The 144,179-nt window shown below is 40.2% G+C and overlaps 1 protein-coding gene across 1 annotated transcript; it reads right to left on the bottom strand.

Moving 5' to 3' along the window:
- Positions 1-23,654: 23,654 nt before the first annotated feature.
- Positions 23,655-64,903, bottom strand: LOC141550024 (uncharacterized). The gene is made up of 6 exons (XM_074280188.1): positions 64,192-64,903; positions 62,583-62,632; positions 59,319-60,476; positions 41,959-42,387; positions 23,831-24,239; positions 23,655-23,718 (listed from the first exon to the last, which is right to left on the bottom strand). The coding sequence occupies exons 2-6, from the start codon at positions 62,611-62,613 to the stop codon at positions 23,655-23,657; spliced, it is 2,091 nt and encodes a 696-aa protein (XP_074136289.1). The 5' UTR covers positions 62,614-62,632; positions 64,192-64,903.
- Between the last annotated feature and the right edge of the window lie 79,276 nt (positions 64,904-144,179).

Consider the following 144,179-nt stretch of genomic DNA (forward strand, 5'->3'; position numbering starts at 1 on the left):
TCAATTCAATTGGTATTTTAACCTCTGGGCACCTACCATCTTGCTGTCGTCAAATAGAATCTTAGAACTATAGAATTTTCAAAAGGAACCTTAAAAATAATCTGATGATGAAATGAACTTCTTTTCCAATTTCTGTGCAAAGTAGTCATGGAGTCTATGTTTAAATACTTCCTGTGGTGGGGAGTTCAGTATCCTCAGATGGATAGCTCTGTTAGGAAGCTTATCCTTGTGCATAGTGGAAACCCATGCTTCCTAGAAAATTGTACTTATTTATCCAAGCTGTTTCCTAGAGTCATGCAGAATATATTTTTATCCGCAAGTCATCCCTTGAAGTGTGGACAATGGTCCTTTGTGGCATTCCTTCACATGACTACTATCACTAAATGTTCTCTAGGCTGAACGTTCCAAGTTCTTTCAGCCATCCCTCTTTTGATGTGGTTCCAGAACCTTAATATCCACGTCACCTTTCTCTGGGTGTGCTCCAATTTGTCAAGATCCCTCCTAAAAAGTAAGTACCCAGTATTAAACACAATACCCACTGAACTACTGGTTCTATACATTCAATTTCTTTTCACTCTCATGAAGTAAATAAGGAAGCAAATGAATACCTGCATTATATAGGATGTGCACAAAGGATGTCAGCCAGGACTAGTAAACTGTGATATCCTGTGAATGTGCAAGTCACACAATTATGATTTAATATCAACAAATTTGTTATTTGCATACCTATTTAATATACCTACATATCCAATGTCACATAAAAATTTCTGAGGTGAAAAGGAGTCACAAGTGATCTAGCCTGATCTGTATCAAAGCAGAAATGTCCTACCTTGGTACAAGTCTTGAATATGATTTTCCCATCTACTAAATACTAGGGGCAGCTAAGTAGTACAGTGGATAGAGCATAGGGCCTAGAGTCAGGGAGTTGTGAGTTCAAATCCAGTCTTAGATACTTCCTAGTTATGTGACCCTGGGCAACCCATTTAACCCTGTTTGCTTCAGTTTCCTCATCTATAAAAATGAGTCAGAGAAGGAAATGGCAAACAGTTCCAGTATTTAAGCTAGGAAAACCCCAAATGGGTCCTAAAGAGACTAAGCCACAACAAACATTAGGAACATCACTGGTGAGTGGGGAAGAAAAGTTAGGTGGACAACCAGAATGAGCTATTATTCATCCTGCATTCTCAACCCACTGCTTTTCATCTATATGACAAGTCTTGTTTCTTTTTTGTCTCTGTTCCCATCTAGAAAATGAAACAAAAATTAATATTTTCTCTAATCAAACTACTATTTCTATAGCTTGAGACTAGAAAGTTACTTTGTATTGTAAAACTCACCAAATCCCTGTCAAGTTGGTGCTACAGGTTTATTATTTCTATTTTATAGATAAGGAAACTGAGGGCTAAAAGGATAAGTGATTTGTTAGCCATACAACTCCAATAAGAAATGAGAGGTGAACCCAGGTCATCATCTTCTTCTTCTCCTCCTCCTCCTCCTCCTACTTCTCTTCTTCCTCCTCTTCTTCTTTCTTCTTCTCTTCCTCCTTCTTTTCCTTCTTTTCTTCCTCCCTTCTTCTTCTCCTCCTTCTTCTAGTTCTTCTACTTCTACTATTACTACTACTACCTTTTCTTCTTCTTCTACAACTTTTCTTCTCTCCCTGCTCCTCCTCCTTTTGGCACAGTAATCAGGATTAAGTGGCTTACCAAAGGTTACACAGTTTGTGTTGTATCTGAAGCCAAATTTGATCTCAGGTCCTCTTGACTCCAGAGCCAGGGCTCTATGACTGCACTACCTAGTTGCCCCCCAGATTTTCTTCATTTCGTGCTCCACACTGTCCTCTATGCAACTCACAAAACCACATAACTCTCTGTTATTAAGGAGAGTTACTTTGCTAAAAGGAAGAGGCACAGGAAGAGAAGAAGAAAAGTAGTAGTAGAAGGAGGAGGAGGAGGAGAAATAGAAGGAGAAGAAGAAGAAAAGAAGATGAGAAGACAAGGAAGAAGAAAAAAGAGGTAGTAATAATAGGAGAAGAATACTAGAAGAAAGTAATAGTCATAGCAGAAGTAGAAGAAGAAGAAGGTAATAATAGAAGAAGAACTAGAAGAAGAAGATTTTGCAGCAAGGGAGAGATCACCACTTATTGGAATTGTCAGGTGAAGTTTTTCTCTTATGGAGAAGATTCTGTGAGTTGTTGTTCATCCTTTGTTTTCAAAGCAGATCAGTGACATCATGGGGTGATTTCTTGACCCGCCTGTGATAAACTTGAGGCCGAGATGCTCAAAGCCTTTGCCCTCACTCTCTCTTCTAGAGTCATTGAACTCCAGCAACAAGACAAAGGTCAATATTGGTCATGGCCTACAAAGGAGTGCATGACTTTGGCATCTTGGATGTCTGACCAAGCTTTAAGTGGTCCATATAGCACCTGCCTCAGACACCTTCAAGTCCATTGGAACAAATTGTTTTCATCCTCCCATCTTCACATGCTTGGGATAGACATCCCCCCAACTCATCAATGGGTTGAGGCTTGTTGGTTACCCTCAACCTGAAGTCCCATAGTAAATGGTAGCATATAAGCACATTATAAATGCTTAATAAAAGCTTGTTCTTCACTTGAATGGAGCATAACTGCCACATAAAAATCCTTCTTTTTTCTTTTAATAGATCAAATGTCTTAGTATCTAGTATCTAGATACTTTTATCTAATATCTATACCTTTTCTGCCACTTATCTACGTGTTGACTTGGACCAATTCCTTCTCCTGAGTTTTCATTCTTTTCCTCTATAAAATGATGGGGTTGGATTATATGATTTTAAAGATCCCTCCAGAGTTGTTATGCCACAGTTCCACTTTGTGAATTTGTCATGTGTCTGAGTCACATTATATGATACCAATTGAGAGAAAGATAGGGAACTAGGCTACTGTGATGGAGAAAAAAATGCAACAAGCAGAAATATCATTCTTGATTCACCTTAATTTCAGCAGTCTAATCAGAAACACATTTTTAACCCTTTGGGTCTTCTATTCTACCAGTTTGTATCTTTGACCAGAAAAGGACCCCGGAAATGATTTTGTTCAATCCACTCCTCCTTCATATAGGAAAATTGAGAGCATGCTAAATGTGAAGGTTAAATCCTGGGTTGGCACCTAGGGTCTCTGTAGTTGCCTTTGAGCTCAGAATCTACAATCTTATCATCTGTTTGATCTTGGGCAACTTCTTATCTCCTAAATAATTGGGCTTGCCTAGATTCTAAAGCCCCTTCAGATGCCCCTCATTTGGGAAATGGCTAAATAAGTTATGGTATATGAATTAATTAAATAATACTGTTCTATAGAAAATGATCAGCAGGATGATTTCAGAAAGGTCTGCAGAGATTGACATGAACTGATGCTAAGTGCAATGAGTAGAACCAAAAGAATATTGTACACAGAAACAACAAGGTTAGGTGATGACCAACTGTGATGGACGTGGCTCTTTCCAACAATGAGGTGATTCAGGCCTATTCCAAAAGACTTGTGATGGCGAGAGCCATCTGCACCCAGGGAGTGTGCAATCCCAACCGAGTGTGGATCACAACCTAGTATTTTCACCTATTTTGTTGCTTGCTTGCTTTTTTTTTTCTTTCTCATTTTTTCCCTTTTTGATCTGATTTTTCTTGTACACCATGATATATGTGAAAATATGTTTAGAAGTATTACACAAGTATTACACATGTTTAACCTATATTAGATGACTTGCTGCCTGGTGTGGGAGGGAGGCAGAAAAATTTGGAACACAAGATTTTGCAAGGGTGAATGTTGAGAACTATCTTTGCATACATTTTGAAACATTAAAAGGTATTATTAAAAAAAAACGAAGCCCCTTCTAAATTTATAGCTTCAGATTCTATAATGTGACTTGACCAGAATCATATCATCACATCCCAAAGGGACCCAAAGTTGAGGAAGCTCAAATGTCATAGCCTCTTTTACCATTTTGTGTCACTGAGGCACAATTTTTTAGCTTATCCAAGTAAATGGTGCAGTTAATATAGATCACACAGCCTCGAAATATAATGATCTGAGTTTAAATCTGTAATTATTCCTATTTTACAGAAAAGGAAATAGATTCAGAGAAGACTATGAAGGTGCTCCAGCCAACATATCAACTAGATCTTCTTCTTTTTTTTTAATTTTATTTATAAATTTTTTGACATTATATATACATGAGTAATTTTTTTATAACATTATCCCTTGTTTTCATTTTTCCAAATTATCCCCTCCCTCCCTCTACTCTCTCCCCTTGATGACAGGCAATCTCATATATTTTACATGTGTTACAATGTAATCTAGATACAATATATGTGTGTAAATACCATTTTCTTGTTGCACATTAAGTATTAGATTCCGAAGGTATAAGTAACCTGGGTAGATAGACAGTAGTTCTAACATCAACTAGATTTTCTAAAATCAAGTCCAGTATTCTTGCCAGTATACAATGCTGACTCCTGTTCCCTCAAATTATCTTTCTCGACCCTAAAAATTTACAATTAGAGATTCATTCCCTTTGATCTGTCTTACATCATCTTTGGGAATACACTATAAAAACCCAAGTAGCTCTGACATGGCGTCATATTTCAGGCATTATTTTAAAAAACAATATTTTAAAATTTTCAAGTAATATTTAGGTTCAAAGCATTTGCTCTAGATACTAAGAACAAAAAAAAAGAAAAAGTAAAAAGCCCCCTCCTCTTTATTTTATTCCTTCTCCCGCCAGTGCTGAAGGCATTTTTTTCACTAGGGCATCCTGGTTATCGAGACCTTCATGCTTGTCCCTCTCCTCAGTATCAGCTGTCATTGAGAAAGAAATTAGTGAATTGGAAAAGGTAAACAACTCCAAGGAAAACAGGATTAGTGAATTAGAAAAAGAAAACAGCTCTCTAAAAAATAAAATGGATAAAATGGAAAAAAATTCCATGGAAGAAAAAAACTCAATTGGACAATTACAAAAAGATATAAAAAATGTGAGTGAAGAAAATACATCATTGAAAATTAAACTTGAACAAGTAGAAATGAATGACTCAAGGAGAAAACAAGAAGTATTCAAGCAAAACCAGAGAAATGAAACAATTGAAAAGAGTGTCAAGTACCTTATTAGAAAGACAACAGACTTGGAAAACAGATCCAGGAGAGACACTTTGAGAATAATCAGACTCCCTGAAAAATGTGAGGAAAGAAAGAGCTTGGACACTATTTTCGAGGAAATTATCAAAGAGAACTGCCCAAACATTTTGGAAACAGAGGGTAAAATAGACATTGAAAAAATTCATCGATCACCTACTGAAAGGGAACCTAAAATCAAAACGCCAAGAAATATAGTGGCCAAGTTCAAGGACAATCAGACAAAGGATAAAATACTGGAAGCTGCTAGAAAAAAGCAATTCAGATATGGAGGAACCACAATAAGGATAACTCAGGATCTAGCAGCGTCCACATCAAAAGAACAAAGGGCCTGGAATATGATATTCCGAAAGGCTAAGGAACTTGGTATGCATCCAAGAATAACTTACCCAGCAAAAATGAGCATCGTTTTCCAGGGAAGAAGATGGACATTTAACAAAATAAATGAATTCCATCTATTCTTGATGAAAAAACCAGACCTACATTAAATGTTTGATCTTTGAATACAGAACTCAAGAGATTTCTAAAAAGGTAAAAAGAAATCTTGAGAACTATACTTCTGTTATAAAAATATGTACAGAACATATGTATAATTTGTCCTGGAAACTAGAGGTGGAAAGGAAATTATATCATAAAAAAGTGTCAAGTGATGGTACTACATACATCTCATGAAGAGGCAAAGGTAACCTATTATATCTGAGAGAAAGAAAGGAGGGAGATGAACATAGTGTGTATCAATAGACATATTCGATTTATGGTGAAACTTCTTCCACATCATTGAAAAGTGAGAGGGAAGGAGTAAGCTAAGGGGAAGGGAATACAGAAATTGTGAGGAAAAGGGGTAAAATAAGGGAAGTAACTTTAAGGTGGGGGAGGGATACTAAAAAGGGAGGGCTGTGAAAAGCAAGTGGTGTTCACAAGTTTAATACTGGGTAGAGGGGTAAGAGGGAAGGGAAGGAGAAAAGCATAAGCAGGGCTTAACAGGATGACAAGCAAGATAGAATTAGTCATTCTAACCATAAATGTGAATGGGATAAACTCCCTCATAAAGAGGTAGCAGTTAGCAGATTGGATCAAAAGTCAGAATCCTACTATATGTTGTTTACAGGAAACACACCTGAAACAGGGTGATACCTTCAAACTAAAAGTAAAAGGGTGGAGCAGAATCTACTATGCTTCAGGCAAAGCCAAAAAAGCAGGGGTAGCCATCCTCATCTCAGATCAAGCAAAAAAACAAATTGATCTAATTAAAAGAGATAAGGAAGGGCATTATATCCTACTAAAGGGTAGCATCAATAATGAAGCAGTATCAATATTAAACATATACCCACCAAGTGGTGCAGCATCTAAATTCTTAAAAGAGAAATTAAGAGAGCTGCAAGAAGAAATAGACAGCAAAACTATAATAGTGGGAGACCTCAACCTTGCACTTTCAGAATTAAATAAATCAAACCACTAAATAAATAAGAAAGAAGTCAAAGAGGTAAATAGAATACTAGAAAAGTTTCATATGATAGATCTTTGGCGAAAGCTAAATGGAGACAGAAAGGAGTATACTTTCTTTTCAACAGTTCATGGAACCTATACAAAAATTGACCATATACTAGGACATAAAAACCTCAAAATCAAATGCAGTAAGGCAGAAATTGTAAATGCATCCTTTTCAGACCACAATGCAATTAAAATTACATTTAATAAAAAGCCAGGTGAAAATAGACCAAAGAATAATTGGAAACTAAATAATCTTATACTAAAGAATGATTGAGTAAAACAGCAAATCATAGACATAATAACTTCACCCAAGAAAATGACAATAATGAGACATCATACCAAAATGTGTGGGATACAGCCAAAGCAATAATAAGGGGAAACTTTATATCTCTACAAGCCTTCTAGAGAAAGAGAGGGCCAACAAATTGGGCTTACAACAAAAATTGCTAATAAAGGAACAAATTAAAAACCCCCAGACAAACACAAAACTTGAAATTCTAAAATTCAAAGGTGAGATAAAAAAAAAAAACTACTGAATTAATTAATAAAACTAAGAGTTGGTTCTATAAAAAAACCAACAAAATAGACAAACCCTTAGTAAATCTGATTAAAAAAAGGAAAGATAAAAAGCAAAGTGTTAGTCTTAAAAATGAAAAGGGAGAACTCACCACTAAAGAAGAGGAAATTAGAACAATAGTTAGGAGCTACTTTGCTCAACTTTATGCCAATAAATTCAATAACTTAAATGAAATGGAAGGATACCTTCAAAAATATAGCTTGCCCAGATTAACAGAGAAAGAACTAAGTAGTCTAAATAGTCCCATCTCAGAAAAAGAAATAGAACAAGCTATTAACCAACTCCCTAAGAAAAAAACCCCCAGGCCCAGAAGGATTTACATGTGAATTCTACCAAACATTTGAAGAACAACTAACTCCAATACTATATAAACTATTGGAAAAAATAGGGATTGAAGGAGTCCTACCAAATTCCTTTTATGACGCAGATATGGTACTGATACCTAAACCAGGTAGACTGAAAACTGAGAAAGAAAACTATAGACCAATTTCCTTAATGAATAGTGATGCTAAAATCTTAAATAAGATATTAGCAAAAAGACTTCAGAAAATCAACCCCAAGATAAAACATTATGATCAAGTAGGATTTATACCAGGAATGCAGGGCTTGTTTAATATATGAAAACTATTAGTATAATTGACCATATCAATAATCAAATTAATAAAAACCATATGATCATCTCAATAGATGCAGAAAAAGCATTTGATAAAATCCAACATCCATTCCTACTAAAAACGCTTGAGAGTATAGGAATAAATGGACTATTCCTTAAAATAATAACGAGCATATATTTAAAACCGTCAGTAAACATCATATGTAATGGCGATAAACTACAACCTTTCCCTGTAAGATCAGGAGTGAAACAAGATTGCCCACTATCACCATTACTATTCAATATAGTACTAGAAACGCTAGCCTCGGCAATAAGAGCCGAGAAAGACATTCAAGGAATTAGAGTAGGAAATGAGGAAATCAAACTATCACTCTTTGCAGATGACATGATGGTAAACTTAGAGAACCCCAAAGACTCTGCTAAAAAGCTATTAGAAATAATTCAGAATTTTAGCAAAGTTGCAGGATACAAATTAAATCCACATAAACCTCAGCATTTTTATACATTACCAACACAATCCAACAGCAAGAGATACAAAGAGAAACTCCATTCAAAATAACGATCGATAGTATAAAATATGTGGGAATATAACTACCAAAGGAAAGTCAGGAATTATATGAGCAAAACTACAAAACACTTGCCACAAAAATAAAGTCAGATTTAAATCATTGGAAAGACATTCAGTGCTCTTGGATAGGCTGAGCAAATATAATTAAGATGACATTACTCCCTAAACTAATCTATTTATTTAGTGCTATACCAATCAGACTCCCAAGAAACTATTTTAATAACCTAGATAAAATAACAACAGAATTCATATGGAAGAACAAAAGGTCAAAAATTTCCAGGGAAGTAATGAAAAAAAAAATTAAATGAAGGTGGTCTAGCTGTACCTGATCTAGAACTATATTATAAAGCAAGAGTCACCAAAATCATTTGGTATTGGCTAAGAAATAGACTAGTTGATCAGTGGCATAGGTTAAGTTCACAGGGCAAGATAGTGAATAAAAATAGCAATCTAATCTTTGACAAACCCAAAGAGCCCAAATTTTGGGATAAGAATTCATTATTTGACAAAAACTGCTGGGAAAACTGGAAATTAGTATGGCAGAAACTAGGCATGGACCCACATTTAACACCACATACTAAGATAAGATCAAAATGGGTCCAAGATTTAGGCATAAAGAACGAAATCATAAATAAATTGGAGGAACAGGGGATGGTTTACCTCTCAGACTTGTGGAGGAGGAAGGAGTTTGTGTCCAAGGGAGAACTAGAGACCATTATTGATCACAAAATAGAAAATTTTGATTACACCAAATTAAAAAGTTTCTGCACAAACAAAACTAATGCAAACAAGATTAGAAGGGAAGTAAAAAATTGGGAAAAATTTTTTTACAGTTAAAGGTTCTGATAAAGGCCTCATCTCCAAAATATACAGAGAATTGACTTTAATTTATAAGAAATCAAGCCATTCTCCAATTGATAAATGGTCAAAGGATATGAACAGACAATTTTCAGATGATGAAATTAAAACTATTTCCACTCATATGAAAAAGTGTTCCAAATCACTATTGATCAGAGAAATGCAAATTAAGACAACTCTTGAGATATCATTACACACCTGTCAGATTTGCTTATATGACAAGAACAAATAATGATGAATGTTGGAGGGGCAGTGGGAAACTGGGACACTGATGCATTGTTGGTGGAGTTGTGAAAGAATCCAACCATTCTGGAGAGCAATCTGGAATTATGTTCAAAATGTGCATACCCTTTGACCCAGCAGTGCTACTCCTGGGCTTAATCCCAAGGAAATACTAAAGAAGGGAAAGGGACCTGTATGTGCCAAAATGTTTGTGGCAGCCCTTTTAATAGCGGCTAGAAGCTGGAAGATGAATGAATGTCCATCAATTGGAGAATGGTTGGGTAAATTATGGTATATGAATGTTATGGAATATTATTGTTCTGTAAGAAATGACCAACAGGAAGAATACAGAGAGGCTTGGAGAGACTTACATCAACTGATGCCAAGTGAAACGAGCAGAACCAGGAGATCATTATACACTTCAACAATGATACTGTACGAGGATGTGTGCTGATGGAAGTGGATTTCTTCAACATGGAGAAGAGCTAATCCAATTCCAATTGATTAATGATGGACAGAACCAGCTACATCCAGAAAAGGAACACTGGGAAATGAGTATAAAGTGTGAGCACTGTTTTGTTGTTTTGTTTTGTTTTGTTTTTCTTCCCAAATTATTTTTAGCTTCCGAATACAATTCTTCCTTTGCAACAACAACAACAACAAAATTCGGTTCTGCACATATATATATTGTACCTAGGATATACTATAAGATATTTAATATGTATGGGAATGCCTGCCATCTAGGGGAGCGGGTGGAGGGAAGCAGGGGAAAAAATTTGGAACAGAAGGGAATACAAGGCATAATGTTGTAAAAAAAAAAGTTACCTATGAATATGTACTGTCAAAAAAAATAAATAAAACAGAACTTCGGACAAGAAAAAAAAAAAGAAGATAGCTGGGAATCTGGGAGAAGAGTTAAAGATCAGGAACAGTGTATTGACAGCAAATAGCTGGAAATCTGGGAGAAAAGTTAAAAGATCAGGAACAGTGTATTGACAGCAAATAGAAGGCCACAATGAAAATAAACTTGACCAATTACAATTTGATGATGGGAACAATGTACAAGAATGCCCAATTTAATATAGGAACTAGACCTGTGATTTCACTTCTATGTCATGTAAGGAAACCATTCTGTACAGAAGCAAATGGGCATCTTTTCCTCAACTTAGTATAAAAGAATGATTAAAACTCATATTTTTATGAATTTGACTCAGTTCTATATTTGATATTGATCAAAATAGTCCAAGCCTTTCAGTTTATCATGACTTTACTGTCACTGTGTGCTACATTTTTCTAGTTCTTCTCATTTTACTTTGCTTCTGTTCATATAAACCTTACCATATTTCTGTAAAACACTGATTGCTTTTTTTTGAACAGAATATTGTTTTCTTTTTTTAATGTATTTAAAACTTAAATGCAAAGTAAAGAAAAAGCAAAATAGAAGAGACAGAAAAAGAAAAAATATGTGCCCAGCATAACATTGGGATGAATTCAAAATATGTAAGAAATTTCTATTTCAAAAATATGTGTATAAATGTATATATATATATCTATATATATATACATATATATAGATATATATATAAAATGTGTATACAAAATAAAGTGTATTTAACATAAGCCATACTTACATGTCCAACTTTGCTTCCTTGTAACTTTTCTCTGCTGTGCACTTTTTTCCTTTATAATTTTTTCTCCCTCTCATCTCTCCCAAGCTTTATTTTTTTCTCCCCCTCATCAATGAAGCACAGATGGTTTTATGTATATATACAGACACACACAAAAATAAATCTATATCCACATACACAAAGGTGCATATGCATATACATTTATACATATACATATATATATATGTATACGCACACACATGGACACGACATTACATTTGATTTTTGAATCAGTGATAACTACCCCTATATTTTTCTTTTTTTTTAATTTTTATTTTATTTTATAATTATAATATTTTTTTGACAGTACATATGCATGGGTAATTTTTTACAACATTATCCCTTGCACTTACTTCTATTCAGATTTTTTCCCTTCCTTCCCCAACCCCCTCCCCCAGATGGCAAGCAGTCTTATATATGTTAAATATATTACAGTATAATTTAGATACAATATATGTGTGTAGAACCGATTTTTTTGTTGCACAGGAAGAATTGGATTCATAAGGTAAAAATAACAGTTTACATTCATTTCCCAGTGTTCCTTTTCTGGATGTAGCTGGTTCTGTCCATCATTAATCAATTGGAATTGGATTAGCTCTTCTCCATGTTGAAGAAATCCACTTCCAGCAGCACACATCCTCGTACAGTATCATTGTTGAAGTGTATAATGATCTTCTGGTTCTGCTCGTTTCACTCAGCATCAGTTGATGTAAGTCTCTCCAAGCCTCTCTGTATTTCTCGTGTTGGTCATTTCTTATAGAACAATAATATTCCATAACATTCATATACCATAGTTTACCCAACCATTCTCCAATTAATGGACATCCATTCATCTTCCAGCTTCTAGCCACTATGAAAAGGGCTGCCACAAACATTTTGGCACATACAGGTCCCTTTCCCTTCTTTAGTAGTTCCTTGGGGTATAAGCCCAGTAGTAGTATGGCTGGGTCAAAGGGTATGCACATTTTGATAACTTTTTGGGCATAATTCCAGATTGCTCTCCAGAATGGTTGGATTCTTTCACAACTCCACCAACAATGCATCAGTGTCCCAGTTTTCCCACAGCCCCTCCAACATTCATCGTTATTTGTTCCTGTCATCTTAGCCAATCTGACAGGTGTGTAATGATACCTCAGAGTTGTCTTAATTTGCATTTCTCTGATCAATAGTGATTTGGAACATTCTTTCATATGAGTGGAAATAGTTTTAATTTCATCATCTGAGAATTGTCTGTTCATATCCTTTGACCATTTATCAATTGGAGAATGGCTTGATTTCTTATAAATTAAAGTCAATTCTCTGTATATTTTGGAGATGAGGCCTTTATCAGAACCTTTAACTGTAAAATTTTTTTCCCAATTTGTTACTTCCCTTCTAATCTTGTTTGCATTAGTTTTGTTTGTGCAGAAACTTTTTAATTTGGTGTAATCAAAATTTTCTATTTTGTGATCAATAATGGTCTCTAGTTCTCCCTTGGACACAAACTCCTTCCTCCTCCACAAGTCTGAGAGGTAAACCATCCCCTGTTCCTCCAATTTATTTATGATTTCGTTCTTTATGCCTAAATCTTGGACCCATTTTGATCTAATCTTAGTATGTGGTGTTAAATGTGGGTCCATGCCTAGTTTCTGCCATACTAATTTCCAGTTTTCCCAGCAGTTTTTGTCAAATAATGAATTCTTATCCCAAAATTTGGGCTCTTTGGGTTTGTCAAAGATTAGATTGCTATTTTTATTCACTATCTTGCCCTGTGAACCTAACCTATGCCACTGATCAACTAGTCTATTTCTTAGCCAATACCAAATGGTTTTGGTGACTGTTGCTTTATAATATAGCTTTAAATCAGGTACACTTAGACCACCTTCCTCTGACTTTTTTTTCATTAGTTCCCTTGCAATTCTTGACCTTTTATTCTTCCATATGAATTTTGTTATTTTTCTAGGTCATTAAAATAGTTTCTTGGGAGTCTGATTGGTAATTTGATTTCTTCATTTCCTACTCTAATTCCTTGAATCTCTTTCTCGGCTCTTATTGCCGAGGCTAGAGTTTCTAGTACTATATTGAATAGTAATGGTGATAGTGGGCAACCTTGTTTCACTCCTGATCTTACAGGGAAAGGTTCTAGTTTATCACCATTACATATGATGTTTACTGACGGTTTTAAATATATGCTCGTTATTATTTTAAGGAATGGTCCATTTATTTTTATTCCTATACTCTCAATCATTTTTAGTAGGAATGAATGCTTTTTCTTCACCCTATTTGTTTCTAATAAATTCTACTCTACATTGTTATGTCTGTGTATGTCTTCTGTTTCCTATCCTGGCTAACTCTTCTTACTTTACTTGTTAACTTGCCTTACAATATTACTTAACCTCAACAACTCCTACCTATACATCCCTCTCTTATTTTCTCCTTCCCCATTCTGTCTTAATCCTATTAATCTACACACTTTATCCCACTCTCATTAAACACCCTTCTGTACCCCACTTTATCCTATTTCCCTTTCCTTTTAATCTTTCCCTTTCCCATTAATCTACATACCTTTGTCCCATTTCCATATGTCTATATACCGTTCTTATAATACCCTACCTTATCCTATTCCCTTCCCCCTTCCCTCTTCATCTTTCTCCCTTCACCCTTCCCCCTTCCTTATAGTTTTTGGAGAATGCAGGTACTCTTCTTGATATCTTACTCCCTCTTTAATCCATTCCTGATGCAAGTAGGTTTTCAGAACTACCAGTCCAAGTCACCATTCCGAGTCCTTTTGTTTTGGCCCTTGCTCAAATCTTATTCATATAGGATAATTAATATTTTTGCCTTTTCTTAGACAATTTTACTTTTTAGTGTCATATAATACTCATCTCTACTTCAATCTTTTGGACTACTTAATTACTAATGTCAATTTTAGACACATGATTTATATTTACATGAATATTTTTCCTTATTGAGTCCCTTGAAATTAGTCTATGATGTTGGCTCTTATAAGTTAAATTTATTGAGTTCAGGTTTATTTGAGACAAAATCTCGTGAAAGATGATTTATTTGGATCCCTACTCTGTTTCCAATAAGCTTTATTATTTTTATTATAGCTTTTTTTTTACTTAATAATTTTTTATTTTATATATATTTTTTATAATATTATCCCTTATATTCATTTTTCCAAATTATCCCCCCCTCCCTCTATTCCCTCCCCCCGATGACAGGCAATCCCATACATTTTACATGTGTTACAATATAGTCTAGATACAATACATGTGTGTGAATATCATTTTCTTGTTGCACAATAAATATTAGATTCTGAAGGTACATGCAACCTGGGCAGACAGATATTAGTGCTAACAATTTACATTCACTTCCCAGTGTTTCTTCTCTGGGAGTAGCTACCTCTGTCCATCATTGATCAACTGGAAGTGAGTTGGTTTTTCTTTATGTTGAAGGTTTCCACTTCCATCAGAATACATCCTCATACAGTATTGTTGTTGAAGTGTACAGTGATCTTCTGGTTCTGCTCATTTCACTCAGCATCAGTTGATTTAAGTCTCTCCAGGCCTCTCTGTATTCCTCCTGCTGGTCATTTCTTACAGAGCAATAATATTCCATAACATTCATATACCATAATTTACCCAACCATTCTCCAACTGATGGACATCCATTCATCTTCCAGTTTCTAGCTACTACAAAAAGAGCTGCCACAAACATTTTGGTACATATATGTCTCTTTCCGCTCTTTAGTATTTCTTTGGGATATAAGCCCAGTAGTAGCGCTGCTGGGTCAAAGGGTATGCACAGTTTGATAACTTTTTGGGCATAATTCCAGATTGCTCTCCAGAATGACTGGATTCATTCGCAACTCCACCAGCAATGTATTAGTGTCCCAGTTTCCCCACATCCCCTCCAACATTCATCATTATTTGTTCCTGTCATCTTAGCCAATCTGACAGGTGTGTAGTGGTATCTCAGAGTTGTCTTAATTTGCATTTCTCTGATCAATAGTGATTTGGAACACTCATGTGAGTGGATATAGTTTGAATTTCTTCTTCTGAGAATTGTCTGTTCATATCCTTTGACCATTTATCAATTGGAGAATGGTTCGGTTTCTTATAAATTAGGGTCAGTTCTCTATATATTTTGGAAATGAGACCTTTGTCAGAACCTTTGTTTTTAAAAATATTTTCCCAATTTGTTACTTCCCTTCTAATCTTGTTTGCATTAGTATTATTTGTACAGAAACTTTTTAGGTTGATGTAATCAAAATCTTCTATTTTGTGATCAATAATGATCTCTAGTTCTCCTCTGGTCAAAAATTACTTCCTCCTCCACAAGTCTGAGAGGTAGATTATCCTCTGTTCCTCTAATCTATTTATTATCTCCCTCTTTATGCCTAAATCATGGACCCATTTTGATCTTATCTTGGTATATGGTGTTAAGTGTGGATCCATATATAATTTCTGCCATACTAATTTCCAGTTCTCCCAACAGTTTTTTCGGAGTAATGAATTTTTATCCCTAATGTTGGTATCTTTGGGTTTGTCAAAGATTAGGTTGCTATATATGTACCCTTTTTTGTTCTTTGTATCTAATCTGTTCCACTGATCTACCGGTCTATTTCTTAGCCAATACCAAATGGTTTTGGTGACTGCTGCTATATAATAAAGCTTTAGATCAGGTACACTTAGACCACCTTACTCTGAGTTTTTTTTCATTAGTTCCCTTGCAATTCTCGACCTTTTATTCTTCCATATGAATTTTGTTATTTTTTCTAGGTCATTGAAATAGTTTCTTGGGAGTCTGATTGGTATAGCACTAAATAAATAGATTAGTTTGGGGAGTATTGTCATCTTTATTATATTCGCTCGGCCTATCCAAGAGCACTGAATGTCTTTCCAATGATTTAAATCTGACTTTATTTTTGTGGCAAGTGTTTTGTAATTTTTCTCATATAATTCCTGACTATTCTCTGGTAGATGGATTCCTAAATACTTTATACTCTCAACCTTTGTTTGGAATGGAATTTCTCTTTGTATCTCTTGCTGTTGCATTTTGTTGGTGATATATAAAAATGCTGAGGATTTATGTGGATTTATTTAGTATCCTGCCACTTTGCCAAAATTCTGAATTATTTCTAATAGCTTTTTAGCAGAGTCTTTGGGATTTTCTAAGTATACCATCATGTCATGTGCAAAGAGTGATAGGTTGATTTCCTATTCTAATTTCTTAAATCTCTTTCTCGGCTTATCCTGGGGATGATTTTCTGAAGTCTTTTTGCTAATATCTTATTTAAGATTTTAGCATCACTATTCACTAAGGAAATTCTTCTATAGTTTTCTTTCTCAGTTTTCGATCTACCTGGTTTAGGTAGATCGAATCGTATCATGTCTGTGTCATAAAAGGAATTTGGTAGGACTCCTTCAATCCCCATTTTTTCAAAGAGTTAATATAGCATTGGAGTTAGTTGTTCTGTAAATGTTTGGTAGAATTCACATGTAAATCCTTCTGGTCCTGGGGATTTTTTCTTAGGGAGTTGGTTAATAGCTTGTTCTATTTCTTTTTCTGAGATGGGACTATTTAGACTACTTAGTTCTTCCTCTGTTAATCTGGGCAAGCTATATTTTTGAAGGTATTCTTCCATTTCATTTAAGTTATTGAATTTATTGGCATAAAGTTGAGCAAAGAAGCTCCTAACTATTGTTCTAATTTCCTCTTCTTTAGTGGTGAGTTCTCCCTTTTCATTTTCAAGACTAACACTTTGCTTTTTATCTTTCCTTTTTTTAATCAGGTTTACTAAGAGTTTGTATATTTTGTTGGTTTTTTCATAGAACCAACTCTTAGTTTTATTAATAAATAGTTTTGTTTTTTTTTTTTACTTTCAATTTTATTAATCTCACGTTTTAATTTTAGAATTTCAAGTTTTGTGTTTGTCTGGGGGTTTTTAATTTGTTCCTTTTCTAGCAATTTTAGTTGTAAGCCCAATTCGTTGGCCCTCTTTTTCTCTATTTTATGCAAGTAGGCTTGTATAGATATAAAGCTTCTCCTTATTACTGCTTTGGTGGTATCCCACACATTTTGGTATGATGTCTCATTATTGTCATTTTCTTGGGTGAAGTTATTAATTATGTCTATGATTTGCTGTTTTACCCAATCATTCTTTAGTATAAGATTATTTAGTTTCCAATTATTCTTTGGTCTATTTTCACCTGGCTTTTTATTAAATGTAATTTTAATTGCATTGTGGTCTGAAAAGGATGCATTTACCATTTCTGCCTTACTGCATTTGATTTTAAGGTTTTCATGTCCTAGTATATGGTCAATTTTTGTATAGGTTCCATGAACTGCTGAGAAGAAAGTATACTCCTTTCTGTCTCCATTTAGCTTTCGCCAAAGATCTATCATATCAAACTTTTCTAGTATTCTATTTACCTCTTTGACTTCTTATTTATTTTGTGGTTTGATTTATCTAATTCTGAGAGTGCAAGGTTGAGATCTCCCACTATTATAGTTTTGCTGTCTATTTCTTCTTGCAGCTCTCTTAATTTCTCTTTTAAGAATTTAGATGCTGCACCACTTGGTGGGTATATGTTTAATATTGATACTGCTTCATTATTGATGCTACCCTTTAGTAGGATATAATGCCCTTCCTTATCTCTTTTAATTAGATCAATTTGTTTTTTTGCTTGATCTGAGATGAGGATGGCTACCCCTGCTTTTTTGGCTTTGCCTGAAGCATAATAGATTCTGCTCCACTCTTTTACTTTTAGTTTGAATGTATAAACCTGTTTCAGGTGTGTTTCCTGTAAACAACATATAGTAGGATTCTGACTTTTGATCCCATCTGCTAACTGCTACCTCTTTATGAGTGAGTTTACCCCATTCACATCTATGGTTAGAATGACTAATTCTATCTTGCTTGCCATCCTGTTAAGCCCTGCTTATGCTTTTCTCCTTTCCTTCCCTCTTACCCCTCTACCCAGTATTAAACTTGTGAACACCTTTTGCTTTTCACAGCCCTCCCTTTTTAGTATCTCTCCCCACCTTAAAGTTACTTCCCTTATTTTACCCCTTTTCCTCACAATTTCTGTATTCCCTTCCCCTTAGCTTACTCCTTCCCTCTCACTTTTCAATGATGTGGAAGAAGTTTCACCATAAATCGAATATGTCTATTGATACACATTATGTTCATCTCCCTCCTTTCTTTCTCTCAGATATAATAAGTTACCTTTGCCTCTTCATGAGATGTATGTAGTACCATCACTTGACACTTTTTTATGATATAATTTCCTTTCCACCTCTAGTTTCCAGGATAAATTATACATATGTTCTTTACATATTTTTATAACAGAAGTATAGTTCTCAAGATTTCTTTTTACCTTTTTAGAAATCTCTTGAGTTCTGTATTCGAAGATCAAACATTTTATGTAGGTCTGGTTTATTTCATCAAGAATAGATGGAATTCATTTATTTTGTTAAATGTCCATCTTCTTCCCTGGGTAAGTTATTCTTGGCTGCATACCAAGTTCCTTAGCCTTTCGGAATATCATATTCCAGGCCCTTCGTTCTTTTAATGTGGACGCTGCTAGATCCTGGGTTATCCTTATTGTGGCTCCTCCATATCTGAATTGCTTTTTTCTAGCAGCTTCCAGTATTTTATCCTTTGTCTGATGGTCCTTGAACTTGGCCACTATATTTCTTGGCCTTTTGACTTTAGGGTCCCTTTCAGTAGGTGATCGATGAATTTTTTCAATGTCTATTTTATCCTCTGTTTGCAAAACGTCTGGGCAGTTCTGTTTGATAATTTCCTCGAAAATAGTGTCCAAGCTCTTTCTTTCCTCCCATTTTTCAGGGAGTCCGATTATTCTCAAAGTGTCTCTCCTGGATCTGTTTTCCAGGTCTGTTTTCTTCTAATAAGGTACTTGACATTCTTTTCAATTGTTTCATTTCTCTGGTTTTGCTTGACTACTTCTTGGTTTCTCCTTGAGTCATTCATTTCTACTTGTTCAAGTCTAATTTTCAATGCTGTATTTTCTTCACTCACTTTTTTATATCTTTTTGTAATTGTCCAATTGAGTTTTTTTCTTCTATGGAATTTTTTTCCCATTTTATCCATTTTATTTTTTAGAGAGCTGTGTTCTTTTTCTAGCTCACTAGTCCTGTTTTCCTTGGAGTTGTTTACCTTTTCCAGCTCACTAATCCTGTTTTCCTTGGAGTTGTTTACCTTTTCCAATTCACTAATTTTGTTTCTCCATGATTTGATTTCTTTATGCACTCTGTCTTTAAATGCTTGGGATGACTTCTCCAGGCTCTCTTGCCAAGCTTCCCATTTCTCTTCTAGCTCTCTTGTGAGAGCCTTTTTGATGTCCTCTATGAGATTCTTTTGTATTGAGAAGCAGCTCATATCCCCCTTAGGGGATTCCTCTGGGGACAATCAGCTTTTAGTCTCCTCAGTGTTTGAAGTCTGCTCTCTCTCCATACAGCAGCTGTCAATGGTTGGAGCCCTTTTGAATTTTTTGTTCATTTTGTCAGAGCGGGAATCGAAGAAAACAAATTGACAAGAGAAACAATTGGTCCCCAACAATTGGTTGGGGATGGGGCTGGATGGTATTAATGGGCTTTGTCTACAGACTGGGGGGGGAGGGCAGCAGAGAGCCACTAACAGAACATCCATGGCTGTGCTGAGTCTGGGCTCTGAGGCTCTGAGAATGCGCTGAGTCAGTCCAGGTGGGGGTTGGGGGTGGCCGGGTCCCAAGAGACTCTAGCTTTCTGGGGGTTTTAATCTTCACCTCTGGTGTTTACACCCTCTTCACTCTCCTGGCTTGCTGCCAAGATAGAGTATCCACACTGGAGTTGTGTGAGCTGCCTGTCCCTCTCTGGCTTGCCTGCCCTCAGTCTGTGCCCAGTCTGTTTGACCCTCCCCCGAGCAAACACAGACGACCTCTGGCGAACTTCAAGGATGTCTTCTGTTGGTGATTATTTGTGGGTTTCTTTCTCGGTCAAGCATCAACTCCGAGGCTTGTCATGAAGTAAGTTCTGAGAGAAACCGCAGAACTCAAGCAGCTGTCTGCCTCCACGCCGCCATCTTGGCCGGAAGTCCCCCAGCTATCTTCAATAACCCAGGATGGTTGACCTGGGGTTTGAACCGTTAATCCCAGAGAAATGCAATTTTCATGATATAGATATTTCTCTCTCCTCTTCCCCTTGCCCTTTTTAGAGATTCTCTTTCCATCAATGATTGTATTCACTTATCTATGTACATATTGCAAATCTCCCAATAAAATATAAGATCCTCAAAGGCAGGAAGGAAATAAAGAGACTGAATGGGACCAGGGGAAGGTTTCTCAGAGGCTCTAGGACTTTAGGCCCAAGTTTCAGGACATCACATGACTCTTATTCTCAGAGGATTGTAGGGCAGAAAAGGTCAGACCTTAGGCCTAAGTTTCAGGAAGTCCCATGAGTTCTAGGAAAGAGACATTACTGGTCATTGGTCAGTGGTTCTATCCATTCACTGAACCCAAATCTTTTCCTGTTTAATCCGACTCCTCTTTCTGGCCTGGGGCCTCATGCCATGCCGGGCTGTTCCCTTTATGTGCTGGGACGTCTCCTTGCATAGAATCCATGCTTTGTTTGCATCTGGAGATGCCTCCAGAGTAGCCCATCTGAGTCAGGGGGTCACACAGATTCCTAATTAATTTTTTTCCTTTGTTCTGGTTTTTTGCCCCAGAATTAGATTTTTGTCTTCCACAATCTGAGAAATGTGCTTTAGTACATGAGAGTTGTAATTATTTCACTTAGATCACTTGCTGTCTTGGGAAGAGTGGGGTTAAAGGAGCGAAGGAGAAACGCTGGGATCACAAAGTTTGACAAAATGGAATGTTGAATTCTCTACATTTGGAAAAGTACTCATTTCAAGATTAAAAATAATTTTTAAATATACTATATGAAATCTTTCCAAAGTAAGCTCTCTCTTCTTCCCTCTTCTTTCTCTCCTTTGCCTCCTCCCCTTCTATCTCAATTTTTTCCCTTCTTTTGGTCTTCCTTCCTTCCCTAAGTTGGTCTTGCTCCATGCTCCATGCTGTCCCTTTTTCTCCTTTCTCCTGGCCCTCTCTCCACCCTCCCCTCTCAGAATCAGAACTCAGGAGATACCTTTTCAGTCTTTTACTGGGACTGCTGATGTGTCTTGTTCAATTCCAATTGTGGTTCCCACTTATATGAATTTTTTTTTGTTTCTTCAAAAATTTTCCCTTTGAGTTATGGGTTTCTAAATTTAGCATTAATATTCTGAGTGTTTTCCACAATGAATTTCATGAGATGTGATTGGGGGATTTTTTTAGCTATTTGGACATTTTCTCCTCATGCCCTATCATTCCAGGACAATATTGCCAAATTATCTCTTTCATTACTGTGTTAAGGTTCTCTTTTTGGTCCAAATGTTCAGGTAGTCCATTTTTATCAATTTTCTGTTGCTAATCTATCCTCCAGATCTGTCTTTTTAAGTTATATTTCACATTGTTCAATTTGTTTTCAATATTTACAATCTCTACTGAAATGTCTTGGTTATTCTTCCCTTCTATGGTTTGCTAATCTTTATTTTTCAAAGATTTATTTCCATCTTGAGATTCCTTTCCTCCTTTGCAAGTTGGTTTCCTTTTTTTTTTTTTTTTTTTTTTTTTTTTTTTTTTTTTTAATATGCTTTTAGTTTTTCTTGGAAGGAATATTTTAGGTTACATTGTTCTACATAGTTTCTTTGGTTGTGCAGGAATTGCACATTAGTCTTTGGGGTAAAAGCTTTTCTTTTCCTTAAATGTCCTCTTCTGAAGATGATGCCTTGTCTTCCCCTTTCCCATCATATATTTCAGTGGTGGGATGGTTCTTTGCAGGTGCGCGTTTTAAAAGGAGGAATGAGCTCTAAGCTCCTTTAATTGATGTGTGGTGAGAATGTTCCTAAAGCTTCCCTTCAGTGTTGCCCTCTGCCCAGGAACTCCCGAGATTCTGACCAGCAGCCCCAAAGCAAGAGCTCCCCTCGCCTGCAACTACCAGCAGCATCCCAGATCCATTGTCTCCGCACCCGCCAGGAGCTGGATCCTCACCAGGGCCACCTTCTCAGGTTCTCAGTGGCACAGCTGGACCTGGCTGCCATCTTAGGCAGCCCAGCTTCACTTAGGCCTCCAGGACTCAGACCCAAGTTGAAAAGAGAGTCTAGGAGATGAAAATGTCTGTGGTTCCTGTTGAGGTTGGAGCTTGTCCCATTTGTTATTTCTGTGGATTTTGTCTGAAGTGTTGCCACATTAGAGAGCTTCATCCCTAACCTGATGATTTTGTTCACAGTCTTTTGAGTTGTGTATGAAGGATTCCCTGTGATGCTGTCTTTGATTTTAATGTCCCTAAGTTCCAAATTTGTTCCATTTGTGGCGGGAAATCGGGAGAGCTCAGAAGACCTTCCTAGTTTCTGGCAGGGCGGAAATATTTTAAAAAGGACCAAAATTGACTTTTGTGCTCCCTAGAATGCTTGGGCTCTGTAGTTGGAGAAGGGTTTGCTTGGGAGGTCAAGGTTAATTTGCCAGCCTTCTTGCAAAGACTTTGGGCTTTGGAAGTGGATGCTGGGCAGGGTTCTTGGGGTGCTGGATGACATTGTCCCTGGGCCCAACTGCAGGAGGCTTCCAAGGGAAGTCTGGGGGCTGTCTTTGAGTCAGTTGGCAGAGCCGAGGAAGCTTTACTCATCTTTCTCCATAGACGACAGGGTCTGGAAATAAATGCTGGGCCAGCTTCTTTGGGTGGCTGACATTGTCCTTGGGCCCAACTGCAGGAGGGTTCCGGGGGAAGTCTGGGGGCTGTCTTTGGCTCAGTGGGCAGAGCCGAGGTTGCTTTACTCATCTTTCTCCATAGACGACAGGGTCTGGAAATAAATGCCGGGCCAGCTTCTTGGGGTGGCTGACATTGTCCTTGGGCCCAACTGCAGGAGGGTTCCGGGGGAAGTCTGGGAGCTGTCTTTGACTCAGTGGGCTGAGCCGAGGATTTTTTACTCATCTTTCTCCATAGACGACAGGGTCTGGAAATAAATGCTGGGCCAGCTTCTTGGGGTGGCTGACATTGTCCTTGGGCCCAACTGCAGGAGGCTTCTGAGGGAGCTCTGGGGGCTGTCTTTGACTCCGTGGCAAGCAAAAGAGGTCCTATCTTGCACTTCTTAAGAACACTAACTCCTTGGATGCTCCAGACTGGGCTGGTTTCCTGAGATGAGTGACCTTCTCCCTGCGCCCAGTTGAAGGAGGGTTCCAAGAGAACGCTGGAGGATACCATGGGGTCCTTAGGACGTGCCGGGCTTATTTTGTTGTCCCCCCTCCGAGGAGCTCTAACTTCTTTCAAAGTACCGGCTGGGCTGACTTGTCGAGGTGGAGGGCTTTTTCCCTGCCCGCAACTGAAGGACAGTTTGCAGAGATCTCTGGGGGTTGTCTCAGACTCAGTGGGAGGAGCCAGGCCTACTTTATTGGTCCTCTTCCAAAGAAGTACACTCACTCCTTGGATGAGACAGGCCGTGCTGTCTTCTTGGGGAAGAGGCCCATCTCCCTGTGCCCACTGGAAGGAAGATTGGGAGAGAGCTCCAGGAGAGTTCTTGGATTCAGTGGGAAGCTCCGGGCATTCTTTGCCTATTCTATTCCAAGGAGCACCGAGGACTTTGGTGGCCCACACTGAGTTCTCTTCTTGCTGTGGAGCATCATCTTCTGAGGAGAGTTCGGGCTCAGTTTCAGAAGATGTGTTCTCACATTCTGTAGCCAGCATGGAATACACTTTGGATTTCCTCTTTGGAATTGCACCTGCTGCTTGGCCAGGACAGGCCCGGGTGGCTTTTGGAAGCCTCTTGGGAGAACCAGGAGGGGTGGGTATAGGAGGAAAGGTGAACCTCGAACTAAACGAGGTTGTGGCCACAATGTCCTTTCCCTCCATTTTTGATGTGGCAGGAATACGGTCGTCCTGGCCCTCTAGGTCCGGCTCTTGCCCATTTTTTTGGGATGAGGGTGCACTGCGGTGAGGGGGACCTCGGAATAACAGCGATTTTGCCCTCTTGAGTATGCTCTTTTTCTCGTCCTGGCTCAAGTCTGTGAATGAAGGAGGGACCATATGAGCAAAGGGGAAGGAATCAGGAAAGAGATTGTGAGTGGGAAAGATTGCAGCAGCACAGGGATTATGATCTCCCAAGGGTGATTCCTGGTCTTTGGAGGGCAACTGGACCCTTAGCAACATGCTCTTCTTCATGGCATACTTGGAGGAAGCCCAAGAGACAATTTCCTTACTTCCAATTTTTGTGGCAACCCCATTATTTGAACAGAGTTGTTTGTGTGGAGTCACCTCCTTAGACTGGAAGTTCCTCCAGGCCAGGACCCACTTTGAGCCTTTCTTTATATATACCCAGTGCTTACTATGGAGCTTAGTGCACAGTAGATAAGGAATGTTTATTGACTGTGGCCTCTACTTATTCTTCCCTCTTGGCTTTTAAATTCTCTGCACTGTTTCTCACATTCCCATTCAGTCTAGTTTTACTAATTGAAGTGTAAAATTAATTACTCTTGTAAGTCCCAAAGTTCAAAAGTGAATGCATTTTTTTCTTTTTATTAAATTTATTTAATATTTTGCCCAATTTCCATTCAAAATATTCTTATTTGTTTTTAAAAATGTTTGCTGTCCAGGTTCTTTCCTTGATTCTCACCCACAATTAACAAAGTACATTTAAAATTTTGTAAAAGATTTCCATAAAATTTGAGAAAAAAACATAGATCTCCCATCTTAGTGAAAAAAAATAAAAAGCCTTAAGGAAAATGAAGTGAAAAATAGAGAGATAACAGGTAAATAAAGAATGCTTCAATCTGTATTCAGATATAATCATTCCTTTTCTGTGAATGGTTAAGATTTTTCTTTTTTACTATAACTCCTTCAGAGTAGTTATGTATGATTGTGTTACTGAGAATAACAAAATCATTTTATACTGATCACTGCAAAATGTTGCTATCATTTTATATATGGCATGTTTCACTGTGTTCATGGAGGACTTTGCAGGGTATTTTCCCCCTATGAACATTCTGCTCATCATTTTCCAGTGAACAATGATATTCCATCAGAAACTTGTTTTAAAAATTGTTTTTACATTGACTATGGCTAATTGTATTCCCCCTCCCATTTATTCTCTTTCACTCTGTATCTCCTCAAAAGTGTTTTGCTACTGATCACTGACTCCTCCCAAATGGCCTGTTCTTTTATCACCCCTCACTTCCCATTTTGTATTAACCTCCTATTTTCCTGCAGGCTAAGATTAGAGTTGCATATCCTTATTCAGTATGTATGGTGTTTCCTATTTGGAGCAATACTGGTGAGAACAGGTTCACTCAACCAACCTCTTATCCCCCTCTTCCCCTCCACTGGAAAAGCTTTTACTTGACTCTTTTTCATATGGAAGTTAATTTGCCCTATTCGCCCTCTTCCTTTCCCTTTTCCTAGTAGTTCCCATCTCACTCCTTTTTAAAGAAAAGGTATTATCCTTTCCTCTTCACTTCCCACCTCTTATTCTCTGGCGATATTTACTCCTTCTAATTGCCAGAATCCTGGCAAAGTCCTAACGAGTTACAAATATCATCCTCCTCTGAAGCAATGGAAACAGGTAAAGCTGAAAACACTACCAAGTATGCTGATCCTGCTGCAGTCTCTATCTTGAACTTTCTTCTCCAACTCACATGTACTATCTGTTGGACATTTTGACCTGCATGCCCAATTGCACCAGAACCTCAACGTGTCCAAAACAGGATCTGTTCTTTGTCCCACACCCTCTGCCCTCTTCTGAAATTGCCTTTTCTGTCACCCAGGTGTCATCCACCACTCTTCCCTTTGCTTAGCCCACATAGCATCTATTGACTGAGGCATCTTTTCATTCCTTACTCAACAACATTTTCCCGCATATGTTTTCTTTTCTTCACTCCCATAGCCAACAAGCTGGTCATCCTGTCCACCTGTCTCCTAAGCTCTTCTGATAGCCTCATTGTTCCCTTCCGGATATGCCTTCGGACGTTCTTTTTCTATACTCTCTATCAGGCATATTCTAGTTGATGTACTTTTGATCCTCCCTCTTTCAATTAATGTTTGGAGTATCTTCCTCATTTAATACAGTGACTGATAGAAGAAGAAGTATTACTATATGTTTGTTAATTGATTCTCACCATGGGGAAGTGCTCCCTTTTTTTTCACCATCTTGAAGGGCAAAGATTCCCTGAGGGGGAAAAAAAATTGTCAATCAATAAATACTCAGCTTTGCTTCCAATAACTACCCCATCTTCCCAGCTAAAGGAGCAGCAAGCCGTCCAAGAAGGTTCTAAGAGCTCATTGGGCACAGCCCCGCTGTTGCCTTTCATTGTCTTCTTAGGTTTTAACTGCAGAGCCAGACTCAACACAGTTGATAAAAAGGATCCATTCCTACGGTCCCATCCTTGTTTCTTCCTTTCTCCATCCCTTCTTTTGGGTCTCCTCCTCATTAAAAGAAATCCAAAGGCAGCAAGTGAGAAACTCCATTGTATCACAATACAAATAAAAGTTGAAACCTTGTAGGCAGAGTGTCTGTCAGTATAAAGAAGAATCTATCAAGTTCATCTGTTTGCTGTGGTGGGTGGGTACCTTCTATCAGGTGCTCAAAGCACACAATTTCTGAGAATAATTACAATATTTTGTGATTTCACATCATCCCATGTGCCTGTCAGGCTTACAGTCCACTGGCTCTTATCCCTGTTTGTTCTTGCCCAGAAGAGTTCTCTCCTATTTCCGTTCTCAAATCCACAAGCCCTAAGGGCCACAATGTGGATCAGACAGGGCAGAAATAGAGGCTGGAAAGTCCTAAACTACACTTGTACCCTGCTTCCACCTTTCTTAACACTTTCAGTGCCTTGAAGCACTGCAGGTCACTAAGAAGTAATGAAAGATTGTCTACCCGAGTACAGGGAGAAAGGGATTTTCCATACTTACATTGGATACCTACAGTACAATGAACAACCGGGTCCACCCTCTCCAATTAAAAAAAAAAATGGGATAGATATACATTTTGAGATTACAAAGAATTTGTTTTGTGACTTTAAAATATGCTTTGGAGAAAGATGGAGGAGGCTCCAGTAGCTTGTCAGAAAAAGTTGAAGAACTTTGATACTGCTCTGTCCCACCTCCTCTCTGGCTAAGGGAATCCCCCAGTGTTTCAGGCTTAAGCTTGATCCCCCAAAGGATGGAAAGAGGACCTGGAGGCAGTCTCGGGGTCACATCAGGGGCAGAGTGAGAGAGGAAATACCTCTCTTCTGTCTTTTTTACTGGACAGCCTTTGCCAGTTTACCATCTCATTTGATCCTTAGATCAACCCTGTGAGGAAATGGAGGCAAAAAGGGCAAACGGTTTGCCTCAGGGACTCTCAACCCTGTCTGAGACTGAATTTGAAACTCAAGTCATCCTGACTCCTAGGTCCATGTCTTTCTTGTACTCAAGAACAGAGGAGCCTCTTCAGGACAACAACAAAATGCCATTTCCTTTGTAGGTGAGTCTCAGATAATTTGAGTTATCTCCTAGGAGGCTACAGATCTCCCTTGTATTGAGGACCTTGAGGACAGAGGAACAAGCTTCTTGTCCATTTCCTATTGCTGACACAAGGAAGGTCTCTCACACTGATCTCTAGAACAGTATCTTCCCACAAAATTACACACCTCCCCCCAAAATACAAACTTCCTCATTCCTCTTCCTACACATATTCAGCTTTCCCCATCCCCAGAATAGTCTGCATCATAGAGCCTCTTACCTGTAAGAGCTCCTCGGAGATAAGAAAAACAAGACAGCCCCCTTAGCTGGTAAAATATCAGGTTGGGCAATGAACACACACAAAACACAAACACGAACACACACAAAACACAAACACAAACAAACACAAAACACAAACACAAACAGGAACACACACACACTCCTACCTTGCCCTCTCTAACTCTCTCTGTCTCTGTCTCCGCCTCACACTCACTCCCTCCCTTACTATCTCAATCTTTTTTCTCTATCTCTATCTTCTCTCTATAGATCTATTTCTATCTTCTCTATATCTATCTCTATCTTCTCTATCTCTATCACTCTAGCTATCACTATCACTATCACTATCACTATCACTATCACTATCACTGTCTATCACTATCACTATCACTATCACTATCACTATCACTATCACTATCACTATCACTATCTATCACTATCACTATCTGTCACTATCACTATCACTATCACTATCTCTCTCTGAATTCTCTATCACTAAAAGAAAAAAACAAAGTAAAAAAAAATTCTCTATCACTATATTTTCTATAGCTATCACTATCTTTTCCCTATATCTATATCTATCTTCTCTATATCTATCTCTAACTTTCTATAGCTATCTCTATCTTCTATGTATCTATCTCTATCTTCTCTATATCTATCTCTAACTTTCTATAGCTATCTCTATCTTCTCTATGTTCTTTATATAACTTCTCTATCTCTATATCTTTATATCTACTACCCCTCTCCCTTCCCCCCTCCCTCTTTAATCCTCTCTTAAAATCCCCTCCCCTCAAATTCTCCAATCCTCCCCCCACCCTATCCCTCCCCTCCCCTCCCCTCCCCTCTCCCTCCTCTCCTCTCCTCTCCTCTCCTCTCCTCTGATCTCCTCTCCTCTCCTCTGATCTCCTCTCCTCTCCTCTGATCTCCTCTCCTCTCCTCTCCTCTCCTCTCCTCTCCTCTCCTCTCCTCTCCTCTCCTCTCCTCTCCTCTCCTCTCCTCTCCTCTCCTCTCTTCTCCTCTCCTCTCCTCTCCTCTGCTCTTTTCTACACTCCTCTCCTCTCCTCTCCTCTCCTCCCACCTCTATCGCTTTCTCTCCCTGTCTCTGGCTCTGGCGCTCTCTCGCTCTTGCTCTCGCTCTCACTCTCGCTCGCTCTTTCTCTCTCACTGTCTCTCCCGCACAGAGCACGGTTGCTGAGACTCCTGGCCTTTTATCCCAGTCATAGATTGTGAGGTAGTGATGACATCAAATGGAACCATTTTTTCTGTTCTATCCATTACCCACAGGATGCTTGGTTACGTTGTTTACCCGTGCCCACAGGATGCTTGGTTATGTTGTTTACTCAACCAAAGCCACTTTGCCTGAATTGGGTTTCCCACAGATTCTCATTAAATCATTTTGTCATCTTCCACCTAAGAGCAGTGGTCCTCAAACTTTTTAAATAGGGGCCCAGTTCACTGACCCTCAGACTGTTGGAGGGCCGGACTGTAGTAAAAACAAAACCTCACACTCTGGTTCAGCCTCTCAGCCCATTTGCCAAAAATCCAGAGGGCTGCATAAAGGTCCTCAGCCCACTGCATCTGGCCAGTGGGCCGTACTTTGAGGACCCCTGCCCTAGAGTGTATTTTACCAAAGATTAAAAATATTTCTGTACACTAAACATTTAAATTTCTTGTCTTTATCTGACTGTCCATTAATAAAGAAAAAATGTATTTGCATCTGTCATTCATGGGTAAAGGGAATTGGATATGCTTCTTTGTAAACCTTTTTGTAAATTAAAAAAAAAAAAAGCTTTCATGTCTTTTTCTGGTTCAAGTCCATTATAGATAATTTGTCTTTCATTACTGATAAGGTAGCAAAATTGACATCTTCCTCCTTTTTCTCATCTCTATCTTTCCTAAGACTCTTGACCTCCATTCAAATCTTTTGGGCAAACCCCTATTTACTTTTTATTGATTTTTTTTTATTTTTAAAACATATGCAAGGAAAAGTTTTTCAACATGGACCCTTGAAAAACCATGTCCAATTATTCCCAACTTCTCCTCACTCCCTTACCTACATGGTGTGCAATCCAATATATGCTAAACATGGTTAAACACGTGTTCATTCCAATATAGGCATTCACATTTATACAATGATCTTAATGCAAAAGACAAATGAAATAAAAAAAATTTTTTAAATGGGATAGAAAATAAAATACAAGCAAATCCTAACCAAAAGTGTTAAAATGCTATGTTGTGGTCCACACTTAGTTCCCACAGTCCTGTCTCTGGGTGCAGATGACTCTCATCATCACAGATCATTGGCTCAGGCCTGAATCACCTCATTGTTGAAAAAAGCCACCCATGTCCATCAGAATTGATCATCGTACAATCTTGTTGCTGCCGTGTCCTATCATCTTCTGGTTCTGCTCATTTCACTTAGCACCAGTTCATGTAAGTCTCTCCTGGCCTCTCTGACATCACCCTGCTGACTCTCAAACTTCCATTCAACTCTTACACCCTAGGTAGAAAGTCTAGTCTGTCTCTTTCGAAATCATCCTGTGAATCCAACTCAGCCAGTTTGTCAAGGCACTTGTAGATTTGTTGTGAAAGGGTTCCTTTCAGCCTCTATCATTCCCCTAGCAGTGCTGCAAATCAGCTTGAAAATAAGGTGGAAAAGGGCTTGATCAAGTGGGCAATTTTCTCTCCCAATACCCAAAATCCCTGTACCCTCTATATAGTCATTTGACACTGAAGCATATAGTATGTTGTTATAAGTCTTCCCTTGCTACCCTTGATGTTTGACAATAAAAATGTCCCGGTGTTCCATTAATATGCCATGTTCCTTGTGTTTCAAGGAACCTAAGTGTAACGTGCTCTCCTGGCAGTTACAATTACTAGTCCGTCCTAGACCCACCAGAGTACCTTTGACCACTGTCCTTTGCAGTGTGAACTCTACCCGGCTCGCCTCCTCTGAGGCCTTCTAAGGTCTCTGGCCACAATCTCTTGAATCTATAGTTTAATAACCGGTAGCGCACTCAAGAACAACCACGTGTAATCTTAAAAGCCTTTATTATACCTACTCACATAATGCCCTAACTGATGCCCTGACTTGTTGGTTCCCGAGTGAACACCTGGTCAGAAGACCCACGTGTTCACTACCAAAACCCTTACCTCTTTTGGCTATCCATCTTGGCTTGGCCACCCAGGCTAGGAAGCCAAGGGGAAGAACGCCAGGTTAAAGAGAGCGATTGCTGCCTGCAGTGGGCTTACATAGGGCCTGTGAGGTCACACACACAGCCAATCAGCGAGAGAGTCACCCATTAAGAAGCTATCTCAATATGGCCAGGATCCCGCCCAAGGGCAGTCCTAATATCCACAGAAATTACTTTCGGGCCTCAATGATGCGCTGTGGTGCAGCCCATTTAAAGGCCCCTTACACCTAAGTTTCTTCACCTATGGGATGGGAATGGATAACAACACTTGCATTTATGAACCATTCTGAGAAAAGCATTCTGTAAACTTTAAAGTTTTATGAAAATGTAAATGATAGTTATTTTCTTTTATTAATATGCTTATTTAAAGCACATCATTAGAGTTATTCAGGTTGATGTCTAAGAATCAGAAGACCTGACTTGAGATCTTAGTTCTGATTCTAACTATGAAAGCCTGGGGAAAGATCCAAAAAGCAACACAATTTCTACAACATCGTCTGCTCAGCTAGAAACTGTGGATAATAAAGAGGATCCTATGCAAGACTGGTGGGAAGAGATAATCAGAGGGTAGATGTATAAATCCTTTGAAATCAAAAGTGAGGTGTGTCTAGGATCTTCATTTCAAGGTAGAGATTCTCACCAGGGTTTCAAAAACAAATACAATCCATCAAGTATCTTACACATATGCAAAGCATCCTTGCTACTCTACAAAATCTTGGAAACTTAGAGTGGGAAGGGCCTTCATTACATTGACCCATGTAGGCCAGTGCTCTCACCTTTTGAGAAGCATCTCCATTGCACTTGAATAACTTGCCTATGACCTTGACAAGCAAGTGAATTGCATTTAAGTAAGGGAGAGCCATCCAAGGTCACCAGCCTCACTATTTCCTCTGGATCCTTCTGGGTCCATTGCCCAAATGTAGATCAAGAGGATTGGAGATGGCCTTGGAGGAAAGCTTTGTTTTCCTCAGGCAGTTTGACCTGGAGTGGGGCATTGACAGGATTGTTTTCTCTTTCAGTGGGCCTTTGTTGCAATGGTCTCTTGTTGAGTTCCTTACATTGTTAGAGCTATTGTGACCCCACAGACAGTTTTTAACCAGAATGCAAATCCCCCAGCTGATTCATTAGGAATTGAGCTTGAGTTTTGCTCTAACTTTGCCCACTTTTTGGCAACATAATAGAGCTTTTTGCCTCTTGACTTGGAAAAAAGTGTGTCATTAGGATTAGGTAAAAATTGAGACAAAGATGGCTTCTTTCACCAACTGAAGATCACTCTTTTTTTTTTATTTAGAATTTTTTTCCACAGTATAGATGCATGAGCAATTTTTTTAATAACATTATCCCTTGTATTCATTTTTTCCAAATTATCCCCCCCGTCCCTCCATTCCCTCCCCCCGATGACAGGCAATCCCATACATTTTACATGTGTTACAATATAACCTAGATACAATATATGTGTGTAAATACCATTTTCTTGTTGCACATTAAGTATCACATTCCAAAGGTATAAGTAACCTGGGTAGATAGACAGTAGTGCTAACAATTTACATTCACTTCCCAGTGTTCCTTGTCTGGGTATAGTTATTTCTGTCCATCATTGATCAACTGGAAGTGAGTTGGATCTTCTTTATGTTGAAGATATCCACTTCCATCAGAATACATCTTCATACAGCATTGAAGTGTGCAGTCTGGTTCTATTCATTTCACTCAGTTGATGTAAGTCTCTCCAAGCCTCTCTGTATTCCTCCTGCTGGTCATTTCCTACAGAGCAATAATATTCCATAACCTTCATATACCATAATTTACCCAACCATTCTCCAATTGGTGGACATCCATTCAACTTCCAGTTTCTAGCTACAACAAAAAGAGCTGCCACAAACATTTTGGCACATACAGGTCCCTTTCCGCTCTTTAGTATTTCTTTGGGATATAAGCAAGCCCAATAACAGCAATGCTGGGTCAAAGGGGATGAACAGTTTGATAACTTTTTGGGCCTAGTTCCAAATTGCTCTCCAGAATGGCTGGATTCTTTCACAACTCCACCAACAATGCATCAGTGTTCCAGTTTTCCCACAGCCCCTCCAACAGTCATCATTGTTTGTTCCTGTCATCTTAGCCAATCTGACAGGTATGTAGTGGTATCTCAGAGTTGTCTTAATTTGCATTTCTCTGATCAGTAGTGATTTGGAACACTCTTTCATATGAGTGGATAGAGTTTCAATTTCATCATCTGAGAATTGTCTGTTCATATCCCTTGACCATTTATCAATTGGAGAATGGTTTGATTTCTTATGAATTAGGATCAGTTCTCTATATATTTTGGAAATGAGACCTTTGTCAGAACCTTTACCTTTAACAATATTTTCCCAATTTGTTACTTCCCTTCTAATCTTGTTTGCATTAGTATTGTTTGTACAGAAACTTTTTAGTTTGATGTAATCAAAATCTTCTATTTTGTGATTAATAATGATCTCTAGTTCTCCTCTGGTCATAAATTCCTTCCTCCTCCACAGGTCTGAGAGGTAGACTATTTTCTGTTTCTCTAATCTATTTAGGATCTCATTCTTTATGCCTAAATCATGGACCCATTTTGATCTCATCTGGGTATATGGTGTTAAGTGTGGATCCATATCTAATTTCTGCCATACTAATTTCCAGTGTTCCCAACAGTTTTTCCCAAATAATGAATTTTTATCCCTAATGTTGGCATCTTTGGGTTTGTCAAAGATTAGATTGCTATAGATGTACCCTTTTTTGTTCTTTGTATCTAATCTGTTCCACTGATCTACCGGTCTATTTCTTAGCCAATACCAAATGGTTTTGGTGACTGCTGCTATATAATATAGCTTTCGATCAGGTACACTTAGACCACCTTCCTCTGACTTTTTTTTCATTAGTCCCCTTGCAATTCTCGACCTTTTATTCTTCCATATGAATTTTGTTATTTTTTCTAGGTCATTAAAATAGTTTCTTGGGAGTCTGATTGGTATAGCACTAAATCAATAGATTGGTTTGGGGAGTATTGTCATCTTTATTATATTCGCTCGGCCTATCCAAGAGCACTGAATGTCTTTCCAATGATTTAAATCTGACTTTATTTTTGTGGCAAGTGTTTTGTAATTTTTCTCATATAATTCCTGACTATTCTTTGGTAGATGGATTCCCAAATACTTTATACTCTCAACCTTTGTTTGGAATGGAATTTCTCTTTGTATCTCTTGCTGTTGCATTTTGTTGGTGATATATAAAAATGCTGAGGATTTATGTGGATTTATTTTGTATCCTGCCACTTTGCCAAAATTCTGAATTATTTCTAATAGCTTTTTAGCAGAGTCTTTGGGGTTCTCTAAGTATACCATCATGTCATCTGCAAAGAGTGATAGTTTGATTTCCTACTCTAATTTCTTGAATCTCTTTCTCGGCTCATCCTGGGGATGATTTTCTGAAGTCTTTTTGCTAATATCTTATTTAAGATTTTAGCATCACTATTCACTAAGGAATTGGTCTATAGTTTTCTTTCTCAGTTAGGTAGATCGAATCGTATCATGTCTGTGTCATAAAAGGAATTTGGTAGGACTCCTTCAATCCCCATTTTTTCAAAGAGTTAATATAGCATTGGAGTTAGTTGTTCTTTAAATGTTTGGTAGAATTCACAAGTAAATCCTTCTGGTCCTGGGGATTTTTTCTTAGGGAGTTGGTTAATAGCTTGTTCTATTTCTTTTTCTGAGATGGGACTATTTAGACTACTTAGTTCTTCCTCTGTTAATCTGGGCAAGCTATATTTTTGAAGGTATTCTTCCATTTCATTTAAGTTATTGAATTTATTGGCATAAAGTTGAGCAAAGTAGCTCCTAACTATTGTTCTAATTTCCTCTTCTTTAGTGGTGAGTTCTCCCTTTTCATTTTCAAGACTAACAATTTGCTTTTTCTCTTTCCTTTTTTAAATCAGGTTTACTAAGGGTTTGTCTATTTTGTTGGTTTTTTCCTAGAACCAACTCTTAGTTTTATTAATCAATAGTTTATTTCTTTTTTTTACCTTTAATCTCACCTTTTAATTTTAGAATTTCAAGTTTTGTGTTTGTCTGGGGGTTTTTAATTTGTTCCTTTTCTAGCAATTTTAGTTGTAAGCCCAATTCGTTGGCCCTCTTTTTCTCTATTTTATGCAAGTAGGCTTGTATAGATATAAAGCTTCTCCTTATTACTGCTTTGGTGGTATCCCACACATTTTGGTATGATGTCTCATTATTGTCATTTTCTTGGGTGAAGTTATTAATTATGTCTATGATTTGCTGTTTTACCCAATCATTCTTTAGTATAAGATTATTTAGTTTCCAATTATTCTTTGGTCTATTTTCACCTGGCTTTTTATTAAATGTAATTTTAATTGCATTGTGGTCTGAAAAGGATGCATTTACCATTTCTGCCTTACTGCATTTGATTTTAAGGTTTTCATGTCCTAGTATATGGTCAATTTTTGTATAGGTTCCATGAACTGCTGAGAAGAAAGTATACTCCTTTCTGTCTCCATTTAGCTTTCGCCAAAGATCTATCATATCAAACTTTTCTAGTATTCTATTTACCTCTTTGACTTCTTATTTATTTTGTGGTTTGATTTATCTAATTCTGAGAGTGCAAGGTTGAGATCTCCCACTCTTATAGTTTTGCTGTCTATTTCTTCTTGCAGCTCTCTTAATTTCTCTTTTAAGAATTTAGATGCTGCACCACTTGGTGGGTATATGTTTAATATTGATACTGCTTCATTATTGATGCTACCCTTTAGTAGGATATAATGCCCTTCCTTATCTCTTTTAATTAGATCAATTTGTTTTTTTGCTTGATCTGAGATGAGGATGGCTACCCCTGCTTTTTTGGCTTTGCCTGAAGCATAATAGATTCTGCTCCACTCTTTTACTTTTAGTTTGAATGTATAAACCTGTTTCAGGTGTGTTTCCTGTAAACAACATATAGTAGGATTCTGACTTTTGATCCCATCTGCTAACTGCTACCTCTTTATGAGTGAGTTTACCCCATTCACATCTATGGTTAGAATGACTAATTCTATCTTGCTTGCCATCCTGTTAAGCCCTGCTTATGCTTTTCTCCTTTCCTTCCCTCTTACCCCTCTACCCAGTATTAAACTTGTGAACACCTTTTGCTTTTCACATCCCTCCCTTTTTAGTATCTCTCCCCACCTTAAAGTTACTTCCCTTATTTTACCCCTTTTCCTCACAATTTCTGTATTCCCTTCCCCTTAGCTTACTCCTTCCCTCTCACTTTTCAATGATGTGGAAGAAGTTTCACCATAAATCGAATATGTCTATTGATACACATTATGTTCATCTCCCTCCTTTCTTTCTCTCAGATATAATAAGTTACCTTTGCCTCTTCATGAGATGTATGTAGTACCATCACTTGACACTTTTTTATGATATAATTTCCTTTCCACCTCTAGTTTCCAGGATAAATTATACATATGTTCTTTACATATTTTTATAACAGAAGTATAGTTCTCAAGATTTCTTTTTACCTTTTTAGAAATCTCTTGAGTTCTGTATTCGAAGATCAAACATTTTATGTAGGTCTGGTTTATTTCATCAAGAATAGATGGAATTCATTTATTTTGTTAAATGTCCATCTTCTTCCCTGGGTAAGTTATTCTTGGCTGCATACCAAGTTCCTTAGCCTTTCGGAATATCATATTCCAGGCCCTTCGTTCTTTTAATGTGGACGCTGCTAGATCCTGGGTTATCCTTATTGTGGCTCCTCCATATCTGAATTGCTTTTTTCTAGCAGCTTCCAGTATTTTATCCTTTGTCTGATGGTCCTTGAACTTGGCCACTATATTTCTTGGCCTTTTGACTTTAGGGTCCCTTTCAGTAGGTGATCGATGAATTTTTTCAATGTCTATTTTATCCTCTGTTTGCAAAACGTCTGGGCAGTTCTGTTTGATAATTTCCTCGAAAATAGTGTCCAAGCTCTTTCTTTCCTCCCATTTTTCAGGGAGTCCGATTATTCTCAAAGTGTCTCTCCTGGATCTGTTTTCCAGGTCTGTTTTCTTCTAATAAGGTACTTGACATTCTTTTCAATTGTTTCATTTCTCTGGTTTTGCTTGACTACTTCTTGGTTTCTCCTTGAGTCATTCATTTCTACTTGTTCAAGTCTAATTTTCAATGCTGTATTTTCTTCACTCACTTTTTTATATCTTTTTGTAATTGTCCAATTGAGTTTTTTTCTTCTATGGAATTTTTTTCCCATTTTATCCATTTTATTTTTTAGAGAGCTGTGTTCTTTTTCTAGCTCACTAGTCCTGTTTTCCTTGGAGTTGTTTACCTTTTCCAGCTCACTAATCCTGTTTTCCTTGGAGTTGTTTACCTTTTCCAATTCACTAATTTTGTTTCTCCATGATTTGATTTCTTTATGCACTCTGTCTTTAAATGCTTGGGATGACTTCTCCAGGCTCTCTTGCCAAGCTTCCCATTTCTCTTCTAGCTCTCTTGTGAGAGCCTTTTTGATGTCCTCTATGAGATTCTTTTGTATTGAGAAGCAGCTCATATCCCCCTTAGGGGATTCCTCTGGGGACAATCAGCTTTTAGTCTCCTCAGTGTTTGAAGTCTGCTCTCTCTCCATACAGCAGCTGTCAATGGTTGGAGCCCTTTTGAATTTTTTGTTCATTTTGTCAGAGCGGGAATCGAAGAAAACAAATTGACAAGAGAAACAATTGGTCCCCAACAATTGGTTGGGGATGGGGCTGGATGGTATTAATGGGCTTTGTCCACAGACTGGGGGGGGAGGGCAGCAGAGAGCCACTAACAGAACATCCATGGCTGTGCTGAGTCTGGGCTCTGAGGCTCTGAGAATGCGCTGAGTCAGTCCAGGTGGGGGTTGGGGGTGGCCGGGTCCCAAGAGACTCTAGCTTTCTGGGGGTTTTAATCTTCACCTCTGGTGTTTACACCCTCTTCACTCTCCTGGCTTGCTGCCAAGATAGAGTATCCACACTGGAGTTGTGTGAGCTGCCTGTCCCTCTCTGGCTTGCCTGCCCTCAGTCTGTGCCCAGTCTGTTTGACCCTCCCCCGAGCAAACACAGACGACCTCTGGCGAACTTCAAGGATGTCTTCTGTTGGTGATTATTTGTGGGTTTCTTTCTCGGTCAAGCATCAACTCCGAGGCTTGTCATGAAGTAAGTTCTGAGAGAAACCGCAGAACTCAAGCAGCTGTCTGCCTCCACGCCGCCATCTTGGCCGGAAGTCCCCCAGCTATCTTCAATAACCCAGGATGGTTGACCTGGGGTTTGAACCGTTAATCCCAGAGAAATGCAATTTTCATGATATAGATATTTCTCTCTCCTCTTCCCCTTGCCCTTTTTAGAGATTCTCTTTCCATCAATGATTGTATTCACTTATCTATGTACATATTGCAAATCTCCCAATAAAATATAAGATCCTCAAAGGCAGGAAGGAAATAAAGAGACTGAATGGGACCAGGGGAAGGTTTCTCAGAGGCTCTAGGACTTTAGGCCCAAGTTTCAGGACATCACATGACTCTTATTCTCAGAGGATTGTAGGGCAGAAAAGGTCAGACCTTAGGCCTAAGTTTCAGGAAGTCCCATGAGTTCTAGGAAAGAGACATTACTGGTCATTGGTCAGTGGTTCTATCCATTCACTGAACCCAAATCTTTTCCTGTTTAATCCGACTCCTCTTTCTGGCCTGGGGCCTCATGCCATGCCGGGCTGTTCCCTTTATGTGCTGGGACGTCTCCTTGCATAGAATCCATGCTTTGTTTGCATCTGGAGATGCCTCCAGAGTAGCCCATCTGAGTCAGGGGGTCACACAGATTCCTAATTAATTTTTTTCCTTTGTTCTGGTTTTTTGCCCCAGAATTAGATTTTTGTCTTCCACAATCTGAGAAATGTGCTTTAGTACATGAGAGTTGTAATTATTTCACTTAGATCACTTGCTGTCTTGGGAAGAGTGGGGTTAAAGGAGCGAAGGAGAAACGCTGGGATCACAAAGTTTGACAAAATGGAATGTTGAATTCTCTACATTTGGAAAAGTACTCATTTCAAGATTAAAAATAATTTTTAAATATACTATATGAAATCTTTCCAAAGTAAGCTCTCTCTTCTTCCCTCTTCTTTCTCTCCTTTGCCTCCTCCCCTTCTATCTCAATTTTTTCCCTTCTTTTGGTCTTCCTTCCTTCCCTAAGTTGGTCTTGCTCCATGCTCCATGCTGTCCCTTTTTCTCCTTTCTCCTGGCCCTCTCTCCACCCTCCCCTCTCAGAATCAGAACTCAGGAGATACCTTTTCAGTCTTTTACTGGGACTGCTGATGTGTCTTGTTCAATTCCAATTGTGGTTCCCACTTATATGAATTTTTTTTTGTTTCTTCAAAAATTTTCCCTTTGAGTTATGGGTTTCTAAATTTAGCATTAATATTCTGAGTGTTTTCCACAATGAATTTCATGAGATGTGATTGGGGGATTTTTTTAGCTATTTGGACATTTTCTCCTCATGCCCTATCATTCCAGGACAATATTGCCAAATTATCTCTTTCATTACTGTGTTAAGGTTCTCTTTTTGGTCCAAATGTTCAGGTAGTCCATTTTTATCAATTTTCTGTTGCTAATCTATCCTCCAGATCTGTCTTTTTAAGTTATATTTCACATTGTTCAATTTGTTTTCAATATTTACAATCTCTACTGAAATGTCTTGGTTATTCTTCCCTTCTATGGTTTGCTAATCTTTATTTTTCAAAGATTTATTTCCATCTTGAGATTCCTTTCCTCCTTTGCAAGTTGGTTTCCTTTTTTTTTTTTTTTTTTTTTTTTTTTTTTTTTTTTTTAATATGCTTTTAGTTTTTCTTGGAAGGAATATTTTAGGTTACATTGTTCTACATAGTTTCTTTGGTTGTGCAGGAATTGCACATTAGTCTTTGGGGTAAAAGCTTTTCTTTTCCTTAAATGTCCTCTTCTGAAGATGATGCCTTGTCTTCCCCTTTCCCATCATATATTTCAGTGGTGGGATGGTTCTTTGCAGGTGCGCGTTTTAAAAGGAGGAATGAGCTCTAAGCTCCTTTAATTGATGTGTGGTGAGAATGTTCCTAAAGCTTCCCTTCAGTGTTGCCCTCTGCCCAGGAACTCCCGAGATTCTGACCAGCAGCCCCAAAGCAAGAGCTCCCCTCGCCTGCAACTACCAGCAGCATCCCAGATCCATTGTCTCCGCACCCGCCAGGAGCTGGATCCTCACCAGGGCCACCTTCTCAGGTTCTCAGTGGCACAGCTGGACCTGGCTGCCATCTTAGGCAGCCCAGCTTCACTTAGGCCTCCAGGACTCAGACCCAAGTTGAAAAGAGAGTCTAGGAGATGAAAATGTCTGTGGTTCCTGTTGAGGTTGGAGCTTGTCCCATTTGTTATTTCTGTGGATTTTGTCTGAAGTGTTGCCACATTAGAGAGCTTCATCCCTAACCTGATGATTTTGTTCACAGTCTTTTGAGTTGTGTATGAAGGATTCCCTGTGATGCTGTCTTTGATTTTAATGTCCCTAAGTTCCAAATTTGTTCCATTTGTGGCGGGAAATCGGGAGAGCTCAGAAGACCTTCCTAGTTTCTGGCAGGGCGGAAATATTTTAAAAAGGACCAAAATTGACTTTTGTGCTCCCTAGAATGCTTGGGCTCTGTAGTTGGAGAAGGGTTTGCTTGGGAGGTCAAGGTTAATTTGCCAGCCTTCTTGCAAAGACTTTGGGCTTTGGAAGTGGATGCTGGGCAGGGTTCTTGGGGTGCTGGATGACATTGTCCCTGGGCCCAACTGCAGGAGGCTTCCAAGGGAAGTCTGGGGGCTGTCTTTGAGTCAGTTGGCAGAGCCGAGGAAGCTTTACTCATCTTTCTCCATAGACGACAGGGTCTGGAAATAAATGCTGGGCCAGCTTCTTTGGGTGGCTGACATTGTCCTTGGGCCCAACTGCAGGAGGCTTCCAAGGGAAGTCTGGGGGCTGTCTTTGGCTCAGTGGGCAGAGCCGAGGTTGCTTTACTCATCTTTCTCCATAGACGACAGGGTCTGGAAATAAATGCCGGGCCAGCTTCTTGGGGTGGCTGACATTGTCCTTGGGCCCAACTGCAGGAGGGTTCCGGGGGAAGTCTGGGAGCTGTCTTTGACTCCGTGGGCTGAGCCGAGGATTTTTTACTCATCTTTCTCCATAGACGACAGGGTCTGGAAATAAATTCTGGGCCAGCTTCTTGGGGTGGCTGACATTGTCCTTGGGCCCAACTGCAGGAGGCTTCCGAGGGAGCTCTGGGGGCTGTCTTTGACTCCGTGGCAAGCAAAAGAGGTCCTATCTTGCACTTCTTAAGAACACTAACTCCTTGGATGCCCCAGACTGGGCTGGTTTCCTGAGATGAGTGACCTTCTCCCTGCGCCCAGTTGAAGGAGGGTTCCAAGAGAACGCTGGAGGATACCATGGGGTCCTTAGGACGTGCCGGGCTTATTTTGTTGTCCCCCCTCCGAGGAGCTCTAACTTCTTTCAAAGTACCGGCTGGGCTGACTTGTCGAGGTGGAGGGCTTTTTCCCTGCCCGCAACTGAAGGACAGTTTGCAGAGATCTCTGGGGGTTGTCTCAGACTCAGTGGGAGGAGCCAGGCCTACTTTATTGGTCCTCTTCCAAAGAAGTACACTCACTCCTTGGATGAGACAGGCCGTGCTGTCTTCTTGGGGAAGAGGCCCATCTCCCTGTGCCCACTGGAAGGAAGATTGGGAGAGAGCTCCAGGAGAGTTCTTGGATTCAGTGGGAAGCTCCGGGCATTCTTTGCCTATTCTATTCCAAGGAGCACCGAGGACTTTGGTGGCCCACACTGAGTTCTCTTCTTGCTGTGGAGCATCATCTTCTGAGGAGAGTTCAGGCTCAGTTTCAGAAGATGTGTTCTCACATTCTGTAGCCAGCATGGAATACACTTTGGATTTCCTCTTTGGAATTGCACCTGCTGCTTGGCCAGGACAGGCCCGGGTGGCTTTTGGAAGCCTCTTGGGAGAACCAGGAGGGGTGGGTATAGGAGGAAAGGTGAACCTCGAACTAAACGAGGTTGTGGCCACAATGTCCTTTCCCTCCATTTTTGATGTGGCAGGAATACGGTCGTCCTGGCCCTCTAGGTCCGGCTCTTGCCCATTTTTTTGGGATGAGGGTGCACTGCGGTGAGGGGGACCTCGGAATAACAGCGATTTTGCCCTCTTGAGTATGCTCTTTTTCTCGTCCTGGCTCAAGTCTGTGAATGAAGGAGGGACCATATGAGCAAAGGGGAAGGAATCAGGAAAGAGATTGTGAGTGGGAAAGATTGCAGCAGCACAGGGATTATGATCTCCCAAGGGTGATTCCTGGTCTTTGGAGGGCAACTGGACCCTTAGCAACATGCTCTTCTTCATGGCATACTTGGAGGAAGCCCAAGAGACAATTTCCTTACTTCCAATTTTTGTGGCAACCCCATTATTTGAACAGAGTTGTTTGTGTGGAGTCACCTCCTTAGACTGGAAGTTCCTCCAGGCCAGGACCCACTTTGAGCCTTTCTTTATATATACCCAGTGCTTACTATGGAGCTTAGTGCACAGTAGATAAGGAATGTTTATTGACTGTGGCCTCTACTTATTCTTCCCTCTTGGCTTTTAAATTCTCTGCACTGTTTCTCACATTCCCATTCAGTCTAGTTTTACTAATTGAAGTGTAAAATTAATTACTCTTGTAAGTCCCAAAGTTCAAAAGTGAATGCATTTTTTTCTTTTTATTAAATTTATTTAATATTTTGCCCAATTTCCATTCAAAATATTCTTATTTGTTTTTAAAAATGTTTGCTGTCCAGGTTCTTTCCTTGATTCTCACCCACAATTAACAAAGTACATTTAAAATTTTGTAAAAGATTTCCATAAAATTTGAGAAAAAAACATAGATCTCCCATCTTAGTGAAAAAAAATAAAAAGCCTTAAGGAAAATGAAGTGAAAAATAGAGAGATAACAGGTAAATAAAGAATGCTTCAATCTGTATTCAGATATAATCATTCCTTTTCTGTGAATGGTTAAGATTTTTCTTTTTTACTATAACTCCTTCAGAGTAGTTATGTATGATTGTGTTACTGAGAATAACAAAATCATTTTATACTGATCACTGCAAAATGTTGCTATCATTTTATATATGGCATGTTTCACTGTGTTCATGGAGGACTTTGCAGGGTATTTTCCCCCTATGAACATTCTGCTCATCATTTTCCAGTGAACAATGATATTCCATCAGAAACTTGTTTTAAAAATTGTTTTTACATTGACTATGGCTAATTGTATTCCCCCTCCCATTTATTCTCTTTCACTCTGTATCTCCTCAAAAGTGTTTTGCTACTGATCACTGACTCCTCCCAAATGGCCTGTTCTTTTATCACCCCTCACTTCCCATTTTGTATTAACCTCCTATTTTCCTGCAGGCTAAGATTAGAGTTGCATATCCTTATTCAGTATGTATGGTGTTTCCTATTTGGAGCAATACTGGTGAGAACAGGTTCACTCAACCAACCTCTTATCCCCCTCTTCCCCTCCACTGGAAAAGCTTTTACTTGACTCTTTTTCATATGGAAGTTAATTTGCCCTATTCGCCCTCTTCCTTTCCCTTTTCCTAGTAGTTCCCATCTCACTCCTTTTTAAAGAAAAGGTATTATCCTTTCCTCTTCACTTCCCACCTCTTATTCTCTGGCGATATTTACTCCTTCTAATTGCCAGAATCCTGGCAAAGTCCTAACGAGTTACAAATATCATCCTCCTCTGAAGCAATGGAAACAGGTAAAGCTGAAAACACTACCAAGTATGCTGATCCTGCTGCAGTCTCTATCTTGAACTTTCTTCTCCAACTCACATGTACTATCTGTTGGACATTTTGACCTGCATGCCCAATTGCACCAGAACCTCAACGTGTCCAAAACAGGATCTGTTCTTTGTCCCACACCCTCTGCCCTCTTCTGAAATTGCCTTTTCTGTCACCCAGGTGTCATCCACCACTCTTCCCTTTGCTTAGCCCACATAGCATCTATTGACTGAGGCATCTTTTCATTCCTTACTCAACAACATTTTCCCGCATATGTTTTCTTTTCTTCACTCCCATAGCCAACAAGCTGGTCATCCTGTCCACCTGTCTCCTAAGCTCTTCTGATAGCCTCATTGTTCCCTTCCGGATATGCCTTCGGACGTTCTTTTTCTATACTCTCTATCAGGCATATTCTAGTTGATGTACTTTTGATCCTCCCTCTTTCAATTAATGTTTGGAGTATCTTCCTCATTTAATACAGTGACTGATAGAAGAAGAAGTATTACTATATGTTTGTTAATTGATTCTCACCATGGGGAAGTGCTCCCTTTTTTTTCACCATCTTGAAGGGCAAAGATTCCCTGAGGGGGAAAAAAAATTGTCAATCAATAAATACTCAGCTTTGCTTCCAATAACTACCCCATCTTCCCAGCTAAAGGAGCAGCAAGCCGTCCAAGAAGGTTCTAAGAGCTCATTGGGCACAGCCCCGCTGTTGCCTTTCATTGTCTTCTTAGGTTTTAACTGCAGAGCCAGACTCAACACAGTTGATAAAAAGGATCCATTCCTACGGTCCCATCCTTGTTTCTTCCTTTCTCCATCCCTTCTTTTGGGTCTCCTCCTCATTAAAAGAAATCCAAAGGCAGCAAGTGAGAAACTCCATTGTATCACAATACAAATAAAAGTTGAAACCTTGTAGGCAGAGTGTCTGTCAGTATAAAGAAGAATCTATCAAGTTCATCTGTTTGCTGTGGTGGGTGGGTACCTTCTATCAGGTGCTCAAAGCACACAATTTCTGAGAATAATTACAATATTTTGTGATTTCACATCATCCCATGTGCCTGTCAGGCTTACAGTCCACTGGCTCTTATCCCTGTTTGTTCTTGCCCAGAAGAGTTCTCTCCTATTTCCGTTCTCAAATCCACAAGCCCTAAGGGCCACAATGTGGATCAGACAGGGCAGAAATAGAGGCTGGAAAGTCCTAAACTACACTTGTACCCTGCTTCCACCTTTCTTAACACTTTCAGTGCCTTGAAGCACTGCAGGTCACTAAGAAGTAATGAAAGATTGTCTACCCGAGTACAGGGAGAAAGGGATTTTCCATACTTACATTGGATACCTACAGTACAATGAACAACCGGGTCCACCCTCTCCAATTAAAAAAAAAAATGGGATAGATATACATTTTGAGATTACAAAGAATTTGTTTTGTGACTTTAAAATATGCTTTGGAGAAAGATGGAGGAGGCTCCAGTAGCTTGTCAGAAAAAGTTGAAGAACTTTGATACTGCTCTGTCCCACCTCCTCTCTGGCTAAGGGAATCCCCCAGTGTTTCAGGCTTAAGCTTGATCCCCCAAAGGATGGAAAGAGGACCTGGAGGCAGTCTCGGGGTCACATCAGGGGCAGAGTGAGAGAGGAAATACCTCTCTTCTGTCTTTTTTACTGGACAGCCTTTGCCAGTTTACCATCTCATTTGATCCTTAGATCAACCCTGTGAGGAAATGGAGGCAAAAAGGGCAAACGGTTTGCCTCAGGGACTCTCAACCCTGTCTGAGACTGAATTTGAAACTCAAGTCATCCTGACTCCTAGGTCCATGTCTTTCTTGTACTCAAGAACAGAGGAGCCTCTTCAGGACAACAACAAAATGCCATTTCCTTTGTAGGTGAGTCTCAGATAATTTGAGTTATCTCCTAGGAGGCTACAGATCTCCCTTGTATTGAGGACCTTGAGGACAGAGGAACAAGCTTCTTGTCCATTTCCTATTGCTGACACAAGGAAGGTCTCTCACACTGATCTCTAGAACAGTATCTTCCCACAAAATTACACACCTCCCCCCAAAATACAAACTTCCTCATTCCTCTTCCTACACATATTCAGCTTTCCCCATCCCCAGAATAGTCTGCATCATAGAGCCTCTTACCTGTAAGAGCTCCTCGGAGATAAGAAAAACAAGACAGCCCCCTTAGCTGGTAAAATATCAGGTTGGGCAACGAACACACACAAAACACAAACACGAACACACACAAAACACAAACACAAACAAACACAAAACACAAACACAAACAGGAACACACACACACTCCTACCTTGCCCTCTCTAACTCTCTCTGTCTCTGTCTCCGCCTCACACTCACTCCCTCCCTTACTATCTCAATCTTTTTTCTCTATCTCTATCTTCTCTCTATAGATCTATTTCTATCTTCTCTATATCTATCTCTATCTTCTCTATCTCTATCACTCTAGCTATCACTATCACTATCACTATCACTATCACTATCACTATCACTGTCTATCACTATCACTATCACTATCACTATCACTATCACTATCACTATCTATCACTATCACTATCTGTCACTATCACTATCACTATCACTATCTCTCTCTAAATTCTCTATCACTAAAAGAAAAAAACAAAGTAAAAAAAAATTCTCTATCACTATATTTTCTATAGCTATCACTATCTTTTCCCTATATCTATATCTATCTTCTCTATATCTATCTCTAACTTTCTATAGCTATCTCTATCTTCTATGTATCTATCTCTATCTTCTCTATATCTATCTCTAACTTTCTATAGCTATCTCTATCTTCTCTATGTTCTTTATATAACTTCTCTATCTCTATATCTTTATATCTACTACCCCTCTCCCTTCCCCCCTCCCTCTTTAATCCTCTCTTAAAATCCCCTCCCCTCAAATTCTCCAATCCTCCCCCCACCCTATCCCTCCCCTCCCCTCCCCTCCCCTCTCCCTCCTCTCCTCTCCTCTCCTCTCCTCTCCTCTGATCTCCTCTCCTCTCCTCTGATCTCCTCTCCTCTCCTCTCCTCTCCTCTCCTCTCCTCTCCTCTCCTCTCCTCTCCTCTCCTCTCCTCTCCTCTCCTCTCCTCTCCTCTGCTCTTTTCTACACTCCTCTCCTCTCCTCTCCTCTCCTCCCACCTCTATCGCTTTCTCTCCCTGTCTCTGGCTCTGGCGCTCTCTCGCTCTTGCTCTCGCTCTCACTCTCGCTCGCTCTTTCTCTCTCACTGTCTCTCCCGCACAGAGCACGGTTGCTGAGACTCCTGGCCTTTTATCCCAGTCATAGATTGTGAGGTAGTGATGACATCAAATGGAACCATTTTTTCTGTTCTATCCATTACCCACAGGATGCTTGGTTACGTTGTTTACCCGTGCCCACAGGATGCTTGGTTATGTTGTTTACTCAACCAAAGCCACTTTGCCTGAATTGGGTTTCCCACAGATTCTCATTAAATCATTTTGTCATCTTCCACCTAAGAGCAGTGGTCCTCAAACTTTTTAAATAGGGGCCCAGTTCACTGACCCTCAGACTGTTGGAGGGCCGGACTGTAGTAAAAACAAAACCTCACACTCTGGTTCAGCCTCTCAGCCCATTTGCCAAAAATCCAGAGGGCTGCATAAAGGTCCTCAGCCCACTGCATCTGGCCAGTGGGCCGTACTTTGAGGACCCCTGCCCTAGAGTGTATTTTACCAAAGATTAAAAATATTTCTGTACACTAAACATTTAAATTTCTTGTCTTTATCTGACTGTCCATTAATAAAGAAAAAATGTATTTGCATCTGTCATTCATGGGTAAAGGGAATTGGATATGCTTCTTTGTAAACCTTTTTGTAAATTAAAAAAAAAAAAAGCTTTCATGTCTTTTTCTGGTTCAAGTCCATTATAGATAATTTGTCTTTCATTACTGATAAGGTAGCAAAATTGACATCTTCCTCCTTTTTCTCATCTCTATCTTTCCTAAGACTCTTGACCTCCATTCAAATCTTTTGGGCAAACCCCTATTTACTTTTTATTGATTTTTTTTTATTTTTAAAACATATGCAAGGAAAAGTTTTTCAACATGGACCCTTGAAAAACCATGTCCAATTATTCCCAACTTCTCCTCACTCCCTTACCTACATGGTGTGCAATCCAATATATGCTAAACATGGTTAAACACGTGTTCATTCCAATATAGGCATTCACATTTATACAATGATCTTAATGCAAAAGACAAATGAAATAAAAAAAATTTTTTAAATGGGATAGAAAATAAAATACAAGCAAATCCTAACCAAAAGTGTTAAAATGCTATGTTGTGGTCCACACTTAGTTCCCACAGTCCTGTCTCTGGGTGCAGATGACTCTCATCATCACAGATCATTGGCTCAGGCCTGAATCACCTCATTGTTGAAAAAAGCCACCCATGTCCATCAGAATTGATCATCGTACAATCTTGTTGCTGCCGTGTCCTATCATCTTCTGGTTCTGCTCATTTCACTTAGCACCAGTTCATGTAAGTCTCTCCTGGCCTCTCTGACATCACCCTGCTGACTCTCAAACTTCCATTCAACTCTTACACCCTAGGTAGAAAGTCTAGTCTGTCTCTTTCGAAATCATCCTGTGAATCCAACTCAGCCAGTTTGTCAAGGCACTTGTAGATTTGTTGTGAAAGGGTTCCTTTCAGCCTCTATCATTCCCCTAGCAGTGCTGCAAATCAGCTTGAAAATAAGGTGGAAAAGGGCTTGATCAAGTGGGCAATTTTCTCTCCCAATACCCAAAATCCCTGTACCCTCTATATAGTCATTTGACACTGAAGCATATAGTATGTTGTTATAAGTCTTCCCTTGCTACCCTTGATGTTTGACAATAAAAATGTCCCGGTGTTCCATTAATATGCCATGTTCCTTGTGTTTCAAGGAACCTAAGTGTAACGTGCTCTCCTGGCAGTTACAATTACTAGTCCGTCCTAGACCCACCAGAGTACCTTTGACCACTGTCCTTTGCAGTGTGAACTCTACCCGGCTCGCCTCCTCTGAGGCCTTCTAAGGTCTCTGGCCACAATCTCTTGAATCTATAGTTTAATAACCGGTAGCGCACTCAAGAACAACCACGTGTAATCTTAAAAGCCTTTATTATACCTACTCACATAATGCCCTAACTGATGCCCTGACTTGTTGGTTCCCGAGTGAACACCTGGTCAGAAGACCCACGTGTTCACTACCAAAACCCTTACCTCTTTTGGCTATCCATCTTGGCTTGGCCACCCAGGCTAGGAAGCCAAGGGGAAGAACGCCAGGTTAAAGAGAGCGATTGCTGCCTGCAGTGGGCTTACATAGGGCCTGTGAGGTCACACACACAGCCAATCAGCGAGAGAGTCACCCATTAAGAAGCTATCTCAATATGGCCAGGATCCCGCCCAAGGGCAGTCCTAATATCCACAGAAATTACTTTCGGGCCTCAATGATGCGCTGTGGTGCAGCCCATTTAAAGGCCCCTTACACCTAAGTTTCTTCACCTATGGGATGGGAATGGATAACAACACTTGCATTTATGAACCATTCTGAGAAAAGCATTCTGTAAACTTTAAAGTTTTATGAAAATGTAAATGATAGTTATTTTCTTTTATTAATATGCTTATTTAAAGCACATCATTAGAGTTATTCAGGTTGATGTCTAAGAATCAGAAGACCTGACTTGAGATCTTAGTTCTGATTCTAACTATGAAAGCCTGGGGAAAGATCCAAAAAGCAACACAATTTCTACAACATCGTCTGCTCAGCTAGAAACTGTGGATAATAAAGAGGATCCTATGCAAGACTGGTGGGAAGAGATAATCAGAGGGTAGATGTATAAATCCTTTGAAATCAAAAGTGAGGTGTGTCTAGGATCTTCATTTCAAGGTAGAGATTCTCACCAGGGTTTCAAAAACAAATACAATCCATCAAGTATCTTACACATATGCAAAGCATCCTTGCTACTCTACAAAATCTTGGAAACTTAGAGTGGGAAGGGCCTTCATTACATTGACCCATGTAGGCCAGTGCTCTCACCTTTTGAGAAGCATCTCCATTGCACTTGAATAACTTGCCTATGACCTTGACAAGCAAGTGAATTGCATTTAAGTAAGGGAGAGCCATCCAAGGTCACCAGCCTCACTATTTCCTCTGGATCCTTCTGGGTCCATTGCCCAAATGTAGATCAAGAGGATTGGAGATGGCCTTGGAGGAAAGCTTTGTTTTCCTGAGGCAGTTTGACCTGGAGTGGGGCATTGACAGGATTGTTTTCTCTTTCAGTGGGCCTTTGTTGCAATGGTCTCTTGTTGAGTTCCTTACATTGTTAGAGCTATTGTGACCCCACAGACAGTTTTTAACCAGAATGCAAATCCCCCAGCTGATTCATTAGGAATTGAGCTTGAGTTTTGCTCTAACTTTGCCCACCTTTTGGCAACATAATAGAGCTTTTTGCCTCTTGACTTGGAAAAAAGTGTGTCATTAGGATTAGGTAAAAATTGAGACAAAGATGGCTTCTTTCACCAACTGAAGATCACTCTTTTTTTTTTTATTTAGAATTTTTTTCCACAGTATAGATGCATGAGCAATTTTTTTAATAACATTATCCCTTGTATTCATTTTTTCCAAATTATCCCCCCCGTCCCTCCATTCCCTCCCCCCGATGACAGGCAATCCCGTACATTTTACATGTGTTACAATATAACCTAGATACAATATATGTGTGTAAATACCATTTTCTTGTTGCACATTAAGTATCACATTCCAAAGGTATAAGTAACCTGGGTAGATAGACAGTAGTGCTAACAATTTACATTCACTTCCCAGTGTTCCTTGTCTGGGTATAGTTATTTCTGTCCATCATTGATCAACTGGAAGTGAGTTGGATCTTCTTTATGTTGAAGATATCCACTTCCATCAGAATACATCTTCATACAGCATTGAAGTGTGCAGTCTGGTTCTATTCATTTCACTCAGTTGATGTAAGTCTCTCCAAGCCTCTCTGTATTCCTCCTGCTGGTCATTTCCTACAGAGCAATAATATTCCATAACCTTCATATACCATAATTTACCCAACCATTCTCCAATTGGTGGACATCCATTCAACTTCCAGTTTCTAGCTACAACAAAAAGAGCTGCCACAAACATTTTGGCACATACAGGTCCCTTTCCGCTCTTTAGTATTTCTTTGGGATATAAGCAAGCCCAATAACAGCAATGCTGGGTCAAAGGGGATGAACAGTTTGATAACTTTTTGGGCCTAGTTCCAAATTGCTCTCCAGAATGGCTGGATTCTTTCACAACTCCACCAACAATGCATCAGTGTTCCAGTTTTCCCACAGCCCCTCCAACAGTCATCATTGTTTGTTCCTGTCATCTTAGCCAATCTGACAGGTGTGTAGTGGTATCTCAGAGTTGTCTTAATTTGCATTTCTCTGATCAGTAGTGATTTGGAACACTCTTTCATATGAGTGGATAGAGTTTCAATTTCATCATCTGAGAATTGTCTGTTCATATCCCTTGACCATTTATCAATTGGAGAATGGTTTGATTTCTTATGAATTAGGATCAGTTCTCTATATATTTTGGAAATGAGACCTTTGTCAGAACCTTTACCTTTAACAATATTTTCCCAATTTGTTACTTCCCTTCTAATCTTGTTTGCATTAGTATTGTTTGTACAGAAACTTTTTAGTTTGATGTAATCAAAATCTTCTATTTTGTGATTAATAATGATCTCTAGTTCTCCTCTGGTCATAAATTCCTTCCTCCTCCACAGGTCTGAGAGGTAGACTATTTTCTGTTTCTCTAATCTATTTAGGATCTCATTCTTTATGCCTAAATCATGGACCCATTTTGATCTCATCTGGGTATATGGTGTTAAGTGTGGATCCATATCTAATTTCTGCCATACTAATTTCCAGTGTTCCCAACAGTTTTTCCCAAATAATGAATTTTTATCCCTAATGTTGGCATCTTTGGGTTTGTCAAAGATTAGATTGCTATAGATGTACCCTTTTTTGTTCTTTGTATCTAATCTGTTCCACTGATCTACCGGTCTATTTCTTAGCCAATACCAAATGGTTTTGGTGACTGCTGCTATATAATATAGCTTTCGATCAGGTACACTTAGACCACCTTCCTCTGACTTTTCATTAGTCCCCTTGCAATTCTCGACCTTTTATTCTTCCATATGAATTTTGTTATTTTTTCTAGGTCATTAAAATAGTTTCTTGGGAGTCTGATTGGTATAGCACTAAATCAATAGATTGGTTTGGGGAGTATTGTCATCTTTATTATATTCGCTCGGCCTATCCAAGAGCACTGAATGTCTTTCCAATGATTTAAATCTGACTTTATTTTTGTGGCAAGTGTTTTGTAATTTTTCTCATATAATTCCTGACTATTCTTTGGTAGATGGATTCCCAAATACTTTATACTCTCAACCTTTGTTTGGAATGGAATTTCTCTTTGTATCTCTTGCTGTTGCATTTTGTTGGTGATATATAAAAATGCTGAGGATTTATGTGGATTTATTTTGTATCCTGCCACTTTGCCAAAATTCTGAATTATTTCTAATAGCTTTTTAGCAGAGTCTTTGGGGTTCTCTAAGTATACCATCATGTCATCTGCAGAGAGTGATAGTTTGATTTCCTACTCTAATTTCTTGAATCTCTTTCTCGGCTCATCCTGGGGATGATTTTCTGAAGTCTTTTTGCTAATATCTTATTTAAGATTTTAGCATCACTATTCACTAAGGAATTGGTCTATAGTTTTCTTTCTCAGTTAGGTAGATCGAATCGTATCATGTCTGTGTCATAAAAGGAATTTGGTAGGACTCCTTCAATCCCCATTTTTTCAAAGAGTTAATATAGCGTTGGAGTTAGTTGTTCTTTAAATGTTTGGTAGAATTCACAAGTAAATCCTTCTGGTCCTGGGGATTTTTTCTTAGGGAGTTGGTTAATAGCTTGTTCTATTTCTTTTTCTGAGATGGGACTATTTAGACTACTTAGTTCTTCCTCTGTTAATCTGGGCAAGCTATATTTTTGAAGGTATTCTTCCATTTCATTTAAGTTATTGAATTTATTGGCATAAAGTTGAGCAAAGTAGCTCCTAACTATTGTTCTAATTTCCTCTTCTTTAGTGGTGAGTTCTCCCTTTTCATTTTCAAGACTAACAATTTGCTTTTTCTCTTTCCTTTTTTAAATCAGGTTTACTAAGGGTTTGTCTATTTTGTTGGTTTTTTCCTAGAACCAACTCTTAGTTTCATTAATCAATAGTTTATTTCTTTTTTTTACTTTTAATCTCACCTTTTAATTTTAGAATTTCAAGTTTTGTGTTTGTCTGGGGGTTTTTAATTTGTTCCTTTTCTAGCAATTTTAGTTGTAAGCCCAATTCGTTGGCCCTCTTTTTCTCTATTTTATGCAAGTAGGCTTGTATAGATATAAAGCTTCTCCTTATTACTGCTTTGGTGGTATCCCACACATTTTGGTATGATGTCTCATTATTGTCATTTTCTTGGGTGAAGTTATTAATTATGTCTATGATTTGCTGTTTTACCCAATCATTCTTTAGTATAAGATTATTTAGTTTCCAATTATTCTTTGGTCTATTTTCACCTGGCTTTTTATTAAATGTAATTTTAATTGCATTGTGGTCTGAAAAGGATGCATTTACCATTTCTGCCTTACTGCATTTGATTTTAAGGTTTTCATGTCCTAGTATATGGTCAATTTTTGTATAGGTTCCATGAACTGCTGAGAAGAAAGTATACTCCTTTCTGTCTCCATTTAGCTTTCGCCAAAGATCTATCATATCAAACTTTTCTAGTATTCTATTTACCTCTTTGACTTCTTATTTATTTTGTGGTTTGATTTATCTAATTCTGAGAGTGCAAGGTTGAGATCTCCCACTATTATTGTTTTGCTGTCTATTTCTTCTTGCAGCTCTCTTAATTTCTCTTTTAAGAATTTAGATGCTGCACCACTTGGTGGGTATATGTTTAATATTGATACTGCTTCATTATTGATGCTACCCTTTAGTAGGATATAATGCCCTTCCTTATCTCTTTTAATTAGATCAATTTGTTTTTTTGCTTGATCTGAGATGAGGATGGCTACCCCTGCTTTTTTGGCTTTGCCTGAAGCATAATAGATTCTGCTCCACTCTTTTACTTTTAGTTTGAATGTATAAACCTGTTTCAGGTGTGTTTCCTGTAAACAACATATAGTAGGATTCTGACTTTTGATCCCATCTGCTAACTGCTACCTCTTTATGAGTGAGTTTACCCCATTCACATCTATGGTTAGAATGACTAATTCTATCTTGCTTGCCATCCTGTTAAGCCCTGCTTATGCTTTTCTCCTTTCCTTCCCTCTTACCCCTCTACCCAGTATTAAACTTGTGAACACCTTTTGCTTTTCACATCCCTCCCTTTTTAGTATCTCTCCCCACCTTAAAGTTACTTCCCTTATTTTACCCCTTTTCCTCACAATTTCTGTATTCCCTTCCCCTTAGCTTACTCCTTCCCTCTCACTTTTCAATGATGTGGAAGAAGTTTCACCATAAATCGAATATGTCTATTGATACACATTATGTTCATCTCCCTCCTTTCTTTCTCTCAGATATAATAAGTTACCTTTGCCTCTTCATGAGATGTATGTAGTACCATCACTTGACACTTTTTTATGATATAATTTCCTTTCCACCTCTAGTTTCCAGGATAAATTATACATATGTTCTTTACATATTTTTATAACAGAAGTATAGTTCTCAAGATTTCTTTTTACCTTTTTAGAAATCTCTTGAGTTCTGTATTCGAAGATCAAACATTTTATGTAGGTCTGGTTTATTTCATCAAGAATAGATGGAATTCATTTATTTTGTTAAATGTCCATCTTCTTCCCTGGGTAAGTTATTCTTGGCTGCATACCAAGTTCCTTAGCCTTTCGGAATATCATATTCCAGGCCCTTCGTTCTTTTAATGTGGACGCTGCTAGATCCTGGGTTATCCTTATTGTGGCTCCTCCATATCTGAATTGCTTTTTTCTAGCAGCTTCCAGTATTTTATCCTTTGTCTGATGGTCCTTGAACTTGGCCACTATATTTCTTGGCCTTTTGACTTTAGGGTCCCTTTCAGTAGGTGATCGATGAATTTTTTCAATGTCTATTTTATCCTCTGTTTGCAAAACGTCTGGGCAGTTCTGTTTGATAATTTCCTCGAAAATAGTGTCCAAGCTCTTTCTTTCCTCCCATTTTTCAGGGAGTCCGATTATTCTCAAAGTGTCTCTCCTGGATCTGTTTTCCAGGTCTGTTTTCTTCTAATAAGGTACTTGACATTCTTTTCAATTGTTTCATTTCTCTGGTTTTGCTTGACTACTTCTTGGTTTCTCCTTGAGTCATTCATTTCTACTTGTTCAAGTCTAATTTTCAATGCTGTATTTTCTTCACTCACTTTTTTATATCTTTTTGTAATTGTCCAATTGAGTTTTTTTCTTCTATGGAATTTTTTTCCCATTTTATCCATTTTATTTTTTAGAGAGCTGTGTTCTTTTTCTAGCTCACTAGTCCTGTTTTCCTTGGAGTTGTTTACCTTTTCCAGCTCACTAATCCTGTTTTCCTTGGAGTTGTTTACCTTTTCCAATTCACTAATTTTGTTTCTCCATGATTTGATTTCTTTATGCACTCTGTCTTTAAATGCTTGGGATGACTTCTCCAGGCTCTCTTGCCAAGCTTCCCATTTCTCTTCTAGCTCTCTTGTGAGAGCCTTTTTGATGTCCTCTATGAGATTCTTTTGTATTGAGAAGCAGCTCATATCCCCCTTAGGGGATTCCTCTGGGGACAATCAGCTTTTAGTCTCCTCAGTGTTTGAAGTCTGCTCTCTCTCCATACAGCAGCTGTCAATGGTTGGAGCCCTTTTGAATTTTTTGTTCATTTTGTCAGAGCGGGAATCGAAGAAAACAAATTGACAAGAGAAACAATTGGTCCCCAACAATTGGTTGGGGATGGGGCTGGATGGTATTAATGGGCTTTGTCTACAGACTGGGGGGGGAGGGCAGCAGAGAGCCACTAACAGAACATCCATGGCTGTGCTGAGTCTGGGCTCTGAGGCTCTGAGAATGCGCTGAGTCAGTCCAGGTGGGGGTTGGGGGTGGCCGGGTCCCAAGAGACTCTAGCTTTCTGGGGGTTTTAATCTTCACCTCTGGTGTTTACACCCTCTCCACTCTCCTGGCTTGCTGCCAAGATAGAGTATCCACACTGGAGTTGTGTGAGCTGCCTGTCCCTCTCTGGCTTGCCTGCCCTCAGTCTGTGCCCAGTCTGTTTGACCCTCCCCCGAGCAAACACAGACGACCTCTGGCGAACTTCAAGGATGTCTTCTGTTGGTGATTATTTGTGGGTTTCTTTCTCGGTCAAGCATCAACTCCGAGGCTTGTCATGAGGTAAGTTCTGAGAGAAAACGCAGAACTCAAACAGCTGTCTGCCTCCACGCCGCCATCTTGGCCGGAAGTCCCCCAGCTATCTTCAATAACCCAGGATGGTTGACCTGGGGTTTGAACCGTTAATCCCAGAGAAATGCAATTTTCATGATATAGATATTTCTCTCTCCTCTTCCCCTTGCCCTTTTTAGAGATTCTCTTTCCATCAATGATTGTATTCACTTATCTATGTACATATTGCAAATCTCCCAATAAAATATAAGATCCTCAAAGGCAGGAAGGAAATAAAGAGACTGAATGGGATCAGGGGAAGGTTTCTCAGAGGCTCTAGGACTTTAGGCCCAAGTTTCAGGACATCACATGACTCTTATTCTCAGAGGATTGTAGGGCAGAAAAGGTCAGACCTTAGGCCTAAGTTTCAGGAAGTCCCATGAGTTCTAGGAAAGAGACATTACTGGTCATTGGTCAGTGGTTCTATCCATTCACCGAACCCAAATCTTTTCCTGTTTAATCCGACTCCTCTTTCTGGCCTGGAGCCTCATGCCATGCCGGGCTGTTCCCTTTATGTGCTGGGACGTCTCCTTGCATAGAATCCATGCTTTATTTACATCTGGAGATGCCTCCAGAGTAGCCCATCTGAGTCAGGGGGTCACACAGATTCCTAATTAATTTTTTTCCTTTGTTCTGGTTTTTTGCCCCAGAATTAGATTTTTGTCTTCCACAATCTGAGAAATGTGCTTTAGTACATGAGAGTTGTAATTATTTCACTTAGATCACTTGCTGTCTTGGGAAGAGTGGGGTTAAAGGAGCGAAGGAGAAACGCTGGGATCACAAAGTTTGACAAAATGGAATGTTGAATTCTCTACATTTGGAAAAGTACTCATTTCAAGATTAAAAATAATTTTTAAATATACTATATGAAATCTTTCCAAAGTAAGTTCTCTCTTCTTCCCTCTTCTTTCTCTCCTTTGCCTCCTCCCCTTCTATCTCAATTTTTTCCCTTCTTTTGGTCTTCCTTCCTTCCCTAAGTTGGTCTTGCGCCATGCTCCATGCTGTCCCTTTTTCTCCTTTCTCCTGGCCCTCTCTCCACCCTCCCCTCTCAGAATCAGAACTCAGGAGATACCTTTTCAGTCTTTTACTGGGACTGCTGATGTGTCTTGTTCAATTCCAATTGTGGTTCCCACTTATATGAATTTTTTTTTGTTTCTTCAAAAATTTTCCCTTTGAGTTATGGGTTTCTAAATTTAGCATTAATATTCTGAGTGTTTTCCACAATGAATTTCATGAGATGTGATTGGGGGATTTTTTTAGCTATTTGGACATTTTCTCCTCATGCCCTATCATTCCAGGACAATATTGCCAAATTATCTCTTTCATTACTGTGTTAAGGTTCTCTTTTTGGTCCAAATGTTCAGGTAGTCCATTTTTATCAATTTTCTGTTGCTAATCTATCCTCCAGATCTGTCTTTTTAAGTTATATTTCACATTGTTCAATTTGTTTTCAATATTTACAATCTCTACTGAAATGTCTTGGTTATTCTTCCCTTCTATGGTTTGCTAATCTTTATTTTTCAAAGATTTATTTCCATCTTGAGATTCCTTTCCTCCTTTGCAAGTTGGTTTCCTTTTTTTTTTTTTTTTTTTTTTTTTTTTTTTTTTTTTTTAATATGCTTTTAGTTTTTCTTGGAAGGAATATTTTAGGTTACATTGTTCTACATAGTTTCTTTGGTTGTGCAGGAATTGCACATTAGTCTTTGGGGTAAAAGCTTTTCTTTTCCTTAAATGTCCTCTTCTGAAGATGATGCCTTGTCTTCCCCTTTCCCATCATATATTTCAGTGGTGGGATGGTTCTTTGCAGGTGCGCGTTTTAAAAGGAGGAATGAGCTCTAAGCTCCTTTAATTGATGTGTGGTGAGAATGTTCCTAAAGCTTCCCTTCAGTGTTGCCCTCTGCCCAGGAACTCCCGAGATTCTGACCAGCAGCCCCAAAGCAAGAGCTCCCCTCGCCTGCAACTACCAGCAGCATCCCAGATCCATTGTCTCCGCACCCACCAGGAGCTGGATCCTCACCAGGGCCACCTTCTCAGGTTCTCAGTGGCACAGCTGGACCTGGCTGCCATCTTAGGCAGCCCAGCTTCACTTAGGCCTCCAGGACTCAGACCCAAGTTGAAAAGAGAGTCTAGGAGATGAAAATGTCTGTGGTTCCTGTTGAGGTTGGAGCTTGTCCCATTTGTTATTTCTGTGGATTTTGTCTGAAGTGTTGCCACATTAGAGAGCTTCATCCCTAACCTGATGATTTTGTTCACAGTCTTTTGAGTTGTGTATGAAGGATTCCCTGTGATGCTGTCTTTGATTTTAATGTCCCTAAGTTCCAAATTTGTTCCATTTGTGGCGGGAAATCGGGAGAGCTCAGAAGACCTTCCTAGTTTCTGGCAGGGCGGAAATATTTTAAAAAGGACCAAAATTGACTTTTGTGCTCCCTAGAATGCTTGGGCTCTGTAGTTGGAGAAGGGTTTGCTTGGGAGGTCAAGGTTAATTTGCCAGCCTTCTTGCAAAGACTTTGGGCTTTGGAAGTGGATGCTGGGCAGGGTTCTTGGGGTGCTGGATGACATTGTCCCTGGGCCCAACTGCAGGAGGCTTCCAAGGGAAGTCTGGGGGCTGTCTTTGAGTCAGTTGGCAGAGCCGAGGAAGCTTTACTCATCTTTCTCCATAGACGACAGGGTCTGGAAATAAATGCTGGGCCAGCTTCTTTGGGTGGCTGACATTGTCCTTGGGCCCAACTGCAGGAGGGTTCCGGGGGAAGTCTGGGGGCTGTCTTTGGCTCAGTGGGCAGAGCCGAGGTTGCTTTACTCATCTTTCTCCATAGACGACAGGGTCTGGAAATAAATGCCGGGCCAGCTTCTTGGGGTGGCTGACATTGTCCTTGGGCCCAACTGCAGGAAGGTTCCGGGGGAAGTCTGGGAGCTGTCTTTGACTCCGTGGGCTGAGCCGAGGATTTTTTACTCATCTTTCTCCATAGACGACAGGGTCTGGAAATAAATGCTGGGCCAGCTTCTTGGGGTGGCTGACATTGTCCTTGGGCCCAACTGCAGGAGGCTTCCGAGGGAGCTCTGGGGGCTGTCTTTGACTCCGTGGCAAGCGAAAGAGGTCCTATCTTGCACTTCTTAAGAACACTAACTCCTTGGATGCCCCAGACTGGGCTGGTTTCCTGAGATGAGTGACCTTCTCCCTGCGCCCAGTTGAAGGAGGGTTCCAAGAGAACGCTGGAGGATACCATGGGGTCCTTAGGACGTGCCGGGCTTATTTTGTTGTCCCCCCTCCGAGGAGCTCTAACTTCTTTCAAAGTACCGGCTGGGCTGACTTGTCGAGGTGGAGGGCTTTTTCCCTGCCCGCAACTGAAGGACAGTTTGCAGAGATCTCTGGGGGTTGTCTCAGACTCAGTGGGAGGAGCCAGGCCTACTTTATTGGTCCTCTTCCAAAGAAGTACACTCACTCCTTGGATGAGACAGGCCGTGCTGTCTTCTTGGGGAAGAGGCCCATCTCCCTGTGCCCACTGGAAGGAAGATTGGGAGAGAGCTCCAGGAGAGTTCTTGGATTCAGTGGGAAGCTCCGGGCATTCTTTGCCTATTCTATTCCAAGGAGCACCGAGGACTTTGGTGGCCCACACTGAGTTCTCTTCTTGCTGTGGAGGATCATCTTCTGAGGAGAGTTCGGGCTCAGTTTCAGAAGATGTGTTCTCACATTCTGTAGCCAGCATGGAATACACTTTGGATTTCCTCTTTGGAATTGCACCTGCTGCTTGGCCAGGACAGGCCCGGGTGGCTTTTGGAAGCCTCTTGGGAGAACCAGGAGGGGTGGGTATAGGAGGAAAGGTGAACGTCGAACTAAACGAGGTTGTGGCCACAATGTCCTTTCCCTCCATTTTTGGGCGGGCAGGAATACGGTCGTCCTGGCCCTCTAGGTCCGGCTCTTGCCCATTTTTTTGGGATGAGGGTGCACTGCGGTGAGGGGGACCTCGGAATAACAGCGATTTTGCCCTCTTGAGTATGCTCTTTTTCTCGTCCTGGCTCAAGTCTGTGAATGAAGGAGGGACCATATGAGCAAAGGGGAAGGAATCAGGAAAGAGATTGTGAGTGGGAAAGATTGCAGCAGCACAGGGATTATGATCTCCCAAGGGTGATTCCTGGTCTTTGGAGGGCAACTGGACCCTTAGCAACATGCTCTTCTTCATGGCATACTTGGAGGAAGCCCAAGAGACAATTTCCTTACTTCCAATTTTTGTGGCAACCCCATTATTTGAACAGAGTTGTTTGTGTGGAGTCACCTCCTTAGACTGGAAGTTCCTCCAGGCCAGGACCCACTTTGAGCCTTTCTTTATATATACCCAGTGCTTACTATGGAGCTTAGTGCACAGTAGATAAGGAATGTTTATTGACTGTGGCCTCTACTTATTCTTCCCTCTTGGCTTTTAAATTCTCTGCACTGTTTCTCACATTCCCATTCAGTCTAGTTTTACTAATTGAAGTGTAAAATTAATTACTCTTGTAAGTCCCAAAGTTCAAAAGTGAATGCATTTTTTTCTTTTTATTAAATTTATTTAATATTTTGCCCAATTTCCATTCAAAATATTCTTATTTGTTTTTAAAAATGTTTGCTGTCCAGGTTCTTTCCTTGATTCTCACCCACAATTAACAAAGTACATTTAAAATTTTGTAAAAGATTTCCATAAAATTTGAGAAAAAAACATAGATCTCCCATCTTAGTGAAAAAAAATAAAAAGCCTTAAGGAAAATGAAGTGAAAAATAGAGAGATAACAGGTAAATAAAGAATGCTTCAATCTGTATTCAGATATAATCATTCCTTTTCTGTGAATGGTTAAGATTTTTCTTTTTTACTATAACTCCTTCAGAGTAGTTATGTATGATTGTGTTACTGAGAATAACAAAATCATTTTATACTGATCACTGCAAAATGTTGCTATCATTTTATATATGGCATGTTTCACTGTGTTCATGGAGGACTTTGCAGGGTATTTTCCCCCTATGAACATTCTGCTCATCATTTTCCAGTGAACAATGATATTCCATCAGAAACTTGTTTTAAAAATTGTTTTTACATTGACTATGGCTAATTGTATTCCCCCTCCCATTTATTCTCTTTCACTCTGTATCTCCTCAAAAGTGTTTTGCTACTGATCACTGACTCCTCCCAAATGGCCTGTTCTTTTATCACCCCTCACTTCCCATTTTGTATTAACCTCCTATTTTCCTGCAGGCTAAGATTAGAGTTGCATATCCTTATTCAGTATGTATGGTGTTTCCTATTTGGAGCAATACTGGTGAGAACAGGTTCACTCAACCAACCTCTTATCCCCCTCTTCCCCTCCACTGGAAAAGCTTTTACTTGACTCTTTTTCATATGGAAGTTAATTTGCCCTATTCGCCCTCTTCCTTTCCCTTTTCCTAGTAGTTCCCATCTCACTCCTTTTTAAAGAAAAGGTATTATCCTTTCCTCTTCACTTCCCACCTCTTATTCTCTGGCGATATTTACTCCTTCTAATTGCCAGAATCCTGGCAAAGTCCTAACGAGTTACAAATATCATCCTCCTCTGAAGCAATGGAAACAGGTAAAGCTGAAAACACTACCAAGTATGCTGATCCTGCTGCAGTCTCTATCTTGAACTTTCTTCTCCAACTCACATGTACTATCTGTTGGACATTTTGACCTGCATGCCCAATTGCACCAGAACCTCAACGTGTCCAAAACAGGATCTGTTCTTTGTCCCACACCCTCTGCCCTCTTCTGAAATTGCCTTTTCTGTCACCCAGGTGTCATCCACCACTCTTCCCTTTGCTTAGCCCACATAGCATCTATTGACTGAGGCATCTTTTCATTCCTTACTCAACAACATCTTCCCGCAGATGTTTTCTTTTCTTCACTCCCATAGCCAACAAGCTGGTCATCCTGTCCACCTGTCTCCTAAGCTCTTCTGATAGCCTCATTGTTCCCTTCCGGATATGCCTTCGGACGTTCTTTTTCTATACTCTCTATCAGGCATATTCTAGTTGATGTACTTTTGATCCTCCCTCTTTCAATTAATGTTTGGAGTATCTTCCTCATTTAATACAGTGACTGATAGAAGAAGAAGTATTACTATATGTTTGTTAATTGATTCTCACCATGGGGAAGTGCTCCCTTTTTTTTCACCATCTTGAAGGGCAAAGATTCCCTGAGGGGGAAAAAAAATTGTCAATCAATAAATACTCAGCTTTGCTTCCAATAACTACCCCATCTTCCCAGCTAAAGGAGCAGCAAGCCGTCCAAGAAGGTTCTAAGAGCTCATTGGGCACAGCCCCGCTGTTGCCTTTCATTGTCTTCTTAGGTTTTAACTGCAGAGCCAGACTCAACACAGTTGATAAAAAGGATCCATTCCTACGGTCCCATCCTTGTTTCTTCCTTTCTCCATCCCTTCTTTTGGGTCTCCTCCTCATTAAAAGAAATCCAAAGGCAGCAAGTGAGAAACTCCATTGTATCACAATACAAATAAAAGTTGAAACCTTGTAGGCAGAGTGTCTGTCAGTATAAAGAAGAATCTATCAAGTTCATCTGTTTGCTGTGGTGGGTGGGTACCTTCTATCAGGTGCTCAAAGCACACAATTTCTGAGAATAATTACAATATTTTGTGATTTCACATCATCCCATGTGCCTGTCAGGCTTACAGTCCACTGGCTCTTATCCCTGTTTGTTCTTGCCCAGAAGAGTTCTCTCCTATTTCCGTTCTCAAATCCACAAGCCCTAAGGGCCACAATGTGGATCAGACAGGGCAGAAATAGAGGCTGGAAAGTCCTAAACTACACTTGTACCCTGCTTCCACCTTTCTTAACACTTTCAGTGCCTTGAAGCACTGCAGGTCACTAAGAAGTAATGAAAGATTGTCTACCCGAGTACAGGGAGAAAGGGATTTTCCATACTTACATTGGATACCTACAGTACAATGAACAACCGGGTCCACCCTCTCCAATTAAAAAAAAAAAAATGGGATAGATATACATTTTGAGATTCCAAAGAATTTGTTTTGTGACTTTAAAATATGCTTTGGAGAAAGATGGAGGAGGCTCCAGTAGCTTGTCAGAAAAAGTTGAAGAACTTTGATACTGCTCTGTCCCACCTCCTCTCTGGCTAAGGGAATCCCCCAGTGTTTCAGGCTTAAGCTTGATCCCCCAAAGGATGGAAAGAGGACCTGGAGGCAGTCTCGGGGTCACATCAGGGGCAGAGTGAGAGAGGAAATACCTCTCTTCTGTCTTTTTTACTGGACAGCCTTTGCCAGTTTACCATCTCATTTGATCCTTAGATCAACCCTGTGAGGAAATGGAGGCAAAAAGGGCAAACGGTTTGCCTCAGGGACTCTCAACCCTGTCTGAGACTGAATTTGAAACTCAAGTCATCCTGACTCCTAGGTCCATGTCTTTCTTGTACTCAAGAACAGAGGAGCCTCTTCAGGACAACAACAAAATGCCATTTCCTTTGTAGGTGAGTCTCAGATAATTTGAGTTATCTCCTAGGAGGCTACAGATCTCCCTTGTATTGAGGACCTTGAGGACAGAGGAACAAGCTTCTTGTCCATTTCCTATTGCTGACACAAGGAAGGTCTCTCACACTGATCTCTAGAACAGTATCTTCCCACAAAATTACACACCTCCCCCCAAAATACAAACTTCCTCATTCCTCTTCCTACACATATTCAGCTTTCCCCATCCCCAGAATAGTCTGCATCATAGAGCCTCTTACCTGTAAGAGCTCCTCGGAGATAAGAAAAACAAGACAGCCCCCTTAGCTGGTAAAATATCAGGTTGGGCAACGAACACACACAAAACACAAACACGAACACACACAAAACACAAACACAAACAAACACAAAACACAAACACAAACAGGAACACACACACACTCCTACCTTGCCCTCTCTAACTCTCTCTGTCTCTGTCTCCGCCTCACACTCACTCCCTCCCTTACTATCTCAATCTTTTTTCTCTATCTCTATCTTCTCTCTATAGATCTATTTCTATCTTCTCTATATCTATCTCTATCTTCTCTATCTCTATCACTCTAGCTATCACTATCACTATCACTATCACTATCACTATCACTATCACTATCACTATCACTGTCTATCACTAGCACTATCTATCACTATCACTATCACTATCACTATCACTATCTATCACTATCACTATCTGTCACTATCACTATCACTATCACTATCTCTCTCTAAATTCTCTATCACTAAAAGAAAAAAACAAAGTAAAAAAAAATTCTCTATCACTATATTTTCTATAGCTATCACTATCTTTTCCCTATATCTATATCTATCTTCTCTATATCTATCTCTAACTTTCTATAGCTATCTCTATCTTCTATGTATCTATCTCTATCTTCTCTATATCTATCTCTAACTTTCTATAGCTATCTCTATCTTCTCTATGTTCTTTATATAACTTCTCTATCTCTATATCTTTATATCTACTACCCCTCTCCCTTCCCCCCTCCCTCTTTAATCCTCTCTTAAAATCCCCTCCCCTCAAATTCTCCAATCCTCCCCCCACCCTATCCCTCCCCTCCCCTCCCCTCCCCTCTCCCTCCTCTCCTCTCCTCTCCTCTCCTCTCCTCTGATCTCCTCTCCTCTCCTCTGATCTCCTCTCCTCTCCTCTCCTCTCCTCTCCTCTCCTCTCCTCTCCTCTCCTCTCCTCTCCTCTCCTCTCCTCTGCTCTTTTCTACACTCCTCTCCTCTCCTCTCCTCTCCTCCCACCTCTATCGCTTTCTCTCCCTGTCTCTGGCTCTGGCGCTCTCTCGCTCTTGCTCTCGCTCTCACTCTCGCTCGCTCTTTCTCTCTCACTGTCTCTCCCGCACAGAGCACGGTTGCTGAGACTCCTGGCCTTTTATCCCAGTCATAGATTGTGAGGTAGTGATGACATCAAATGGAACCATTTTTTCTGTTCTATCCATTACCCACAGGATGCTTGGTTACGTTGTTTACCCGTGCCCACAGGATGCTTGGTTATGTTGTTTACTCAACCAAAGCCACTTTGCCTGAATTGGGTTTCCCACAGATTCTCATTAAATCATTTTGTCATCTTCCACCTAAGAGCAGTGGTCCTCAAACTTTTTAAATAGGGGCCCAGTTCACTGACCCTCAGACTGTTGGAGGGCCGGACTGTAGTAAAAACAAAACCTCACACTCTGGTTCAGCCTCTCAGCCCATTTGCCAAAAATCCAGAGGGCTGCATAAAGGTCCTCAGCCCACTGCATCTGGCCAGTGGGCCGTACTTTGAGGACCCCTGCCCTAGAGTGTATTTTACCAAAGATTAAAAATATTTCTGTACACTAAACATTTAAATTTCTTGTCTTTATCTGACTGTCCATTAATAAAGAAAAAATGTATTTGCATCTGTCATTCATGGGTAAAGGGAATTGGATATGCTTCTTTGTAAACCTTTTTGTAAATTAAAAAAAAAAAAAGCTTTCATGTCTTTTTCTGGTTCAAGTCCATTATAGATAATTTGTCTTTCATTACTGATAAGGTAGCAAAATTGACATCTTCCTCCTTTTTCTCATCTCTATCTTCCCTAAGACTCTTGACCTCCATTCAAATCTTTTGGGCAAACCCCTATTTATTTTTTATTGATTTTTTTTTATTTTTAAAACATATGCAAGGAAAAGTTTTTCAACATGGACCCTTGAAAAACCATGTCCAATTATTCCCAACTTCTCCTCACTCCCTTACCTACATGGTGTGAAATCCAATATATGCTAAACATGGTTAAACACATGTTCATTCCAATATAGGCATTCACATTTATACAATGATCTTAATGCAAAAGACAAATGAAATAAAAAAAATTTTTTAAATGGGATAGAAAATAAAATACAAGCAAATCCTAACCAAAAGTGTTAAAATGCTATGTTGTGGTCCACACTTAGTTCCCACAGTCCTGTCTCTGGGTGCAGATGACTCTCATCATCACAGATCATTGGCTCAGGCCTGAATCACCTCATTGTTGAAAAAAGCCACCCATGTCCATCAGAATTGATCATCGTACAATCTTGTTGCTGCCGTGTCCTATCATCTTCTGGTTCTGCTCATTTCACTTAGCACCAGTTCATGTAAGTCTCTCCTGGCCTCTCTGACATCACCCTGCTGACTCTCAAACTTCCATTCAACTCTTACACCCTAGGTAGAAAGTCTAGTCTGTCTCTTTCGAAATCATCCTGTGAATCCAACTCAGCCAGTTTGTCAAGGCACTTGTAGATTTGTTGTGAAAGGGTTCCTTTCAGCCTCTATCATTCCCCTAGCAGTGCTGCAAATCAGCTTGAAAATAAGATGGAAAAGGGCTTGATCAAGTGGGCAATTTTCTCTCCCAATACCCAAAATCCCTGTACCCTCTATATAGTCATTTGACACTGAAGCATATAGTATGTTGTTATAAGTCTTCCCTTGCTACCCTTGATGTTTGACAATAAAAATGTCCCGGTGTTCCATTAATATGCCATGTTCCTTGTGTTTCAAGGAACCTAAGTGTAACGTGCTCTCCTGGCAGTTACAATTACTAGTCCGTCCTAGACCCACCAGAGTACCTTTGACCACTGTCCTTTGCAGTGTGAACTCTACCCGGCTCGCCTCCTCTGAGGCCTTCTAAGGTCTCTGGCCACAATCTCTTGAATCTATAGTTTAATAACCGGTAGCGCACTCAAGAACAACCACGTGTAATCTTAAAAGCCTTTATTATACCTACTCACATAATGCCCTAACTGATGCCCTGACTTGTTGGTTCCCGAGTGAACACCTGGTCAGAAGACCCACGTGTTCACTACCAAAACCCTTACCTCTTTTGGCTACCCATCTTGGCTTGGCCACCCAGGCTAGGAAGCCAAGGGGAAGAACGCCAGGTTAAAGAGAGCGATTGCTGCCTGCAGTGGGCTTACATAGGGCCTGTGAGGTCACACACACAGCCAATCAGCGAGAGAGTCACCCATTAAGAAGCTATCTCAATATGGCCAGGATCCCGCCCAAGGGCAATCCTAATATCCACAGAAATTACTTTCGGGCCTCAATGATGCGCTGTGGTGCAGCCCATTTAAAGGCCCCTTACACCTAAGTGTCTTCACCTATGGGATGGGAATGGATAACAACACTTGCATTTATGAACCATTCTGAGAAAAGCATTCTGTAAACTTTAAAGTTTTATGAAAATGTAAATGATAGTTATTTTCTTTTATTAATATGCTTATTTAAAGCACATCATTAGAGTTATTCAGGTTGATGTCTAAGAATCAGAAGACCTGACTTGAGATCTTAGTTCTGATTCTAACTATGAAAGCCTGGGGAAAGATCCAAAAAGCAACACAATTTCTACAACATCGTCTGCTCAGCTAGAAACTGTGGATAATAAAGAGGATCCTATGCAAGACTGGTGGGAAGAGATAATCAGAGGGTAGATGTATAAATCCTTTGAAATCAAAAGTGAGGTGTGTCTAGGATCTTCATTTCAAGGTAGAGATTCTCACCAGGGTTTCAAAAACAAATACAATCCATCAAGTATCTTACACATATGCAAAGCATCCTTGCTACTCTACAAAATCTTGGAAACTTAGAGTGGGAAGGGCCTTCATTACATTGACCCATGTAGGCCAGTGCTCTCACCTTTTGAGAAGCATCTCCATTGCACTTGAATAACTTGCCTATGACCTTGACAAGCAAGTGAATTGCATTTAAGTAAGGGAGAGCCATCCAAGGTCACCAGCCTCACTATTTCCTCCGGATCCTTCTGGGTCCATTGCCCAAATGTAGATCAAGAGGATTGGAGATGGCCTTGGAGGAAAGCTTTGTTTTCCTGAGGCAGTTTGACCTGGAGTGGGGCATTGACAGGATTGTTTTCTCTTTCAGTGGGCCTTTGTTGCAATGGTCTCTTGTTGAGTTCCTTACATTGTTAGAGCTATTGTGACCCCACAGACAGTTTTTAACCAGAATGCAAATCCCCCAGCTGATTCATTAGGAATTGAGCTTGAGTTTTGCTCTAACTTTGCCCACCTTTTGGCAACATAATAGAGCTTTTTGCCTCTTGACTTGGAAAAAAAGTGTGTCATTAGGATTAGGTAAAAATTGAGACAAAGATGGCTTCTTTCACCAACTGAAGATCACTCTTTTTTTTTTATTTAGAATTTTTTTCCACAGTATAGATGCATGAGCAATTTTTTTAATAACATTATCCCTTGTATTCATTTTTTCCAAATTATCCCCCCCGTCCCTCCATTCCCTCCCCCCGATGACAGGCAATCCCATACATTTTACATGTGTTACAATATAACCTAGATACAATATATGTGTGTAAATACCATTTTCTTGTTGCACATTAAGTATCACATTCCAAAGGTATAAGTAACCTGGGTAGATAGACAGTAGTGCTAACAATTTACATTCACTTCCCAGTGTTCCTTGTCTGGGTATAGTTATTTCTGTCCATCATTGATCAACTGGAAGTGAGTTGGATCTTCTTTATGTTGAAGATATCCACTTCCATCAGAATACATCTTCATACAGCATTGAAGTGTGCAGTGATCTTCTGGTTCTATTCATTTCACTCAGTTGATGTAAGTCTCTCCAAGCCTCTCTGTATTCCTCCTGCTGGTCATTTCCTACAGAGCAATAATATTCCATAACCTTCATATACCATAATTTACCCAACCATTCTCCAATTGGTGGACATCCATTCAACTTCCAGTTTCTAGCTACAACAAAAAGAGCTGCCACAAACATTTTGGCACATACAGGTCCCTTTCCGCTCTTTAGTATTTCTTTGGGATATAAGCAAGCCCAATAACAGCAATGCTGGGTCAAAGGGGATGAACAGTTTGATAACTTTTTGGGCCTAGTTCCAAATTGCTCTCCAGAATGGCTGGATTCTTTCACAACTCCACCAACAATGCATCAGTGTTCCAGTTTTCCCACAGCCCCTCCAACAGTCATCATTGTTTGTTCCTGTCATCTTAGCCAATCTGACAGGTGTGTAGTGGTATCTCAGAGTTGTCTTAATTTGCATTTCTCTGATCAGTAGTGATTTGGAACACTCTTTCATATGAGTGGATAGAGTTTCAATTTCATCATCTGAGAATTGTCTGTTCATATCCCTTGACCATTTATCAATTGGAGAATGGTTTGATTTCTTATGAATTAGGATCAGTTCTCTATATATTTTGGAAATGAGACCTTTGTCAGAACCTTTACCTTTAACAATATTTTCCCAATTTGTTACTTCCCTTCTAATCTTGTTTGCATTAGTATTGTTTGTACAGAAACTTTTTAATTTGATGTAATCAAAATCTTCTATTTTGTGATTAATAATGATCTCTAGTTCTCCTCTGGTCATAAATTCCTTCCTCCTCCACAGGTCTGAGAGGTAGACTATTTTCTGTTTCTCTAATCTATTTAGGATCTCATTCTTTATGCCTAAATCATGGACCCATTTTGATCTCATCTGGGTATATGGTGTTAAGTGTGGATCCATATCTAATTTCTGCCATACTAATTTCCAGTGTTCCCAACAGTTTTTCCCAAATAATGAATTTTTATCCCTAATGTTGGCATCTTTGGGTTTGTCAAAGATTAGATTGCTATAGATGTACCCTTTTTTGTTCTTTGTATCTAATCTGTTCCACTGATCTACCGGTCTATTTCTTAGCCAATACCAAATGGTTTTGGTGACTGCTGCTATATAATATAGCTTTCGATCAGGTACACTTAGACCACCTTCCTCTGACTTTTTTTTCATTAGTCCCCTTGCAATTCTCGACCTTTTATTCTTCCATATGAATTTTGTTATTTTTTTCTAGGTCATTAAAATAGTTTCTTGGGAGTCTGATTGGTATAGCACTAAATCAATAAATTGGTTTGGGGAGTATTGTCATCTTTATTATATTCGCTCGGCCTATCCAAGAGCACTGAATGTCTTTCCAATGATTTAAATCTGACTTTATTTTTGTGGCAAGTGTTTTGTAATTTTTCTCATATAATTCCTGACTATTCTTTGGTAGATGGATTCCCAAATACTTTATACTCTCAACCTTTGTTTGGAATGGAATTTCTCTTTGTATCTCTTGCTGTTGCATTTTGTTGGTGATATATAAAAATGCTGAGGATTTATGTGGATTTATTTTGTATCCTGCCACTTTGCCAAAATTCTGAATTATTTCTAATAGCTTTTTAGCAGAGTCTTTGGGGTTCTCTAAGTATACCATCATGTCATCTGCAAAGAGTGATAGTTTGATTTCCTACTCTAATTTCTTGAATCTCTTTCTCGGCTCATCCTGGGGATGATTTTCTGAAGTCTTTTTGCTAATATCTTATTTAAGATTTTAGCATCACTATTCACTAAGGAATTGGTCTATAGTTTTCTTTCTCAGTTAGGTAGATCGAATCGTATCATGTCTGTGTCATAAAAGGAATTTGGTAGGACTCCTTCAATCCCCATTTTTTCAAAGAGTTAATATAGCATTGGAGTTAGTTGTTCTTTAAATGTTTGGTAGAATTCACAAGTAAATCCTTCTGGTCCTGGGGATTTTTTCTTAGGGAGTTGGTTAATAGCTTGTTCTATTTCTTTTTCTGAGATGGGACTATTTAGACTACTTAGTTCTTCCTCTGTTAATCTGGGCAAGCTATATTTTTGAAGGTATTCTTCCATTTCATTTAAGTTATTGAATTTATTGGCATAAAGTTGAGCAAAGTAGCTCCTAACTATTGTTCTAATTTCCTCTTCTTTAGTGGTGAGTTCTCCCTTTTCATTTTCAAGACTAACAATTTGCTTTTTCTCTTTCCTTTTTTAAATCAGGTTTACTAAGGGTTTGTCTATTTTGTTGGTTTTTTCCTAGAACCAACTCTTAGTTTTATTAATCAATAGTTTTTTTCTTTTTTTACTTTTAATCTCACCTTTTAATTTTAGAATTTCAAGTTTTGTGTTTGTCTGGGGGTTTTTAATTTGTTCCTTTTCTAGCAATTTTAGTTGTAAGCCCAATTCGTTGGCCCTCTTTTTCTCTATTTTATGCAAGTAGGCTTGTATAGATATAAAGCTTCTCCTTATTACTGCTTTGGTGGTATCCCACACATTTTGGTATGATGTCTCATTATTGTCATTTTCTTGGGTGAAGTTATTAATTATGTCTATGATTTGCTGTTTTACCCAATCATTCTTTAGTATAAGATTATTTAGTTTCCAATTATTCTTTGGTCTATTTTCACCTGGCTTTTTATTAAATGTAATTTTATTTGCATTGTGGTCTGAAAAGGATGCATTTACCATTTCTGCCTTACTGCATTTGATTTTAAGGTTTTCATGTCCTAGTATATGGTCAATTTTTGTATAGGTTCCATGAACTGCTGAGAAGAAAGTATACTCCTTTCTGTCTCCATTTAGCTTTCGCCAAAGATCCATCATATCAAACTTTTCTAGTATTCTATTTACCTCTTTGACTTCTTATTTATTTTGTGGTTTGATTTATCTAATTCTGAGAGTGCAAGGTTGAGATCTCCCACTCTTATAGTTTTGCTGTCTATTTCTTCTTGCAGCTCTCTTAATTTCTCTTTTAAGAATTTAGATGCTGCACCACTTGGTGGGTATATGTTTAATATTGATACTGCTTCATTATTGATGCTACCCTTTAGTAGGATATAATGCCCTTCCTTATCTCTTTTAATTAGATCAATTTGTTTTTTTGCTTGATCTGAGATGAGGATGGCTACCCCTGCTTTTTTGGCTTTGCCTGAAGCATAATAGATTCTGCTCCACTCTTTTACTTTTAGTTTGAATGTATAAACCTGTTTCAGGTGTGTTTCCTGTAAACAACATATAGTAGGATTCTGACTTTTGATCCCATCTGCTAACTGCTACCTCTTTATGAGTGAGTTTACCCCATTCACATCTATGGTTAGAATGACTAATTCTATCTTGCTTGCCATCCTGTTAAGCCCTGCTTATGCTTTTCTCCTTTCCTTCCCTCTTACCCCTCTACCCAGTATTAAACTTGTGAACACCTTTTGCTTTTCACAGCCCTCCCTTTTTAGTATCTCTCCCCACCTTAAAGTTACTTCCCTTATTTTACCCCTTTTCCTCACAATTTCTGTATTCCCTTCCCCTTAGCTTACTCCTTCCCTCTCACTTTTCAATGATGTGGAAGAAGTTTCACCATAAATCGAATATGTCTATTGATACACATTATGTTCATCTCCCTCCTTTCTTTCTCTCAGATATAATAAGTTACCTTTGCCTCTTCATGAGATGTATGTAGTACCATCACTTGACACTTTTTTATGATATAATTTCCTTTCCACCTCTAGTTTCCAGGATAAATTATACATATGTTCTTTACATATTTTTATAACAGAAGTATAGTTCTCAAGATTTCTTTTTACCTTTTTAGAAATCTCTTGAGTTCTGTATTCGAAGATCAAACATTTTATGTAGGTCTGGTTTATTTCATCAAGAATAGATGGAATTCATTTATTTTGTTAAATGTCCATCTTCTTCCCTGGGTAAGTTATTCTTGGCTGCATACCAAGTTCCTTAGCCTTTCGGAATATCATATTCCAGGCCCTTCGTTCTTTTAATGTGGACGCTGCTAGATCCTGGGTTATCCTTATTGTGGCTCTTCCATATCTGAATTGCTTTTTTCTAGCAGCTTCCAGTATTTTATCCTTTGTCTGATGGTCCTTGAACTTGGCCACTATATTTCTTGGCCTTTTGACTTTAGGGTCCCTTTCAGTAGGTGATCGATGAATTTTTTCAATGTCTATTTTATCCTCTGTTTGCAAAACGTCTGGGCAGTTCTGTTTGATAATTTCCTCGAAAATAGTGTCCAAGCTCTTTCTTTCCTCCCATTTTTCAGGGAGTCCGATTATTCTCAAAGTGTCTCTCCTGGATCTGTTTTCCAGGTCTGTTTTCTTCTAATAAGGTACTTGACATTCTTTTCAATTGTTTCATTTCTCTGGTTTTGCTTGACTACTTCTTGGTTTCTCCTTGAGTCATTCATTTCTACTTGTTCAAGTCTAATTTTCAATGCTGTATTTTCTTCACTCACTTTTTTATATCTTTTTGTAATTGTCCAATTGAGTTTTTTTCTTCTATGGAATTTTTTTCCCATTTTATCCATTTTATTTTTTAGAGAGCTGTGTTCTTTTTCTAGCTCACTAGTCCTGTTTTCCTTGGAGTTGTTTACCTTTTCCAGCTCACTAATCCTGTTTTCCTTGGAGTTGTTTACCTTTTCCAATTCACTAATTTTGTTTCTCCATGATTTGATTTCTTTATGCACTCTGTCTTTAAATGCTTGGGATGACTTCTCCAGGCTCTCTTGCCAAGCTTCCCATTTCTCTTCTAGCTCTCTTGTGAGAGCCTTTTTGATGTCCTCTATGAGATTCTTTTGTATTGAGAAGCAGCTCATATCCCCCTTAGGGGATTCCTCTGGGGACAATCAGCTTTTAGTCTCCTCAGTGTTTGAAGTCTGCTCTCTCTCCATGCAGCAGCTGTCAATGGTTGGAGCCCTTTTGAATTTTTTGTTCATTTTGTCAGAGCGGGAATCGAAGAAAACAAATTGACAAGAGAAACAATTGGTCCCCAACAATTGGTTGGGGATGGGGCTGGATGGTATTAATGGGCTTTGTCCACAGACTGGGGGGGGGAGGGCAGCAGAGAGCCACTAACAGAACATCCATGGCTGTGCTGGGTCTGGGCTCTGAGGCTCTGAGAATGCGCTGAGTCAGTCCAGGTGGGGGTTGGGGGTGGCCGGGTCCCAAGAGACTCTAGCTTTCTGGGGGTTTTAATCTTCACCTCTGGTGTTTACACCCTCTTCACTCTCCTGGCTTGCTGCCAAGATAGAGTATCCACACTGGGGTTGTGTGAGCTGCCTGTCCCTCTCTGGCTTGCCTGCCCTCAGTCTGTGCCCAGTCTGTTTGACCCTCCCCCGAGCAAACACAGACGACCTCTGGCGAACTTCAAGGATGTCTTCTGTTGGTGATTATTTGTGGGTTTCTTTCTCGGTCAAGCATCAACTCCGAGGCTTGTCATGAAGTAAGTTCTGAGAGAAACCGCAGAACTCAAGCAGCTGTCTGCCTCCACGCCGCCATCTTGGCCGGAAGTCCCCCAGCTATCTTCAATAACCCAGGATGGTTGACCTGGGGTTTGAACCGTTAATCCCAGACAAATGCAATTTTCATGATATAGATATTTCTCTCTCCTCTTCCCCTTGCCCTTTTTAGAGATTCTCTTTCCATCAATGATTGTATTCACTTATCTATGTACATATTGCAAATCTCCCAATAAAATATAAGATCCTCAAAGGCAGGAAGGAAATAAAGAGACTGAATGGGACCAGGGGAAGGTTTCTCAGAGGCTCTAGGACTTTAGGCCCAAGTTTCAGGACATCACATGACTCTTATTCTCAGAGGATTGTAGGGCAGAAAAGGTCAGACCTTAGGCCTAAGTTTCAGGAAGTCCCATGAGTTCTAGGAAAGAGACATTACTGGTCATTGGTCAGTGGTTCTATCCATTCACTGAACCCAAATCTTTTCCTGTTTAATCCGACTCCTCTTTCTGGCCTGGGGCCTCATGCCATGCCGGGCTGTTCCCTTTATGTGCTGGGACGTCTCCTTGCATAGAATCCATGCTTTGTTTGCATCTGGAGATGCCTCCAGAGTAGCCCATCTGAGTCAGGGGGTCACACAGATTCCTAATTAATTTTTTTCCTTTGTTCTGGTTTTTTGCCCCAGAATTAGATTTTTGTCTTCCACAATCTGAGAAATGTGCTTTAGTACATGAGAGTTGTAATTATTTCACTTAGATCACTTGCTGTCTTGGGAAGAGTGGGGTTAAAGGAGCGAAGGAGAAACGCTGGGATCACAAAGTTTGACAAAATGGAATGTTGAATTCTCTACATTTGGAAAAGTACTCATTTCAAGATTAAAAATAATTTTTAAATATACTATATGAAATCTTTCCAAAGTAAGCTCTCTCTTCTTCCCTCTTCTTTCTCTCCTTTGCCTCCTCCCCTTCTATCTCAATTTTTTCCCTTCTTTTGGTCTTCCTTCCTTCCCTAAGTTGGTCTTGCTCCATGCTCCATGCTGTCCCTTTTTCTCCTTTCTCCTGGCCCTCTCTCCACCCTCCCCTCTCAGAATCAGAACTCAGGAGATACCTTTTCAGTCTTTTACTGGGACTGCTGATGTGTCTTGTTCAATTCCAATTGTGGTTCCCACTTATATGAATTTTTTTTTGTTTCTTCAAAAATTTTCCCTTTGAGTTATGGGTTTCTAAATTTAGCATTAATATTCTGAGTGTTTTCCACAATGAATTTCATGAGATGTGATTGGGGGATTTTTTTAGCTATTTGGACATTTTCTCCTCATGCCCTATCATTCCAGGACAATATTGCCAAATTATCTCTTTCATTACTGTGTTAAGGTTCTCTTTTTGGTCCAAATGTTCAGGTAGTCCATTTTTATCAATTTTCTGTTGCTAATCTATCCTCCAGATCTGTCTTTTTAAGTTATATTTCACATTGTTCAATTTGTTTTCAATATTTACAATCTCTACTGAAATGTCTTGGTTATTCTTCCCTTCTATGGTTTGCTAATCTTTATTTTTCAAAGATTTATTTCCATCTTGAGATTCCTTTCCTCCTTTGCAAGTTGGTTTCCTTTTTTTTTTTTTTTTTTTTTTTTTTTTAATATGCTTTTAGTTTTTCTTGGAAGGAATATTTTAGGTTACATTGTTCTACATAGTTTCTTTGGTTGTGCAGGAATTGCACATTAGTCTTTGGGGTAAAAGCTTTTCTTTTCCTTAAATGTCCTCTTCTGAAGATGATGCCTTGTCTTCCCCTTTCCCATCATATATTTCAGTGGTGGGATGGTTCTTTGCAGGTGCGCGTTTTAAAAGGAGGAATGAGCTCTAAGCTCCTTTAATTGATGTGTGGTGAGAATGTTCCTAAAGCTTCCCTTCAGTGTTGCCCTCTGCCCAGGAACTCCCGAGATTCTGACCAGCAGCCCCAAAGCAAGAGCTCCCCTCGCCTGCAACTACCAGCAGCATCCCAGATCCATTGTCTCCGCACCCACCAGGAGCTGGATCCTCACCAGGGCCACCTTCTCAGGTTCTCAGTGGCACAGCTGGACCTGGCTGCCATCTTAGGCAGCCCAGCTTCACTTAGGCCTCCAGGACTCAGACCCAAGTTGAAAAGAGAGTCTAGGAGATGAAAATGTCTGTGGTTCCTGTTGAGGTTGGAGCTTGTCCCATTTGTTATTTCTGTGGATTTTGTCTGAAGTGTTGCCACATTAGAGAGCTTCATCCCTAACCTGATGATTTTGTTCACAGTCTTTTGAGTTGTGTATGAAGGATTCCCTGTGATGCTGTCTTTGATTTTAATGTCCCTAAGTTCCAAATTTGTTCCATTTGTGGCGGGAAATCGGGAGAGCTCAGAAGACCTTCCTAGTTTCTGGCAGGGCGGAAATATTTTAAAAAGGACCAAAATTGACTTTTGTGCTCCCTAGAATGCTTGGGCTCTGTAGTTGGAGAAGGGTTTGCTTGGGAGGTCAAGGTTAATTTGCCAGCCTTCTTGCAAAGACTTTGGGCTTTGGAAGTGGATGCTGGGCAGGGTTCTTGGGGTGCTGGATGACATTGTCCCTGGGCCCAACTGCAGGAGGCTTCCAAGGGAAGTCTGGGGGCTGTCTTTGAGTCAGTTGGCAGAGCCGAGGATGCTTTACTCATCTTTCTCCATAGACGACAGGGTCTGGAAATAAATGCTGGGCCAGCTTCTTTGGGTGGCTGACATTGTCCTTGGGCCCAACTGCAGGAGGGTTCCGGGGGAAGTCTGGGGGCTGTCTTTGGCTCAGTGGGCAGAGCCGAGGTTGCTTTACTCATCTTTCTCCATAGACGACAGGGTCTGGAAATAAATGCCGGGCCAGCTTCTTGGGGTGGCTGACATTGTCCTTGGGCCCAACTGCAGGAGGGTTCCGGGGGAAGTCTGGGAGCTGTCTTTGACTCAGTGGGCTGAGCCGAGGATTTTTTACTCATCTTTCTCCATAGACGACAGGGTCTGGAAATAAATGCTGGGCCAGCTTCTTGGGGTGGCTGACATTGTCCTTGGGCCCAACTGCAGGAGGCTTCCGAGGGAGCTCTGGGGGCTGTCTTTGACTCCGTGGCAAGCGAAAGAGGTCCTATCTTGCACTTCTTAAGAACACTAACTCCTTGGATGCCCCAGACTGGGCTGGTTTCCTGAGATGAGTGACCTTCTCCCTGCGCCCAGTTGAAGGAGGGTTCCAAGAGAACGCTGGAGGATACCATGGGGTCCTTAGGACGTGCCGGGCTTATTTTGTTGTCCCCCCTCCGAGGAGCTCTAACTTCTTTCAAAGTACCGGCTGGGCTGACTTGTCGAGGTGGAGGGCTTTTTCCCTGCCCGCAACTGAAGGACAGTTTGCAGAGATCTCTGGGGGTTGTCTCAGACTCAGTGGGAGGAGCCAGGCCTACTTTATTGGTCCTCTTCCAAAGAAGTACACTCACTCCTTGGATGAGACAGGCCGTGCTGTCTTCTTGGGGAAGAGGCCCATCTCCCTGTGCCCACTGGAAGGAAGATTGGGAGAGAGCTCCAGGAGAGTTCTTGGATTCAGTGGGAAGCTCCGGGCATTCTTTGCCTATTCTATTCCAAGGAGCACCGAGGACTTTGGTGGCCCACACTGAGTTCTCTTCTTGCTGTGGAGCATCATCTTCTGAGGAGAGTTCGGGCTCAGTTTCAGAAGATGTGTTCTCACATTCTGTAGCCAGCATGGAATACACTTTGGATTTCCTCTTTGGAATTGCACCTGCTGCTTGGCCAGGACAGGCCCGGGTGGCTTTTGGAAGCCTCTTGGGAGAACCAGGAGGGGTGGGTATAGGAGGAAAGGTGAACCTCGAACTAAACGAGGTTGTGGCCACAATGTCCTTTCCCTCCATTTTTGGGCGGGCAGGAATACGGTCGTCCTGGCCCTCTAGGTCCGGCTCTTGCCCATTTTTTTGGGATGAGGGTGCACTGCGGTGAGGGGGACCTCGGAATAACAGCGATTTTGCCCTCTTGAGTATGCTCTTTTTCTCGTCCTGGCTCAAGTCTGTGAATGAAGGAGGGACCATATGAGCAAAGGGGAAGGAATCAGGAAAGAGATTGTGAGTGGGAAAGATTGCAGCAGCACAGGGATTATGATCTCCCAAGGGTGATTCCTGGTCTTTGGAGGGCAACTGGACCCTTAGCAACATGCTCTTCTTCATGGCATACTTGGAGGAAGCCCAAGAGACAATTTCCTTACTTCCAATTTTTGTGGCAACCCCATTATTTGAACACCTCCTTAGACTGGAAGTTCCTCCAGGCCAGGACCCACTTTGAGCCTTTCTTTATATATACCCAGTGCTTACTATGGAGCTTAGTGCACAGTAGATAAGGAATGTTTATTGACTGTGGCCTCTACTTATTCTTCCCTCTTGGCTTTTAAATTCTCTGCACTGTTTCTCACATTCCCATTCAGTCTAGTTTTACTAATTGAAGTGTAAAATTAATTACTCTTGTAAGTCCCAAAGTTCAAAAGTGAATGCATTTTTTTCTTTTTATTAAATTTATTTAATATTTTGCCCAATTTCCATTCAAAATATTCTTATTTGTTTTTAAAAATGTTTGCTGTCCAGGTTCTTTCCTTGATTCTCACCCACAATTAACAAAGTACATTTAAAATTTTGTAAAAGATTTCCATAAAATTTGAGAAAAAAACATAGATCTCCCATCTTAGTGAAAAAAAATAAAAAGCCTTAAGGAAAATGAAGTGAAAAATAGAGAGATAACAGGTAAATAAAGAATGCTTCAATCTGTATTCAGATATAATCATTCCTTTTCTGTGAATGGTTAAGATTTTTCTTTTTTACTATAACTCCTTCAGAGTAGTTATGTATGATTGTGTTACTGAGAATAACAAAATCATTTTATACTGATCACTGCAAAATGTTGCTATCATTTTATATATGGCATGTTTCACTGTGTTCATGGAGGACTTTGCAGGGTATTTTCCCCCTATGAACATTCTGCTCATCATTTTCCAGTGAACAATGATATTCCATCAGAAACTTGTTTTAAAAATTGTTTTTACATTGACTATGGCTAATTGTATTCCCCCTGCCATTTATTCTCTTTCACTCTGTATCTCCTCAAAAGTGTTTTGCTACTGATCACTGACTCCTCCCAAATGGCCTGTTCTTTTATCACCCCTCACTTCCCATTTTGTATTAACCTCCTATTTTCCTGCAGGCTAAGATTAGAGTTGCATATCCTTATTCAGTATGTATGGTGTTTCCTATTTGGAGCAATACTGGTGAGAACAGGTTCACTCAACCAACCTCTTATCCCCCTCTTCCCCTCCACTGGAAAAGCTTTTACTTGACTCTTTTTCATATGGAAGTTAATTTGCCCTATTCGCCCTCTTCCTTTCCCTTTTCCTAGTAGTTCCCATCTCACTCCTTTTTAAAGAAAAGGTATTATCCTTTCCTCTTCACTTCCCACCTCTTATTCTCTGGCGATATTTACTCCTTCTAATTGCCAGAATCCTGGCAAAGTCCTAACGAGTTACAAATATCATCCTCCTCTGAAGCAATGGAAACAGGTAAAGCTGAAAACACTACCAAGTATGCTGATCCTGCTGCAGTCTCTATCTTGAACTTTCTTCTCCAACTCACATGTACTATCTGTTGGACATTTTGACCCGCATGCCCAATTGCACCAGAACTTCAACGTGTCCAAAACAGGATCTGTTCTTTGTCCCACACCCTCTGCCCTCTTCTGAAATTGCCTTTTCTGTCACCCAAGTGTCATCCACCACTCTTCCCTTTGCTTAGCCCACATAGCATCTATTGACTGAGGCATCTTTTCATTCCTTACTCAACAACATTTTCCCGCATATGTTTTCTTTTCTTCACTCCCATAGCCAACAAGCTGGTCATCCTGTCCACCTGTCTCCTAAGCTCTTCTGATAGCCTCATTGTTCCCTTCCGGATATGCCTTCGGACGTTCTTTTTCTATACTCTCTATCAGGCATATTCTAGTTGATGTACTTTTGATCCTCCCTCTTTCAATTAATGTTTGGAGTATCTTCCTCATTTAATACAGTGACTGATAGAAGAAGAAGTATTACTATATGTTTGTTAATTGATTCTCACCATGGGGAAGTGCTCCCTTTTTTTTCACCATCTTGAAGGGCAAAGATTCCCTGAGGGGGAAAAAAAATTGTCAATCAATAAATACTCAGCTTTGCTTCCAATAACTACCCCATCTTCCCAGCTAAAGGAGCAGCAAGCCGTCCAAGAAGGTTCTAAGAGCTCATTGGGCACAGCCCCGCTGTTGCCTTTCATTGTCTTCTTAGGTTTTAACTGCAGAGCCAGACTCAACACAGTTGATAAAAAGGATCCATTCCTACGGTCCCATCCTTGTTTCTTCCTTTCTCCATCCCTTCTTTTGGGTCTCCTCCTCATTAAAAGAAATCCAAAGGCAGCAAGTGAGAAACTCCATTGTATCACAATACAAATAAAAGTTGAAACCTTGTAGGCAGAGTGTCTGTCAGTATAAAGAAGAATCTATCAAGTTCATCTGTTTGCTGTGGTGGGTGGGTACCTTCTATCAGGTGCTCAAAGCACACAATTTCTGAGAATAATTACAATATTTTGTGATTTCACATCATCCCATGTGCCTGTCAGGCTTACAGTCCACTGGCTCTTATCCCTGTTTGTTCTTGCCCAAAAGAGTTCTCTCCTATTTCCGTTCTCAAATCCACAAGCCCTAAGGGCCACAATGTGGATCAGACAGGGCAGAAATAGAGGCTGGAAAGTCCTAAACTACACTTGTACCCTGCTTCCACCTTTCTTAACACTTTCAGTGCCTTGAAGCACTGCAGGTCACTAAGAAGTAATGAAAGATTGTCTACCCGAGTACAGGGAGAAAGGGATTTTCCATACTTACATTGGATACCTACAGTACAATGAACAACCGGGTCCACCCTCTCCAATTAAAAAAAAAAAATGGGATAGATATACATTTTGAGATTCCAAAGAATTTGTTTTGTGACTTTAAAATATGCTTTGGAGAAAGATGGAGGAGGCTCCAGTAGCTTGTCAGAAAAAGTTGAAGAACTTTGATACTGCTCTGTCCCACCTCCTCTCTGGCTAAGGGAATCCCCCAGTGTTTCAGGCTTAAGCTTGATCCCCCAAAGAATGGAAAGAGGACCTGGAGGCAGTCTCGGGGTCACATCAGGGGCAGAGTGAGAGAGGAAATACCTCTCTTCTGTCTTTTTTACTGGACAGCCTTTGCCAGTTTACCATCTCATTTGATCCTTAGATCAACCCTGTGAGGAAATGGAGGCAAAAAGGGCAAACGGTTTGCCTCAGGGACTCTCAACCCTGTCTGAGACTGAATTTGAAACTCAAGTCATCCTGACTCCTAGGTCCATGTCTTTCTTGTACTCAAGAACAGAGGAGCCTCTTCAGGACAACAACAAAATGCCATTTCCTTTGTAGGTGAGTCTCAGATAATTTGAGTTATCTCCTAGGAGGCTACAGATCTCCCTTGTATTGAGGACCTTGAGGACAGAGGAACAAGCTTCTTGTCCATTTCCTATTGCTGACACAAGGAAGGTCTCTCACACTGATCTCTAGAACAGTATCTTCCCACAAAATTACACACCTCCCCCCAAAATACAAACTTCCTCATTCCTCTTCCTACACATATTCAGCTTTCCCCATCCCCAGAATAGTCTGCATCATAGAGCCTCTTACCTGTAAGAGCTCCTCGGAGATAAGAAAAACAAGACAGCCCCCTTAGCTGGTAAAATATCAGGTTGGGCAACGAACACACACAAAACACAAACACGAACACACACAAAACACAAACACAAACAAACACAAAACACAAACACAAACAGGAACACACACACACTCCTACCTTGCCCTCTCTAACTCTCTCTGTCTCTGTCTCCGCCTCACACTCACTCCCTCCCTTACTATCTCAATCTTTTTTCTCTATCTCTATCTTCTCTCTATAGATCTATTTCTATCTTCTCTATATCTATCTCTATCTTCTCTATCTCTATCACTCTAGCTATCACTATCACTATCACTATCACTATCACTATCACTATCACTATCACTGTCTATCACTAGCACTATCTATCACTATCACTATCACTATCACTATCACTATCACTATCACTATCTATCACTATCACTATCTGTCACTATCACTATCACTATCACTATCTCTCTCTAAATTCTCTATCACTAAAAGAAAAAAACAAAGTAAAAAAAAATTCTCTATCACTATATTTTCTATAGCTATCACTATCTTTTCCCTATATCTATATCTATCTTCTCTATATCTATCTCTAACTTTCTATAGCTATCTCTATCTTCTATGTATCTATCTCTATCTTCTCTATATCTATCTCTAACTTTCTATAGCTATCTCTATCTTCTCTATGTTCTTTATATAACTTCTCTATCTCTATATCTTTATATCTACTACCCCTCTCCCTTCCCCCCTCCCTCTTTAATCCTCTCTTAAAATCCCCTCCCCTCAAATTCTCCAATCCTCCCCCCACCCTATCCCTCCCCTCCCCTCCCCTCCCCTCTCCCTCCTCTCCTCTCCTCTCCTCTCCTCTCCTCTCCTCTCCTCTCCTCTCCTCTCCTCTCCTCTGATCTCCTCTCCTCTCCTCTGATCTCCTCTCCTCTCCTCTCCTCTCCTCTCCTCTCCTCTCCTCTCCTCTCCTCTCCTCTCCTCTCCTCTCCTCTCCTCTCCTCTCTTCTCCTCTCCTCTCCTCTCCTCTGCTCTTTTCTACACTCCTCTCCTCTCCTCTCCTCTCCTCCCACCTCTATCGCTTTCTCTCCCTGTCTCTGGCTCTGGCGCTCTCTCGCTCTTGCTCTCGCTCTCACTCTCGCTCGCTCTTTCTCTCTCACTGTCTCTCCCGCACAGAGCACGGTTGCTGAGACTCCTGGCCTTTTATCCCAGTCATAGATTGTGAGGTAGTGATGACATCAAATGGAACCATTTTTTCTGTTCTATCCATTACCCACAGGATGCTTGGTTACGTTGTTTACCCGTGCCCACAGGATGCTTGGTTATGTTGTTTACTCAACCAAAGCCACTTTGCCTGAATTGGGTTTCCCACAGATTCTCATTAAATCATTTTGTCATCTTCCACCTAAGAGCAGTGGTCCTCAAACTTTTTAAATAGGGGCCCAGTTCACTGACCCTCAGACTGTTGGAGGGCCGGACTGTAGTAAAAACAAAACCTCACACTCTGGTTCAGCCTCTCAGCCCATTTGCCAAAAACCCAGAGGGCTGCATAAAGGTCCTCAGCCCACTGCATCTGGCCAGTGGGCCGTACTTTGAGGACCCCTGCCCTAGAGTGTATTTTACCAAAGATTAAAAATATTTCTGTACACTAAACATTTAAATTTCTTGTCTTTATCTGACTGTCCATTAATAAAGAAAAAATGTATTTGCATCTGTCATTCATGGGTAAAGGGAATTGGATATGCTTCTTTGTAAACCTTTTTGTAAATTAAAAAAAAAAAAAGCTTTCATGTCTTTTTCTGGTTCAAGTCCATTATAGATAATTTGTCTTTCATTACTGATAAGGTAGCAAAATTGACATCTTCCTCCTTTTTCTCATCTCTATCTTCCCTAAGACTCTTGACCTCCATTCAAATCTTTTGGGCAAACCCCTATTTACTTTTTATTGATTTTTTTTATTTTTAAAACATATGCAAGGAAAAGTTTTTCAACATGGACCCTTGAAAAACCATGTCCAATTATTCCCAACTTCTCCTCACTCCCTTACCTACATGGTGTGCAATCCAATATATGCTAAACATGGTTAAACACATGTTCATTCCAATATAGGCATTCACATTTATACAATGATCTTAATGCAAAAGACAAATGAAATAAAAAAAATTTTTTAAATGGGATAGAAAATAAAATACAAGCAAATCCTAACCAAAAGTGTTAAAATGCTATGTTGTGGTCCACACTTAGTTCCCACAGTCCTGTCTCTGGGTGCAGATGACTCTCATCATCACAGATCATTGGCTCAGGCCTGAATCACCTCATTGTTGAAAAAAGCCACCCATGTCCATCAGAATTGATCATCGTACAATCTTGTTGCTGCCGTGTCCTATCATCTTCTGGTTCTGCTCATTTCACTTAGCACCAGTTCATGTAAGTCTCTCCTGGCCTCTCTGACATCACCCTGCTGACTCTCAAACTTCCATTCAACTCTTACACCCTAGGTAGAAAGTCTAGTCTGTCTCTTTCGAAATCATCCTGTGAATCCAACTCAGCCAGTTTGTCAAGGCACTTGTAGATTTGTTGTGAAAGGGTTCCTTTCAGCCTCTATCATTCCCCTAGCAGTGCTGCAAATCAGCTTGAAAATAAGATGGAAAAGGGCTTGATCAAGTGGGCAATTTTCTCTCCCAATACCCAAAATCCCTGTACCCTCTATATAGTCATTTGACACTGAAGCATATAGTATGTTGTTTTAAGTCTTCCCTTGCTACCCTTGATGTTTGACAATAAAAATGTCCCGGTGTTCCATTAATATGCCATGTTCCTTGTGTTTCAAGGAACCTAAGTGTAACGTGCTCTCCTGGCAGTTACAATTACTAGTCCGTCCTAGACCCACCAGAGTACCTTTGACCACTGTCCTTTGCAGTGTGAACTCTACCCGGCTCGCCTCCTCTGAGGCCTTCTAAGGTCTCTGGCCACAATCTCTTGAATCTATAGTTTAATAACCGGTAGCGCACTCAAGAACAACCACGTGTAATCTTAAAAGCCTTTATTATACCTACTCACATAATGCCCTAACTGATGCCCTGACTTGTAGGTTCCCGAGTGAACACCTGGTCAGAAGACCCACGTGTTCACTACCAAAACCCTTACCTCTTTTGGCTACCCATCTTGGCTTGGCCACCCAGGCTAGGAAGCCAAGGGGAAGAACGCCAGGTTAAAGAGAGCGATTGCTGCCTGCAGTGGGCTTACATAGGGCCTGTGAGGTCACACACACAGCCAATCAGCGAGAGAGTCACCCATTAAGAAGCTATCTCAATATGGCCAGGATCCCGCCCAAGGGCAGTCCTAATATCCACAGAAATTACTTTCGGGCCTCAATGATGCGCTGTGGTGCAGCCCATTTAAAGGCCCCTTACACCTAAGTGTCTTCACCTATGGGATGGGAATGGATAACAACACTTGCATTTATGAACCATTCTGAGAAAAGCATTCTGTAAACTTTAAAGTTTTATGAAAATGTAAATGATAGTTATTTTCTTTTATTAATATGCTTATTTAAAGCACATCATTAGAGTTATTCAGGTTGATGTCTAAGAATCAGAAGACCTGACTTGAGATCTTAGTTCTGATTCTAACTATGAAAGCCTGGGGAAAGATCCAAAAAGCAACACAATTTCTACAACATCGTCTGCTCAGCTAGAAACTGTGGATAATAAAGAGGATCCTATGCAAGACTGGTGGGAAGAGATAATCAGAGGGTAGATGTATAAATCCTTTGAAATCAAAAGTGAGGTGTGTCTAGGATCTTCATTTCAAGGTAGAGATTCTCACCAGGGTTTCAAAAACAAATACAATCCATCAAGTATCTTACACATATGCAAAGCATCCTTGCTACTCTACAAAATCTTGGAAACTTAGAGTGGGAAGGGCCTTCATTACATTGACCCATGTAGGCCAGTGCTCTCACCTTTTGAGAAGCATCTCCATTGCACTTGAATAACTTGCCTATGACCTTGACAAGCAAGTGAATTGCATTTAAGTAAGGGAGAGCCATCCAAGGTCACCAGCCTCACTATTTCCTCTGGATCCTTCTGGGTCCATTGCCCAAATGTAGATCAAGAGGATTGGAGATGGCCTTGGAGGAAAGCTTTGTTTTCCTGAGGCAGTTTGACCTGGAGTGGGGCATTGACAGGATTGTTTTCTCTTTCAGTGGGCCTTTGTTGCAATGGTCTCTTGTTGAGTTCCTTACATTGTTAGAGCTATTGTGACCCCACAGACAGTTTTTAACCAGAATGCAAATCCCCCAGCTGATTCATTAGGAATTGAGCTTGAGTTTTGCTCTAACTTTGCCCACCTTTTGGCAACATAATAGAGCTTTTTGCCTCTTGACTTGGAAAAAAGTGTGTCATTAGGATTAGGTAAAAATTGAGACAAAGATGGCTTCTTTCACCAACTGAAGATCACTCTTTTTTTTTATTTAGAATTTTTTTCCACAGTATAGATGCATGAGCAATTTTTTTAATAACATTATCCCTTGTATTCATTTTTTCCAAATTATCCCCCCCGTCCCTCCATTCCCTCCCCCCGATGACAGGCAATCCCGTACATTTTACATGTGTTACAATATAACCTAGATACAATATATGTGTGTAAATACCATTTTCTTGTTGCACATTAAGTATCACATTCCAAAGGTATAAGTAACCTGGGTAGATAGACAGTAGTGCTAACAATTTACATTCACTTCCCAGTGTTCCTTGTCTGGGTATAGTTATTTCTGTCCATCATTGATCAACTGGAAGTGAGTTGGATCTTCTTTATGTTGAAGATATCCACTTCCATCAGAATACATCTTCATACAGCATTGAAGTGTGCAGTGATCTTCTGGTTCTATTCATTTCACTCAGTTGATGTAAGTCTCTCCAAGCCTCTCTGTATTCCTCCTGCTGGTCATTTCCTACAGAGCAATAATATTCCATAACCTTCATATACCATAATTTACCCAACCATTCTCCAATTGGTGGACATCCATTCAACTTCCAGTTTCTAGCTACAACAAAAAGAGCTGCCACAAACATTTTGGCACATACAGGTCCCTTTCCGCTCTTTAGTATTTCTTTGGGATATAAGCAAGCCCAATAACAGCAATGCTGGGTCAAAGGGGATGAACAGTTTGATAACTTTTTGGGCCTAGTTCCAAATTGCTCTCCAGAATGGCTGGATTCTTTCACAACTCCACCAACAATGCATCAGTGTTCCAGTTTTCCCACAGCCCCTCCAACAGTCATCATTGTTTGTTCCTGTCATCTTAGCCAATCTGACAGGTGTGTAGTGGTATCTCAGAGTTGTCTTAATTTGCATTTCTCTGATCAGTAGTGATTTGGAACACTCTTTCATATGAGTGGATAGAGTTTCAATTTCATCATCTGAGAATTGTCTGTTCATATCCCTTGACCATTTATCAATTGGAGAATGGTTTGATTTCTTATGAATTAGGATCAGTTCTCTATATATTTTGGAAATGAGACCTTTGTCAGAACCTTTACCTTTAACAATATTTTCCCAATTTGTTACTTCCCTTCTAATCTTGTTTGCATTAGTATTGTTTGTACAGAAACTTTTTAATTTGATGTAATCAAAATCTTCTATTTTGTGATTAATAATGATCTCTAGTTCTCCTCTGGTCATAAATTCCTTCCTCCTCCACAGGTCTGAGAGGTAGACTATTTTCTGTTTCTCTAATCTATTTAGGATCTCATTCTTTATGCCTAAATCATGGACCCATTTTGATCTCATCTGGGTATATGGTGTTAAGTGTGGATCCATATCTAATTTCTGCCATACTAATTTCCAGTGTTCCCAACAGTTTTTCCCAAATAATGAATTTTTATCCCTAATGTTGGCATCTTTGGGTTTGTCAAAGATTAGATTGCTATAGATGTACCCTTTTTTGTTCTTTGTATCTAATCTGTTCCACTGATCTACCGGTCTATTTCTTAGCCAATACCAAATGGTTTTGGTGACTGCTGCTATATAATATAGCTTTCGATCAGGTACACTTAGACCACCTTCCTCTGACTTTTTTTTCATTAGTCCCCTTGCAATTCTCGACCTTTTATTCTTCCATATGAATTTTGTTATTTTTTCTAGGTCATTAAAATAGTTTCTTGGGAGTCTGATTGGTATAGCACTAAATCAATAGATTGGTTTGGGGAGTATTGTCATCTTTATTATATTCGCTCGGCCTATCCAAGAGCACTGAATGTCTTTCCAATGATTTAAATCTGACTTTATTTTTGTGGCAAGTGTTTTGTAATTTTTCTCATATAATTCCTGACTATTCTTTGGTAGATGGATTCCCAAATACTTTATACTCTCAACCTTTGTTTGGAATGGAATTTCTCTTTGTATCTCTTGCTGTTGCATTTTGTTGGTGATATATAAAAATGCTGAGGATTTATGTGGATTTATTTTGTATCCTGCCACTTTGCCAAAATTCTGAATTATTTCTAATAGCTTTTTAGCAGAGTCTTTGGGGTTCTCTAAGTATACCATCATGTCATCTGCAAAGAGTGATAGTTTGATTTCCTACTCTAATTTCTTGAATCTCTTTCTCGGCTCATCCTGGGGATGATTTTCTGAAGTCTTTTTGCTAATATCTTATTTAAGATTTTAGCATCACTATTCACTAAGGAATTGGTCTATAGTTTTCTTTCTCAGTTAGGTAGATCGAATCGTATCATGTCTGTGTCATAAAAGGAATTTGGTAGGACTCCTTCAATCCCCATTTTTTCAAAGAGTTAATATAGCATTGGAGTTAGTTGTTCTTTAAATGTTTGGTAGAATTCACAAGTAAATCCTTCTGGTCCTGGGGATTTTTTCTTAGGGAGTTGGTTAATAGCTTGTTCTATTTCTTTTTCTGAGATGGGACTATTTAGACTACTTAGTTCTTCCTCTGTTAATCTGGGCAAGCTATATTTTTGAAGGTATTCTTCCATTTCATTTAAGTTATTGAATTTATTGGCATAAAGTTGAGCAAAGTAGCTCCTAACTATTGTTCTAATTTCCTCTTCTTTAGTGGTGAGTTCTCCCTTTTCATTTTCAAGACTAACAATTTGCTTTTTCTCTTTCCTTTTTTAAATCAGGTTTACTAAGGGTTTGTCTATTTTGTTGGTTTTTTCCTAGAACCAACTCTTAGTTTTATTAATCAATAGTTTTTTTCTTTTTTTTACTTTTAATCTCACCTTTTAATTTTAGAATTTCAAGTTTTGTGTTTGTCTGGGGGTTTTTAATTTGTTCCTTTTCTAGCAATTTTAGTTGTAAGCCCAATTCGTTGGCCCTCTTTTTCTCTATTTTATGCAAGTAGGCTTGTATAGATATAAAGCTTCTCCTTATTACTGCTTTGGTGGTATCCCACACATTTTGGTATGATGTCTCATTATTGTCATTTTCTTGGGTGAAGTTATTAATTATGTCTATGATTTGCTGTTTTACCCAATCATTCTTTAGTATAAGATTATTTAGTTTCCAATTATTCTTTGGTCTATTTTCACCTGGCTTTTTATTAAATGTAATTTTAATTGCATTGTGGTCTGAAAAGGATGCATTTACCATTTCTGCCTTACTGCATTTGATTTTAAGGTTTTCATGTCCTAGTATATGGTCAATTTTTGTATAGGTTCCATGAACTGCTGAGAAGAAAGTATACTCCTTTCTGTCTCCATTTAGCTTTCGCCAAAGATCTATCATATCAAACTTTTCTAGTATTCTATTTACCTCTTTGACTTCTTATTTATTTTGTGGTTTGATTTATCTAATTCTGAGAGTGCAAGGTTGAGATCTCCCACTATTATAGTTTTGCTGTCTATTTCTTCTTGCAGCTCTCTTAATTTCTCTTTTAAGAATTTAGATGCTGCACCACTTGGTGGGTATATGTTTAATATTGATACTGCTTCATTATTGATGCTACCCTTTAGTAGGATATAATGCCCTTCCTTATCTCTTTTAATTAGATCAATTTGTTTTTTTGCTTGATCTGAGATGAGGATGGCTACCCCTGCTTTTTTGGCTTTGCCTGAAGCATAATAGATTCTGCTCCACTCTTTTACTTTTAGTTTGAATGTATAAACCTGTTTCAGGTGTGTTTCCTGTAAACAACATATAGTAGGATTCTGACTGTTGATCCCATCTGCTAACTGCTACCTCTTTATGAGGGAGTTTACCCCATTCACATTTATGGTTAGAATGACTAATTCTATCTTGCTTGCCATCCTGTTAAGCCCTGCTTATGCTTTTCTCCTTTCCTTCCCTCTTACCCCTCTACCCAGTATTAAACTTGTGAACACCTTTTGCTTTTCACAGCCCTCCCTTTTTAGTATCTCTCCCCACCTTAAAGTTACTTCCCTTATTTTACCCCTTTTCCTCACAATTTCTGTATTCCCTTCCCCTTAGCTTACTCCTTCCCTCTCACTTTTCAATGATGTGGAAGAAGTTTCACCATAAATCGAATATGTCTATTGATACACATTATGTTCATCTCCCTCCTTTCTTTCTCTCAGATATAATAAGTTACCTTTGCCTCTTCATGAGATGTATGTAGTACCATCACTTGACACTTTTTTATGATATAATTTCCTTTCCACCTCTAGTTTCCAGGATAAATTATACATATGTTCTTTACATATTTTTATAACAGAAGTATAGTTCTCAAGATTTCTTTTTACCTTTTTAGAAATCTCTTGAGTTCTGTATTCGAAGATCAAACATTTTATGTAGGTCTGGTTTATTTCATCAAGAATAGATGGAATTCATTTATTTTGTTAAATGTCCATCTTCTTCCCTGGGTAAGTTATTCTTGGCTGCATACCAAGTTCCTTAGCCTTTCGGAATATCATATTCCAGGCCCTTCGTTCTTTTAATGTGGACGCTGCTAGATCCTGGGTTATCCTTATTGTGGCTCCTCCATATCTGAATTGCTTTTTTCTAGCAGCTTCCAGTATTTTATCCTTTGTCTGATGGTCCTTGAACTTGGCCACTATATTTCTTGGCCTTTTGACTTTAGGGTCCCTTTCAGTAGGTGATCGATGAATTTTTTCAATGTCTATTTTATCCTCTGTTTGCAAAACGTCTGGGCAGTTCTGTTTGATAATTTCCTCGAAAATAGTGTCCAAGCTCTTTCTTTCCTCCCATTTTTCAGGGAGTCCGATTATTCTCAAAGTGTCTCTCCTGGATCTGTTTTCCAGGTCTGTTTTCTTCTAATAAGGTACTTGACATTCTTTTCAATTGTTTCATTTCTCTGGTTTTGCTTGACTACTTCTTGGTTTCTCCTTGAGTCATTCATTTCTACTTGTTCAAGTCTAATTTTCAATGCTGTATTTTCTTCACTCACTTTTTTATATCTTTTTGTAATTGTCCAATTGAGTTTTTTTCTTCTATGGAATTTTTTTCCCATTTTATCCATTTTATTTTTTAGAGAGCTGTGTTCTTTTTCTAGCTCACTAGTCCTGTTTTCCTTGGAGTTGTTTACCTTTTCCAGCTCACTAATCCTGTTTTCCTTGGAGTTGTTTACCTTTTCCAATTCACTAATTTTGTTTCTCCATGATTTGATTTCTTTATGCACTCTGTCTTTAAATGCTTGGGATGACTTCTCCAGGCTCTCTTGCCAAGCTTCCCATTTCTCTTCTAGCTCTCTTGTGAGAGCCTTTTTGATGTCCTCTATGAGATTCTTTTGTATTGAGAAGCAGCTCATATCCCCCTTAGGGGATTCCTCTGGGGACAATCAGCTTTTAGTCTCCTCAGTGTTTGAAGTCTGCTCTCTCTCCATACAGCAGCTGTCAATGGTTGGAGCCCTTTTGAATTTTTTGTTCATTTTGTCAGAGCGGGAATCGAAGAAAACAAATTGACAAGAGAAACAATTGGTCCCCAACAATTGGTTGGGGATGGGGCTGGATGGTATTAATGGGCTTTGTCCACAGACTGGGGGGGGAGGGCAGCAGAGAGCCACTAACAGAACATCCATGGCTGTGCTGAGTCTGGGCTCTGAGGCTCTGAGAATGCGCTGAGTCAGTCCAGGTGGGGGTTGGGGGTGGCCGGGTCCCAAGAGACTCTAGCTTTCTGGGGGTTTTAATCTTCACCTCTGGTGTTTACACCCTCTTCACTCTCCTGGCTTGCTGCCAAGATAGAGTATCCACACTGGGGTTGTGTGAGCTGCCTGTCCCTCTCTGGCTTGCCTGCCCTCAGTCTGTGCCCAGTCTGTTTGACCCTCCCCCGAGCAAACACAGACGACCTCTGGCGAACTTCAAGGATGTCTTCTGTTGGTGATTATTTGTGGGTTTCTTTCTCGGTCAAGCATCAACTCCGAGGCTTGTCATGAAGTAAGTTCTGAGAGAAACCGCAGAACTCAAGCAGCTGTCTGCCTCCACGCCGCCATCTTGGCCGGAAGTCCCCCAGCTATCTTCAATAACCCAGGATGGTTGACCTGGGGTTTGAACCGTTAATCCCAGAGAAATGCAATTTTCATGATATAGATATTTCTCTCTCCTCTTCCCCTTGCCCTTTTTAGAGATTCTCTTTCCATCAATGATTGTATTCACTTATCTATGTACATATTGCAAATCTCCCAATAAAATATAAGATCCTCAAAGGCAGGAAGGAAATAAAGAGACTGAATGGGACCAGGGGAAGGTTTCTCAGAGGCTCTAGGACTTTAGGCCCAAGTTTCAGGACATCACATGACTCTTATTCTCAGAGGATTGTAGGGCAGAAAAGGTCAGACCTTAGGCCTAAGTTTCAGGAAGTCCCATGAGTTCTAGGAAAGAGACATTACTGGTCATTGGTCAGTGGTTCTATCCATTCACTGAACCCAAATCTTTTCCTGTTTAATCCGACTCCTCTTTCTGGCCTGGGGCCTCATGCCATGCCGGGCTGTTCCCTTTATGTGCTGGGACGTCTCCTTGCATAGAATCCATGCTTTGTTTGCATCTGGAGATGCCTCCAGAGTAGCCCATCTGAGTCAGGGGGTCACACAGATTCCTAATTAATTTTTTTCCTTTGTTCTGGTTTTTTGCCCCAGAATTAGATTTTTGTCTTCCACAATCTGAGAAATGTGCTTTAGTACATGAGAGTTGTAATTATTTCACTTAGATCACTTGCTGTCTTGGGAAGAGTGGGGTTAAAGGAGCGAAGGAGAAACGCTGGGATCACAAAGTTTGACAAAATGGAATGTTGAATTCTCTACATTTGGAAAAGTACTCATTTCAAGATTAAAAATAATTTTTAAATATACTATATGAAATCTTTCCAAAGTAAGCTCTCTCTTCTTCCCTCTTCTTTCTCTCCTTTGCCTCCTCCCCTTCTATCTCAATTTTTTCCCTTCTTTTGGTCTTCCTTCCTTCCCTAAGTTGGTCTTGCTCCATGCTCCATGCTGTCCCTTTTTCTCCTTTCTCCTGGCCCTCTCTCCACCCTCCCCTCTCAGAATCAGAACTCAGGAGATACCTTTTCAGTCTTTTACTGGGACTGCTGATGTGTCTTGTTCAATTCCAATTGTGGTTCCCACTTATATGAATTTTTTTTTGTTTCTTCAAAAATTTTCCCTTTGAGTTATGGGTTTCTAAATTTAGCATTAATATTCTGAGTGTTTTCCACAATGAATTTCATGAGATGTGATTGGGGGATTTTTTTAGCTATTTGGACATTTTCTCCTCATGCCCTATCATTCCAGGACAATATTGCCAAATTATCTCTTTCATTACTCTGTTAAGGTTCTTTTTTTGGTCCAAATGTTCAGGTAGTCCATTTTTATCAATTTTCTGTTGCTAATCTATCCTCCAGATCTGTCTTTTTAAGTTATATTTCACATTGTTCAATTTGTTTTCAATATTTACAATCTCTACTGAAATGTCTTGGTTATTCTTCCCTTCTATGGTTTGCTAATCTTTATTTTTCAAAGATTTATTTCCATCTTGAGATTCCTTTCCTCCTTTGCAAGTTGGTTTCCTTTTTTTTTTTTTTTTAATATGCTTTTAGTTTTTCTTGGAAGGAATATTTTAGGTTACATTGTTCTACATAGTTTCTTTGGTTGTGCAGGAATTGCACATTAGTCTTTGGGGTAAAAGCTTTTCTTTTCCTTAAATGTCCTCTTCTGAAGATGATGCCTTGTCTTCCCCTTTCCCATCATATATTTCAGTGGTGGGATGGTTCTTTGCAGGTGCGCGTTTTAAAAGGAGGAATGAGCTCTAAGCTCCTTTAATTGATGTGTGGTGAGAATGTTCCTAAAGCTTCCCTTCAGTGTTGCCCTCTGCCCAGGAACTCCCGAGATTCTGACCAGCAGCCCCAAAGCAAGAGCTCCCCTCGCCTGCAACTACCAGCAGCATCCCAGATCCATTGTCTCTGCACCCACCAGGAGCTGGATCCTCACCAGGGCCACCTTCTCAGGTTCTCAGTGGCACAGCTGGACCTGGCTGCCATCTTAGGCAGCCCAGCTTCACTTAGGCCTCCAGGACTCAGACCCAAGTTGAAAAGAGAGTCTAGGAGATGAAAATGTCTGTGGTTCCTGTTGAGGTTGGAGCTTGTCCCATTTGTTATTTCTGTGGATTTTGTCTGAAGTGTTGCCACATTAGAGAGCTTCATCCCTAACCTGATGATTTTGTTCACAGTCTTTTGAGTTGTGTATGAAGGATTCCCTGTGATGCTGTCTTTGATTTTAATGTCCCTAAGTTCCAAATTTGTTCCATTTGTGGCGGGAAATCGGGAGAGCTCAGAAGACCTTCCTAGTTTCTGGCAGGGCGGAAATATTTTAAAAAGGACCAAAATTGACTTTTGTGCTCCCTAGAATGCTTGGGCTCTGTAGTTGGAGAAGGGTTTGCTTGGGAGGTCAAGGTTAATTTGCCAGCCTTCTTGCAAAGACTTTGGGCTTTGGAAGTGGATGCTGGGCAGGGTTCTTGGGGTGCTGGATGACATTGTCCCTGGGCCCAACTGCAGGAGGCTTCCAAGGGAAGTCTGGGGGCTGTCTTTGAGTCAGTTGGCAGAGCCGAGGAAGCTTTACTCATCTTTCTCCATAGACGACAGGGTCTGGAAATAAATGCTGGGCCAGCTTCTTTGGGTGGCTGACATTGTCCTTGGGCCCAACTGCAGGAGGGTTCCGGGGGAAGTCTGGGGGCTGTCTTTGGCTCAGTGGGCAGAGCCGAGGTTGCTTTACTCATCTTTCTCCATAGACGACAGGGTCTGGAAATAAATGCCGGGCCAGCTTCTTGGGGTGGCTGACATTGTCCTTGGGCCCAACTGCAGGAGGGTTCCGGGGGAAGTCTGGGAGCTGTCTTTGACTCAGTGGGCTGAGCCGAGGATTTTTTACTCATCTTTCTCCATAGACGACAGGGTCTGGAAATAAATGCTGGGCCAGCTTCTTGGGGTGGCTGACATTGTCCTTGGGCCCAACTGCAGGAGGCTTCCGAGGGAGCTCTGGGGGCTGTCTTTGACTCCGTGGCAAGCGAAAGAGGTCCTATCTTGCACTTCTTAAGAACACTAACTCCTTGGATGCCCCAGACTGGGCTGGTTTCCTGAGATGAGTGACCTTCTCCCTGCGCCCAGTTGAAGGAGGGTTCCAAGAGAACGCTGGAGGATACCATGGGGTCCTTAGGACGTGCCGGGCTTATTTTGTTGTCCCCCCTCCGAGGAGCTCTAACTTCTTTCAAAGTACCGGCTGGGCTGACTTGTCGAGGTGGAGGGCTTTTTCCCTGCCCGCAACTGAAGGACAGTTTGCAGAGATCTCTGGGGGTTGTCTCAGACTCAGTGGGAGGAGCCAGGCCTACTTTATTGGTCCTCTTCCAAAGAAGTACACTCACTCCTTGGATGAGACAGGCCGTGCTGTCTTCTTGGGGAAGAGGCCCATCTCCCTGTGCCCACTGGAAGGAAGATTGGGAGAGAGCTCCAGGAGAGTTCTTGGATTCAGTGGGAAGCTCCGGGCATTCTTTGCCTATTCTATTCCAAGGAGCACCGAGGACTTTGGTGGCCCACACTGAGTTCTCTTCTTGCTGTGGAGCATCATCTTCTGAGGAGAGTTCGGGCTCAGTTTCAGAAGATGTGTTCTCACATTCTGTAGCCAGCATGGAATACACTTTGGATTTCCTCTTTGGAATTGCACCTGCTGCTTGGCCAGGACAGGCCCGGGTGGCTTTTGGAAGCCTCTTGGGAGAACCAGGAGGGGTGGGTATAGGAGGAAAGGTGAACCTCGAACTAAACGAGGTTGTGGCCACAATGTCCTTTCCCTCCATTTTTGATGTGGCAGGAATACGGTCGTCCTGGCCCTCTAGGTCCGGCTCTTGCCCATTTTTTTGGGATGAGGGTGCACTGCGGTGAGGGGGACCTCGGAATAACAGCGATTTTGCCCTCTTGAGTATGCTCTTTTTCTCGTCCTGGCTCAAGTCTGTGAATGAAGGAGGGACCATATGAGCAAAGGGGAAGGAATCAGGAAAGAGATTGTGAGTGGGAAAGATTGCAGCAGCACAGGGATTATGATCTCCCAAGGGTGATTCCTGGTCTTTGGAGGGCAACTGGACCCTTAGCAACATGCTCTTCTTCATGGCATACTTGGAGGAAGCCCAAGAGACAATTTCCTTACTTCCAATTTTTGTGGCAACCCCATTATTTGAACAGAGTTGTTTGTGTGGAGTCACCTCCTTAGACTGGAAGTTCCTCCAGGCCAGGACCCACTTTGAGCCTTTCTTTATATATACCCAGTGCTTACTATGGAGCTTAGTGCACAGTAGATAAGGAATGTTTATTGACTGTGGCCTCTACTTATTCTTCCCTCTTGGCTTTTAAATTCTCTGCACTGTTTCTCACATTCCCATTCAGTCTAGTTTTACTAATTGAAGTGTAAAATTAATTACTCTTGTAAGTCCCAAAGTTCAAAAGTGAATGCATTTTTTTCTTTTTATTAAATTTATTTAATATTTTGCCCAATTTCCATTCAAAATATTCTTATTTGTTTTTAAAAATGTTTGCTGTCCAGGTTCTTTCCTTGATTCTCACCCACAATTAACAAAGTACATTTAAAATTTTGTAAAAGATTTCCATAAAATTTGAGAAAAAAACATAGATCTCCCATCTTAGTGAAAAAAAATAAAAAGCCTTAAGGAAAATGAAGTGAAAAATAGAGAGATAACAGGTAAATAAAGAATGCTTCAATCTGTATTCAGATATAATCATTCCTTTTCTGTGAATGGTTAAGATTTTTCTTTTTTACTATAACTCCTTCAGAGTAGTTATGTATGATTGTGTTACTGAGAATAACAAAATCATTTTATACTGATCACTGCAAAATGTTGCTATCATTTTATATATGGCATGTTTCACTGTGTTCATGGAGGACTTTGCAGGGTATTTTCCCCCTATGAACATTCTGCTCATCATTTTCCAGTGAACAATGATATTCCATCAGAAACTTGTTTTAAAAATTGTTTTTACATTGACTATGGCTAATTGTATTCCCCCTGCCATTTATTCTCTTTCACTCTGTATCTCCTCAAAAGTGTTTTGCTACTGATCACTGACTCCTCCCAAATGGCCTGTTCTTTTATCACCCCTCACTTCCCATTTTGTATTAACCTCCTATTTTCCTGCAGGCTAAGATTAGAGTTGCATATCCTTATTCAGTATGTATGGTGTTTCCTATTTGGAGCAATACTGGTGAGAACAGGTTCACTCAACCAACCTCTTATCCCCCTCTTCCCCTCCACTGGAAAAGCTTTTACTTGACTCTTTTTCATATGGAAGTTAATTTGCCCTATTCGCCCTCTTCCTTTCCCTTTTCCTAGTAGTTCCCATCTCACTCCTTTTTAAAGAAAAGGTATTATCCTTTCCTCTTCACTTCCCACCTCTTATTCTCTGGCGATATTTACTCCTTCTAATTGCCAGAATCCTGGCAAAGTCCTAACGAGTTACAAATATCATCCTCCTCTGAAGCAATGGAAACAGGTAAAGCTGAAATCACTACCAAGTATGCTGATCCTGCTGCAGTCTCTATCTTGAACTTTCTTCTCCAACTCACATGTACTATCCGTTGGACATTTTGACCCGCATGCCCAATTGCACCAGAACCTCAACGTGTCCAAAACAGGATCTGTTCTTTGTCCCACACCCTCTGCCCTCTTCTGAAATTGCCTTTTCTGTCACCCAGGTGTCATCCACCACTCTTCCCTTTGCTTAGCCCACATAGCATCTATTGACTGAGGCATCTTTTCATTCCTTACTCAACAACATTTTCCCGCATATGTTTTCTTTTCTTCACTCCCATAGCCAACAAGCTGGTCATCCTGTCCACCTGTCTCCTAAGCTCTTCTGATAGCCTCATTGTTCCCTTCCGGATATGCCTTCGGACGTTCTTTTTCTATACTCTCTATCAGGCATATTCTAGTTGATGTACTTTTGATCCTCCCTCTTTCAATTAATGTTTGGAGTATCTTCCTCATTTAATACAGTGACTGATAGAAGAAGAAGTATTACTATATGTTTGTTAATTGATTCTCACCATGGGGAAGTGCTCCCTTTTTTTTCACCATCTTGAAGGGAAAAGATTTCCTGAGGGGAAAAAAAATTGTCAATCAATAAATACTCAGCTTTGCTTCCAATAACTACCCCATCTTCCCAGCTAAAGGAGCAGCAAGCCGTCCAAGAAGGTTCTAAGAGCTCATTGGGCACAGCCCCGCTGTTGCCTTTCATTGTCTTCTTAGGTTTTAACTGCAGAGCCAGACTCAACACAGTTGATAAAAAGGATCCATTCCTACGGTCCCATCCTTGTTTCTTCCTTTCTCCATCCCTTCTTTTGGGTCTCCTCCTCATTAAAAGAAATCCAAAGGCAGCAAGTGAGAAACTCCATTGTATCACAATACAAATAAAAGTTGAAACCTTGTAGGCAGAGTGTCTGTCAGTATAAAGAAGAATCTATCAAGTTCATCTGTTTGCTGTGGTGGGTGGGTACCTTCTATCAGGTGCTCAAAGCACACAATTTCTGAGAATAATTACAATATTTTGTGATTTCACATCATCCCATGTGCCTGTCAGGCTTACAATCCACTGGCTCTTATCCCTGTTTGTTCTTGCCCAGAAGAGTTCTCTCCTATTTCCGTTCTCAAATCCACAAGCCCTAAGGGCCACAATGTGGATCAGACAGGGCAGAAATAGAGGCTGGAAAGTCCTAAACTACACTTGTACCCTGCTTCCACCTTTCTTAACACTTTCAGTGCCTTGAAGCACTGCAGGTCACTAAGAAGTAATGAAAGATTGTCTACCCGAGTACAGGGAGAAAGGGATTTTCCATACTTACATTGGATACCTACAGTACAATGAACAACCGGGTCCACCCTCTCCAATTAAAAAAAAAAAAATGGGATAGATATACATTTTGAGATTCCAAAGAATTTGTTTTGTGACTTTAAAATATGCTTTGGAGAAAGATGGAGGAGGCTCCAGTAGCTTGTCAGAAAAAGTTGAAGAACTTTGATACTGCTCTGTCCCACCTCCTCTCTGGCTAAGGGAATCCCCCAGTGTTTCAGGCTTAAGCTTGATCCCCCAAAGGATGGAAAGAGGACCTGGAGGCAGTCTCGGGGTCACATCAGGGGCAGAGTGAGAGAGGAAATACCTCTCTTCTGTCTTTTTTACTGGACAGCCTTTGCCAGTTTACCATCTCATTTGATCCTTAGATCAACCCTGTGAGGAAATGGAGGCAAAAAGGGCAAACGGTTTGCCTCAGGGACTCTCAACCCTGTCTGAGACTGAATTTGAAACTCAAGTCATCCTGACTCCTAGGTCCATGTCTTTCTTGTACTCAAGAACAGAGGAGCCTCTTCAGGACAACAACAAAATGCCATTTCCTTTGTAGGTGAGTCTCAGATAATTTGAGTTATCTCCTAGGAGGCTACAGATCTCCCTTGTATTGAGGACCTTGAGGACAGAGGAACAAGCTTCTTGTCCATTTCCTATTGCTGACACAAAGAAGGTCTCTCACACTGATCTCTAGAACAGTATCTTCCCACAAAATTACACACCTCCCCCCAAAATACAAACTTCCTCATTCCTCTTCCTACACATATTCAGCTTTCCCCATCCCCAGAATAGTCTGCATCATAGAGCCTCTTACCTGTAAGAGCTCCTCGGAGATAAGAAAAACAAGACAGCCCCCTTAGCTGGTAAAATATCAGGTTGGGCAACGAACACACACAAAACACAAACACGAACACACACAAAACACAAACACAAACAAACACAAAACACAAACACAAACAGGAACACACACACACTCCTACCTTGCCCTCTCTAACTCTCTCTGTCTCTGTCTCCGCCTCACACTCACTCCCTCCCTTACTATCTCAATCTTTTTTCTCTATCTCTATCTTCTCTCTATAGATCTATTTCTATCTTCTCTATATCTATCTCTATCTTCTCTATCTCTATCACTCTAGCTATCACTATCACTATCACTATCACTATCACTATCACTATCACTGTCTATCACTAGCACTATCTATCACTATCACTATCACTATCACTATCACTATCACTATCACTATCTATCACTATCACTATCTGTCACTATCACTATCACTATCACTATCTCTCTCTAAATTCTCTATCACTAAAAGAAAAAAACAAAGTAAAAAAAAATTCTCTATCACTATATTTTCTATAGCTATCACTATCTTTTCCCTATATCTATATCTATCTTCTCTATATCTATCTCTAACTTTCTATAGCTATCTCTATCTTCTATGTATCTATCTCTATCTTCTCTATATCTATCTCTAACTTTCTATAGCTATCTCTATCTTCTCTATGTTCTTTATATAACTTCTCTATCTCTATATCTTTATATCTACTACCCCTCTCCCTTCCCCCCTCCCTCTTTAATCCTCTCTTAAAATCCCCTCCCCTCAAATTCTCCAATCCTCCCCCCACCCTATCCCTCCCCTCCCCTCCCCTCCCCTCTCCCTCCTCTCCTCTCCTCTCCTCTCCTCTCCTCTCCTCTCCTCTCCTCTGATCTCCTCTCCTCTCCTCTGATCTCCTCTCCTCTCCTCTCCTCTCCTCTCCTCTCCTCTCCTCTCCTCTCCTCTCCTCTCCTCTCCTCTCCTCTCCTCTCTTCTCCTCTCCTCTCCTCTCCTCTGCTCTTTTCTACACTCCTCTCCTCTCCTCTCCTCTCCTCCCACCTCTATCGCTTTCTCTCCCTGTCTCTGGCTCTGGCGCTCTCTCGCTCTTGCTCTCGCTCTCACTCTCGCTCGCTCTTTCTCTCTCACTGTCTCTCCCGCACAGAGCACGGTTGCTGAGACTCCTGGCCTTTTATCCCAGTCATAGATTGTGAGGTAGTGATGACATCAAATGGAACCATTTTTTCTGTTCTATCCATTACCCACAGGATGCTTGGTTACGTTGTTTACCCGTGCCCACAGGATGCTTGGTTATGTTGTTTACTCAACCAAAGCCACTTTGCCTGAATTGGGTTTCCCACAGATTCTCATTAAATCATTTTGTCATCTTCCACCTAAGAGCAGTGGTCCTCAAACTTTTTAAATAGGGGCCCAGTTCACTGACCCTCAGACTGTTGGAGGGCCGGACTGTAGTAAAAACAAAACCTCACACTCTGGTTCAGCCTCTCAGCCCATTTGCCAAAAACCCAGAGGGCTGCATAAAGGTCCTCAGCCCACTGCATCTGGCCAGTGGGCCGTACTTTGAGGACCCCTGCCCTAGAGTGTATTTTACCAAAGATTAAAAATATTTCTGTACACTAAACATTTAAATTTCTTGTCTTTATCTGACTGTCCATTAATAAAGAAAAAATGTATTTGCATCTGTCATTCATGGGTAAAGGGAATTGGATATGCTTCTTTGTAAACCTTTTTGTAAATTAAAAAAAAAAAAAGCTTTCATGTCTTTTTCTGGTTCAAGTCCATTATAGATAATTTGTCTTTCATTACTGATAAGGTAGCAAAATTGACATCTTCCTCCTTTTTCTCATCTCTATCTTTCCTAAGACTCTTGACCTCCATTCAAATCTTTTGGGCAAACCCCTATTTACTTTTTATTGATTTTTTTTATTTTTAAAACATATGCAAGGAAAAGTTTTTCAACATGGACCCTTGAAAAACCATGTCCAATTATTCCCAACTTCTCCTCACTCCCTTACCTACATGGTGTGCAATCCAATATATGCTAAACATGGTTAAACACATGTTCATTCCAATATAGGCATTCACATTTATACAATGATCTTAATGCAAAAGACAAATGAAATAAAAAAAATTTTTTAAATGGGATAGAAAATAAAATACAAGCAAATCCTAACCAAAAGTGTTAAAATGCTATGTTGTGGTCCACACTTAGTTCCCACAGTCCTGTCTCTGGGTGCAGATGACTCTCATCATCACAGATCATTGGCTCAGGCCTGAATCACCTCATTGTTGAAAAAAGCCACCCATGTCCATCAGAATTGATCATCGTACAATCTTGTTGCTGCCGTGTCCTATCATCTTCTGGTTCTGCTCATTTCACTTAGCACCAGTTCATGTAAGTCTCTCCTGGCCTCTCTGACATCACCCTGCTGACTCTCAAACTTCCATTCAACTCTTACACCCTAGGTAGAAAGTCTAGTCTGTCTCTTTCGAAATCATCCTGTGAATCCAACTCAGCCAGTTTGTCAAGGCACTTATAGATTTGTTGTGAAAGGGTTCCTTTCAGCCTCTATCATTCCCCTAGCAGTGCTGCAAATCAGCTTGAAAATAAGGTGGAAAAGGGCTTGATCAAGTGGGCAATTTTCTCTCCCAATACCCAAAATCCCTGTACCCTCTATATAGTCATTTGACACTGAAGCATATAGTATGTTGTTATAAGTCTTCCCTTGCTACCCTTGATGTTTGACAATAAAAATGTCCCGGTGTTCCATTAATATGCCATGTTCCTTGTGTTTCAAGGAACCTAAGTGTAACGTGCTCTCCTGGCAGTTACAATTACTAGTCCGTCCTAGACCCACCAGAGTACCTTTGACCACTGTCCTTTGCAGTGTGAACTCTACCCGGCTCGCCTCCTCTGAGGCCTTCTAAGGTCTCTGGCCACAATCTCTTGAATCTATAGTTTAATAACCGGTAGCGCACTCAAGAACAACCACGTGTAATCTTAAAAGCCTTTATTATACCTACTCACATAATGCCCTAACTGATGCCCTGACTTGTTGGTTCCTGAGTGAACACCTGGTCAGAAGACCCACGTGTTCACTACCAAAACCCTTACCTCTTTTGGCTACCCATCTTGGCTTGGCCACCCAGGCTAGGAAGCCAAGGGGAAGAACGCCAGGTTAAAGAGAGCGATTGCTGCCTGCAGTGGGCTTACATAGGGCCTGTGAGGTCACACACACAGCCAATCAGCGAGAGAGTCACCCATTAAGAAGCTATCTCAATATGGCCAGGATCCCGCCCAAGGGCAGTCCTAATATCCACAGAAATTACTTTCGGGCCTCAATGATGCGCTGTGGTGCAGCCCATTTAAAGGCCCCTTACACCTAAGTGTCTTCACCTATGGGATGGGAATGGATAACAACACTTGCATTTATGAACCATTCTGAGAAAAGCATTCTGTAAACTTTAAAGTTTTATGAAAATGTAAATGATAGTTATTTTCTTTTATTAATATGCTTATTTAAAGCACATCATTAGAGTTATTCAGGTTGATGTCTAAGAATCAGAAGACCTGACTTGAGATCTTAGTTCTGATTCTAACTATGAAAGCCTGGGGAAAGATCCAAAAAGCAACACATTTTCTACAACATCGTCTGCTCAGCTAGAAACTGTGGATAATAAAGAGGATCCTATGCAAGACTGGTGGGAAGAGATAATCAGAGGGTAGATGTATAAATCCTTTGAAATCAAAAGTGAGGTGTGTCTAGGATCTTCATTTCAAGGTAGAGATTCTCACCAGGGTTTCAAAAACAAATACAATCCATCAAGTATCTTACACATATGCAAAGCATCCTTGCTACTCTACAAAATCTTGGAAACTTAGAGTGGGAAGGGCCTTCATTACATTGACCCATGTAGGCCAGTGCTCTCACCTTTTGAGAAGCATCTCCATTGCACTTGAATAACTTGCCTATGACCTTGACAAGCAAGTGAATTGCATTTAAGTAAGGGAGAGCCATCCAAGGTCACCAGCCTCACTATTTCCTCTGGATCCTTCTGGGTCCATTGCCCAAATGTAGATCAAGAGGATTGGAGATGGCCTTGGAGGAAAGCTTTGTTTTCCTGAGGCAGTTTGACCTGGAGTGGGGCATTGACAGGATTGTTTTCTCTTTCAGTGGGCCTTTGTTGCAATGGTCTCTTGTTGAGTTCCTTACATTGTTAGAGCTATTGTGACCCCACAGACAGTTTTTAACCAGAATGCAAATCCCCCAGCTGATTCATTAGGAATTGAGCTTGAGTTTTGCTCTAACTTTGCCCACCTTTTGGCAACATAATAGAGCTTTTTGCCTCTTGACTTGGAAAAAAGTGTGTCATTAGGATTAGGTAAAAATTGAGACAAAGATGGCTTCTTTCACCAACTGAAGATCACTCTTTTTTTTTTATTTAGAATTTTTTTCCACAGTATAGATGCATGAGCAATTTTTTTAATAACATTATCCCTTGTATTCATTTTTTCCAAATTATCCCCCCCGTCCCTCCATTCCCTCCCCCCGATGACAGGCAATCCCGTACATTTTACATGTGTTACAATATAACCTAGATACAATATATGTGTGTAAATACCATTTTCTTGTTGCACATTAAGTATCACATTCCAAAGGTATAAGTAACCTGGGTAGATAGACAGTAGTGCTAACAATTTACATTCACTTCCCAGTGTTCCTTGTCTGGGTATAGTTATTTCTGTCCATCATTGATCAACTGGAAGTGAGTTGGATCTTCTTTATGTTGAAGATATCCACTTCCATCAGAATACATCTTCATACAGCATTGAAGTGTGCAGTCTGGTTCTATTCATTTCACTCAGTTGATGTAAGTCTCTCCAAGCCTCTCTGTATTCCTCCTGCTGGTCATTTCCTACAGAGCAATAATATTCCATAACCTTCATATACCATAATTTACTCAACCATTCTCCAATTGGTGGACATCCATTCAACTTCCAGTTTCTAGCTACAACAAAAAGAGCTGCCACAAACATTTTGGCACATACAGGTCCCTTTCCGCTCTTTAGTATTTCTTTGGGATATAAGCAAGCCCAATAACAGCAATGCTGGGTCAAAGGGGATGAACAGTTTGATAACTTTTTGGGCCTAGTTCCAAATTGCTCTCCAGAATGGCTGGATTCTTTCACAACTCCACCAACAATGCATCAGTGTTCCAGTTTTCCCACAGCCCCTCCAACAGTCATCATTGTTTATTCCTGTCATCTTAGCCAATCTGACAGGTGTGTAGTGGTATCTCAGAGTTGTCTTAATTTGCATTTCTCTGATCAGTAGTGATTTGGAACACTCTTTCATATGAGTGGATAGAGTTTCAATTTCATCATCTGAGAATTGTCTGTTCATATCCCTTGACCATTTATCAATTGGAGAATGGTTTGATTTCTTATGAATTAGGATCAGTTCTCTATATATTTTGGAAATGAGACCTTTGTCAGAACCTTTACCTTTAACAATATTTTCCCAATTTGTTACTTCCCTTCTAATCTTGTTTGCATTAGTATTGTTTGTACAGAAACTTTTTAGTTTGATGTAATCAAAATCTTCTATTTTGTGATTAATAATGATCTCTAGTTCTCCTCTGGTCATAAATTCCTTCCTCCTCCACAGGTCTGAGAGGTAGACTATTTTCTGTTTCTCTAATCTATTTAGGATCTCATTCTTTATGCCTAAATCATGGACCCATTTTGATCTCATCTGGGTATATGGTGTTAAGTGTGGATCCATATCTAATTTCTGCCATACTAATTTCCAGTGTTCCCAACAGTTTTTCCCAAATAATGAATTTTTATCCCTAATGTTGGCATCTTTGGGTTTGTCAAAGATTAGATTGCTATAGATGTACCCTTTTTTGTTCTTTGTATCTAATCTGTTCCACTGATCTACCGGTCTATTTCTTAGCCAATACCAAATGGTTTTGGTGACTGCTGCTATATAATATAGCTTTCGATCAGGTACACTTAGACCACCTTCCTCTGACTTTTTTTTCATTAGTCCCCTTGCAATTCTCGACCTTTTATTCTTCCATATGAATTTTGTTATTTTTTCTAGGTCATTAAAATAGTTTCTTGGGAGTCTGATTGGTATAGCACTAAATCAATAGATTGGTTTGGGGAGTATTGTCATCTTTATTATATTCGCTCGGCCTATCCAAGAGCACTGAATGTCTTTCCAATGATTTAAATCTGACTTTATTTTTGTGGCAAGTGTTTTGTAATTTTTCTCATATAATTCCTGACTATTCTTTGGTAGATGGATTCCCAAATACTTTATACTCTCAACCTTTGTTTGGAATGGAATTTCTCTTTGTATCTCTTGCTGTTGCATTTTGTTGGTGATATATAAAAATGCTGAGGATTTATGTGGATTTATTTTGTATCCTGCCACTTTGCCAAAATTCTGAATTATTTCTAATAGCTTTTTAGCAGAGTCTTTGGGGTTCTCTAAGTATACCATCATGTCATCTGCAAAGAGTGATAGTTTGATTTCCTACTCTAATTTCTTGAATCTCTTTCTCGGCTCATCCTGGGGATGATTTTCTGAAGTCTTTTTGCTAATATCTTATTTAAGATTTTAGCATCACTATTCACTAAGGAATTGGTCTATAGTTTTCTTTCTCAGTTAGGTAGATCGAATCGTATCATGTCTGTGTCATAAAAGGAATTTGGTAGGACTCCTTCAATCCCCATTTTTTCAAAGAGTTAATATAGCATTGGAGTTAGTTGTTCTTTAAATGTTTGGTAGAATTCACAAGTAAATCCTTCTGGTCCTGGGGATTTTTTCTTAGGGAGTTGGTTAATAGCTTGTTCTATTTCTTTTTCTGAGATGGGACTATTTAGACTACTTAGTTCTTCCTCTGTTAATCTGGGCAAGCTATATTTTTGAAGGTATTCTTCCATTTCATTTAAGTTATTGAATTTATTGGCATAAAGTTGAGCAAAGTAGCTCCTAACTATTGTTCTAATTTCCTCTTCTTTAGTGGTGAGTTCTCCCTTTTCATTTTCAAGACTAACAATTTGCTTTTTCTCTTTCCTTTTTTAAATCAGGTTTACTAAGGGTTTGTCTATTTTGTTGGTTTTTTCCTAGAACCAACTCTTAGTTTTATTAATCAATAGTTTTTTTCTTTTTTTTACTTTTAATCTCACCTTTTAATTTTAGAATTTCAAGTTTTGTGTTTGTCTGGGGGTTTTTAATTTGTTCCTTTTCTAGCAATTTTAGTTGTAAGCCCAATTCGTTGGCCCTCTTTTTCTCTATTTTATGCAAGTAGGCTTGTATAGATATAAAGCTTCTCCTTATTACTGCTTTGGTGGTATCCCACACATTTTGGTATGATGTCTCATTATTGTCATTTTCTTGGGTGAAGTTATTAATTATGTCTATGATTTGCTGTTTTACCCAATCATTCTTTAGTATAAGATTATTTAGTTTCCAATTATTCTTTGGTCTATTTTCACCTGGCTTTTTATTAAATGTAATTTTAATTGCATTGTGTTCTGAAAAGGATGCATTTACCATTTCTGCCTTACTGCATTTGATTTTAAGGTTTTCATGTCCTAGTATATGGTCAATTTTTGTATAGGTTCCATGAACTGCTGAGAAGAAAGTATACTCCTTTCTGTCTCCATTTAGCTTTCGCCAAAGATCTATCATATCAAACTTTTCTAGTATTCTATTTACCTCTTTGACTTCTTATTTATTTTGTGGTTTGATTTATCTAATTCTGAGAGTGCAAGGTTGAGATCTCCCACTATTATAGTTTTGCTGTCTATTTCTTCTTGCAGCTCTCTTAATTTCTCTTTTAAGAATTTAGATGCTGCACCACTTGGTGGGTATATGTTTAATATTGATACTGCTTCATTATTGATGCTACCCTTTAGTAGGATATAATGCCCTTCCTTATCTCTTTTAATTAGATCAATTTGTTTTTTTGCTTGATCTGAGATGAGGATGGCTACCCCTGCTTTTTTGGCTTTGCCTGAAGCATAATAGATTCTGCTCCACTCTTTTACTTTTAGTTTGAATGTATAAACCTGTTTCAGGTGTGTTTCCTGTAAACAACATATAGTAGGATTCTGACTGTTGATCCCATCTGCTAACTGCTACCTCTTTATGAGTGAGTTTACCCCATTCACATTTATGGTTAGAATGACTAATTCTATCTTGCTTGCCATCCTGTTAAGCCCTGCTTATGCTTTTCTCCTTTCCTTCCCTCTTCCCCCTCTACCCAGTATTAAACTTGTGAACACCTTTTGCTTTTCACAGCCCTCCCTTTTTAGTATCTCTCCCCACCTTAAAGTTACTTCCCTTATTTTACCCCTTTTCCTCACAATTTCTGTATTCCCTTCCCCTTAGCTTACTCCTTCCCTCTCACTTTTCAATGATGTGGAAGAAGTTTCACCATAAATCGAATATGTCTATTGATACACATTATGTTCATCTCCCTCCTTTCTTTCTCTCAGATATAATAAGTTACCTTTGCCTCTTCATGAGATGTATGTAGTACCATCACTTGACACTTTTTTATGATATAATTTCCTTTCCACCTCTAGTTTCCAGGATAAATTATACATATGTTCTTTACATATTTTTATAACAGAAGTATAGTTCTCAAGATTTCTTTTTACCTTTTTAGAAATCTCTTGAGTTCTGTATTCGAAGATCAAACATTTTATGTAGGTCTGGTTTATTTCATCAAGAATAGATGGAATTCATTTATTTTGTTAAATGTCCATCTTCTTCCCTGGGTAAGTTATTCTTGGCTGCATACCAAGTTCCTTAGCCTTTCGGAATATCATATTCCAGGCCCTTCGTTCTTTTAATGTGGACGCTGCTAGATCCTGGGTTATCCTTATTGTGGCTCCTCCATATCTGAATTGCTTTTTTCTAGCAGCTTCCAGTATTTTATCCTTTGTCTGATGGTCCTTGAACTTGGCCACTATATTTCTTGGCCTTTTGACTTTAGGGTCCCTTTCAGTAGGTGATCGATGAATTTTTTCAATGTCTATTTTATCCTCTGTTTGCAAAACGTCTGGGCAGTTCTGTTTGATAATTTCCTCGAAAATAGTGTCCAAGCTCTTTCTTTCCTCCCATTTTTCAGGGAGTCCGATTATTCTCAAAGTGTCTCTCCTGGATCTGTTTTCCAGGTCTGTTTTCTTCTAATAAGGTACTTGACATTCTTTTCAATTGTTTCATTTCTCTGGTTTTGCTTGACTACTTCTTGGTTTCTCCTTGAGTCATTCATTTCTACTTGTTCAAGTCTAATTTTCAATGCTGTATTTTCTTCACTCACTTTTTTATATCTTTTTGTAATTGTCCAATTGAGTTTTTTTCTTCTATGGAATTTTTTTCCCATTTTATCCATTTTATTTTTTAGAGAGCTGTGTTCTTTTTCTAGCTCACTAGTCCTGTTTTCCTTGGAGTTGTTTACCTTTTCCAGCTCACTAATCCTGTTTTCCTTGGAGTTGTTTACCTTTTCCAATTCACTAATTTTGTTTCTCCATGATTTGATTTCTTTATGCACTCTGTCTTTAAATGCTTGGGATGACTTCTCCAGGCTCTCTTGCCAAGCTTCCCATTTCTCTTCTAGCTCTCTTGTGAGAGCCTTTTTGATGTCCTCTATGAGATTCTTTTGTATTGAGAAGCAGCTCATATCCCCCTTAGGGGATTCCTCTGGGGACAATCAGCTTTTAGTCTCCTCAGTGTTTGAAGTCTGCTCTCTCTCCATACAGCAGCTGTCAATGGTTGGAGCCCTTTTGAATTTTTTGTTCATTTTGTCAGAGCGGGAATCGAAGAAAACAAATTGACAAGAGAAACAATTGGTCCCCAACAATTGGTTGGGGATGGGGCTGGATGGTATTAATGGGCTTTGTCCACAGACTGGGGGGGGAGGGCAGCAGAGAGCCACTAACAGAACATCCATGGCTGTGCTGAGTCTGGGCTCTGAGGCTCTGAGAATGCGCTGAGTCAGTCCAGGTGGGGGTTGGGGGTGGCCGGGTCCCAAGAGACTCTAGCTTTCTGGGGGTTTTAATCTTCACCTCTGGTGTTTACACCCTCTTCACTCTCCTGGCTTGCTGCCAAGATAGAGTATCCACACTGGGGTTGTGTGAGCTGCCTGTCCCTCTCTGGCTTGCCTGCCCTCAGTCTGTGCCCAGTCTGTTTGACCCTCCCCCGAGCAAACACAGACGACCTCTGGCGAACTTCAAGGATGTCTTCTGTTGGTGATTATTTGTGGGTTTCTTTCTCGGTCAAGCATCAACTCCGAGGCTTGTCATGAAGTAAGTTCTGAGAGAAACCGCAGAACTCAAGCAGCTGTCTGCCTCCACGCCGCCATCTTGGCCGGAAGTCCCCCAGCTATCTTCAATAACCCAGGATGGTTGACCTGGGGTTTGAACCGTTAATCCCAGAGAAATGCAATTTTCATGATATAGATATTTCTCTCTCCTCTTCCCCTTGCCCTTTTTAGAGATTCTCTTTCCATCAATGATTGTATTCACTTATCTATGTACATATTGCAAATCTCCCAATAAAATATAAGATCCTCAAAGGCAGGAAGGAAATAAAGAGACTGAATGGGACCAGGGGAAGGTTTCTCAGAGGCTCTAGGACTTTAGGCCCAAGTTTCAGGACATCACATGACTCTTATTCTCAGAGGATTGTAGGGCAGAAAAGGTCAGACCTTAGGCCTAAGTTTCAGGAAGTCCCATGAGTTCTAGGAAAGAGACATTACTGGTCATTGGTCAGTGGTTCTATCCATTCACTGAACCCAAATCTTTTCCTGTTTAATCCGACTCCTCTTTCTGGCCTGGGGCCTCATGCCATGCCGGGCTGTTCCCTTTATGTGCTGGGACGTCTCCTTGCATAGAATCCATGCTTTGTTTGCATCTGGAGATGCCTCCAGAGTAGCCCATCTGAGTCAGGGGGTCACACAGATTCCTAATTAATTTTTTTCCTTTGTTCTGGTTTTTTGCCCCAGAATTAGATTTTTGTCTTCCACAATCTGAGAAATGTGCTTTAGTACATGAGAGTTGTAATTATTTCACTTAGATCACTTGCTGTCTTGGGAAGAGTGGGGTTAAAGGAGCGAAGGAGAAACGCTGGGATCACAAAGTTTGACAAAATGGAATGTTGAATTCTCTACATTTGGAAAAGTACTCATTTCAAGATTAAAAATAATTTTTAAATATACTATATGAAATCTTTCCAAAGTAAGCTCTCTCTTCTTCCCTCTTCTTTCTCTCCTTTGCCTCCTCCCCTTCTATCTCAATTTTTTCCCTTCTTTTGGTCTTCCTTCCTTCCCTAAGTTGGTCTTGCTCCATGCTCCATGCTGTCCCTTTTTCTCCTTTCTCCTGGCCCTCTCTCCACCCTCCCCTCTCAGAATCAGAACTCAGGAGATACCTTTTCAGTCTTTTACTGGGACTGCTGATGTGTCTTGTTCAATTCCAATTGTGGTTCCCACTTATATGAATTTTTTTTTGTTTCTTCAAAAATTTTCCCTTTGAGTTATGGGTTTCTAAATTTAGCATTAATATTCTGAGTGTTTTCCACAATGAATTTCATGAGATGTGATTGGGGGATTTTTTTAGCTATTTGGACATTTTCTCCTCATGCCCTATCATTCCAGGACAATATTGCCAAATTATCTCTTTCATTACTCTGTTAAGGTTCTTTTTTTGGTCCAAATGTTCAGGTAGTCCATTTTTATCAATTTTCTGTTGCTAATCTATCCTCCAGATCTGTCTTTTTAAGTTATATTTCACATTGTTCAATTTGTTTTCAATATTTACAATCTCTACTGAAATGTCTTGGTTATTCTTCCCTTCTATGGTTTGCTAATCTTTATTTTTCAAAGATTTATTTCCATCTTGAGATTCCTTTCCTCCTTTGCAAGTTGGTTTCCTTTTTTTTTTTTTTTTAATATGCTTTTAGTTTTTCTTGGAAGGAATATTTTAGGTTACATTGTTCTACATAGTTTCTTTGGTTGTGCAGGAATTGCACATTAGTCTTTGGGGTAAAAGCTTTTCTTTTCCTTAAATGTCCTCTTCTGAAGATGATGCCTTGTCTTCCCCTTTCCCATCATATATTTCAGTGGTGGGATGGTTCTTTGCAGGTGCGCGTTTTAAAAGGAGGAATGAGCTCTAAGCTCCTTTAATTGATGTGTGGTGAGAATGTTCCTAAAGCTTCCCTTCAGTGTTGCCCTCTGCCCAGGAACTCCCGAGATTCTGACCAGCAGCCCCAAAGCAAGAGCTCCCCTCGCCTGCAACTACCAGCAGCATCCCAGATCCATTGTCTCTGCACCCACCAGGAGCTGGATCCTCACCAGGGCCACCTTCTCAGGTTCTCAGTGGCACAGCTGGACCTGGCTGCCATCTTAGGCAGCCCAGCTTCACTTAGGCCTCCAGGACTCAGACCCAAGTTGAAAAGAGAGTCTAGGAGATGAAAATGTCTGTGGTTCCTGTTGAGGTTGGAGCTTGTCCCATTTGTTATTTCTGTGGATTTTGTCTGAAGTGTTGCCACATTAGAGAGCTTCATCCCTAACCTGATGATTTTGTTCACAGTCTTTTGAGTTGTGTATGAAGGATTCCCTGTGATGCTGTCTTTGATTTTAATGTCCCTAAGTTCCAAATTTGTTCCATTTGTGGCGGGAAATCGGGAGAGCTCAGAAGACCTTCCTAGTTTCTGGCAGGGCGGAAATATTTTAAAAAGGACCAAAATTGACTTTTGTGCTCCCTAGAATGCTTGGGCTCTGTAGTTGGAGAAGGGTTTGCTTGGGAGGTCAAGGTTAATTTGCCAGCCTTCTTGCAAAGACTTTGGGCTTTGGAAGTGGATGCTGGGCAGGGTTCTTGGGGTGCTGGATGACATTGTCCCTGGGCCCAACTGCAGGAGGCTTCCAAGGGAAGTCTGGGGGCTGTCTTTGAGTCAGTTGGCAGAGCCGAGGAAGCTTTACTCATCTTTCTCCATAGACGACAGGGTCTGGAAATAAATGCTGGGCCAGCTTCTTTGGGTGGCTGACATTGTCCTTGGGCCCAACTGCAGGAGGGTTCCGGGGGAAGTCTGGGGGCTGTCTTTGGCTCAGTGGGCAGAGCCGAGGTTGCTTTACTCATCTTTCTCCATAGACGACAGGGTCTGGAAATAAATGCCGGGCCAGCTTCTTGGGGTGGCTGACATTGTCCTTGGGCCCAACTGCAGGAGGGTTCCGGGGGAAGTCTGGGAGCTGTCTTTGACTCAGTGGGCTGAGCCGAGGATTTTTTACTCATCTTTCTCCATAGACGACAGGGTCTGGAAATAAATGCTGGGCCAGCTTCTTGGGGTGGCTGACATTGTCCTTGGGCCCAACTGCAGGAGGCTTCCGAGGGAGCTCTGGGGGCTGTCTTTGACTCCGTGGCAAGCGAAAGAGGTCCTATCTTGCACTTCTTAAGAACACTAACTCCTTGGATGCCCCAGACTGGGCTGGTTTCCTGAGATGAGTGACCTTCTCCCTGCGCCCAGTTGAAGGAGGGTTCCAAGAGAACGCTGGAGGATACCATGGGGTCCTTAGGACGTGCCGGGCTTATTTTGTTGTCCCCCCTCCGAGGAGCTCTAACTTCTTTCAAAGTACCGGCTGGGCTGACTTGTCGAGGTGGAGGGCTTTTTCCCTGCCCGCAACTGAAGGACAGTTTGCAGAGATCTCTGGGGGTTGTCTCAGACTCAGTGGGAGGAGCCAGGCCTACTTTATTGGTCCTCTTCCAAAGAAGTACACTCACTCCTTGGATGAGACAGGCCATGCTGTCTTCTTGGGGAAGAGGCCCATCTCCCTGTGCCCACTGGAAGGAAGATTGGGAGAGAGCTCCAGGAGAGTTCTTGGATTCAGTGGGAAGCTCCGGGCATTCTTTGCCTATTCTATTCCAAGGAGCACCGAGGACTTTGGTGGCCCACACTGAGTTCTCTTCTTGCTGTGGAGCATCATCTTCTGAGGAGAGTTCGGGCTCAGTTTCAGAAGATGTGTTCTCACATTCTGTAGCCAGCATGGAATACACTTTGGATTTCCTCTTTGGAATTGCACCTGCTGCTTGGCCAGGACAGGCCCGGGTGGCTTTTGGAAGCCTCTTGGGAGAACCAGGAGGGGTGGGTATAGGAGGAAAGGTGAACCTCGAACTAAACGAGGTTGTGGCCACAATGTCCTTTCCCTCCATTTTTGATGTGGCAGGAATACGGTCGTCCTGGCCCTCTAGGTCCGGCTCTTGCCCATTTTTTTGGGATGAGGGTGCACTGCGGTGAGGGGGACCTCGGAATAACAGCGATTTTGCCCTCTTGAGTATGCTCTTTTTCTCGTCCTGGCTCAAGTCTGTGAATGAAGGAGGGACCATATGAGCAAAGGGGAAGGAATCAGGAAAGAGATTGTGAGTGGGAAAGATTGCAGCAGCACAGGGATTATGATCTCCCAAGGGTGATTCCTGGTCTTTGGAGGGCAACTGGACCCTTAGCAACATGCTCTTCTTCATGGCATACTTGGAGGAAGCCCAAGAGACAATTTCCTTACTTCCAATTTTTGTGGCAACCCCATTATTTGAACAGAGTTGTTTGTGTGGAGTCACCTCCTTAGACTGGAAGTTCCTCCAGGCCAGGACCCACTTTGAGCCTTTCTTTATATATACCCAGTGCTTACTATGGAGCTTAGTGCACAGTAGATAAGGAATGTTTATTGACTGTGGCCTCTACTTATTCTTCCCTCTTGGCTTTTAAATTCTCTGCACTGTTTCTCACATTCCCATTCAGTCTAGTTTTACTAATTGAAGTGTAAAATTAATTACTCTTGTAAGTCCCAAAGTTCAAAAGTGAATGCATTTTTTTCTTTTTATTAAATTTATTTAATATTTTGCCCAATTTCCATTCAAAATATTCTTATTTGTTTTTAAAAATGTTTGCTGTCCAGGTTCTTTCCTTGATTCTCACCCACAATTAACAAAGTACATTTAAAATTTTGTAAAAGATTTCCATAAAATTTGAGAAAAAAACATAGATCTCCCATCTTAGTGAAAAAAAATAAAAAGCCTTAAGGAAAATGAAGTGAAAAATAGAGAGATAACAGGTAAATAAAGAATGCTTCAATCTGTATTCAGATATAATCATTCCTTTTCTGTGAATGGTTAAGATTTTTCTTTTTTACTATAACTCCTTCAGAGTAGTTATGTATGATTGTGTTACTGAGAATAACAAAATCATTTTATACTGATCACTGCAAAATGTTGCTATCATTTTATATATGGCATGTTTCACTGTGTTCATGGAGGACTTTGCAGGGTATTTTCCCCCTATGAACATTCTGCTCATCATTTTCCAGTGAACAATGATATTCCATCAGAAACTTGTTTTAAAAATTGTTTTTACATTGACTATGGCTAATTGTATTCCCCCTGCCATTTATTCTCTTTCACTCTGTATCTCCTCAAAAGTGTTTTGCTACTGATCACTGACTCCTCCCAAATGGCCTGTTCTTTTATCACCCCTCACTTCCCATTTTGTATTAACCTCCTATTTTCCTGCAGGCTAAGATTAGAGTTGCATATCCTTATTCAGTATGTATGGTGTTTCCTATTTGGAGCAATACTGGTGAGAACAGGTTCACTCAACCAACCTCTTATCCCCCTCTTCCCCTCCACTGGAAAAGCTTTTACTTGACTCTTTTTCATATGGAAGTTAATTTGCCCTATTCGCCCTCTTCCTTTCCCTTTTCCTAGTAGTTCCCATCTCACTCCTTTTTAAAGAAAAGGTATTATCCTTTCCTCTTCACTTCCCACCTCTTATTCTCTGGCGATATTTACTCCTTCTAATTGCCAGAATCCTGGCAAAGTCCTAACGAGTTACAAATATCATCCTCCTCTGAAGCAATGGAAACAGGTAAAGCTGAAATCACTACCAAGTATGCTGATCCTGCTGCAGTCTCTATCTTGAACTTTCTTCTCCAACTCACATGTACTATCCGTTGGACATTTTGACCCGCAGGCCCAATTGCACCAGAACCTCAACGTGTCCAAAACAGGATCTGTTCTTTGTCCCACACCCTCTGCCCTCTTCTGAAATTGCCTTTTCTGTCACCCAGGTGTCATCCACCACTCTTCCCTTTGCTTAGCCCACATATCATCTATTGACTGAGGCATCTTTTCATTCCTTACTCAACAACATTTTCCCGCATATGTTTTCTTTTCTTCACTCCCATAGCCAACAAGCTGGTCATCCTGTCCACCTGTCTCCTAAGCTCTTCTGATAGCCTCATTGTTCCCTTCCGGATATGCCTTCGGACGTTCTTTTTCTATACTCTCTATCAGGCATATTCTAGTTGATGTACTTTTGATCCTCCCTCTTTCAATTAATGTTTGGAGTATCTTCCTCATTTAATACAGTGACTGATAGAAGAAGAAGTATTACTATATGTTTGTTAATTGATTCTCACCATGGGGAAGTGCTCCCTTTTTTTTCACCATCTTGAAGGGAAAAGATTTCCTGAGGGGAAAAAAAATTGTCAATCAATAAATACTCAGCTTTGCTTCCAATAACTACCCCATCTTCCCAGCTAAAGGAGCAGCAAGCCGTCCAAGAAGGTTCTAAGAGCTCATTGGGCACAGCCCCGCTGTTGCCTTTCATTGTCTTCTTAGGTTTTAACTGCAGAGCCAGACTCAACACAGTTGATAAAAAGGATCCATTCCTACGGTCCCATCCTTGTTTCTTCCTTTCTCCATCCCTTCTTTTGGGTCTCCTCCTCATTAAAAGAAATCCAAAGGCAGCAAGTGAGAAACTCCATTGTATCACAATACAAATAAAAGTTGAAACCTTGTAGGCAGAGTGTCTGTCAGTATAAAGAAGAATCTATCAAGTTCATCTGTTTGCTGTGGTGGGTGGGTACCTTCTATCAGGTGCTCAAAGCACACAATTTCTGAGAATAATTACAATATTTTGTGATTTCACATCATCCCATGTGCCTGTCAGGCTTACAATCCACTGGCTCTTATCCCTGTTTGTTCTTGCCCAGAAGAGTTCTCTCCTATTTCCGTTCTCAAATCCACAAGCCCTAAGGGCCACAATGTGGATCAGACAGGGCAGAAATAGAGGCTGGAAAGTCCTAAACTACACTTGTACCCTGCTTCCACCTTTCTTAACACTTTCAGTGCCTTGAAGCACTGCAGGTCACTAAGAAGTAATGAAAGATTGTCTACCCGAGTACAGGGAGAAAGGGATTTTCCATACTTACATTGGATACCTACAGTACAATGAACAACCGGGTCCACCCTCTCCAATTAAAAAAAAAAAAATGGGATAGATATACATTTTGAGATTCCAAAGAATTTGTTTTGTGACTTTAAAATATGCTTTGGAGAAAGATGGAGGAGGCTCCAGTAGCTTGTCAGAAAAAGTTGAAGAACTTTGATACTGCTCTGTCCCACCTCCTCTCTGGCTAAGGGAATCCCCCAGTGTTTCAGGCTTAAGCTTGATCCCCCAAAGGATGGAAAGAGGACCTGGAGGCAGTCTCGGGGTCACATCAGGGGCAGAGTGAGAGAGGAAATACCTCTCTTCTGTCTTTTTTACTGGACAGCCTTTGCCAGTTTACCATCTCATTTGATCCTTAGATCAACCCTGTGAGGAAATGGAGGCAAAAAGGGCAAACGGTTTGCCTCAGGGACTCTCAACCCTGTCTGAGACTGAATTTGAAACTCAAGTCATCCTGACTCCTAGGTCCATGTCTTTCTTGTACTCAAGAACAGAGGAGCCTCTTCAGGACAACAACAAAATGCCATTTCCTTTGTAGGTGAGTCTCAGATAATTTGAGTTATCTCCTAGGAGGCTACAGATCTCCCTTGTATTGAGGACCTTGAGGACAGAGGAACAAGCTTCTTGTCCATTTCCTATTGCTGACACAAGGAAGGTCTCTCACACTGATCTCTAGAACAGTATCTTCCCACAAAATTACACACCTCCCCCCAAAATACAAACTTCCTCATTCCTCTTCCTACACATATTCAGCTTTCCCCATCCCCAGAATAGTCTGCATCATAGAGCCTCTTACCTGTAAGAGCTCCTCGGAGATAAGAAAAACAAGACAGCCCCCTTAGCTGGTAAAATATCAGGTTGGGCAACGAACACACACAAAACACAAACACGAACACACACAAAACACAAACACAAACAAACACAAAACACAAACACAAACAGGAACACACACACACTCCTACCTTGCCCTCTCTAACTCTCTCTGTCTCTGTCTCCGCCTCACACTCACTCCCTCCCTTACTATCTCAATCTTTTTTCTCTATCTCTATCTTCTCTCTATAGATCTATTTCTATCTTCTCTATATCTATCTCTATCTTCTCTATCTCTATCACTCTAGCTATCACTATCACTATCACTATCACTATCACTATCACTATCACTGTCTATCACTAGCACTATCTATCACTATCACTATCACTATCACTATCACTATCACTATCACTATCTATCACTATCACTATCTGTCACTATCACTATCACTATCACTATCTCTCTCTAAATTCTCTATCACTAAAAGAAAAAAACAAAGTAAAAAAAAATTCTCTATCACTATATTTTCTATAGCTATCACTATCTTTTCCCTATATCTATATCTATCTTCTCTATATCTATCTCTAACTTTCTATAGCTATCTCTATCTTCTATGTATCTATCTCTATCTTCTCTATATCTATCTCTAACTTTCTATAGCTATCTCTATCTTCTCTATGTTCTTTATATAACTTCTCTATCTCTATATCTTTATATCTACTACCCCTCTCCCTTCCCCCCTCCCTCTTTAATCCTCTCTTAAAATCCCCTCCCCTCAAATTCTCCAATCCTCCCCCCACCCTATCCCTCCCCTCCCCTCCCCTCCCCTCTCCCTCCTCTCCTCTCCTCTCCTCTCCTCTCCTCTCCTCTCCTCTCCTCTGATCTCCTCTCCTCTCCTCTGATCTCCTCTCCTCTCCTCTCCTCTCCTCTCCTCTCCTCTCCTCTCCTCTGATCTCCTCTCCTCTCCTCTGATCTCCTCTCCTCTCCTCTCCTCTCCTCTCCTCTCCTCTCCTCTCCTCTCCTCTCCTCTCCTCTCCTCTCCTCTCCTCTCTTCTCCTCTCCTCTCCTCTCCTCTGCTCTTTTCTACACTCCTCTCCTCTCCTCTCCTCTCCTCCCACCTCTATCGCTTTCTCTCCCTGTCTCTGGCTCTGGCGCTCTCTCGCTCTTGCTCTCGCTCTCACTCTCGCTCGCTCTTTCTCTCTCACTGTCTCTCCCGCACAGAGCACGGTTGCTGAGACTCCTGGCCTTTTATCCCAGTCATAGATTGTGAGGTAGTGATGACATCAAATGGAACCATTTTTTCTGTTCTATCCATTACCCACAGGATGCTTGGTTACGTTGTTTACCCGTGCCCACAGGATGCTTGGTTATGTTGTTTACTCAACCAAAGCCACTTTGCCTGAATTGGGTTTCCCACAGATTCTCATTAAATCATTTTGTCATCTTCCACCTAAGAGCAGTGGTCCTCAAACTTTTTAAATAGGGGCCCAGTTCACTGACCCTCAGACTGTTGGAGGGCCGGACTGTAGTAAAAACAAAACCTCACACTCTGGTTCAGCCTCTCAGCCCATTTGCCAAAAACCCAGAGGGCTGCATAAAGGTCCTCAGCCCACTGCATCTGGCCAGTGGGCCGTACTTTGAGGACCCCTGCCCTAGAGTGTATTTTACCAAAGATTAAAAATATTTCTGTACACTAAACATTTAAATTTCTTGTCTTTATCTGACTGTCCATTAATAAAGAAAAAATGTATTTGCATCTGTCATTCATGGGTAAAGGGAATTGGATATGCTTCTTTGTAAACCTTTTTGTAAATTAAAAAAAAAAAAAGCTTTCATGTCTTTTTCTGGTTCAAGTCCATTATAGATAATTTGTCTTTCATTACTGATAAGGTAGCAAAATTGACATCTTCCTCCTTTTTCTCATCTCTATCTTCCCTAAGACTCTTGACCTCCATTCAAATCTTTTGGGCAAACCCCTATTTACTTTTTATTGATTTTTTTTATTTTTAAAACATATGCAAGGAAAAGTTTTTCAACATGGACCCTTGAAAAACCATGTCCAATTATTCCCAACTTCTCCTCACTCCCTTACCTACATGGTGTGCAATCCAATATATGCTAAACATGGTTAAACACATGTTCATTCCAATATAGGCATTCACATTTATACAATGATCTTAATGCAAAAGACAAATGAAATAAAAAAAATTTTTTAAATGGGATAGAAAATAAAATACAAGCAAATCCTAACCAAAAGTGTTAAAATGCTATGTTGTGGTCCACACTTAGTTCCCACAGTCCTGTCTCTGGGTGCAGATGACTCTCATCATCACAGATCATTGGCTCAGGCCTGAATCACCTCATTGTTGAAAAAAGCCACCCATGTCCATCAGAATTGATCATCGTACAATCTTGTTGCTGCCGTGTCCTATCATCTTCTGGTTCTGCTCATTTCACTTAGCACCAGTTCATGTAAGTCTCTCCTGGCCTCTCTGACATCACCCTGCTGACTCTCAAACTTCCATTCAACTCTTACACCCTAGGTAGAAAGTCTAGTCTGTCTCTTTCGAAATCATCCTGTGAATCCAACTCAGCCAGTTTGTCAAGGCACTTATAGATTTGTTGTGAAAGGGTTCCTTTCAGCCTCTATCATTCCCCTAGCAGTGCTGCAAATCAGCTTGAAAATAAGGTGGAAAAGGGCTTGATCAAGTGGGCAATTTTCTCTCCCAATACCCAAAATCCCTGTACCCTCTATATAGTCATTTGACACTGAAGCATATAGTATGTTGTTATAAGTCTTCCCTTGCTACCCTTGATGTTTGACAATAAAAATGTCCCGGTGTTCCATTAATATGCCATGTTCCTTGTGTTTCAAGGAACCTAAGTGTAACGTGCTCTCCTGGCAGTTACAATTACTAGTCCGTCCTAGACCCACCAGAGTACCTTTGACCACTGTCCTTTGCAGTGTGAACTCTACCCGGCTCGCCTCCTCTGAGGCCTTCTAAGGTCTCTGGCCACAATCTCTTGAATCTATAGTTTAATAACCGGTAGCGCACTCAAGAACAACCACGTGTAATCTTAAAAGCCTTTATTATACCTACTCACATAATGCCCTAACTGATGCCCTGACTTGTTGGTTCCTGAGTGAACACCTGGTCAGAAGACCCACGTGTTCACTACCAAAACCCTTACCTCTTTTGGCTACCCATCTTGGCTTGGCCACCCAGGCTAGGAAGCCAAGGGGAAGAACGCCAGGTTAAAGAGAGCGATTGCTGCCTGCAGTGGGCTTACATAGGGCCTGTGAGGTCACACACACAGCCAATCAGCGAGAGAGTCACCCATTAAGAAGCTATCTCAATATGGCCAGGATCCCGCCCAAGGGCAGTCCTAATATCCACAGAAATTACTTTCGGGCCTCAATGATGCGCTGTGGTGCAGCCCATTTAAAGGCCCCTTACACCTAAGTGTCTTCACCTATGGGATGGGAATGGATAACAACACTTGCATTTATGAACCATTCTGAGAAAAGTATTCTGTAAACTTTAAAGTTTTATGAAAATGTAAATGATAGTTATTTTCTTTTATTAATATGCTTATTTAAAGCACATCATTAGAGTTATTCAGGTTGATGTCTAAGAATCAGAAGACCTGACTTGAGATCTTAGTTCTGATTCTAACTATGAAAGCCTGGGGAAAGATCCAAAAAGCAACACATTTTCTACAACATCGTCTGCTCAGCTAGAAACTGTGGATAATAAAGAGGATCCTATGCAAGACTGGTGGGAAGAGATAATCAGAGGGTAGATGTATAAATCCTTTGAAATCAAAAGTGAGGTGTGTCTAGGATCTTCATTTCAAGGTAGAGATTCTCACCAGGGTTTCAAAAACAAATACAATCCATCAAGTATCTTACACATATGCAAAGCATCCTTGCTACTCTACAAAATCTTGGAAACTTAGAGTGGGAAGGGCCTTCATTACATTGACCCATGTAGGCCAGTGCTCTCACCTTTTGAGAAGCATCTCCATTGCACTTGAATAACTTGCCTATGACCTTGACAAGCAAGTGAATTGCATTTAAGTAAGGGAGAGCCATCCAAGGTCACCAGCCTCACTATTTCCTCTGGATCCTTCTGGGTCCATTGCCCAAATGTAGATCAAGAGGATTGGAGATGGCCTTGGAGGAAAGCTTTGTTTTCCTGAGGCAGTTTGACCTGGAGTGGGGCATTGACAGGATTGTTTTCTCTTTCAGTGGGCCTTTGTTGCAATGGTCTCTTGTTGAGTTCCTTACATTGTTAGAGCTATTGTGACCCCACAGACAGTTTTTAACCAGAATGCAAATCCCCCAGCTGATTCATTAGGAATTGAGCTTGAGTTTTGCTCTAACTTTGCCCACCTTTTGGCAACATAATAGAGCTTTTTGCCTCTTGACTTGGAAAAAAGTGTGTCATTAGGATTAGGTAAAAATTGAGACAAAGATGGCTTCTTTCACCAACTGAAGATCACTCTTTTTTTTTTATTTAGAATTTTTTTCCACAGTATAGATGCATGAGCAATTTTTTTAATAACATTATCCCTTGTATTCATTTTTTCCAAATTATCCCCCCCGTCCCTCCATTCCCTCCCCCCGATGACAGGCAATCCCGTACATTTTACATGTGTTACAATATAACCTAGATACAATATATGTGTGTAAATACCATTTTCTTGTTGCACATTAAGTATCACATTCCAAAGGTATAAGTAACCTGGGTAGATAGACAGTAGTGCTAACAATTTACATTCACTTCCCAGTGTTCCTTGTCTGGGTATAGTTATTTCTGTCCATCATTGATCAACTGGAAGTGAGTTGGATCTTCTTTATGTTGAAGATATCCACTTCCATCAGAATACATCTTCATACAGCATTGAAGTGTGCAGTCTGGTTCTATTCATTTCACTCAGTTGATGTAAGTCTCTCCAAGCCTCTCTGTATTCCTCCTGCTGGTCATTTCCTACAGAGCAATAATATTCCATAACCTTCATATACCATAATTTACTCAACCATTCTCCAATTGGTGGACATCCATTCAACTTCCAGTTTCTAGCTACAACAAAAAGAGCTGCCACAAACATTTTGGCACATACAGGTCCCTTTCCGCTCTTTAGTATTTCTTTGGGATATAAGCAAGCCCAATAACAGCAATGCTGGGTCAAAGGGGATGAACAGTTTGATAACTTTTTGGGCCTAGTTCCAAATTGCTCTCCAGAATGGCTGGATTCTTTCACAACTCCACCAACAATGCATCAGTGTTCCAGTTTTCCCACAGCCCCTCCAACAGTCATCATTGTTTATTCCTGTCATCTTAGCCAATCTGACAGGTGTGTAGTGGTATCTCAGAGTTGTCTTAATTTGCATTTCTCTGATCAGTAGTGATTTGGAACACTCTTTCATATGAGTGGATAGAGTTTCAATTTCATCATCTGAGAATTGTCTGTTCATATCCCTTGACCATTTATCAATTGGAGAATGGTTTGATTTCTTATGAATTAGGATCAGTTCTCTATATATTTTGGAAATGAGACCTTTGTCAGAACCTTTACCTTTAACAATATTTTCCCAATTTGTTACTTCCCTTCTAATCTTGTTTGCATTAGTATTGTTTGTACAGAAACTTTTTAGTTTGATGTAATCAAAATCTTCTATTTTGTGATTAATAATGATCTCTAGTTCTCCTCTGGTCATAAATTCCTTCCTCCTCCACAGGTCTGAGAGGTAGACTATTTTCTGTTTCTCTAATCTATTTAGGATCTCATTCTTTATGCCTAAATCATGGACCCATTTTGATCTCATCTGGGTATATGGTGTTAAGTGTGGATCCATATCTAATTTCTGCCATACTAATTTCCAGTGTTCCCAACAGTTTTTCCCAAATAATGAATTTTTATCCCTAATGTTGGCATCTTTGGGTTTGTCAAAGATTAGATTGCTATAGATGTACCCTTTTTTGTTCTTTGTATCTAATCTGTTCCACTGATCTACCGGTCTATTTCTTAGCCAATACCAAATGGTTTTGGTGACTGCTGCTATATAATATAGCTTTCGATCAGGTACACTTAGACCACCTTCCTCTGACTTTTTTTTCATTAGTCCCCTTGCATTTCTCGACCTTTTATTCTTCCGTATGAATTTTGTTATTTTTTCTAGGTCATTAAAATAGTTTCTTGGGAGTCTGATTGGTATAGCACTAAATCAATAGATTGGTTTGGGGAGTATTGTCATCTTTATTATATTCGCTCGGCCTATCCAAGAGCACTGAATGTCTTTCCAATGATTTAAATCTGACTTTATTTTTGTGGCAAGTGTTTTGTAATTTTTCTCATATAATTCCTGACTATTCTTTGGTAGATGGATTCCCAAATACTTTATACTCTCAACCTTTGTTTGGAATGGAATTTCTCTTTGTATCTCTTGCTGTTGCATTTTGTTGGTGATATATAAAAATGCTGAGGATTTATGTGGATTTATTTTGTATCCTGCCACTTTGCCAAAATTCTGAATTATTTCTAATAGCTTTTTAGCAGAGTCTTTGGGGTTCTCTAAGTATACCATCATGTCATCTGCAAAGAGTGATAGTTTGATTTCCTACTCTAATTTCTTGAATCTCTTTCTCGGCTCATCCTGGGGATGATTTTCTGAAGTCTTTTTGCTAATATCTTATTTAAGATTTTAGCATCACTATTCACTAAGGAATTGGTCTATAGTTTTCTTTCTCAGTTAGGTAGATCGAATCGTATCATGTCTGTGTCATAAAAGGAATTTGGTAGGACTCCTTCAATCCCCATTTTTTCAAAGAGTTAATATAGCATTGGAGTTAGTTGTTCTTTAAATGTTTGGTAGAATTCACAAGTAAATCCTTCTGGTCCTGGGGATTTTTTCTTAGGGAGTTGGTTAATAGCTTGTTCTATTTCTTTTTCTGAGATGGGACTATTTAGACTACTTAGTTCTTCCTCTGTTAATCTGGGCAAGCTATATTTTTGAAGGTATTCTTCCATTTCATTTAAGTTATTGAATTTATTGGCATAAAGTTGAGCAAAGTAGCTCCTAACTATTGTTCTAATTTCCTCTTCTTTAGTGGTGAGTTCTCCCTTTTCATTTTCAAGACTAACAATTTGCTTTTTCTCTTTCCTTTTTTAAATCAGGTTTACTAAGGGTTTGTCTATTTTGTTGGTTTTTTCCTAGAACCAACTCTTAGTTTTATTAATCAATAGTTTTTTTCTTTTTTTTACTTTTAATCTCACCTTTTAATTTTAGAATTTCAAGTTTTGTGTTTGTCTGGGGGTTTTTAATTTGTTCCTTTTCTAGCAATTTTAGTTGTAAGCCCAATTCGTTGGCCCTCTTTTTCTCTATTTTATGCAAGTAGGCTTGTATAGATATAAAGCTTCTCCTTATTACTGCTTTGGTGGTATCCCACACATTTTGGTATGATGTCTCATTATTGTCATTTTCTTGGGTGAAGTTATTAATTATGTCTATGATTTGCTGTTTTACCCAATCATTCTTTAGTATAAGATTATTTAGTTTCCAATTATTCTTTGGTCTATTTTCACCTGGCTTTTTATTAAATGTAATTTTAATTGCATTGTGTTCTGAAAAGGATGCATTTACCATTTCTGCCTTACTGCATTTGATTTTAAGGTTTTCATGTCCTAGTATATGGTCAATTTTTGTATAGGTTCCATGAACTGCTGAGAAGAAAGTATACTCCTTTCTGTCTCCATTTAGCTTTCGCCAAAGATCTATCATATCAAACTTTTCTAGTATTCTATTTACCTCTTTGACTTCTTATTTATTTTGTGGTTTGATTTATCTAATTCTGAGAGTGCAAGGTTGAGATCTCCCACTATTATAGTTTTGCTGTCTATTTCTTCTTGCAGCTCTCTTAATTTCTCTTTTAAGAATTTAGATGCTGCACCACTTGGTGGGTATATGTTTAATATTGATACTGCTTCATTATTGATGCTACCCTTTAGTAGGATATAATGCCCTTCCTTATCTCTTTTAATTAGATCAATTTGTTTTTTTGCTTGATCTGAGATGAGGATGGCTACCCCTGCTTTTTTGGCTTTGCCTGAAGCATAATAGATTCTGCTCCACTCTTTTACTTTTAGTTTGAATGTATAAACCTGTTTCAGGTGTGTTTCCTGTAAACAACATATAGTAGGATTCTGACTGTTGATCCCATCTGCTAACTGCTACCTCTTTATGAGGGACTTTACCCCATTCACATTTATGGTTAGAATGACTAATTCTATCTTGCTTGCCATCCTGTTAAGCCCTGCTTATGCTTTTCTCCTTTCCTTCCCTCTTACCCCTCTACCCAGTATTAAACTTGTGAACACCTTTTGCTTTTCACAGCCCTCCCTTTTTAGTATCTCTCCCCACCTTAAAGTTACTTCCCTTATTTTACCCCTTTTCCTCACAATTTCTGTATTCCCTTCCCCTTAGCTTACTCCTTCCCTCTCACTTTTCAATGATGTGGAAGAAGTTTCACCATAAATCGAATATGTCTATTGATACACATTATGTTCATCTCCCTCCTTTCTTTCTCTCAGATATAATAAGTTACCTTTGCCTCTTCATGAGATGTATGTAGTACCATCACTTGACACTTTTTTATGATATAATTTCCTTTCCACCTCTAGTTTCCAGGATAAATTATACATATGTTCTTTACATATTTTTATAACAGAAGTATAGTTCTCAAGATTTCTTTTTACCTTTTTAGAAATCTCTTGAGTTCTGTATTCGAAGATCAAACATTTTATGTAGGTCTGGTTTATTTCATCAAGAATAGATGGAATTCATTTATTTTGTTAAATGTCCATCTTCTTCCCTGGGTAAGTTATTCTTGGCTGCATACCAAGTTCCTTAGCCTTTCGGAATATCATATTCCAGGCCCTTCGTTCTTTTAATGTGGACGCTGCTAGATCCTGGGTTATCCTTATTGTGGCTCCTCCATATCTGAATTGCTTTTTTCTAGCAGCTTCCAGTATTTTATCCTTTGTCTGATGGTCCTTGAACTTGGCCACTATATTTCTTGGCCTTTTGACTTTAGGGTCCCTTTCAGTAGGTGATCGATGAATTTTTTCAATGTCTATTTTATCCTCTGTTTGCAAAACGTCTGGGCAGTTCTGTTTGATAATTTCCTCGAAAATAGTGTCCAAGCTCTTTCTTTCCTCCCATTTTTCAGGGAGTCCGATTATTCTCAAAGTGTCTCTCCTGGATCTGTTTTCCAGGTCTGTTTTCTTCTAATAAGGTACTTGACATTCTTTTCAATTGTTTCATTTCTCTGGTTTTGCTTGACTACTTCTTGGTTTCTCCTTGAGTCATTCATTTCTACTTGTTCAAGTCTAATTTTCAATGCTGTATTTTCTTCACTCACTTTTTTATATCTTTTTGTAATTGTCCAATTGAGTTTTTTTCTTCTATGGAATTTTTTTCCCATTTTATCCATTTTATTTTTTAGAGAGCTGTGTTCTTTTTCTAGCTCACTAGTCCTGTTTTCCTTGGAGTTGTTTACCTTTTCCAGCTCACTAATCCTGTTTTCCTTGGAGTTGTTTACCTTTTCCAATTCACTAATTTTGTTTCTCCATGATTTGATTTCTTTATGCACTCTGTCTTTAAATGCTTGGGATGACTTCTCCAGGCTCTCTTGCCAAGCTTCCCATTTCTCTTCTAGCTCTCTTGTGAGAGCCTTTTTGATGTCCTCTATGAGATTCTTTTGTATTGAGAAGCAGCTCATATCCCCCTTAGGGGATTCCTCTGGGGACAATCAGCTTTTAGTCTCCTCAGTGTTTGAAGTCTGCTCTCTCTCCATGCAGCAGCTGTCAATGGTTGGAGCCCTTTTGAATTTTTTGTTCATTTTGTCAGAGCGGGAATCGAAGAAAACAAATTGACAAGAGAAACAATTGGTCCCCAACAATTGGTTGGGGATGGGGCTGGATGGTATTAATGGGCTTTGTCCACAGACTGGGGGGGGAGGGCAGCAGAGAGCCACTAACAGAACATCCATGGCTGTGCTGAGTCTGGGCTCTGAGGCTCTGAGAATGCGCTGAGTCAGTCCAGGTGGGGGTTGGGGGTGGCCGGGTCCCAAGAGACTCTAGCTTTCTGGGGGTTTTAATCTTCACCTCTGGTGTTTACACCCTCTTCACTCTCCTGGCTTGCTGCCAAGATAGAGTATCCACACTGGGGTTGTGTGAGCTGCCTGTCCCTCTCTGGCTTGCCTGCCCTCAGTCTGTGCCCAGTCTGTTTGACCCTCCCCCGAGCAAACACAGACGACCTCTGGCGAACTTCAAGGATGTCTTCTGTTGGTGATTATTTGTGGGTTTCTTTCTCGGTCAAGCATCAACTCCGAGGCTTGTCATGAAGTAAGTTCTGAGAGAAACCGCAGAACTCAAGCAGCTGTCTGCCTCCACGCCGCCATCTTGGCCGGAAGTCCCCCAGCTATCTTCAATAACCCAGGATGGTTGACCTGGGGTTTGAACCGTTAATCCCAGAGAAATGCAATTTTCATGATATAGATATTTCTCTCTCCTCTTCCCCTTGCCCTTTTTAGAGATTCTCTTTCCATCAATGATTGTATTCACTTATCTATGTACATATTGCAAATCTCCCAATAAAATATAAGATCCTCAAAGGCAGGAAGGAAATAAAGAGACTGAATGGGACCAGGGGAAGGTTTCTCAGAGGCTCTAGGACTTTAGGCCCAAGTTTCAGGACATCACATGACTCTTATTCTCAGAGGATTGTAGGGCAGAAAAGGTCAGACCTTAGGCCTAAGTTTCAGGAAGTCCCATGAGTTCTAGGAAAGAGACATTACTGGTCATTGGTCAGTGGTTCTATCCATTCACTGAACCCAAATCTTTTCCTGTTTAATCCGACTCCTCTTTCTGGCCTGGGGCCTCATGCCATGCCGGGCTGTTCCCTTTATGTGCTGGGACGTCTCCTTGCATAGAATCCATGCTTTGTTTGCATCTGGAGATGCCTCCAGAGTAGCCCATCTGAGTCAGGGGGTCACACAGATTCCTAATTAATTTTTTTCCTTTGTTCTGGTTTTTTGCCCCAGAATTAGATTTTTGTCTTCCACAATCTGAGAAATGTGCTTTAGTACATGAGAGTTGTAATTATTTCACTTAGATCACTTGCTGTCTTGGGAAGAGTGGGGTTAAAGGAGCGAAGGAGAAACGCTGGGATCACAAAGTTTGAAAAAATGGAATGTTGAATTCTCTACATTTGGAAAAGTACTCATTTCAAGATTAAAAATAATTTTTAAATATACTATATGAAATCTTTCCAAAGTAAGCTCTCTCTTCTTCCCTCTTCTTTCTCTCCTTTGCCTCCTCCCCTTCTATCTCAATTTTTTCCCTTCTTTTGGTCTTCCTTCCTTCCCTAAGTTGGTCTTGCGCCATGCTCCATGCTGTCCCTTTTTCTCCTTTCTCCTGGCCCTCTCTCCACCCTCCCCTCTCAGAATCAGAACTCAGGAGATACCTTTTCAGTCTTTTACTGGGACTGCTGATGTGTCTTGTTCAATTCCAATTGTGGTTCCCACTTATATGAATTTTTTTTTGTTTCTTCAAAAATTTTCCCTTTGAGTTATGGGTTTCTAAATTTAGCATTAATATTCTGAGTGTTTTCCACAATGAATTTCATGAGATGTGATTGGGGGATTTTTTTAGCTATTTGGACATTTTCTCCTCATGCCCTATCATTCCAGGACAATATTGCCAAATTATCTCTTTCATTACTGTGTTAAGGTTCTCTTTTTGGTCCAAATGTTCAGGTAGTCCATTTTTATCAATTTTCTGTTGCTAATCTATCCTCCAGATCTGTCTTTTTAAGTTATATTTCACATTGTTCAATTTGTTTTCAATATTTACAATCTCTACTGAAATGTCTTGGTTATTCTTCTCTTCTATGGTTTGCTAATCTTTATTTTTCAAAGATTTATTTCCATCTTGAGATTCCTTTCCTCCTTTGCAAGTTGGTTTCCTTTTTTTTTTTTTTTTTTAATATGCTTTTAGTTTTTCTTGGAAGGAATATTTTAGGTTACATTGTTCTACATAGTTTCTTTGGTTGTGCAGGAATTGCACATTAGTCTTTGGGGTAAAAGCTTTTCTTTTCCTTAAATGTCCTCTTCTGAAGATGATGCCTTGTCTTCCCCTTTCCCATCATATATTTCAGTGGTGGGATGGTTCTTTGCAGGTGCGCGTTTTAAAAGGAGGAATGAGCTCTAAGCTCCTTTAATTGATGTGTGGTGAGAATGTTCCTAAAGCTTCCCTTCAGTGTTGCCCTCTGCCCAGGAACTCCCGAGATTCTGACCAGCAGCCCCAAAGCAAGAGCTCCCCTCGCCTGCAACTACCAGCAGCATCCCAGATCCATTGTCTCCGCACCCGCCAGGAGCTGGATCCTCACCAGGGCCACCTTCTCAGGTTCTCAGTGGCACAGCTGGACCTGGCTGCCATCTTAGGCAGCCCAGCTTCACTTAGGCCTCCAGGACTCAGACCCAAGTTGAAAAGAGAGTCTAGGAGATGAAAATGTCTGTGGTTCCTGTTGAGGTTGGAGCTTGTCCCATTTGTTATTTCTGTGGATTTTGTCTGAAGTGTTGCCACATTAGAGAGCTTCATCCCTAACCTGATGATTTTGTTCACAGTCTTTTGAGTTGTGTATGAAGGATTCCCTGTGATGCTGTCTTTGATTTTAATGTCCCTAAGTTCCAAATTTGTTCCATTTGTGGCGGGAAATCGGGAGAGCTCAGAAGACCTTCCTAGTTTCTGGCAGGGCGGAAATATTTTAAAAAGGACCAAAATTGACTTTTGTGCTCCCTAGAATGCTTGGGCTCTGTAGTTGGAGAAGGGTTTGCTTGGGAGGTCAAGGTTAATTTGCCAGCCTTCTTGCAAAGACTTTGGGCTTTGGAAGTGGATGCTGGGCAGGGTTCTTGGGGTGCTGGATGACATTGTCCCTGGGCCCAACTGCAGGAGGCTTCCAAGGGAAGTCTGGGGGCTGTCTTTGAGTCAGTTGGCAGAGCCGAGGAAGCTTTACTCATCTTTCTCCATAGACGACAGGGTCTGGAAATAAATGCTGGGCCAGCTTCTTTGGGTGGCTGACATTGTCCTTGGGCCCAACTGCAGGAGGGTTCCGGGGGAAGTCTGGGAGCTGTCTTTGGCTCAGTGGGCAGAGCCGAGGTTGCTTTACTCATCTTTCTCCATAGACGACAGGGTCTGGAAATAAATGCCGGGCCAGCTTCTTGGGGTGGCTGACATTGTCCTTGGGCCCAACTGCAGGAGGGTTCCGGGGGAAGTCTGGGAGCTGTCTTTGACTCAGTGGGCTGAGCCGAGGATTTTTTACTCATCTTTCTCCATAGACGACAGGGTCTGGAAATAAATGCTGGGCCAGCTTCTTGGGGTGGCTGACATTGTCCTTGGGCCCAACTGCAGGAGGCTTCCGAGGGAGCTCTGGGGGCTGTCTTTGACTCCGTGGCAAGCGAAAGAGGTCCTATCTTGCACTTCTTAAGAACACTAACTCCTTGGATGCCCCAGACTGGGCTGGTTTCCTGAGATGAGTGACCTTCTCCCTGCGCCCAGTTGAAGGAGGGTTCCAAGAGAACGCTGGAGGATACCATGGGGTCCTTAGGACGAGCCGGGCTTATTTTGTTGTCCCCCCTCCGAGGAGCTCTAACTTCTTTCAAAGTACTGGCTGGGCTGACTTGTCGAGGTGGAGGGCTTTTTCCCTGCCCGCAACTGAAGGACAGTTTGCAGAGATCTCTGGGGGTTGTCTCAGACTCAGTGGGAGGAGCCAGGCCTACTATATTGGTCCTCTTCCAAAGAAGTACACTCACTCCTTGGATGAGACAGGCCATGCTGTCTTCTTGGGGAAGAGGCCCATCTCCCTGTGCCCACTGGAAGGAAGATTGGGAGAGAGCTCCAGGAGAGTTCTTGGATTCAGTGGGAAGCTCCGGGCATTCTTTGCCTATTCTATTCCAAGGAGCACCGAGGACTTTGGTGGCCCACACTGAGTTCTCTTCTTGCTGTGGAGGATCATCTTCTGAGGAGAGTTCGGGCTCAGTTTCAGAAGATGTGTTCTCACATTCTGTAGCCAGCATGGAATACACTTTGGATTTCCTCTTTGGAATTGCACCTGCTGCTTGGCCAGGACAGGCCCGGGTGGCTTTTGGAAGCCTCTTGGGAGAACCAGGAGGGGTGGGTATAGGAGGAAAGGTGAACGTCGAACTAAACGAGGTTGTGGCCACAATGTCCTTTCCCTCCATTTTTGGGCGGGCAGGAATACTGTCGTCCTGGCCCTCTAGGTCCGGCTCTTGCCCATTTTTTTGGGATGAGGGTGCACTGCGGTGAGGGGGACCTCGGAATAACAGCGATTTTGCCCTCTTGAGTATGCTCTTTTTCTCGTCCTGGCTCAAGTCTGTGAATGAAGGAGGGACCATATGAGCAAAGGGGAAGGAATCAGGAAAGAGATTGTGAGTGGGAAAGATTGCAGCAGCACAGGGATTATGATCTCCCGAGGGTGATTCCTGGTCTTTGGAGGGCAACTGGACCCTTAGCAACATGCTCTTCTTCATGGCATACTTGGAGGAAGCCCAAGAGACAATTTCCTTACTTCCAATTTTTGTGGCAACCCCATTATTTGAACAGAGTTGTTTGTGTGGAGTCACCTCCTTAGACTGGAAGTTCCTCCAGGCCAGGACCCACTTTGAGCCTTTCTTTATATATACCCAGTGCTTACTATGGAGCTTAGTGCACAGTAGATAAGGAATGTTTATTGACTGTGGCCTCTACTTATTCTTCCCTCTTGGCTTTTAAATTCTCTGCACTGTTTCTCACATTCCCATTCAGTCTAGTTTTACTAATTGAAGTGTAAAATTAATTACTCTTGTAAGTCCCAAAGTTCAAAAGTGAATGCATTTTTTTCTTTTTATTAAATTTATTTAATATTTTGCCCAATTTCCATTCAAAATATTCTTATTTGTTTTTAAAAATGTTTGCTGTCCAGGTTCTTTCCTTGATTCTCACCCACAATTAACAAAGTACATTTAAAATTTTGTAAAAGATTTCCATAAAATTTGAGAAAAAAACATAGATCTCCCATCTTAGTGAAAAAAAATAAAAAGCCTTAAGGAAAATGAAGTGAAAAATAGAGAGATAACAGGTAAATAAAGAATGCTTCAATCTGTATTCAGATATAATCATTCCTTTTCTGTGAATGGTTAAGATTTTTCTTTTTTACTATAACTCCTTCAGAGTAGTTATGTATGATTGTGTTACTGAGAATAACAAAATCATTTTATACTGATCACTGCAAAATGTTGCTATCATTTTATATATGGCATGTTTCACTGTGTTCATGGAGGACTTTGCAGGGTATTTTCCCCCTATGAACATTCTGCTCATCATTTTCCAGTGAACAATGATATTCCATCAGAAACTTGTTTTAAAAATTGTTTTTACATTGACTATGGCTAATTGTATTCCCCCTGCCATTTATTCTCTTTCACTCTGTATCTCCTCAAAAGTGTTTTGCTACTGATCACTGACTCCTCCCAAATGGCCTGTTCTTTTATCACCCCTCACTTCCCATTTTGTATTAACCTCCTATTTTCCTGCAGGCTAAGATTAGAGTTGCATATCCTTATTCAGTATGTATGGTGTTTCCTATTTGGAGCAATACTGGTGAGAACAGGTTCACTCAACCAACCTCTTATCCCCCTCTTCCCCTCCACTGGAAAAGCTTTTACTTGACTCTTTTTCATATGGAAGTTAATTTGCCCTATTCGCCCTCTTCCTTTCCCTTTTCCTAGTAGTTCCCATCTCACTCCTTTTTAAAGAAAAGGTATTATCCTTTCCTCTTCACTTCCCACCTCTTATTCTCTGGCGATATTTACTCCTTCTAATTGCCAGAATCCTGGCAAAGTCCTAACGAGTTACAAATATCATCCTCCTCTGAAGCAATGGAAACAGGTAAAGCTGAAATCACTACCAAGTATGCTGATCCTGCTGCAGTCTCTATCTTGAACTTTCTTCTCCAACTCACATGTACTATCTGTTGGACATTTTGACCTGCATGCCCAATTGCACCAGAACCTCAACGTGTCCAAAACAGGATCTGTTCTTTGTCCCACACCCTCTGCCCTCTTCTGAAATTGCCTTTTCTGTCACCCAGGTGTCATCCACCACTCTTCCCTTTGCTTAGCCCACATATCATCTATTGACTGAGGCATCTTTTCATTCCTTACTCAACAACATTTTCCCGCAGATGTTTTCTTTTCTTCACTCCCATAGCCAACAAGCTGGTCATCCTGTCCACCTGTCTCCTAAGCTCTTCTGATAGCCTCATTGTTCCCTTCTGGATATGCCTTCGGACGTTCTTTTTCTATACTCTCTATCAGGCATATTCTAGTTGATGTACTTTTGATCCTCCCTCTTTCAATTAATGTTTGGAGTATCTTCCTCATTTAATACAGTGACTGATAGAAGAAGAAGTATTACTATATGTTTGTTAATTGATTCTCACCATGGGGAAGTGCTCCCTTTTTTTTCACCATCTTGAAGGGCAAAGATTCCCTGAGGGGGAAAAAAAATTGTCAATCAATAAATACTCAGCTTTGCTTCCAATAACTACCCCATCTTCCCAGCTAAAGGAGCAGCAAGCCGTCCAAGAAGGTTCTAAGAGCTCATTGGGCACAGCCCCGCTGTTGCCTTTCATTGTCTTCTTAGGTTTTAACTGCAGAGCCAGACTCAACACAGTTGATAAAAAGGATCCATTCCTACGGTCCCATCCTTGTTTCTTCCTTTCTCCATCCCTTCTTTTGGGTCTCCTCCTCATTAAAAGAAATCCAAAGGCAGCAAGTGAGAAACTCCATTGTATCACAATACAAATAAAAGTTGAAACCTTGTAGGCAGAGTGTCTGTCAGTATAAAGAAGAATCTATCAAGTTCATCTGTTTGCTGTGGTGGGTGGGTACCTTCTATCAGGTGCTCAAAGCACACAATTTCTGAGAATAATTACAATATTTTGTGATTTCACATCATCCCATGTGCCTGTCAGGCTTACAGTCCACTGGCTCTTATCCCTGTTTGTTCTTGCCCAGAAGAGTTCTCTCCTATTTCCGTTCTCAAATCCACAAGCCCTAAGGGCCACAATGTGGATCAGACAGGGCAGAAATAGAGGCTGGAAAGTCCTAAACTACACTTGTACCCTGCTTCCACCTTTCTTAACACTTTCAGTGCCTTGAAGCACTGCAGGTCACTAAGAAGTAATGAAAGATTGTCTACCCGAGTACAGGGAGAAAGGGATTTTCCATACTTACATTGGATACCTACAGTACAATGAACAACCGGGTCCACCCTCTCCAATTAAAAAAAAAAAAATGGGATAGATATACATTTTGAGATTCCAAAGAATTTGTTTTGTGACTTTAAAATATGCTTTGGAGAAAGATGGAGGAGGCTCCAGTAGCTTGTCAGAAAAAGTTGAAGAACTTTGATACTGCTCTGTCCCACCTCCTCTCTGGCTAAGGGAATCCCCAAGTGTTTCAGGCTTAAGCTTGATCCCCCAAAGGATGGAAAGAGGACCTGGAGGCAGTCTCGGGGTCACATCAGGGGCAGAGTGAGAGAGGAAATACCTCTCTTCTGTCTTTTTTACTGGACAGCCTTTGCCAGTTTACCATCTCATTTGATCCTTAGATCAACCCTGTGAGGAAATGGAGGCAAAAAGGGCAAACGGTTTGCCTCAGGGACTCTCAACCCTGTCTGAGACTGAATTTGAAACTCAAGTCATCCTGACTCCTAGGTCCATGTCTTTCTTGTACTCAAGAACAGAGGAGCCTCTTCAGGACAACAACAAAATGCCATTTCCTTTGTAGGTGAGTCTCAGATAATTTGAGTTATCTCCTAGGAGGCTACAGATCTCCCTTGTATTGAGGACCTTGAGGACAGAGGAACAAGCTTCTTGTCCATTTCCTATTGCTGACACAAGGAAGGTCTCTCACACTGATCTCTAGAACAGTATCTTCCCACAAAATTACACACCTCCCCCCAAAATACAAACTTCCTCATTCCTCTTCCTACACATATTCAGCTTTCCCCATCCCCAGAATAGTCTGCATCATAGAGCCTCTTACCTGTAAGAGCTCCTCGGAGATAAGAAAAACAAGACAGCCCCCTTAGCTGGTAAAATATCAGGTTGGGCAACGAACACACACAAAACACAAACACGAACACACACAAAACACAAACACAAACAAACACAAAACACAAACACAAACAGGAACACACACACACTCCTACCTTGCCCTCTCTAACTCTCTCTGTCTCTGTCTCCGCCTCACACTCACTCCCTCCCTTACTATCTCAATCTTTTTTCTCTATCTCTATCTTCTCTCTATAGATCTATTTCTATCTTCTCTATATCTATCTCTATCTTCTCTATCTCTATCACTCTAGCTATCACTATCACTATCACTATCACTATCACTATCACTGTCTATCACTATCACTATCACTATCACTATCACTATCACTATCACTGTCTATCACTAGCACTATCTATCACTATCACTATCACTATCACTATCACTATCACTATCACTATCTATCACTATCACTATCACTATCACTATCTCTCTCTAAATTCTCTATCACTAAAAGAAAAAAACAAAGTAAAAAAAAATTCTCTATCACTATATTTTCTATAGCTATCACTATCTTTTCCCTATATCTATATCTATCTTCTCTATATCTATCTCTAACTTTCTATAGCTATCTCTATCTTCTATGTATCTATCTCTATCTTCTCTATATCTATCTCTAACTTTCTATAGCTATCTCTATCTTCTCTATGTTCTTTATATAACTTCTCTATCTCTATATCTTTATATCTACTACCCCTCTCCCTTCCCCCTCCCTCTTTAATCCTCTCTTAAAATCCCCTCCCCTCAAATTCTCCAATCCTCCCCCCACCCTATCCCTCCCCTCCCCTCCCCTCCCCTCTCCCTCCTCTCCTCTCCTCTCCTCTCCTCTCCTCTCCTCTCCTCTCCTCTGATCTCCTCTCCTCTCCTCTGATCTCCTCTCCTCTCCTCTGATCTCCTCTCCTCTCCTCCCCTCTCCTCTCCTCTCTTCTCCTCTCCTCTCCTCTCCTCTGCTCTTTTCTACACTCCTCTCCTCTCCTCTCCTCTCCTCCCACCTCTATCGCTTTCTCTCCCTGTCTCTGGCTCTGGCGCTCTCTCGCTCTTGCTCTCGCTCTCACTCTCGCTCGCTCTTTCTCTCTCACTGTCTCTCCCGCACAGAGCACGGTTGCTGAGACTCCTGGCCTTTTATCCCAGTCATAGATTGTGAGGTAGTGATGACATCAAATGGAACCATTTTTTCTGTTCTATCCATTACCCACAGGATGCTTGGTTACGTTGTTTACCCGTGCCCACAGGATGCTTGGTTATGTTGTTTACTCAACCAAAGCCACTTTGCCTGAATTGGGTTTCCCACAGATTCTCATTAAATCATTTTGTCATCTTCCACCTAAGAGCAGTGGTCCTCAAACTTTTTAAATAGGGGCCCAGTTCACTGACCCTCAGACTGTTGGAGGGCCGGACTGTAGTAAAAACAAAACCTCACACTCTGGTTCAGCCTCTCAGCCCATTTGCCAAAAATCCAGAGGGCTGCATAAAGGTCCTCAGCCCACTGCATCTGGCCAGTGGGCCGTACTTTGAGGACCCCTGCCCTAGAGTGTATTTTACCAAAGATTAAAAATATTTCTGTACACTAAACATTTAAATTTCTTGTCTTTATCTGACTGTCCATTAATAAAGAAAAAATGTATTTGCATCTGTCATTCATGGGTAAAGGGAATTGGATATGCTTCTTTGTAAACCTTTTTGTAAATTAAAAAAAAAAAAAGCTTTCATGTCTTTTTCTGGTTCAAGTCCATTATAGATAATTTGTCTTTCATTACTGATAAGGTAGCAAAATTGACATCTTCCTCCTTTTTCTCATCTCTATCTTTCCTAAGACTCTTGACCTCCATTCAAATCTTTTGGGCAAACCCCTATTTACTTTTTATTGATTTTTTTTTATTTTTAAAACATATGCAAGGAAAAGTTTTTCAACATGGACCCTTGAAAAACCATGTCCAATTATTCCCAACTTCTCCTCACTCCCTTACCTACATGGTGTGCAATCCAATATATGCTAAACATGGTTAAACACATGTTCATTCCAATATAGGCATTCACATTTATACAATGATCTTAATGCAAAAGACAAATGAAATAAAAAAATTTTTTTAAATGGGATAGAAAATAAAATACAAGCAAATCCTAACCAAAAGTGTTAAAATGCTATGTTGTGGTCCACACTTAGTTCCCACAGTCCTGTCTCTGGGTGCAGATGACTCTCATCATCACAGATCATTGGCTCAGGCCTGAATCACCTCATTGTTGAAAAAAGCCACCCATGTCCATCAGAATTGATCATCGTACAATCTTGTTGCTGCCGTGTCCTATCATCTTCTGGTTCTGCTCATTTCACTTAGCACCAGTTCATGTAAGTCTCTCCTGGCCTCTCTGACATCACCCTGCTGACTCTCAAACTTCCATTCAACTCTTACACCCTAGGTAGAAAGTCTAGTCTGTCTCTTTCGAAATCATCCTGTGAATCCAACTCAGCCAGTTTGTCAAGGCACTTGTAGATTTGTTGTGAAAGGGTTCCTTTCAGCCTCTATCATTCCCCTAGCAGTGCTGCAAATCAGCTTGAAAATAAGGTGGAAAAGGGCTTGATCAAGTGGGCAATTTTCTCTCCCAATACCCAAAATCCCTGTACCCTCTATATAGTCATTTGACACTGAAGCATATAGTATGTTGTTATAAGTCTTCCCTTGCTACCCTTGATGTTTGACAATAAAAATGTCCCGGTGTTCCATTAATATGCCATGTTCCTTGTGTTTCAAGGAACCTAAGTGTAACGTGCTCTCCTGGCAGTTACAATTACTAGTCCGTCCTAGACCCACCAGAGTACCTTTGACCACTGTCCTTTGCAGTGTGAACTCTACCCGGCTCGCCTCCTCTGAGGCCTTCTAAGGTCTCTGGCCACAATCTCTTGAATCTATAGTTTAATAACCGGTAGCGCACTCAAGAACAACCACGTGTAATCTTAAAAGCCTTTATTATACCTACTCACATAATGCCCTAACTGATGCCCTGACTTGTTGGTTCCCGAGTGAACACCTGGTCAGAAGACCCACGTGTTCACTACCAAAACCCTTACCTCTTTTGGCTACCCATCTTGGCTTGGCCACCCAGGCTAGGAAGCCAAGGGGAAGAACGCCAGGTTAAAGAGAGCGATTGCTGCCTGCAGTGGGCTTACATAGGGCCTGTGAGGTCACACACACAGCCAATCAGCGAGAGAGTCACCCATTAAGAAGCTATCTCAATATGGCCAGGATCCCGCCCAAGGGCAGTCCTAATATCCACAGAAATTACTTTCGGGCCTCAATGATGCGCTGTGGTGCAGCCCATTTAAAGGCCCCTTACACCTAAGTGTCTTCACCTATGGGATGGGAATGGATAACAACACTTGCATTTATGAACCATTCTAAGAAAAGCATTCTGTAAACTTTAAAGTTTTATGAAAATGTAAATGATAGTTATTTTCTTTTATTAATATGCTTATTTAAAGCACATCATTAGAGTTATTCAGGTTGATGTCTAAGAATCAGAAGACCTGACTTGAGATCTTAGTTCTGATTCTAACTATGAAAGCCTGGGGAAAGATCCAAAAAGCAACACAATTTCTACAACATCGTCTGCTCAGCTAGAAACTGTGGATAATAAAGAGGATCCTATGCAAGATTGGTGGGAAGAGATAATCAGAGGGTAGATGTATAAATCCTTTGAAATCAAAAGTGAGGTGTGTCTAGGATCTTCATTTCAAGGTAGAGATTCTCACCAGGGTTTCAAAAACAAATACAATCCATCAAGTATCTTACACATATGCAAAGCATCCTTGCTACTCTACAAAATCTTGGAAACTTAGAGTGGGAAGGGCCTTCATTACATTGACCCATGTAGGCCAGTGCTCTCACCTTTTGAGAAGCATCTCCATTGCACTTGAATAACTTGCCTATGACCTTGACAAGCAAGTGAATTGCATTTAAGTAAGGGAGAGCCATCCAAGGTCACCAGCCTCACTATTTCCTCTGGATCCTTCTGGGTCCATTGCCCAAATGTAGATCAAGAGGATTGGAGATGGCCTTGGAGGAAAGCTTTGTTTTCCTGAGGCAGTTTGACCTGGAGTGGGGCATTGACAGGATTGTTTTCTCTTTCAGTGGGCCTTTGTTGCAATGGTCTCTTGTTGAGTTCCTTACATTGTTAGAGCTATTGTGACCCCACAGACAGTTTTTAACCAGAATGCAAATCCCCCAGCTGATTCATTAGGAATTGAGCTTGAGTTTTGCTCTAACTTTGCCCACCTTTTGGCAACATAATAGAGCTTTTTGCCTCTTGACTTGGAAAAAAGTGTGTCATTAGGATTAGGTAAAAATTGAGACAAAGATGGCTTCTTTCACCAACTGAAGATCACTCTTTTTTTTTTATTTAGAATTTTTTTCCACAGTATAGATGCATGAGCAATTTTTTTAATAACATTATCCCTTGTATTCATTTTTTCCAAATTATCCCCCCGTCCCTCCATTCCCTCCCCCCGATGACAGGCAATCCCGTACATTTTACATGTGTTACAATATAACCTAGATACAATATATGTGTGTAAATACCATTTTCTTGTTGCACATTAAGTATCACATTCCAAAGGTATAAGTAACCTGGGTAGATAGACAGTAGTGCTAACAATTTACATTCACTTCCCAGTGTTCCTTGTCTGGGTATAGTTATTTCTGTCCATCATTGATCAACTGGAAGTGAGTTGGATCTTCTTTATGTTGAAGATATCCACTTCCATCAGAATACATCTTCATACAGCATTGAAGTGTGCAGTGATCTTCTGGTTCTATTCATTTCACTCAGTTGATGTAAGTCTCTCCAAGCCTCTCTGTATTCCTCCTGCTGGTCATTTCCTACAGAGCAATAATATTCCATAACCTTCATATACCATAATTTACCCAACCATTCTCCAATTGGTGGACATCCATTCAACTTCCAGTTTCTAGCTACAACAAAAAGAGCTGCCACAAACATTTTGGCACATACAGGTCCCTTTCCGCTCTTTAGTATTTCTTTGGGATATAAGCAAGCCCAATAACAGCAATGCTGGGTCAAAGGGGATGAACAGTTTGATAACTTTTTGGGCCTAGTTCCAAATTGCTCTCCAGAATGGCTGGATTCTTTCACAACTCCACCAACAATGCATCAGTGTTCCAGTTTTCCCACAGCCCCTCCAACAGTCATCATTGTTTGTTCCTGTCATCTTAGCCAATCTGACAGGTGTGTAGTGGTATCTCAGAGTTGTCTTAATTTGCATTTCTCTGATCAGTAGTGATTTGGAACACTCTTTCATATGAGTGGATAGAGTTTCAATTTCATCATCTGAGAATTGTCTGTTCATATCCCTTGATCATTTATCAATTGGAGAATGGTTTGATTTCTTATGAATTAGGATCAGTTCTCTATATATTTTGGAAATGAGACCTTTGTCAGAACCTTTACCTTTAACAATATTTTCCCAATTTGTTACTTCCCTTCTAATCTTGTTTGCATTAGTATTGTTTGTACAGAAACTTTTTAATTTGATGTAATCAAAATCTTCTATTTTGTGATTAATAATGATCTCTAGTTCTCCTCTGGTCATAAATTCCTTCCTCCTCCACAGGTCTGAGAGGTAGACTATTTTCTGTTTCTCTAATCTATTTAGGATCTCATTCTTTATGCCTAAATCATGGACCCATTTTGATCTCATCTGGGTATATGGTGTTAAGTGTGGATCCATATCTAATTTCTGCCATACTAATTTCCAGTGTTCCCAACAGTTTTTCCCAAATAATGAATTTTTATCCCTAATGTTGGCATCTTTGGGTTTGTCAAAGATTAGATTGCTATAGATGTACCCTTTTTTGTTCTTTGTATCTAATCTGTTCCACTGATCTACCGGTCTATTTCTTAGCCAATACCAAATGGTTTTGGTGACTGCTGCTATATAATATAGCTTTCGATCAGGTACACTTAGACCACCTTCCTCTGACTTTTTTTTTCATTAGTCCCCTTGCAATTCTCGACCTTTTATTCTTCCATATGAATTTTGTTATTTTTTCTAGGTCATTAAAATAGTTTCTTGGGAGTCTGATTGGTATAGCACTAAATCAATAGATTGGTTTGGGGAGTATTGTCATCTTTATTATATTCGCTCGGCCTATCCAAGAGCACTGAATGTCTTTCCAATGATTTAAATCTGACTTTATTTTTGTGGCAAGTGTTTTGTAATTTTTCTCATATAATTCCTGACTATTCTTTGGTAGATGGATTCCCAAATACTTTATACTCTCAACCTTTGTTTGGAATGGAATTTCTCTTTGTATCTCTTGCTGTTGCATTTTGTTGGTGATATATAAAAATGCTGAGGATTTATGTGGATTTATTTTGTATCCTGCCACTTTGCCAAAATTCTGAATTATTTCTAATAGCTTTTTAGCAGAGTCTTTGGGGTTCTCTAAGTATACCATCATGTCATCTGCAAAGAGTGATAGTTTGATTTCCTACTCTAATTTCTTGAATCTCTTTCTCGGCTCATCCTGGGGATGATTTTCTGAAGTCTTTTTGCTAATATCTTATTTAAGATTTTAGCATCACTATTCACTAAGGAATTGGTCTATAGTTTTCTTGCTCAGTTAGGTAGATCGAATCGTATCATGTCTGTGTCATAAAAGGAATTTGGTAGGACTCCTTCAATCCCCATTTTTTCAAAGAGTTAATATAGCATTGGAGTTAGTTGTTCTTTAAATGTTTGGTAGAATTCACAAGTAAATCCTTCTGGTCCTGGGGATTTTTTCTTAGGGAGTTGCTTAATAGCTTGTTCTATTTCTTTTTCTGAGATGGGACTATTTAGACTACTTAGTTCTTCCTCTGTTAATCTGGGCAAGCTATATTTTTGAAGGTATTCTTCCATTTCATTTAAGTTATTGAATTTATTGGCATAAAGTTGAGCAAAGTAGCTCCTAACTATTGTTCTAATTTCCTCTTCTTTAGTGGTGAGTTCTCCCTTTTCATTTTCAAGACTAACAATTTGCTTTTTCTCTTTCCTTTTTTAAATCAGGTTTACTAAGGGTTTGTCTATTTTGTTGGTTTTTTCCTAGAACCAACTCTTAGTTTTATTAATCAATAGTTTTTTTCTTTTTTTACTTTTAATCTCACCTTTTAATTTTAGAATTTCAAGTTGTGTGTTTGTCTGGGGGTTTTTAATTTGTTCCTTTTCTAGCAATTTTAGTTGTAAGCCCAATTCGTTGGCCCTCTTTTTCTCTATTTTATGCAAGTAGGCTTGTATAGATATAAAGCTTCTCCTTATTACTGCTTTGGTGGTATCCCACACATTTTGGTATGATGTCTCATTATTGTCATTTTCTTGGGTGAAGTTATTAATTATGTCTATGAT

Source organism: Sminthopsis crassicaudata, chromosome 1 (genome assembly GCF_048593235.1).
Source record: "Sminthopsis crassicaudata isolate SCR6 chromosome 1, ASM4859323v1, whole genome shotgun sequence".
Classification (NCBI taxonomy): Eukaryota; Metazoa; Chordata; class Mammalia; order Dasyuromorphia; family Dasyuridae; genus Sminthopsis; species Sminthopsis crassicaudata.

Bases quoted from the DNA above. Each gene is read 5' to 3' on its own strand.
- LOC141550024 (XM_074280188.1), bottom strand. From the start codon at position 62,613: ATGGTGAAAAAAAAGGGAGCACTTCCCCATG. The intron at 42,388-59,318 runs GTCAGCCACCCC...CTTCATTCACAG, and splicing joins CAGTTGGGCCCAAGGACAAT to ACTTGAGCCAGGACGAGAAA. The intron at 23,719-23,830 runs GTGGGCCACCAA...TCTTCCTTCCAG, and splicing joins CAGCAAGAAGAGAACTCAGT to TGGGCACAGGGAGATGGGCC.